The sequence below is a fragment of the Oryzias latipes genome, chromosome 16 (genome assembly GCF_053564925.1).
Source record: "Oryzias latipes strain Hd-rR chromosome 16, Olatipes_Hd-rR_3.1".
Lineage (NCBI taxonomy): Eukaryota > Metazoa > Chordata > Actinopteri > Beloniformes > Adrianichthyidae > Oryzias > Oryzias latipes.
The window spans coordinates 14,735,841-14,842,588 of record NC_136252.1 but is presented as its reverse complement, the minus strand read 5'-3'; the positions used below and the strand labels follow the sequence as shown (position 1 = coordinate 14,842,588).

The 106,748-nt window shown below is 38.2% G+C and overlaps 3 protein-coding genes across 5 annotated transcripts in view; all 3 read left to right on the top strand.

Annotated features, from left to right (window-relative positions):
• Nucleotides 1-40,862: 40,862 nt before the first annotated feature.
• On the top strand, nucleotides 40,863-73,696 carry LOC101159130 (lysophosphatidylcholine acyltransferase 1). The gene is made up of 14 exons (XM_004077761.5): nucleotides 40,863-41,429; nucleotides 60,529-60,668; nucleotides 61,324-61,538; nucleotides 64,488-64,600; nucleotides 64,852-64,912; nucleotides 65,506-65,564; nucleotides 66,111-66,145; nucleotides 66,584-66,638; nucleotides 66,771-66,853; nucleotides 67,347-67,472; nucleotides 67,895-68,048; nucleotides 68,927-69,025; nucleotides 69,249-69,390; nucleotides 69,523-73,696. Exons 1-14 carry the CDS (start codon nucleotides 41,307-41,309, stop codon nucleotides 69,738-69,740), a joined length of 1,623 nt encoding a protein of 540 aa, XP_004077809.1. The 5' UTR covers nucleotides 40,863-41,306; the 3' UTR covers nucleotides 69,741-73,696.
• A 3,251-nt stretch (nucleotides 73,697-76,947) lies between these two features.
• slc6a3 (solute carrier family 6 member 3) lies at nucleotides 76,948-97,351 on the top strand. Of its 3 annotated transcripts, none has more exons than XM_078933252.1 (16): nucleotides 76,948-77,356; nucleotides 78,192-78,287; nucleotides 78,775-78,985; nucleotides 79,657-79,788; nucleotides 85,072-85,288; nucleotides 87,409-87,547; nucleotides 87,693-87,827; nucleotides 88,690-88,793; nucleotides 89,405-89,529; nucleotides 89,697-89,809; nucleotides 89,935-90,063; nucleotides 90,278-90,377; nucleotides 91,538-91,638; nucleotides 93,489-93,656; nucleotides 93,769-93,840; nucleotides 95,098-97,351. In XM_078933252.1, the coding sequence occupies exons 2-16, from the start codon at nucleotides 78,231-78,233 to the stop codon at nucleotides 95,119-95,121; spliced, it is 1,827 nt and encodes a 608-aa protein (XP_078789378.1). In that variant the 5' UTR covers nucleotides 76,948-77,356; nucleotides 78,192-78,230; the 3' UTR covers nucleotides 95,122-97,351. The 3 variants fall into 3 exon arrangements, with proteins under 3 accessions (XP_078789378.1, XP_020565684.1, XP_078789379.1); XM_020710025.2 differs by having other exon boundaries at nucleotides 77,055-77,356; nucleotides 78,175-78,287; XM_078933253.1 differs by having other exon boundaries at nucleotides 77,221-77,356; nucleotides 78,201-78,287.
• A 6,151-nt stretch (nucleotides 97,352-103,502) lies between these two features.
• LOC101158630 (uncharacterized) overlaps nucleotides 103,503-106,748 on the top strand; it is a 23,694-nt gene continuing 20,448 nt past the window's right edge. Inside the window, exons 1-2 of the mRNA XM_011485014.4 lie at nucleotides 103,503-103,917; nucleotides 105,214-105,268. Coding sequence (XP_011483316.1) covers nucleotides 103,631-103,917; nucleotides 105,214-105,268 — 342 coding nt within the window. The 5' untranslated portion in view covers nucleotides 103,503-103,630. The remainder of the gene's footprint in view (nucleotides 103,918-105,213; nucleotides 105,269-106,748) is intronic.

Sequence of the window (106,748 nt, the reverse complement as noted above, 5' to 3'; positions counted from 1 at the left end):
GCTTATGTGCTAAACAGATTTGGCTAGCCTTTTGGAGTTAAATCATTATGCCCTTTCCTCTGCATGGCAGCAATTCAATGATAGCTCTAACGGTGAGAGATAATGGGCTTTCTGTAAAGTAAAGTGGGATGAAGTTCCATGCAAATATATAAGATAAGTGCCAGAAGTTTTTCTATATCATGGTCACACCTTCTTTGAAAGAAGCAGTGCCCGACAATGATCATTTTTTCTCATGTTTATCTTTGGTGAAATTGAGAGATGCCCTGCAAATCCTCATGGTTAATAAATACATTGTTTTGGTCATAATATGTGACTATAACACAGAGGAAAAGAAAATAATAATTTTCTTTACTGTAAAGTGTTGTGAATGTTTGAGAGCACTTATCCTTCAACAGACTGCCAACCTGTCCAGGGTGTACTCTGCCTCCACCCAGCAATAGCTGGAACTGGCTTCAGCAGCCCTGTGGCCCTACAAGCGGGTTCAGAAAATGTATGGATGCAAACTCCACCGCAGTCTGCCATTCAGATACAGGCTGTAAGAATAATGGGGAAAAAGTTCCTCATATGACAATATTTTCTATGACAGACATGATAAGTGCAACTTAACCGTGAAAAAATTGCTATTTCACATGTGAGTCTAATCTTTTTTTCTTTTTTTTCTTTATTTGTGTTCAGCTGTGTTCATCAAAATGCATAAAAATCTCCATATTTTCTCTCCTTTTTACCTGTATCACTGACTTGTATTTTATTTTTTTAGAACAGTCTTTACATAGAAAAAACAAAATTTTTCTAAATACATCGAAGAAAGTTTAGCCAATGGTGTTCACACTGGACAAGCAGGGAGGGGCTTTTTCTTCTTTTAGTTTTATTGTTTACTAGCACATGTCTGCTACCTACAGTTGGAAGAGTCATACTGGTGCAAAATGTTTAAGACAAGCAAATCTTGTTCCAGGCTTTTTCTTACACAGCTTCATTCCGACATATGAAAGACCTGGCGTCACAGAGTTCCTACTGAACACAAAGCTCAATTATTAATTTCCTCTTTATAATCAATTGACAAAGGGTTGGCACTTCTGTGAATTAAGGAGACGTCATCCATTCATAACTAGGAAATCTGAGGCCCTGATTGGTCAAAAGTACAATCTAGTTCAACTTTCAACATGCGTTCAATGGACCCACGTTTTGTACATAGAGTCTGAAAAGGGTCCTAAAAAAATGCACGTAGCTACACGCATACACAAGAGTTTTGGATGTGGAAGACTGAAATGCGTGTTCATATAGACTTTTCATTGAAAGTGGTTGATTGAAATTGTGTTGCAGAGAGGACGTAGCTTCAGAGCGTGAGCGTATTGAGACATGTCCATAAATCTACCACCATGTCTCTTTTAGAGTTCTCTCTGCGCTACCTCCAGCCGATTAGCTGACGTAGGTGTCTCCTCATTTTGATTGACTGAACTCACTTGATCCAGGTAATCAGCACTAGGATATGCAGGGAGAACGAAAAACAGGATTGGGCATTCCTGATTACTACTAGAGTAAATGCTCTTTACTTCCTGTGTTGTCCTTACTGCATACTGCTGTCCTTGTCTGTTTATCTCTTGTTTTGCCTGGCCTTTCTAGTTTTTGGTGTAAGCTAATGGTTTATCTTCTCAGCTTTTGGTTCTGCAGAGAGTTCTCAGTTTTCCTCTGTCACTCAACGCTTCACATATGATCAGCATTAAAACATGAACACAATGAGGATTTCAAGCAGTTTGTTGGCTTTTTCACTAAACCGCTTCCGGCTGGGACTTTCTGCCAAGAACAACAGGGCTAATAGTTGAAAAAAGTTAGTACAAAACCCCATGTGAAAGAAAAAAAAAACTGTTAACTGTTAGATCAAAGTCAAAGAGATCCTCTAATTACGATGAAATTCAGGTTGGGTGTCTCACCCTCTCTTGCACCTTCCCTCTTGATCTTTGTGTCGTTGACTTGCCCATCTATCACAAAGTGTTCCTTTGATAATTACATGCCAAAATGACTTAAAACTCCCCCACTAGGCGTAAGGCATTACAGCCTGAATGACATGCCGACTCACCCTAAGGACTTTTTAACAAGGTAAGTCAGGGAGTATTTCTTTTTTTCCCACAATAGTTCAGCGATACCTAATTGCAGCCTTTCATAATCCCCTGACTCCTTATTTTGACTAAACAAGTTCACAATGAACACCAATGTGGCAGTCTGCCGTCTTTCTCACTCTTCTGTGCTCCAATCTGTGTGTGTGTGTGAGCAAGAAAGGGAAACCGGCTGGCACATAGTGAGCAGGAGACAGTCTGCCACTCAGTGAAACAGATAATTAAGTGAAATACAGCGGTTTGGAGGTTTATTTATTTATTTGTTTAAGCGGATTTGGCGCGCCGGGAGTTTTCCTGCCTCGGCGTTTGTCAGGCAATGGAAATGAGACTTCAGAGGAGAGGGGCAGCGAGGAGGCAGAATGTTGATGGGCCAAATGCCAAGCCACGAGGTCTCTGGTGAGTTCTTCCATGACACGGACGCGTTTGTGTGTACAGGTGTGTGTGCGGGCACGGCAGCCAACACCCCCCTCCCCCTGTTCTCCCCAGAACAAGCCAGCAGAGCCTGAACATTTGGCACTTGCAGTTCATGTGTTAAATGTGGGCATGGTTGTCAGCGTGTATAGAGGTGTGTTGAACTTGCTTAGCATGTCCAGTGGACACTTGCACACTTTGTATACCTTTACACAGTGTGTCAGTGTTGGAGGCCTCGCGCATACGCACACTTTGTCTGGCTGCCTCACTGTTGCAGACTGGGTAATCCAACTTCCTGTTTGTGAGGTAATTCTTTTGACAAAATAATTAAGGACTAAAGCTAAACAGTCAAAATTGATCATAACTTGTTTTTTTTTTTTTTTTTTATTGTCCCACTTCAATCATCTTGTAAACTATTTTTAAACCGTTCCCAAGGGCCTTTTAATTATGTTCAAGCTGTTTTTAGCTGTAATTAAAAAAAATAAAAAAAAACTCGTGTTTACGAAGACATTTGCTGTAGAGCTGCAGTTAGACTGGGCCAAACTAGTAAGCCTTTCCTCCCCTCCCATCATCCGTCTATTTACACTCTCTCCCACTAGCTTACAACCCCTCATATTACGGGTCTAACAAAATTGGCGAACAATATCGGAGCAATCCAGACGTACAGTTTTGAGCCAGCTCGGATGAGGAAGACAAAGACGTACATGGGTGCAGTTGTTTCCAAGTGAGTCATAATGCGGCGGAGCAGGGATTGTGTGGCTTGCATCACACCTATACAAGCTTTTTCCAAAGGCTTTTTTTTTTTCATCTACTCCTGATTGACCACAATTCAATGACGAAATACTCAGAAATTCAATTTTAAGTAAAATTCCCTTTTTATTTGTCCTCCATCATAAGTAAAATGAAACAAGAATATGTTAAAGACACCAGTTTTCATCTGAGTGGGTCTTTAATTCTAAGTATGTGCACATTCTCAAAACATTATTTTAGGACAATTTGTAGTTGGTTTTTTGGTATCCCAAAAAAAGAGTTTAACACTGCAGGTGTAAGAAAGTTGAACTACATTATGCCAGTAAATAAACCACTCAAGGTGCAACTAAAGATGCTATCCGGTTTCGTATGTTGTCCTTCAATTTTAAGGCTCTCTCATGTGTGCAGCAGGCACGTCTGAAACCCCAAATGCCTTGCATAGTTCTGTCAGAGTTGAGTAAGGCCTCCAGGCTGCACAGGTAGTTTGCAAAGCAACAGTGACCTCTATGGTTGTAATAGGGAATTACACAATTAAAGGAGAAAAAAGTGAATAACTTTCTTTCACTTCTAAAAAACTAAAACCCACAAAAATTGCTTTTTTTTTTTTTTTTTTTTTCTAGAAATAGTTTGGGGACATCATATCAAATTACATTTAATTTTTATACACATGTGGAATGAGTGCAAGATTTATGTCTTAATAAGAAGGCAGAGGGTTAGAAAAGTGGTGACTTTGTGTATTTATACTAAAAAAAATCTTTCTGTCTTTTGATTTCCTTGTGAGTCTTTGTCCATCAATCTTTTCATTCGCCTCTGTGTCAATCATTTAGCTTTTGTGTGTGCGCTGGTCTGGGTGTGTGCGAGGAGGAGGGAGAAAGCAACTGTCAAAACTGTCTGTCTGTCACCACTGATACTAGCAGTTTGCTGGAGGGGAAACATCTAGATATTTCTGCTTGACCGTACAGCTGGCCAGCCAGAGACGGCCTCTTTTTTTTTCTTCTTCTTCCTTTTGGGCCACTCTGTGGACAGCTGTAACTCGTGTCTGTGTTTCTGTTTGTGTGTGTTTGTGCATAAGTCAAACAAACCAAGACAATGTGCGACCAGTTGGTTCGTGATTTTGGAATCTGTTTCACCCTCAGGTGACTGTCAAGCTGTTAGAACAGCCGCTTTGTTCCAGCTTGAGATGTATCTCACCATGTTTATATTTGCAGCTATTTTCCCCTTTTGAGTGTTGACACCTTGTCGACAACGCCGTTCACGGAGAGGCCGGGCGGGTAAATAAGTCACACACCTCTTTTGGATCAACATAGGCATTTCAGAAACAGTGTTTGTGGAATATGTCAGAAACAGATGCATCTTTTACGTCAATATAATTTCTAGGTGGAAGCTGCTTTAAAATGATGTTAAGCACACAAAAAAAGAAGGATTTTAACAAATGTTGCCAATCTTGATCCCTGGAAAGAATGGAAAACTCTTGGATTTACATAATTAAATGTCATCATGCTGAAATTTTGTTTTCCTTTTCAAGCATCCTTCAACATGTTTGTTTGCTTCCCCTGAAAACAAGTAAAAGTTGATGCTTTAATCCTGCAGGAAATGTGTCCAGATGCATGCAGTTTATCACTCTGCAGATAATAATGAGCCTCTTAGTTTATCGTCGTCCACAAGACAATCTGCTCTGCTCATTGTCCCCCATGTTTGGGTGAGTGCTCCATGCTAATCATTCCCCTTATCCCTCAAGCAAACAAAAAAAAGGAAAAAAAATCTCCCTTCTCATCATACCTATTACCTATTGTGCATGGTTAACTGTACATTAGTTTTCAAAAAAAACAAAAAACAAACACAGGGAGTAAAGTCTCAATTTGGAATGGGAAATGAAGAGTTGGGGCTGTCCACCATCCAAAAATGTAGATTTTTTTCTGCTTTCTGGTCCAGGATTTTAATGAATGAAAGCATTTGAGATTAGAATTGCTTTTTGTTCAAGCGTGTTATCAAAGAACAACAATGGCGGCGAAAGATGGAACACGCTTGCATGAAAGTGAAAGTTGTACTATCATTGTTGTCCATACATTATTTTTATTTATTTCCTTTTTTTTTTTCTAATGCTTTCTCTGACTGTTCGCTCGGGGAAACAATCACCCGGACACATGTCCATTGTTTGTGTTGCCCGGATAAACAGAAGTGTCCTAATGTGTCTGTTGTTGGAGATTGCTGGCTCTCAGCGCTAATCACTTCCCAGAAGGTAGGCGATCAAACTCCGAGACAACAGGATACCAAAGTTAATCAGAGAGAATGTGAGGATTTACGTTTGTGCTCGTCATGAAAGCAGAAGCTTTTACAAAGGAGCTCTGATGGGCCCGCATGGGCAGAAGTGTGCTGTATATGCACTGCAGCTAGAGATCCGAAAACACCTCAGGGAACAGATACACAAATATGAAAATTATACAAAGTGCAAAGTAGGAGAATTATGGTTCCACAAACCTTTGTGCTAGATGAAAACAAATGTTTGCGGCTGCAGACAATCCAGCACAAGTGCACTGATGGCATTTGCAGAAGCAAGGCAGAGGCACATATGAAATCACAGGGCATGGAAGGGATTACAATATTTCTCCCTTTATCCAGATTAGACAAGATCAAATTATTTCCCCTATGCGATGCCAGTTTTCTGCTGTCTAATGCCGGCTTTTCAAACAACACAATTTTTTTTTTTTTTTGTGGGCATCACATAATGCAGCAGATTTTCCCTGTCAAATGTGATGACAGCACACAGTAGCTTCTCTCATATTCAATAAGAAGAAGCCCATGCAGGCCACTTACACTGGCTGCAGCTAAGCTGTTTATGTCCCCCATTCAGCAGTTACACAAGCCAGAGAGTGTAAACACAACAGTATCTTTTTAATTGTGCTGTTTCAAGCCTGGCTTCTCTGTCGAATTAGAGCGCAGACCACTCTGTTTCTTCCCCAGTCCGGCAGATTAAGGGCATCTCTGTAAGGAAATGCCGGGGTGGCTTGGTTTGAGTTGTCACCGAATCAGCTTAAACTTCCCTTCAGCGAGCGTGGAGAAGAGCGATAACAACCGCACGCTTGTTCGCGGTGCAGAGATGTTGTGGCAAGGGTGGCTGGGTGATGGCATGCACGTGCATGTGTTTGTAGGTCCGGCGGACTTCTCTGCTTCTTGTCCTTTCATTTGTTAGAAAGCTAAAGATAAGGAAAGACAGAGTGAGCAAAAACAGACTTCGATAGGTCCATATGTAGACCAGTGTATGCATGAGTATGTGACAAAAAGATAAACACAAACTCGATCTGTCGGAACTTGTCACTTTAAGGACTTTATTTTTCAAAGAAACCTAAGATTTATTTGTAGTACTGTTATGTGATTATGTTTTTATTTTGCAGTAAATTAATCATGACCTATAATTAATTATTCAAAATAAAATATATATTTAATTTAACTTAATAATTGCTATGAAAAGTCTTATTTTGGAGCAGTAAAAGATTGAATCACAAATAAAAGGTTCTTTATGAAGTTTTTTACTATAACAGATTTCCAACCTTTACTTTTACACCACCAGAGGTAATTTTGAATTTAATTGAAATATTTATATTTTGAACTTTGTTTCTTTGTTGTGACTGGACTACAACAAGCAGTACGGAGTAAACTTTCACTCAAAAGTGATGCTTTGTATCGCTTAACATGACATTTAATATACCAGCTTTTGTTGCAGTAGTCCAAGGTCGCTGCAGGCTCTATAGCTGTTACCATAACAACTCTCCCTGTAACTCCACTTTTTGTGAAGAAAGCTTTAAACTTAAAACTTTAACAGGATTAAAGAACTATTTATTTATTTATTTGAAAAGTGACCATGTTTTATTTATTTATTTATTTGTTTTTTTTAAGTGATCATGGTATTTGAGGGATAATACCATTTGAGTTGTCCATTATCAGAAATTAATGGACGCTTCGGACAGTTGCTTCTGCTCGAAGGAATCAGCCCTCCATGTACCCCTTTAATTTATTATAACGAGCACCTGGTCTGGCTTTATCACTTACATAATAGATAATAGTTTTGATGCAATGCAATTGTTTTGGTTTAATTCTGTTAAAAAACTACAAAGTCACACATTGGGAAACCAGGAGGTACTTAAGACGCCTTTTCTAGCTGAGTTCAAATAAAACGTTCATGCAAAGAAACAGTTGGACCCTTGTTTTTTTTTATTTGAGAACACAACAATAGTTATAGATTAAAAAAGACATTAACATAATTTAATTTGTCTTCAATTATTTGCAATTAACGCGATAATTTGACACCCTAAATATCAACACTTAACAATTGTAAGATGTACTATTTAGGGCTGCAAGATATGAGGAAAACTTGCAATGTGCGATATTAGCAATCAGTTTTGCGATGACGATATGACTTGCGATACCTGAACAATAGGGGTGTGTATCAGCAAGAGTCTGGCGATACGATACACATCGCGATATTGTACCAGAACATATGTGATATGACATATATGAGTATGGCTTTGAAAAAACTACCTGAATATTCATACACCTTTCATTGTAATAAAATAATAAAAGTCATTTTATTCAATAATTGATTGATTTATTTATTTTAATTTTTCAGTATAAGAAAAAACTAAAATGAATGAGCCTTAACCAACAAGGTTCTAACAGTAGGTTTGGCGAAATAAAGTTCTGTTGTTTTTCAACATTGCTTAATGTAGCTTCTTCAGTACTTTTTAACAGTTCAAGAGCCTCAAAATAATTTCTTTCCAGAAACATTAAAGTGTGATGATGAGGCAACGTGACAGGGTGAAGGAGAGAGCTTTGATGTGGCTAAGATGCTTTGTTTATATGACATTCTGCACTGCAGCGCTGCAGCTCTGTTTTCTCACACACGGAAGTAAACTCGTATTTCACCGCTCATCGCCACAACGTTGGCCTTTTTCAGAGAGTTATACACATCACTCTGAACCAGTGTGAGGTTCCGCAGAACTTTGGCATTTTGACTGATGCTCCATGCATGAGCCGCTGCGCAGTTGCGCTGCTTCATTCATTCTTGTCTGAGCCCGCCCCCTACAAAGCACCGCAATGCACTTTTTTATATGATACTGGCAGCAACATGGCACAGAGTTTCAGTTCATTACCCATCCCAAGTAAAAACTAAGTAGTTTATGTCTCATAACAACAGAACAATCTGCTTCTTTGTTGTTGTCTTTTCGTTGTTTTGAGCGCTGTAGAATTATTCTGAGAGGCTCAGTGTGCGGGGCTGCCAACTAGTGGTCGGGGGTTTAAGTGGAAAAAAGAGTCAGCCAATGAAGGACGCCAGTTAATAATTTAAAAAAAAATATTGTCCTGACTTAAAATGATACAAATATCGCCAAATGAAATATTGCGACCCCTACTTAACAAACAGCAAAACAAAAAACAACTATAACTACAACTGCAACTATTTTATTTACTGGTAAATAAAAGTAAACATAAATTATATTGCAAGTTGTTTCAATAGTAGACAGGTAAGAACTTGTATGTTGAGGAAACACCAATTATCAAATTTAGGTAACACTGACCTTTGGTTGGCTTTTTAAAAGCACCATGGTTACTCTCTCTATGTATGTGTGTAAATATTTAACATAGCCATATATTGTGGTTTAAGTCATCTTTTTGCTCAATCTGATGTCGCTATACATTGTCAAAATGTCGTGGAGGCCTAGTACTACAAGGAAATTTCACAAATGGAAAAAAAAAAAGCAATAAACTAACGACTTCCCCTTTTGATTCATTGTTGCCTTTGCAGTGGAAGCCAGTAAAGCTGGATAATGCAATCAGGAATAAATAAAGCATCTTCTTTGGTTAAAGGTCAATATCAAGTCTGGTAAATGAAAAAAATACAAGCTTTTTGAAAGACTTATGGCATTTTGATCCACTGAAAATTCTCCTGAATTTTCTTGGAAACCCATTTAGGTAAATCAGTTCCTAAAGATGAACTACACTAAGGTTCTGTGATTTGTTTAGGTTTTGCACCGCAAATGATGTCAAAAAAAAAACAGTGTTAATCATATCAAGATACGATTATAATAATTCAATGATTCAAAAATTGCTGCACAGTGACCTGGCCAGTTCTTGACCATTTTTAAGCCAACACTTTGAAAGACCAAAAGTTTTTCTTTTGTATCCTATTGTAAAATAAAAACATCACAGGCTACTCTGTTCTGGATGTATTCTGATAGACCGTGCGCCCTGGGGCAATACCCATTACATGCACATGTGCAATTGCTCTTTGTCAGAGTGGAAAAGCCAATTTAAAATAACAAAGAAATGAAAAAAAGGAAAGCTTTACTTTTATATTTTTTGTCATATCAGCAAATACTGCCGTATACTGAGCTATTTGCTCCAGAGTATCCAGCAAGGAATAGAAAAAACAGAGATCATGATTAGTTTGGCTGTTTTTGTAATGTTTTTGTCTCAATAATTTTTAGCTTCCAAATTGACACACAAAAGAAATGGAAGTGACAAGCCGATTGCTTAAAAAATGAAGAAAAAAGTAGTGAGGGTGTAATATTTGAAAATGAAAATTCTGATTAATAAATGAAAGAAGAAAAAGTCTTCTTTTGATCTTTTACTCAAAGCCGCCTAAGAGCTGCCAAGTATCCTCAGAGCTGCATTACAAACAGCTATTTGTCACAATAAAATGTATCTTTTCAAATTTATAATGTAAACAGAGCCTCACGCTGAGCTTTAAGTGAGGAATTAATAACTATTTTCAAATTCTGTGTTTTATGAGATTCTTAATGAAAGTTCTGTTAAAATCAGCTATTGTGATCTTGTCACTTTTTATTATTTTTATCAGATTATGTCCAGTCATTTTCACCATGCCGTCTACCTGTTTTGTGTCTGGTTTTGTTTGACTATGAACTTCCTTTGACACCCATGGCTCATACCACAACACACTGCATTCTAAGGAGATCATCTATAAGGCTGAGACTGAGCTCCTTTTTAAAATACCCTAAAAGGCACACAACTCAAAGAGCAATGTGAGGAAACCCGAAAAAAGGTTGGTCAGATCACGTTTTTATGCATCTATCTTATCTTTTTAATGTTTTACAAATAGTTATAAATGATTTGAGTGAATTTACTGTGAGAATAGTCCAGATTTAAGCTGATGTTGTGGTGATGACAATTTCTACACAAACCAAGCCTGTTTGCTATATACAGGTTTTCTGGCAGGACCACCTATCTTATTTGGTTTTTTTGGAGGACGACCTTAGTATTTTTATGTGTGCTTGACCTCAAATCAGACAAAACGACCCACTAAATTTATTGATCTGAACCAGGTTTCTCTCAGTAGCGGCAAGCGAAGAGGGAAGAGCCCAGCGCAGAATCCCCGTCCGGCATGGGGACTTGGGGCGCGCAGAAGATCAGACCTGCCCGCTGGGTGCATTTTACCACTGGCGGTGCGACCGGGTCCGGTTCCGTAAGACCTGGCCTCCCCGTGCTTCTAAACGATTGCCTGATAGTTATTTTTCTTCTCATTTTTATTTTTTACTTTTTCCATTTTCTGTGGACAATGTTAAAGTAAGAAAATGAGGGGGATAAACAATCTTTGTTTGGTTAGCTTCAGCGACCATTATTCTTAAATAAATACCTGTTCTTGCTCTTTTAAATCCAATCAATAGTTTGATGCTGTCCTACGAAGATTTTTAAATACATTTATTCACCAAAAAAAGAGAAATTTCTATAAGTAATTTTAAAAAGCATGGGGGAAAAATCTGAAGAGCACTGAGGTGATGCCTATTAATCCTCTTCCTTTCGACAGGAGTGTTAGAAAAGGTAGAATTGTGAAATGACAAGCCCACAAAAAAGAAAAAAAAAGTGAATGAGCACACTTGAATGACTTAAACTACAGCTCCTCTCAACCGTGCCTGTGGTTTTGAAAAGGAAGCGAATATTGCGAATTCTGTCGACAGACTGACGCAAAGCCAAGTGGACAGGCAGGTAATAGGAGGGTAGGCGGGGAAAGGGAGACAAGCATGGAGCAATCATGAAAATCAATGCAAATGAAAGCAAAGGCAGCCATGGGAGGTCTAGGAGCAAGAAGAGGGATGTATCCAATAGAAGAAGTGTTCAGAGAGCACAGAAGGTCTCAGACCTACAAGATTCATATGAATGCATAACATACTGGACAACTGAGGGCAAGTATGTTGATACAGTTCTGAGTTCAGACTACTACCGACCATGAAACTTCTAAAATGTTTTATAGTTTTAGCAAGTTGTAGACTTATCTCCTTTCTGTGAATCACTAGTTGCATGTATTTCGATGTATCAGTGTAATTTGGACCAAAATTGTAAAGGAAATACTGAGATATTGTAACTTTAGAGTTGATTATACAAAGATAAGTAAACTTCTACTTTACTGGACAGCAGTTGACCTCTGAACTCAATTCTTGGCATGTGCCAAATTTCATTGGGTTATCCCACATTGCTTCTGGTCGTCATAGGTTGGTACCAGTGTTAAGCAAAGGAGTCGCCATCAGTGTCTGACTGTGTGTGTGCTTGGGTGAATGGGACTATAAAACACTTGAGAATTTAAGTTTGAAAAGCGCAATACAAGTATACACCATTTTACCATTTAGTCATTTAATCAATTTGACAATTCAAATTACAGATGGGATTAAAATGATCGTAGGAACTTTTCAGGACAACAATTCGTCCGACACCATATAAAAATTAGGATCTTGGCTTTATGTTTCACATGGACTTTATTATTTCCACTATTTTTAAGGTTACAGCAAAAAAAAAAAAAAAAACATTCTCTGTGTCCTCCTTGAGTTCACTTTTTGCATTTGCTTTATTTCTAAGTTTTCTTCCTTTTTGTTTTTTTACATTTTCTTGCTAAATTCCTGACTTTCTTCCTCTACAATAGTATGCTTCCTTCTCAAAGGTACCATTCTGACATTTATTCTAAGATCCTATCCATTTAGTGACAAGACACAAGTGAAAGAAACATGTTTACACTGAATTGCAAACAAGAAAAAAATTAGTCTATTTCTTGAAGCGAGGTGGTGGATGAACCACTCACCACCAATAAGGTGTTAGTATATATTTTTTTGTACGTCTTTTTATTGTTACAATATTCAAAGTTTTAATTAATAGTCGCACGCTTTTAAAATTTTGTTTTAACTAAAAAAACATTTAGTTTTGTTTCAACTTGCCACTTCAGGTGACTGCCATTGATAATCAAAAAGAAGACTGGGGCAAACCACTGCAGAGATGCCAATTCATTCAATATGGACATCATTTTGTTTGTTTTAAAGGGAATTATTTGGTTTAGGTTGGAGATTTATGTGAAAGACTTTGTTAATACATCACTTTTTTTCATTTATAATTTTAGATTAACTGGTTAAAATGTTTGTTTGGTTGCCTCCTTGTCCTGCTTCATATTGATTTTGTTATTTATTTATTATTTGTTGTGGACTCAGATGCATTTGATAGTTTAGTTTTGGAGATGGCTTTAGAACAATGGTGAAAAATCCAGCTTTGGATCTTTAATTGCATTATTGGATCATGTTGTTTGTATTCCTGTTGTTGGTCTTGTCTCTTGTATTTCAGTATGACCATCTCCAACAACTTAAGAAATAGGTGTCATACCGTATGTCTTCTAATGGTAGCTCTGACGTTTATTCCAAAAATTTGGTAGCCACCAAGAAATTGTTTGCTTGTTGCTTCTTTTTCTTCCAGCAGTCTTCTCAATATGACCCATTTGCTTTCACCATTCTCATGCCACCCCAAATATCCTGCAGGTTCCTCAACAGAAAGCTCTTTGGCTTATGCCACTGCATGAATTTTAAGTGCTAAATGGTAATGGTGTATACTTATATAGCCCAAAGCACTTTACAGTCACAGTCCCATTCACACACACATTCGCACTCTGGCACCAACCTTCCACCAGAGGCAGTGTCTTGCCCAAGGACACTTCAACACATGGGTATGCAAGGCGGGAATTGAACCTGCAATGTTACAATCATGGGTCAAGCGCCCTACCGCTGCACCACGGCGGTCCGTGAACAAATGTTCCTCAGAAAAGCTACTGTTAGAGACCGGCATCTAAAGTGATGAACACCTGTTAGACCTGGTGTTTATTGGAGACCGGTGTCAATTAGAGACTGGCTAGTATTGGAAGAAATGCGGTACTTTAACCTGAATCAAGACGCAGGATTGCTATATATTTGATGAACAAAAAATCCTGACATTGTTCGGTAACCTCCCCATTCAACACATCACATAAAAGACAAAGCAGGAGAGCTCTTAGTATGGGTCTGATTGCAGTTCTAAAGAGTTTGGTGACCTTATCAAAAACCTTGAAGACAGAAGGGACTCTAATGGAGTGTTGACAAACACGCATTCAGAAGTCTTACGTCTCGGCCTCCCCTTCATTTGCCGCCTTTCCATGCGCCACAGGTTCTGGCTGTCCTGCAGCTTTGAACATCCCAGCTTGTGGTTGCAGATTAATAAAACAGGAAATTAATGAATTTTGGATGAAACCGCCGCAGTTGGGGGTGAATCGGGCTTATTACTTGGTGTATTATTGATCAGACTAAAAAACCTCCTGTTCTTCTGGAAAGTGATTGTTATGAACAGGTACTGGCCTCCTCCTCTTCCACTAAGAATGCCAAATTACGTGGAGAAAACAGATAGAGTTGGTTTCCTAAAGGTTTTATTTTTATTTTATTTTTTTAAATCAGAAAAATTAAGAATGGATAATGTTTTTTCTAAAAGAATCTGTTCAAGGATTGAAAAAAATTATGTAAACGATTCTTTTTTTCCCCAAAATACTATTGTTTTGTCCCAGGGAGCCAGTTTAGCTCGTGCTGGTTTGCGGCACCTTCCGTCTGTGAAACCAGGGTCTGAATCCGGGCTGCTCCCTATTCCCTTTCCTGCTTCTGTGCTGGTCCCAAGCCAGGATAAATTGAGAGGGTTCCATCAGGAAGGGCATCCGGCGTAAAACATTGCCAAGTTATCCATGCGACTCATCCTCGAAGGAGAGGTTGTTTCGCTGTGGCAACCGCTGATGGGAAAAAGACAAAGACTGTTGTTTAGTCCCAATTATTCTTATATGTTGCCTTTAGACTACAACTTTACTTAAAATATATATTTTAAGAAATACATAGCATTTTTCAAAAATAATTTTCAAAAATGAAAGCATTCTTGAATGACTTTTAAACAGTTGTGCCCCCCTTTGTCTGATAGCGGAATGCATATTCAACTTATGGTTCCATTTTGTTGTTTACACTTTGGTGACTATATCTTGTGGTCCTGAGCAACATCCCATTAAAAATTCAGCAGATGCTAAGTGACTAATGGACTTTCTCAGCTGCATGTTGAGACAATAAAAAATTAACAAAAGAAATAATTAATTTTGATTGGTGTCTACAAAGCTAAAAAATCTTCTGTTGTGACCTCATGAAGGATTCATATCTCAGCCGAAGTTCTCCCTTCGTGTACAAGAAAACTAATGTCACTTTGGTGTTTTATAAATTCTGAAAGACTTTAACTTATGTTCCAGCGTGTTCTGATTACATTATGTGCCTTTCCACCCCAGACAGACTTAGAAATTTTATTTAGCTTTTGTTTTCAAGCCCCACCTATTCATCTAATATGCATATAACCAGAGGTAAACATGAATCTCAAGCAGGATTTCATTTTGTAGCTATTAATTCTTACCTTTTCTTGCTTGTATAGCTTGTTGTCACACTACTGTAAACATTTTTTCCTTTGTCTTGCTGTCTGCAACTTGGCATAATGCTACCAGCACTGCATGCCTTAGATTTAACTGTCATTTAGACTAATGCAGCATCCAGTTTTTCTTGTTTACACGATGTTAGCCTGACTACTACCACTGTGGTTGTGTTAGTTTGCATGTTTCCTTGAGCAACTGTACAACGAAGTATAATATTACACTGGAATACCTTCTGCATGTGGGTGAGTCAACATCTGCACTCGAAGAACATGGTTCTTAATTATCTTTTTTATTTTTTGCTATATTATTTAGGTTTTAGGGGATTATGCAGCATGTAATAATATTTTTTTCCAACTTCTTGGTTCTTTTTGTGCACCTCAAACTCTACTAAATAATCCATTGATTCACAACGCTCCAAAAAGCAAATTGTACAGTCAAAATTCTAATTTGTTTTCTTAAAAATACTTTATTTGTGTATAATTATATAAAAAAAAGATATTATGTTTTTGTTTTTAATTAGCAGGGTTTATTTCTTGTTATGGAGCTTCCATGCTTTCCATTTATCCCTATAGAAGAAGTAGATGTCAATGCAAAAAGCAGTGTCAGGTCAAAACATGTGTTTACAACACAAATACATTTCTTTTTACCCCCCCCCCCCATCCCCACCAACAGCACTCAAAGAACACACACAGATTCCTCTCTGCCCCCTCATGATCGCCTTGTTATTCCCGTACGGCATCTTACTGAATGAGAGAATTCATCCTGACAACACAGGGGATATAAGACGCAGAATATGTTTCCCTTCACTGCATTGTATTACTAATAGATAGACTGTTGGCTTGCATGGCATAAATACTTAAACCATGTCACCTCCATTTGTAGCTGTGCGGCCCAAACAGATCCAAACAGGAGCATATGAAATATAAATTGGCACTTTATAACGGCCTATTGTGTGTGGCTAAGTGAGCGTTCTGGTGATGTGTGCACTAAAGTCGTGTACAGCAGGGACTGTCCAACTCTGGGATCAAAGATAACTAGAGGAGGAACAGGCCCTGAGCTTTTGGGATTGGGTTTAATGTGTGATGGCAGGTGACTGTAGTCAGCGGGGCATAGGAAATACACTTCATCAGAGGAAATGTATCCCTATTTACCCCAATAAAGCATATTCTACAATCACATTCTTTATTCATTTCCAGAAAAAAAAAGCAGCGCATGCGAAACCTATTAAAAGAAAAGATAAATAAGGCAAAAATGCACAGATTATGTAGGCCAGAGTGGTGTGGTTTCTTAGTGCTTGTACTGCACTCCTGTTGGACATCATGTCAGCCCAGAGTAGATCCATCACACTTTAAGAACTCCACTGCACTCTAGTTATAAAACTCTGACCGCAGATCTGTCATTTTACATGCTGTAGAACGTCTTGTCAGTCTTGAGCTTAGACTACTGCTAAACAGGTGTAAAACATCTCAAATCACAGGTCCATTATTGAACCGGGTGAACTTCTTGTCTGTCTTGTTAAAAACCCAAGGCAGCAAATTGAAGCATAGATTTTAGCTTTATGTCTAAGAGGAACACCTGCTAAAAGGATGTTGGCACACAAACCGTTTGTAGTGTTTTTGCAGAGTGTAATGAGATTTGAGAACAAGGGAACTAAAAGCATAATTTAGTGTTTACATTTGCCTTGAGAGTGTAGCTTTGAGGGATTTCTCAATCTAACGAAGTTATTCTGCCCCTATTTTAATTACTGGTGGACAACCTGTTGTGTTTTAAGTACAGTGAATGGTATTTACTATTAAATCACTTTACTACCTTTTTTGAAGGCTCAAGGCGCACAGTCTCATTGATCCATTCACACACTGGCACCAACCTATAACCACCAGAGATATTGCAAGGTTCAGTGTCCAAGGACACATGGGTAGGCAAGGCAGCAACTGAACATGCGATTATCTTAATATAGGTTGACCGCTCTACCTCTGCACCACGGCCGCTTGTGCCACTTTTACATGTACACTTTCAGATAATGCAGTTGTGTAACCCCTCATACTTCTTGTGAAGTTCACGCGTGACCTGTCACACATTCCTGTATTTTAATTGCTTTCTTCTCATTTAAGATAAAAAAAATACATTAACAGATTAAAATAATATTAATTCACCGTCTTGCGTACAGGACAATATTAGCTGTACTTCAGGCACGGGTCTTAAACGATGTTCACACTGCCCTCGGCAACGCGTGCTCAAGCGGCCACTTCCATTGTAAAGTCTATGTACTGTAAATGCACGTTTCGAGGTTCTGCGTTCAAGACTCTCTTGTTCATGTGTAGCAAGTTTCTATGACCGTTTTTGGGCTCCATGGACAAAGCGCGTCGCAATTGAGAGTCCATTGCAAGTTGACTAGTCAGGAACGATGATTTGGTAGTGATGTATGGATTTGGCTTATTTGGTGAACCATGGGGACAAGCCTGAAGATGTCTGTGTTTGCTTTTCCAATAACTGTAAACCAAGGCCATTCTCCTGACGTGGTGGTAATCCATGACCACCATTGCAAGGATGCTAGCAATAAACCAAACTGCTTCCTTTTCGTGCCAAAATTACGAGATTTGCACCGCTTCCACATTTCGCACTAAGTCTCCTCCACTAGTATGTGGCGAAGATGCACTAGTAAACAGAAAAAAAAGAAGAAGAACCCCTTCCCTGCTTGTCCAGTGTGAACACCATAAACTAATATATGCGGTGTGTACGTAGCTTTATAGATGTACTAATTTAATGGTCAATGAATCCACTTAAGTCAAATATTTCCAAAAGCAGGGTTTTCTGAAAAAAAACTTCCTGACTTAAAAAAAGGAAATAGACAATTTTTTTTAAAATATGTTTTTTTTTTTCCCTTTTTAAATATATTTTTTTTTACTCTAATAGCCATACAGTTATCATCTGCAACTTTAAAAGTTACTTATGGCACTACAAATATTACTTCACTTTACTTAATTGACGCTTGTTCTCATTGCACAAATATTACTTTAAAAACTTTATAAACTTTATTTCTTTTAGAAAATAAGCTACCAAGATCTGTAACAAAAACTGGCACTTATTAAAGAAAAGACCAATATTAATATAGCATAATATGTAGCATAATTTTGCACATGTTTTTAACTTTTGATACTTGATGAAATTTTGCTATGAAAATTCCTGAAACAGTGTTGTGTCTACTTTACTGATATAGTATTATGTTTTATTCATATGAATGGCTTTTATAAGTAACATAATCTGCATATATTTCAGATGACTGATCTGCATTTGCCATGTTGATTTCTAAAGTAGTTATTTTTGACGTAATACTTAAGTAATTCTTCTTTGTCATGTGCTTTATCGATATCTTATGATTCTTAATTCTGTCTGATAAAAGCTAGGAACCGGATATTGATAAATCATGTAATAAAATGGTTATAGTATAACGGGGTGGGATTATATAAGTTCGCTTCCTTCCACTCCCTTTCAAGCAATATTTATTAATATGTCTAATTATCCTAAGTTTGATTAGTTACTGTAAGAATGTATAACTGATGATTATGTTGCTGTTGTGTATTATTTCTACTTAATTGCTTGAAATAAACCATTTCAAATCAAATCAAATGAAATATAGACATGACTAATATTAAAACCTGTCAGTGGAACTTAAATTAACAAGAAATAGAAAAAAAGAAAATAGAAAAAGCTGAAGAAAGCCAGCCTGCATCAGAAGCACTAAAGCTAAAAGGACCTTTCGGGTCATAGGTGGAAAGGATCTGTTTTTCGCTCCTGTCCCCCTTCAGTTACTGGCAGACTTCAGGATTTTTTTTTTCAAATAATCTTTTTTTTTTTTGTAATAAGTGGATATTGGATCTATCTCAACTAAAATATCTGATTGTCTTTTCTGTAATTCACACACCCAAACACATGTGTGCACTTGTGTCCATGAGCGATATACATTAATAGAAACCATGCAAGATACTTCACACACGCTGGCGCACACACATGTACTCTGTGAGTTCCCCACATGGATAGCATCACCTTTCAACACTTAAAAGGAGCCCACTAACTGGTCGTCCAAGTGTCTTTCAGGCCTCTTCTCTAGACAGATAGCCCACCGCAGATGTTTTGTCTTAATGGACAAAAAGACAAATGGGACGTTAAAGCGCTAACCGCTTCCCAGGCATGTGTCTTCTGCAGATAATTATATGACAGATTCTTTCTGCACCGATTTTATCACAGGTCATTTTATTAGCTCTACTGAAAGCACATTTAGCAAATGAAGGAGTGAAGGACCGATACCCAATATATAACTGATTTGCTAAGTGATTTTGATAAGCAGTTGTCTTTATGAGCTGATAAGGACGAGAAAAAACAAATGTACTGCAGTGCTTTTCTGTGCAGTACTGGAGGTCATATTTGTCAACTACAAAGGTCTATACAGAAAACCGGCTGTCCTCTTTGTACCTTTCAAAAATTGTAAGAGGAATTGCTGTTTGCAACAGTTTAGTTTCTTTTTATGAACAAGCTTTAAAAAAGCTGGACCAAAAGCTAATGAAATCACATCACTGTAGGGTTCAACAAAAGCACAGTTTATTAGGATTTTAAAAAATTTAGAAAGTGACCTGCTGAATTAAAAGCCCTCCCAGATCTAAAAAAATTTAGTTGTAAAGTAAAACAATGGCTTAAGTCCGAAGAATATCAGAGCCACATTGTGTCTTATTGTTTTGTCTCTGTACCTGGTCTGTAAGTTAGCTGTTATTTAGATGACCTGTGGACATAGCATTGGTTGCATTTGAAACTGTAACTTTTTTTGTCCTGTCTTTAAAAAAAAGCAAAAAAAAAAAATGAGGTCCTTCAGTTTTCTCTGGGACAAAAAACTATATCAATTTTCTTATTTACTCTTTTTTTTTGTGTGTGAACTTGTAAAAAAAACAAAACAAAAAAAACAATTTGCAAGCTAACAGAGTTACACAGTCACAGAAAATGACGAACATTTCCACAAAAAAGTCACATGAATATCAAACGTAGAAAAACCGGCAGCCTTGGTTTTTTAATACTAAAAAAAAAATATTACCATTATAATAATACTTATGTGCCGGTCCCAAGCCCGGTTGCTTTGAGAGGTTGCATCAGGAAGGGCATCCGGCGTAAAACATTGCCAAGTTTACCATGCGACTCGTTCGCTGTGGCGACCCCTGATGGGAAAAGCTGAAAGGGAAACAACAACAAACCATTATAATAATAAATCGATTTTTATTATGGTGCAAAACAATTAGCCTTTTACAGATGAGTTTAACTGATAGGCTCCCTGATTTCAATGTTGCAAATTGAACCAACTTTGATAAAGACCAACAACATAATCTTTTTTTTTTCTTTTTCCGTTACTTCCTTGTATTGTGGTCCTTATATAAGGGCTCCCCTGCAAATCCCGGTTATCACACCAAAAAAATTTGCTTGCCCATCTACCAAGGTGGAAAGAGTAGAGGAGGAATATGGAACGAGAGAAAAAAAAAATCGAGCGAAGAACTTAATTACTTTAGCCTGCTCCACTGTCAGGTCATTAATAAAAGCTAGTTATCTTTCAGTAATGCCTACGCTGGAGCCTCCTCTCATATCTTTTTCTTATCTTCTATGAAATATTTGGGAATTTTCTCCAAGTAAATAATTCAAGCTTTTTGTCTTGTCTGAATATTAAAAAAAAAAAAAAAAGAAAAAAAAAAAAAAGAAATGATGAACTGTGCAGGAGATATTCATAGCATAATAGAAAAGCCAGACTAGGAGCATGTGTTTGGGTTATGTGATGCAACATGCATGTCTACATGCACGTGTGTGTTCCAGCCGGATAAATGTGGTTGAATTCATTGGCCTTAGCTTCATAAACATTGATGGATCTGTGCAACCTGCAAATGCAGATAACGATGGTAGGGGGAGAAAAAAAAAATCACCAGGGCCTTGTTGTTTATTCTTTTTTACTTCTCGGCCAATGTATATTTAAAAGAGGAGTATAGTATATGTTGTAGATTGCTTATTTCTTTGCAAGCATGCATCAATGACAAGTGAAAAAAAATGAATAGTCAATGATCGCTTGGGCCAGGTTCCTTCTCTGAGTCTAGTCATGCATATTTTACAGCAACCTCCTATCAAGTGGAAATAGCAATGTGATATGGAGTTCATTTCCTGTGGAGTAACCCCTCTGACCTGTTTGCTCAGGGAAATAGAAAACACAGTAAAGTTTGTAAATGTGTTGTGCTACTTGGAAAATTGTGTCCTGTTTTTTCCCCTTTTTTTAAAAGTACTACATCATTTATTTAGCTACCAGTCTAAAATAACTCTGACTTTTTTTTTTTCATTCACTCTATCAAATCCAAAGTTGATACAATGCTGAAACCAGTTTACAAGTGTATCATGTTGATGATGTTTAACTCTGTTATAATGCTTCAAAGTTTCTATATTAACATTTTGCACTTTCAGTGCAAAAATGTTAATATAACAGTCATGCTGCCAATGACATACTTTTTAGATGTGAATCAAATTAAAAATAAAAATAAATGTTTTATTACGAAAAAATATGTTTTGATGACAATCTTTAACTACCATTATGTTTCACAAACACGAAGAATCTAAAATGATGCATTTTCAGTTGTTGTTATTTGGTTGTGAATTTTGTCAAATTAGTGGTTCAATTTGTATTTTCAGGAAAGGTACTGTGAATATTGGTTGAAGTGTGTTTTAACAGATATATGTCTAGTAAGAATGTGAGCCTTTTTGTGTTGAGTAGCAATTAAAGACCCACTCTGATGAAAATTGTGTTTTTTCTGTTTGGGGCATTTCTTTGTGGCTTTTCTTGTGGCATTTTGGTGCCATGATGGATGCAAAAGTAAAGAAAATGATAAATGCATTTCTGAGTATTTCTTTATTCAAAATTTGTAAACCAGGAGAAGAAAAAAAAATTTCAGTTTAAAAAAGCTTGTGGAAATCACTACGGCAGGCTACAAGCTCTCTACCATTCGGATGCATCAATTTATAGACGACTAGATCTGTGTACATCTTCATTTTCCTAATCTGAGCTGGTGTCTGGCTCAAAACTGTACGGCTGGATAGCTCCAATATGGCTCACCATTTTTGTTGCACCGGTGATGTTAGGTTGGGGTTACCCCGTGCCAACAGTCCCGCCCACAACTTAGAATCAAATTTCTAATGAACTTCTGCCGCTCTGAAGAAACTGTGTCCAAGAAAACGACACAGGTTTTTTGGATTTTGGCTAAAAACCAAAATTAAAAGACCATTGGGAACGCTTTTAGAATACATCAAAGATGATCGGATTGGAACTTTAAGACAAGAGTTCAAGTTGGAGAAACGAGCTACAAATGCATTACCTTAACTTAGACACTCTTTTCTTGACGAGGAAACAAGGTACTTGGTTATGCTTGTGTTGTGTTTTCAGCATTGTTTTATTCAGTTGTGTTTTTTTCCTCAAAGGCTTCATGCCAACTCGTGTGCAGTTTTCTTATAAGAAAACAGTGATGTCTAAGTCAAAATAAAAGTAGATCATACCCAATCTGTTTGCACTTTTATCAGTTGTACTGTGTCATTTCAGTAGCAAGATTCCAGATGAGTGGTGTAATCTATTACTCTGGGCAAATGTTTGCATTTTGTAATTTATTCATTATAGGATACTTTTTTTCTGTTTCAAAAATGTGTGGAAATGTTGTAAATAGCGTTCTACAAATGAGGAAAATGTTTTTCTGTATGCAGTTTTTCTGTCACGTTTCTGTTAGTATCACCTTTTAAAATGTACAAAATAAAGAAAAGTAGACGTGTTGAATGTATGTCCTGCTTTTAAGCCCTTCGATTCAACCCATAATACTTGACCATAATCTTCCTTTCTTCACTCTGATGACAGACTATTTCAAGATGCTTTGAAACAGCAGCACCCGAGGCTGTAAGGGTCTCTTATCACACAACAGCTGGATTCAGTTGGAAACTGGATAACTGGAAGTGGATTAGAAAAGATATGGATTCATTCGAAATGTTTCATGTTCCCACTCAATGCATACCATCACTTTTCTCATCAGAGGAGGGAAGATTAGAAGCTAGTTCAAAGTGTCAACAGAAAACCTAAGCAGTATCCCCGTGTCCACTGGAAAAGAGAACCTTAAAGCGGTGACGAGTTTCTCTGTGAACCAGAAAATATATATATTTTTTTAAATTCACAATTAGTTCGGAATAAAAGCATAGGTTCTGAAGGCTTAGTACCGTATTTTCTGCACTATAAGACATACTTAAAAGCCTTCATCTTTTCCAACAATGACAGTGCTCTGGGGCGCCTTATTTACAAATCATTTGTGGTTACACGGCACTCTGTAAAATGTTTGGTTGGGTGTTATTCTGAGAACATTAAGGCGGCTCATGTGAATAAGTGTTGGACAGTTTTACATCAGAATGTTTCTACTTGCTGCAAACAAGGTTGGGAGTTACAAGTATTGTGAATACACTAACGTTGCTGACGTGATTAGCATGCAGTGTGTTACAAAAAAGTACCTACCTAAAGGCTGATTTCCACTAGTCCATCTGCGGTGTGTCTGCAGTGTGTCTCCGTTGTGTTGACATAAAAAAATAGAGTGGTCATTAATCAGTCAGAATGTTTACATCCCTTAAGTCATGTCTGCATTTCACGTCCATCCCTCCACAAAGCAACACAAGCTTTACACAGGAGTTCAACTCTCCAATAATCCTTGCCATTTTTGTTGCACCGCTAGAGTTAGGTTGGAGTTGTGAGGGGCTGTAAGCTAGCAGAAGAGAGTGTAAACAAAGGGATGATGGGAAATGAGCACTGGCTTATTTCAGCACTAACTGTCCTGGCCAAAACTTAGATGCAAATTTGTTATAAACTGCTGTAACTCTGCAGAAACTGTGTCCTGAATGACACAGGTTTCTTTTTATTATTCTATTCTGCCTAAAAACAGCATCATCATTAAAAGACCACTGGAAATGCTTTTAAAATAAAGGTACAGGATGACTGGAGTGGAACTTTCAGTGGGTGAGTGAGGGGGGGTTAGCAGATTGAGGATGCTCAAAGAACAATCTGGCATCTGTAAACTGATCTTCTGCAGCCATGCATCTGCAGCAGAAAGCAATTTTTAATCGTTGTCTGGAAAAATGCATGGATGGCACTTGAAAACGTGTTATTTTGTGCGTTACAGCAAAATGTTCTTATGTTCTTCACTGTGTAAAATCTAAATTCCAGTGCATTTACTTCAAAGCTTGACCTCATTACCAGCCATAAGTCAATCCTGAAATCAGAAATGTTTTGTTTATTTAAATATTTTAAAATTTGTATCAAACTTCTTGGCTTTCTTTTGCGTTGGCATTAACATGTTTTTCTCTGTGAGGACTTTGGGTTACATATGTAAATGAAAAGTCTTAACAAAATGTCATGCTGGCCTGTCAGACTCCTCCCCCTCCCAGCTCTGCTCCAGACTCACAGCTGTGTCCACTCATCTCATTGCCTCACCTGCTTCATATGGAGACTCACCTCAAGCATTCGTCGCCAGTTTGTTAACACTGATGGTGCTGAACTCCGGTTTGAGCTACGTTTGGTCCCTTTGCCTTGTTCCTCGCTAACCTTGTTTTGCTGTGCTTCAGGTCTTGCCTTCCACGAGTGACACCCGAGTCTTCCATCCACCAGAGCAGAAGCTGCACTCCTTGACGCCTCCCAAGAACTCCAGCCACGCCTCCCAAGAACTCCAGCCACGCCTCCCAAGAACTCCAGCCACACCTCCCAAGAACTCCAGCCACGCCACTGCCGAGAACCCCTAGCATCGTCAAAGCTAAGAGCCTAAGCTGTCTTCGTCATACTCATCCTCTATCCAGCCGACGGTCTGCTCCATCAAGTCCCACGACGCCTCACACCTCATGATCCGCTGGCACCTACAAAATAAAACCTCTTAATTACCTGTCACTTACCTGCCTCCTCCTTCCGGGTTGCAGCATCTGGGTTCGTCACGTGATCAGATCATGACACAAAAGGTCTTATGTTAAAACAACTTTGAAAATCTTTCTACCTTTTATAACCAACATGTAGGTTTGGAGATTTTCTTTTTCTTTTTGTTTGTTCCCACATGCCAGTGACAAAAAAAAATCTTAACATCAAAGATTAAACTTTACCATTTATAACACAGTAACAGTAACAACAATGCACTTTTCTGGACTGAGAGGTCTGAGGTCTTTCCAGGTATCTGTTGTAGCCACAAATCCAGCTTGGGGGTTACTGCCCCGAGTGCTCCAATTACCACAGGCACCAATGTCACCTTCACTTTCCATGCTTTCTCCAGTTCTGAGTCCCTGGTATTTCTCCAGTTTCTCATGTTCCTTCTTCCTGATGTTCCCATCGCTTGGCACTGCCACATCTACCACAACGGCTTTCCTCTGTTCTTTATCCACCACTACAATGTCTGGTTGGTTCGCCATTACCATCCTATCAGTCTGGATCTGGAAGTCCCACAGGATCTTTGCCCTCTTGTTCTCTACCACCTTTAGAGGTGTTTCCCATTTTGACCTTGGGGTTTCCAGTTCATATTCTGCACACATCTTCCTGTATTTTATTCCAGCAACTTGATCGTGGCGCTCCATATATGCTTTCCCTGACAGCATCTTACACCTTGCAGTTATGTGCTGGATTGTTTCAGGCGCTTCTTTGCACAGCCTACACCTTGGGTCTTGTCTGGTGTGGTAGATCTAAGCCTCTATTGCTCTGGTGCTCAGGGCTTGTTGCTGAGCTGCCAGGATGAGTGCTTCAGTGCTGTCCTGTAGGCCAGTCCTTTCTAGCCATTGGTAGGACTTCTTGATATCAGCCACTTCAGTTATGGTCCGGTGGTACATCCCATGCAGGGGTTTGTCCTCCCATGAGAATCTGTCCTCTGGCATGGCATTCTCTGCTCTCCATTGCCTGAGACATTCACTGGCTCTCCTGTGGTGTTGCAGTTGGGATGTACAGCTTCAATCTCTAGTTGAGATAGGAGTTGCCGTTTGTGAATGTTAGAGCATTGAATTACTAGGTTCTTGGCAGATAGCATTGATTGTGGGTTTCGAACCATCCATTCACTCCACATTCTCTGCATGTAACGCCTCTGAGTAGGATTATTTGAGTAGTAGCATTCCGACAGAACCTTTTTCTCACATCTAGTCCATTTCTGTCTTGTTCCGGCAGCCCATCAGGGTGCTCTGGTTCCCCAGTACCTGACACAGATTTTGTTTCGTTGGTTCTCAGGGTTTATGAGGAAAGTATAGTGCACTGGGGTTCTATCCTCTACTTCTCCACTCCTCTATTCTTGATCATTCATTTATTTATTATTCAGTTTTCCATGCCTCTGTTTGGTGCAGTGCGATTCATTTATTGTCCCTCTACTGCCCCTCCAGGAGGGGAGTTGGAGTGTTTCCAGATTCCATTTGCCTCGTCCGTGCTCCTGCACTTGGCTGTGGACCTACCCTCTGGCTCGTCTCTTCTCCTGCTCCTATACTTGGCCGTGGACTCTGCCTCTGGCACGTGTCGCGCCCCCAGCCGTCCCCCATCTCCATCTGAATGACGCCCATCTGCTGGACAATTTAACCATGTAGTTGTAGAGTTAGACAAACTTATCCTATCTAAGAGTTCTGGTACATCACCTGTCCGTCTTGGGGGAGGATCCCTCCTTCATGTGGACACCCCTGAGATTTCTTCTTTTTTTCCCGGAATTCCCTTTTTTGTGGGGAGTTTTTCCTTACCATGAAGGAGGGTCTAAGGGCAGGGATTTTCAGTTTAGTTTAGTGTGTTTAGTTAGTTCAGTTTATTGGGGGCCAGTTTAGCTTGTGCTGGTTTGCGGCGCCTTCCATCCGTGAGACCTGGGTTCAAATCCGGGTTGCTCCCCATTCCCCTCTCTGTTGCTGTGCCGGTCCCAAGCCCGGTTGGATTGAGAGGGTTGCATCAGGAAGGGCATCTAGTGTAAAACCATTGCTAAGTTGACCATGCAACTCATCCTCGTGGGAGGATTGTTTCGCTGTGGCCACCCCTGATGGGAGAAGCCAAAAGTGGAAGAAGTAAGTTAAGTTTAGAATTTACCCATTAAATTCTGTGTATTCAGTCATGATCCTTTTGATTGTACGTCACTATTGTTATGGTAGTTGCCCCTTTAGTGCCAGTCCTGCACAACCCACACACATTTATACACATGAAATGATCGTTTTCTTTTCTAATTTATAAGAATAATGTTGAAGATAAAAAATTAAAAAAATATATTTTTTTCTTTAAAGTTGGTTCATGTTGTTTGTGCCAAAAAGTGCTCTTGATAGAAGTCAGAATCACAGTATGGGATTCAGTCTTACTTCTTTCATACAAGCTCCCACCCAGCACACACACACATACTTGTAACCCACCACTTATGATATTCAGGGTCAGCCATGCCCATCCCCTCTGCTCTGCATTTAGGACTCATGAATAAGTAATGACGTCTCTCATCACCTCAGCGCACTGACAGCCAGGCCAAAAGCTTTCATCTGCTCCAGCTCATGTTCAATGTTAATGTTTTCCTTCCCTCTTGATCATGTGACAGACAAGCAGCTGACCCGAAACCACCACAAACAGTGGCTTTCTGTAACTGCTTGATGGTGAGGAAATATCTGGCCATATTATTAGATTTATTTTGATTTAAATGGATTACTGTGTCACAGTTGGGGCAAAAGTTTGCAAACTTTGCAACCACTGCAATGAAATGTGCAACTACACCATAAACATATTTGAGAGAATAAAATGGGATTTCTGCTGTTAATATAATTTTAAGTGATTGATCTGATTCAAATATTGTTTAAAAATCCCATCATTGTAGTGAATCATTGTTTGGAAGGTCTGTTAAAGAGTATTTGATAAATCAAAAAGATGTAAAATAGCTACATTTCTTCACCATTTTTTTAGGCATAAGTCAGTTATTTGTGCCTTTTATATTGAAATTTCTTTTGCCCGTAATTCAAAGTAATATGCAGTCTATGTATTTTGTTTACATCAATGCTTTTCTTAAATAATTTGCTCTCTTTAGGAACAAATTAGTATGAGTGTGAAAGCGCATCTGAATTCTAGGGTAAACCTTGGTCTGCATACATTTAAAGGTGTTGGTTTACTTGCAAGTAAACGCTGGTGTGCTTTACAACAGTCAGAGATAAAGTAGCGTAGCAAATCAAAACAAGGGAGTAATGTAAGAACGTTTTTGTGCCAAGTAGAAAAGCAATGAAAGCAAAAAAATCTGATTGTGGATAACTCACAAGAAAGGTTTTTAAACAATATACAGGTTTTTATGGGAAGTTACACTAAGTGTTCTTTATTTTCCTTTAGGGCAAACTTGTTGTAGACAATATGGCCCCCAAATGAGCAGTTGTTGTAACTACATGACATTTTGTTCCGTTCGTAATAAAAAAAAAATTTAAATAAGGAAAGCGATTTTTTTTTTAACAATACATTAATTTGGTAGAGCATGCAGAAAAGGTTTTTTTTTTAAACAATTGAAAAAAAATTCCAATTTATAATAATTACTCATAAAAAGAATGGATTTTGTTGTTTGATATGTAGATTTATAAATATACTGGCAGAAAAAGAGTAAATATAAAGTAATGTAAAATGATAACGAAAAAAGTATACACTGAAACATCCAATTTTTTTAAATATTTAATTTGTTTTCTGAAGGAAAAATCTAAAATGATTCTTCAAAAAGTTAAAATTAATTGTTACCCGCACCAGTGTTCACCTCTCCTTTGCAAATATGCTTTTCTTGCATCGTCACCACCTGTGGAATATAAATATTCCTAAAAAGTGTTTTAATGCGAACGGTATTATGAAAAATGGTCTTTTTCTTTTTTATTCGATTTGATAAAGTGGGATTACATCTTTGCATGCCAGCAGATTTGAATCTCCTTTTGTGATGGACAGTGTTTGGCTTGTTTACTGAACTTGTTTCCGTTCGATTTCTTCCTTGTTTTTCTGTCCTTCCCTCTTCCTCCTCTCGACTTTCATCTCCGTTGAGGAGGTTAATGCATACCCCCCCGCCCCCATCCTTTCCACAGCCTCACTTTTGCCTATTTAGTCCATGTTAAATTGATGGATTAAGTTATCCCTGGCTCAAAATCAATCGCGGCTTGCTTTCCCTTATTCTTTTGCGCCGGACCACAATGCCAGAGGAAGGGAGAGAGAATGCGCTGAGACGCTGATAAGGTTCAGTCCCATTATATGTCATCTTAAACAAAGAAGCAAAGCAGCCTGTGGAGACTCCCTATCAGCTATTAAACAGAGACGTAGCATGCAGCCTGAGATTGATGATTAGCATTTTCTCCTGGTAGAGTAAAGATGCTGGTCTGGACCAGCGATAACAAGAAAAAGTAAAAAGAAATGCTTCCCACCCCACCCCCTTTTTCTTTGATATTTTTTCCCTCTGCATTCTTCACCTCAGAAATACCCATATCCAAAAGCTATAATTCCTTATAGTTATTATGTATTTCTTTTTTTTTTGTCTTCTTTTCCCCACTTCTAACCCTACTCCCCTGTTTTCTCATCTCTGGCTTCACAGTCAAATACATTCAGAGGCTTTGTCTGGCATCCCTGTGTAATCTGTTAAGAGTGGACAACATGGAATCCCTCATGTCACAGTCAGAGTCTTGGAAGTCTTATAAGTCAAAACGGCACAAAATGAAAGCAGGTTAAACTGAGATTCAAGTAGGAGCCTGATAGGAGCAAGCCGGGGGTCATTGTTTTCGTTGCCGTGACACCAGTGTCAACCATTGTGGTGAAACAATTTTAACATCATGTAAGGGCTTGATTGTAGATGTGCTGAGGGGATGCATTTGCTTAACAAGCCCCCTGATGCCAAGCACTGCTGGATACCACCACATAGGACAGTTGTAGATTATTTCTCTCTTGCAAGCATTATTTTTTTAACACTGTAATAACCCAACCGAAAAAGAAAAAAAAATCAAGGAAATAAATCATTTTCCATTGCTTATTGCCTTGGGTGAATATTCCATACAATCAATGTATTTAAAATATGTTTTCAAATGGACTCTCCCATTTGGTTGAACAGGTTGGTAAAGGTTTTAATTATTTTATTTAGGAAATTTGTCAAATGAGTTATTTTCTTTATTTATTAATTTACTTAGTTGGGTTTAGGCATCCTTAAGGAAACCCAATCTTTGGAGAAATATCAAAACAATCAGTTGATGCTGTCCCTTCATCTGAAATAAATGATAATACCCACATTTAAACTTTTTAAAGATTCATTTTTGTTCCTTGATTCAAGAATTTGACCTGACATTTCTTTCCTAAATATTTAATGTATTGCATTTTCTGCTAACTAAATGACATAATAACTTGAAAATCTTAGTTGGACGATTGTGTTCCTGAAAAAAGAAAAACAGATTTCCTTTGAATAAGCAAAAACATCTGCCGATGGGGTTGGAAAAATTATGCTACAAAAGTTTCTTAGAAAATAAAATAATCTATAAACTCTAGATCTTGTTTGAATCAAATGTAAAAGAAAAAAGGAGAGGAAGGTTTTGACAAAGGCACATTGCAAACACTTGAAATCAAAAAGGTCAAAAGACCCTTGTTTCAAGAAAAAAAACACGTTTTTTTCTGTCTTGCCTGAAAAAATAATCTTGAAAAAGGTTCTTCAATAGCAAAAACATGTTTAATTTTTTCCTTAAAATAAGAATTCTTGGTGGGACAAACTTTCTCACCACATTGGCAGATTGTATTCCACATTTAAAGATGTTTTTTTTTCTTTTTCTTTTGTTAACTGTAAGAGCGTTTGCCTCATTTTTATAGGGAGCCTGTTGTTGCAGTTCAGCCCTCCTTCTCATAGGCCAATATTTAGATGGACACACTCTTGGTACAGATTCAGACAAATATGCAAAAAAGAGGGGGAAAAAAGCACTCTCAACCACACACACAAAAACGCACAAGGAGCATGCACACATATTCAGGCAGGTGTTAGGTTCACAGATGAGGGTATGATTCCCCCAAAGGTCCTGCCAACAACTCAAGAACATCACTAGAGCTCCTCCTTTTGCTCACAGCTAGTACTGCAACATCAGGAGAACTAGATATTTACTGAGTAACATGATTTACTTTGTAGAATCTACATATGTGTGTGTTAGTGTGTGTTTTACACTTTTTTAAATGTGTATGTTTTGTTTAGTCCATTCATTTAAGGAGAGTTGTAAGAAAGAAAAGAAAAAAAGCAACTGCAATGCATGAAACTGGCTTTCCTTAAAGCAGAGACTTTCACTTTCACAAAGAAAAATGATTGAAAGTGACAAAAGAAATCCAAACCCTGATGTTGTGATGTCCTTGTTGAACCAATGTTCCCTTTTTTGCTGAATGTAGGAAAGAATGCGGAGAGACACTCAGAGAAAACTCCAGATAAAAACAGAAGCAGGCAGACACAGCAATTACATTTATTAAATACATAATTAAAAATGAATATTTTTCAAATGAAAATGTTCTCATCTTTAACATTTTTGGAGATGGTTCTACTGCTGATATGGATGTGTTCATCTGACACGCTACGCGTTAGCATGTTCACAACACCTGTAGCTCCCAACCTTGTTTGCAAGACGTAAAAAACCAGACCGATACCAATAAAATCAACATTACTGTGACAACGCTAACTTCAAACCTTCTTAGTACCACATGGAAAAAACAATAAAAATAGTCTTACACCGCTGCACTTTAGCCACTTTGGAAGCGTTACCGTGATCACATTACCTGTAACTCCTAACTTTGTTTGCATAACATAAAAAAACAGACTGATACCACTCAAACAAACATCACTGTGATTTCGCTGACTTTAAAAAAAAACCTGTATGACACCACTACATGTTTGCTGTTATTTTTCAAAAAGAGGAGGGACTTTGAAAATTGATAAGAAAACTTTCAGTGGGATCTATTGTGTTGTATAAAATGACAGAGGATGACATCTGGAAGGAATAACAGGACACAATGTCAGGCCCTGCCTCCAAAAAAATCAGTTATGAAAAAACTTTACAAACTGGAAAGGTAGTATGGCTGAATACACATAATGCAAAGAATGAAAAACAAAAGCTTTACTTGTTGCAACTTTACATTTTTTGAAGCATCGCAGACCCTCATATCCCTGTGTCTTCAATCCGCCAGGGTTTTCTGTCAACTATCACTCCACTCTGATGATGGCAAAACAAGGTAATGCTTATTTTGAGTGTCTCTGTGTGCAACGTCATTTAAAGGTTTATCTATTTTAACTTCCTGTTCGACACCAGCTGGATTCCAAAGCCATGACTTCCCTCCCAGCACCCAAATGTATGTTTCTTTTATCTAATATTAGCTCAAAATTCAGCCTGTTTCTTAAACCTTTTTTCAATTTACTTAAAAACCCACTCCGATAATCTTTTAACCTTTTTTTAAAAGTGTTCCCACTGGTCTTGTAATTATAAGTATGCGGATTTTAGCCAATATTAAAAAAAGTCTGTCATTTTATGGGACATAGTTTCTCCAAAGCAGCAGAAGTTCATTAGAAATCCGCTTATGACTGGTGGGCAAGACCATAAGCGTGGAGTTAGCCTGCCCCCATTTCCCTTCATCCCTTTGTTTACACTTTCGCCCACTAGATTACAGCCACTAACACCCCCAACCTTACATTAGCAGTGCCGCAGAAATGGCGAGTAGATGCATAAGATGCATGAAAGGATGGAGAGATAGAATGAGATGCATAAGTAGATGCATAAGAATGGAGCGAACCAGGGAGCTTGTGGCTTGCTGTTGTAGGACCAAAGCTACGTCTACAAGTTTTTTCCAACTGCACGATTTTCCTCTGCTCCTAATTTACAGCGATTTGAATAAAGAACTACTCAGAAATGTGATTTAATTATCTTTATATACATCCTCAATCATCAGGAAAATGCTACAAGAACATGTAAAAACACCACTTTAATCCCAGTGCGTCTTTAAGATAGTTCTTTTTATCCTTTCCTTTCCAAAAGTTATCTATAAAGCAAAAAAGTTTTTTTTTTTACTATAATTTAATTTATAATTGAATATCATAATAAAGCAGATTTTTGAGGATCAAAGACTCCTGACTCTTCAGAGAGCACCCACTCATCAGCACCACTTAACAATCCTTGACAAAGAAAACCCACACACATGTCCATTTAATCCCTGTTTCCCTTTTTTGTTTTTGCCTGTGTAATATTACAGCTTTACAGGTGTCCCGCCAGCAAAACCACACTGAAAGACAGGCATGCCAGAGGACAGCCAAGCACTTGTGTTCACCACAAAGATCTTCCTTGTCTTACAACTGGCTGTCCTGCCCGACATGTGGCTTTGGTTTCAAAAGCCACTTTTCTTGCAGGAGCCCCCCCAACCCCACCCCATCACCACCACCACCTCATCATCGCTGCAAAGAACAGAGAGGACGATCGAAGGTGCTTTCCGAGATGAGCAGCAAAAAGTGGCTTCCGTTTCAAAGAGCCGTGGATGTACGGGCTCATGGGTTCCTGTGTTCGCTGGGAGATAGTTCGGCACCTGGACGGGGCAGACAGGAAGAGAGAACAAGAGACGACAGAAGGGAGATGACAAAGGCAAAAAAAAAAAAAAAAAATTGAGGAGAAGCTGCTTAGATGCCATGCCAGACATTGGACTCACGGCTCTCTCCGATTTCATATGTCCGTTCTGTGAAAATACGATTTCAAACGTTTCCAATCTCTGTGCTTTCCCACCCTTCATCCTGCAGCCATCATCAGCATGTCATGAAGTCTGCAGATAAGTGCTTTCGCAGAATCAATAGCACAAAGGCGACTGTTGTGAATTAGTCTGCAGAATTTTGTGAAAAAAACCTTTGAAGTTTTGTACGGTTTCCACCTTCCAAAAAAAAATCTCTATGTTTTCATCTCACAATGACACGTGTACTTGGAGCTCGGACAGGGGCAAAACAAAGGGCCTTCTGGTGACTGACATGTCCGAAGAGCCTCCTGTCAATCTCAAGCACAATCCATTTCCTGAAGCCAAAATGTTCTTTCTGTGTGTTCAAAATGGTTTAAAACACAGCGGCCATTCCCTGACACGGACGTGAAGGCTGGTAAAACATTTCTGTGGCGTGAAAGCCAACAACGGCGCGTCTGCCACGCCGGCTCAGATGTTTGACCTGAGGGGAGGCTCTGATATGATTCGGCTGTGGAAGCCTGGACCTTCTCCCTCATCACTTTTGCACTTTCTGCTTTCAAATGATTCCTGTTATTATTATTTTCATTCAAATACTGGTACGTTTCTGGCTTTTACTTCTGCTTGCCAGATTTTCAGAAGAACACATCATAACATGGACGCAGTGACCAAATGCTTTGCATTGTTTCAACTTGGAGATCTGCATCCATAATTCTCACAATCGTGTACTTTTCTCTAAATCAGGATTTTACAAAACAGCAAACTCATTTACATAAAATCATGCTGTAACGCTACGTTGAAACCAAGCATGTGATGCGCGTTCTTCAGCGTAAATGTGTGTTGCATGCTTAGCATGTTCACATAAGACGAGCAGGGAGGGGCTTCTTCTTTTTCTACTGTTTACTAGAGTATGTCAGCCACCTACAGTTAGAAGAGACTTGATGCAAAATGTCAAAGTGGTGCAAATCTAGCGAGTCTTGCTCCAGGCGTTTTCTTTCTCAGCTGTATTCCGATATATGAAAAAACTTGGTGACATAAAATTTTGGCTGGGCACAAACTGCGATTAATTATTTCTACTTCACTAACAATTTTCAAACGGTTGGAATTAAAGGGGACGGCACCAAAACTTCACTACCAAATTGGTAGTTGGTAAATGTTCAACCTGGTTTAACTTACAACACGTTCAAAGACCGAAAACGGTTGTAGAAATTTGTGTAGCAAAGCGTGAGCTTGGAAGTTTCAAGAAAAAAGCCTGAAACACACATTTATGCGCGTTTATATGGACTTTTCAATACAAGATTTTTTTATCATAATTCAAAGTAGTATGCAATTCTCAATTGACAATTCAATTTGCAATTTGATCATGTAATTTAAAAATGCAATTTGCAATTAACAATTCAATACGCAATTCAGGCTTGGAATAGGAAAATACGTTTTGCAGTTTAGAATTCAATAATAAAATTTACAATTCAATGAGACAATTAAAAAAAAGTTATTACATAAAAGCAAAACCAATTGCATTTTAAATTGTCATTTTTTTTTTTGTCATATTTCTATTAACAATGCATTTTGCAATTTACAATTTACCGGAAATATACAATTTGATCATTCATTTTGAAAAGGCATTCTGCAATTTAAAATGTAAAATTCTATATTAAAAAATGAAATTTCAACACATGGTTTTCTTTAAATTAATTTAAAATTAACTTAAAATCGATTGCATTGTAAAATGCCATGCTTTTTTGTGTCAAAATTCAAATGAAATTGCAAATCAGCCCCTTCCTGAGTGTAATGCATGTCTATTTGCAAAACAACGTTATATATGAGTCAAAATACTCAATTAATACAGATTTCTAAATTGCGAAATGTATTGTTATATTCTAAGCTTGAATTGCATATTGAATTGTCAATTGCAAAATCCTTTTTTTTACATTGCATATTGAATTGTCAATTGAGAGTTGCATATTACTTTAAATTGTGACTCAAAAAAACGTTTACTTTTAATTGAAAGTGGTCGCTTGAACACGCATTGCTTAGGACGGTGTGAACATAGTTTAATAGTAGCACATACACCTGTATGCAATGACAACAACCATCTCACAATCTTTTTTATATTTTGCTTCAGCCCTCAATTGTCTTGCAACTCACCTGTGAGTTTGCCAATCACATCGGCTGTTGACAGTGACACAGTAAGGAAAGTGACACCCCCATTAGCCTTGGTGTCCTTCAAAATTTAACGTCAAAGTTTGAAAAAGTTGCTGCTTTAAAATTCTAGGTTTAAAACAAACAGAAAAGTTATGATAGATAATTGTGTTACCGCTTGGAATAAATCCTTGAAGTTTTGAAGTTAAGGGAGCTTCACCTGACTTTTTTTAGAGAATTCATTTGACCTTTGCTTTGTTTGTGGATTATACTTTTTTCTTTTGTCTCTACATGCTTGATCTTCTGCTATAAAGCATAAAAACTTTTGGATCTCAATATTTGTGATTGTATAATATGACAAAATTTACCACTCTGAATTGACTTATTTGGACAGTTTGTGGGGTCTTATGAAATTTTTGTGCCAAATATTAAAAAAATAGTTGTAAAAAAAAGAAGCTGAGGTTGTCAAGCATTGCCATGAAAAAAACTTTTATGTATAAATTACCATATCTTTTGGAAAACATGTCGTTTTGGATAATAAATTGTAGCAGCAAAAAAATAAAAAAAACATAATAAAGAAGAAAACATCGTTTATAAGTCACACTTTTCTGAGAAGTTTATTATACAAAATACAGGACCAAGAGCAGACATTTCAAGGAAAACCATAATAACGGAAGAGATTACAAATATAGACTAATAATATGTATTCACAATTCACTATCATAACACACTAATGCTTATTTAGCTTGATGGGACATCTGAGAAATCTACTATATTTGCGCAACATATGAGCAAACATTCAGAAAGCTATAGAATTAAAAAACATGCTAACAAATCAAATAAACTCTTTAAATCACTTCAAATGACCAAATCTGGTTAATTCTTTATTGTCTGTATCCCTTTGGAACTATACAACTTAACAACTTGTAAAGCTACATTCACACCGGACTCGGAAACACGCGTTCCAGCCACTTACAATGAAAAGTCCATATAAACATCTGCGTTCAAGCTTCCATGTTCAAAAGTCTCATTTTCACGCATCACTACGCAACTATTTAAGTCCGTTTATAGACTCAACGAAGAAAACGCGCAGTCATTGAACACGCGTTGAAAGTGAATCTATTTGAATTTTGACCTATCAGGGACTCTGATTTATTAGTGACGTTTGGGCATAGCGTGCTTTTCGAAACACGGAAATGCTAACCTTTTTTAAAAATTGATCTGGGAGGAGAAATGAATAATTTTGCGGTTTATGCCCGCAATTATTAACCGCTTCGACATTTCGCACCAAACTTCTTCCAGCTGTGAGTCCGTGTGCTAGTATCGGGTGGCGACAGACCCGTGTGAGCACCACGCTAAAAGTGCCACGTTCAGCGGGTTCTTGAACGTGGCACGCATTTGTAGCTTCTTCTTCTGAAAATACTACAAACACCTGCAGTGCCCTCTAGCAATTGTTACATTTGCATCTGTTTTTACTGTTTTTCTCAGTCGCTTTATAATTCTCAGATCAGAATTGAAGTTTGCAAATACGTGTGTGCATTTCTCAAAACACTTTGTACAAACAGCAAAACACTATGGATTTCTTGCAAAAGCCTGTAACTTGCTCAAAATCTTTAGTTCATCTCTCAAAACTAAGTCTTTATGTCATTGAACATGTCAGTGCCATCAGAATGTCAAGTCCTTGTGTCATTGTCTACGAACAAGACAGTCAAATGACTTAGTCATGTTGTCAATATAACTGTGTACTTTAGAGGGAGGTTCTGATGTAAACTATGGCTAAAGTTTTGTTGACAATTATTGTAAAATGTAAGTTACACCTTTTTTTGTTTGATTGCAAGAGAGTGGACAAGATTCACATTTAAACTTTTATTGTTCATATTGTAATTTGTTGACAGACCATGTCATACCAAGATAGAAAAAACCCACTGCAAACAGTTACACAAAGGGAAAAAAAAGATAGGACAATATTCTGTCCAACAGTACAGGCAGTGCAGTAGGAATTGGTGTGGTCTTCCTACACCTCTTGTCGTTCCTGTGTTAGGCCACAAATTCACATCCATATCACAGCGAATATCCTCTCTTGCAATGCAGCGAAATATGTTTGTCACATTATGACAACTTGGTCAACCATTTTGCAGTTAATGACTTTTACGATGAACTAATGACTAGGTGTTTTGAGGAGTAAGACTATTGTACAGTGAACTAGATAATACATTTTGATCAACATGACATAAACAATTGATAATGTAGCAAAGAGCAGAGAATTGTACATAATCGTTTGCATGGATGTACCAAAGCAATTGCAACTTGTTCAAAGAAGTGAGAAACTGCTTATATGATGTGCATAAGTGACATCATGATGTAAAGATTGAACAAATAGTTTTGGGAATTTCATTCTGATCTGAGAATTGTAGTAAAGCGACTGAGAAAAACTGTAAGAAAATCGCACAGAAGTCGCGCCTGAGACTAAGTTGCACCTCTGGCCAGACTATGCAAAAAATAAATAAGTAAATCACAACTTACATACAGTAATTAGGCAAATTGTAAAGGTGAAAAAAAAACAGCTTAAAACGTCCCCGGACTGGTGTGGGTTGACTGACTATTCTATTTTACAGTAATACTTGTCTAGGATAAGAAAGTTTTCTTGCAAACAGTTGCAAGGCATGGCTCTGGCATTCAGTGTGAGTCAGCACCTTGCACCTATGCATTTTCATACAAGAACAACAACAAAAAAGGAATTTAGTATGTATAAAATGTCCCGGTGGTTATGTATTTCAAAAATGTCATAAAGGATTGATTCAACATCAGCATTACAATTTTAATCAGTGGTGTAGAACCAGGTGTTAAAACGCATGCGGCAGCCCTCCAGGCCATAAGAAATTGGACAAGGCACCAGGAAATTGTCTCTCCCCCAGAAACAAGTGTTTTGTGATTGTTTACCCCATGTCTTTAAATTGCATTTCTTCCTTTTTAATTTAAGCATCTCGGCTATATGGGATTGAGGGAAGGGGCGGAGGGCGGATTGTGTGAAAGAAATGGGGGAACCTTTTCCGTGAGTTTTTTTTCTTCTCATTCTATCTCTCCATCCTTTCAAGTATTAACCCTGTCTGATGTGATTCCTGTCAAATGCAAATGTCACGACCTGATACGGTCAGCCTGCAGGGCACTTTGACTACATGCTTGCTCACATACCATAAAAAATAAAAAAATTAATAGTGTCCGTGCTCGCAAAAGTTATCTACAAGTGTGTGTTTTTGTGCATGTGTATATGTCTGACTGGTTGTCCTTGACATTCTTAAAACTGAAGAAAACGACAAAAAAGAAAAAAACATCAGAAACAGATTGTTATGAGAACAAGGGAAAATCCAGTGTAAGAAAAATGAAGAACTGAATTCTTCAGAGCCGCAGTTCTCCTTCTGTGGAAGGATATAGTGTTGTCAATATGATTTCAAGGAACTTTTTTAAACTGATGCACGTTCAAAGTGAATTAGCAGTACAGCTCAGCATGATGGTATTAGCTTTTATTGCACACTATTACAACAAAGCATGCAATAATATAAATATATATATATACACACAGACAGACAGACAGTTAGTTAGTTAGTTAGTTAGTTAGTTGGTTAGATAGATAGATAGATAGATAGATAGATAGATAGATAGATAGATAGATAGATAGATAGATAGATAGATAGATAGATAGATAGATAGATAGATAGATAGATAGATAGATAGATAGATAGATAGATAGATAGATAGATAGATAGATAGATAGATAGATAGATAGATAGATAGATAGATAGATAGATAGATAGATAGATAGATAGATAGATAGATAGATAGATAGATAGATAGATAGATAGATAGATAGATAGATAGATAGATAGATAGATAGATAGATAGATAGATAGATAGATAGAGTACAGACCAAAGGTTTGGACAAACCTTCTCATTCAAATGGATCAGAAGGTGTGATCAATAAATAATTAAATTGAATGATTAAAACGATCTGTAAACTCAACAAAAATATATATATGCACATGAGTGTGTGCATGTGTGTCTGTAAAGTGTACCATAAAAGCATGGCTGTCTTTAGATTTCAACTGGTTCATATAAATATATACTGAGGACCATGGTACCGTTACCTTTCAAACATGTGTGCGATCAAGAGTGAAAATGTACTATTACACCACTTGACCTGCACAGATGTGGGTTTTACTGCCTTTAGTTGTGTTTTGCGTCTGTCACCACTAGAGGGAGTCATACAATTGTTTTTTTTTTTAAACGTAGCTGGACTCTAACAAAAAAATAAAACCCTTTGATTCGATTTTTATTAGCAATCTTCAAGAAATAATAATTGTATTAATTAATTTCTTGTAGTTTGAATACTAAAATTAAAGTATCTATAGTAGATCATATATATACTCGCACGAATAATGCAGTAGGTTTAGGATTTGAGGTGTTAAAATTCTGTTTCCCAACTTCCGCTTATATAAAATAATTTGAAATGTAAAGTATGGCGACTAAAAGAGGTCACCCTGATACCTGCTACTAAAGCAATATACACTGTAATTTCACTATTGGAGAAATTAAATTATATACAGGTTGTGTCTATTAATTCACCCCCCCCCCCCCCCCTTCGTAATTAGCAAACTACACTTTTTATGTTTTATTTTGAGAGGAAACACGGGCAGCAGCTTGTTTATATAATTCATTTTACCTGCACTGCCAGCGTTTAACTGGAATAGCTCTTTACATTTGTTTGCTATTAGTCTTTTCCTTGTTTGTTATTGCCGAGATAGTTTGTGATAGCTTCTAAGAGTAGTTCAGGGTATTTTACGTTGTGGTGGGTTCATTTATTTAACTTTTAAGGCAGTTGTCAAATGATATCCATACATTTAGTAAATAATATTTAAATTATTATATCATTTCGGATCATTTGTTGGAGCGACCCCTTAAAGGGAGCAACCGAAAGACAACGAAGAAGACCCCCGTGTCTCTTGAAGTACAGAATTTCGGACAGCATTGAAGGCAACAAGTTCGTGCTCGGGACAGAAGAAGCGAGTGACTCGTGCGCATGCGTCTCACTATAGGAGAGGAGTCGTGTGGTCCGTTCAGTTAGCATTTACAGCTAGCGCATTGATCTGGTTGGGGAATACCGTGGAGGACGGCGTCCTGCGCACTTCAGGAAGAAAGCTATCGGAGACTTTGGATATCCCCAGCTAATCCTGAGCTAACCATTATCCCCCATGCTGTCCAAGAAGGGAAGATAACGTTAATAGCCCTTCACTGCCACCTCATTTAGCAACCGCCAAAGCTAGATTGAGGAACCAGCGTTTTTCACATCATTAGAGGCTTGCTTTTAAGCACTCTTTTATAGCAAATACTAAGACTACAGCAGACGCATTGACTGACCTTTCTTTAAAAAAAAAGAAGAAAAAAAGCCATGAAGCTTCCGAGTAACAGACATTGTACGATTGAAGGAGATGGAAAGAAAATGGATCAAGCTCCCCCAATCAGAAACCCATTTGTGCACGTCCTGAAATTCACCACCCTTGAAAAAACAAAGGTATGTTTTTGCAGACATTCGTTTCTGTGAATCGGTGTGGTTAAACTATCGGACATTTTCAGTTGCTCTCGGTACATCAGTAGTTAGTGCGACACAGTAGATGGGCGGTCACCACCGTGTAACCAGGCAGTTTTTTCCTGGTTGCATGTTGTCAGTTCTACTATTGTGCAAGCTAGTTAGCCCGTATTACTAGCTGCACTCGTGCGGGTTTATTTCATTTACAAATAGACGCACTTTTAATTTTCTTGCCTGTGTTTTGGAGTCCGAGAAATGGGTGTGGGTGGCAATATGTTTTTTTTTAAACAAATGTAACGCAAAAGCAACTTATGACTCATGAAGCGAAACAGTTATTTGAGCGTGGCCGCCTGGCTGGGAGGGCCTAGCTTGTTGCTATTACTTTTTGCGAGGTTTATTAGCTTTGATTTGAACTTTTTTTGTGATAAATGTTGCTAAACATGTACAGTGGGATTTTAAAACTTGTAAATAATCATTACTGCCAATATCATTGCCCTGTGCCTAACACGTGCTGAAAGGAAATTAAGGGTGGACGGACACTGCTACTTTTATTTAATTTCTCTCAGAACAACAAGCGCGTGCGCTTCGTTTTTAGCTAATAGCTTAAGTATTTTCTCATAGTCGTTTAACTCTGGATAAACAGCCATAATTGCCATAGTTTTGTAGCAACAGGCTAAACGGGCATCCCAGCTCTCCGTCACTGTTGGTGGTAATGAGATTTAAAGCTTTCAGCCTCTTCGGAAAAACCTTATACCAACTGAAAGCTTCAAGCCGCTGGCCCTTTACTACAACATAAACAATAAACACTGGAATACTATTAACTGTTTGTGCATTAGGCCGGGCACTGCTAATCCAGTGTGTAATCTGAGAAAGGATGCAAACACTGTATGTCTGTGTTTAATTCAGATGGACATTTGTATCCTTTGTCACGTTTGAATTTGTATTTTTTTTTTAAATCATATGTTTTTGTCTCATCATATCATGTGATCTAACATATGAAGAAGTAAATGCCTGCACATACAGCAAGGCACAGTTATTACCTCTGTATGCTAACAAGGAAACACAGCTCAAATGAATAGCTAGATTTAACTGTCTGACATGATTAGTCAAATAAAATAGTCTGTTAGAATTGCTTAATCCTTAGAACTCCTGGGCCCTTTTGAACGTTTTTTTTAATAAGTACAATTAGCTTGAATAATTTACCTTTAAAATCCAACTTCAATCATCTGTTGATCTATTTTAAAAGTCTTCCCAGTGGTCTTTTAATTATGATTATGATGTCTTTAGGCAAAATGAGAGAAACCTGTCATTTTCTTGGACATAGTTTCCGCAACGAATCAAGAATTTGTACCAGAATCTCGCCTCTGAGTTGTGGGCGGGACTGGAGGCACAGAGTGACCCTGCCTTAATTTCCCATCATCCCCTCACGCTCTCTCCTGCAAGCTTACAGCCCCTTACATCCCCAACCTAACATTAGAAGTGCAACAAAAATGGTGTGCAATGTCAGAGCTATTCAGCTGTACAGTTTTGAGCCAGATTCCAGCTCAGATGAGGAAAATGATGACTTTAATGGATCTGTTTGTCTGCAAGTGGATGCTCAGAATGGAGCAAAACGCGAAGTTTGTCGGTTGTAGAATTTACGTAAGAACTACAAGCTTCCAACCGCAATTTCTTTTCTTGGTTTTCCCCCTGATTGACAATGATTTGAATAAATAAATACTCAGATGTTTTAATCTTAATTTCCTTTATATATGTCCTCTATAATGGGGAAAAAAACATAAGAGCATCTTATAAACACCCAAAAACAATGTTCATTGGAGTGGGTCTTTAAAGCAGTTTTTTGTGGCAATGGTTCATATCCTTTTTTTTGTACAACCCCAGCTTCTTTTTTTTCCAGATATGATTTTATTATTACACTATAATACCAAAATTAAACAATCTTAACCCTTACAAAAAGCACTATTCTAAGTTGTAAATTTTGCAATTTTTGTTAGCTGCAAAAATCCCATCAATTGAGAACAACTGTTTTTATGTTCTATAAGATCAAAAATGTACAAGTCCCCCAAAGTAGCAAGAAAAAGGTCAAAACGATGCCAAAAAAAAAGCATTACAAAATACCTTGGTGTATTCAGCTGCACCTCCTCTGGCGTCTCCTCTGGTGTTTCTTCTTCAACTTGGCAAGAAGGATCATCTACCTCATCATCCGTTTCAAGATCCAAATAGAAAATAATCTTATTTGTCAAAAGGCTTCAGTAGGTCCGTCACATTTATAGTTGTTGTGTAACTCCACGTTCTGCTGGCACTCGCAGAAGCGCACAAAAAACGTTGAAAAATTACTTGTTGCTCACTTGCTTCCTATAGCTCGAATCCTTGTAAATTTAAATGGCATGGACCTTGTCAATTATGTGTCATGACTTTTATGTTTATTTTGAATCAAACGATTTTAAGCCAGAAACCTTTTTGAAACCTTCATGTTGTATTTTGTATGAAAACGATACTAATGGCAGGTCGGCGCCATTCCTACATCATTGAGCAAACGCTCTGGTGCGTTCAGAGACTTCTAAGGGTCAATATTTTTATTTTGTCTGTTTATGTAAATGATCATTTAAAAAAAAGGCATATTCATGCTATTTAGGAGCTGCTGGTTTTTACATTTGTTTTATTTCATGTTTTTGTTGCAAAGTATATTATTTTGCCATTTAGACTTCAAAGTCACTATTAAGTCAAAAAAACTTTAAATATTCATTTAGTCTAAGTTTTTTAGCTTAGTTATAAAGCCATGTATATGGATTTACCTGGTCTGTAAAGGCATCAGTCAGAAAAGTCTGTAGTTTACTTACTTGTACTCTGGTTTTCAATGTTAATTATTCAGAGGAAGGCCTTGTTGTGGCACAAGAAATGTGATGCCTTGCCATTTCAGGTAAAATCAACATAAAGCTGAGCTCTGCTAATATTATGATTTCCATAATTTAGCTATTGAACTCCTAGGTACTTGCAGGTTATCTACTATTTTAATTTTAATTTTTTTTATTTAACCTTTATTAACCCAGGAATTGTCCCATTGAGATTAAGAATCTCTTTTCAAGGGAGTCCTGGCTAGGGGGAAACAATAAATTACATTTACAATAAAATGTCAACATTTAAAACAATAAATAAATAAAAATGAGAGCTTATGTAAAACTGTACTCTTATCTGGTGTCAGCTGCCAATGTGTGTTTGCTTTCCCTGCAGGATCTGGGCTTTGTAATGTATGTATGTAACAAGAACTAAAAACTTTTCATCGCTTCTGCACTCTGTGAGAAATGGGGACTTAACTTCCTTCATGATAGTGACTCTGACAGTGTGTGTAGTTACACACATAGTGTGTGTCTATGTCGGTGGGGGGAGTGGGGGTGGATGTAAAACAGTTGCCGAGGTTGAAACTATTGCAAGAAGTCAAAAGCAAATCTTTCGGTTTCCTATTTTATTTTTTATTGCAATTTTTGATCGCATTTATTTGCAAGATTTTTCTGATATTAAATCCAATAGTGCCTACAAACAGAAATGATGTATTCTAGTGTATTTGGCTGTAAAATTTGCATTTAAAAGGTAGTTTGGTTGTAAAAAAAGAGAATGATATTGTTTACTTCATTATCCAGACCACAATCAGAACACAACAGGGAATGTCTGAGCAACACGAGGTTGATGGTTATTCTTGTTGTTTTTTTTTTAAACAACTAGAGCCCATATATGTTTTTCTTGTATCAATATAAATGTCACGTTCAGTGAGAAGTGTCCCTGTAGTAAGAGGGTAATAGATATACTGAAAATAAATAAAATAAAATCACAGGCAGAATTTCTTTTACATGGAACCTTGTAGCCTATCCATGTTTTATTTTTCTGGGTTCTTTTTCTCTTTCTTTTTTTTCCGATTGGCAATTTACCATTTATAACAACAATGAAGGCAATCTGTTTCTATTTTATGCTAAATAATATAAATGATAAAAAAAGTTTGATTACTGGTAATCTATTATTAGTAGTCCTCTTTAGAGTTTTGGAAGTGAAGCATCATACTGGAATCTCTTCTTTTTTTTTTAAACAGGAGCTGTGACAGTAAAATTTCTTTTCTTTATAAAAACAATGGTTGTCTAACTATGTTCAACTCCATAAAGTTATTGCTAATAAGTTATTTAGGCTGGCCTAATGATTTAGAACTATTCATATTATTTGTGTTATATTATTTGTACTTTCACGGTATTTACATTTTCTATATTGCGTTTCTTATCCCAAACAAATATCTATCGTTAATGTGATATGGCTAAACTACCCAGAATGCCTAGAGGGGTCAAGAGGAATAGCATTGGTCAGAGGGGGTCGATGGGAAGCTCTGTTTTTTAAGCAACTCTATGGGTTATTTTGAGTGCGTTTGTCAAAACAAATAACTGTGCAATGCAATAGAGCTACTGTCTGTCACTGTTTAATCCTGAATGTTTGAATAAATCGTTTTGTTATCTAAATTTTCCAAAAGCATGACCCTAATTGACTTCATCACTTTATTAATAAAAACTCTGCTAATATTTCACAATAACGTTTGATATCTTTAAATAAAAGACACCACTTCCTTTTTCACAATCATGAGGTTGTGATGATGTTGACTCAAGATCACTTTTCATTGGTTCACAAGCTGCAAACAATCCTGTTAGACATGAATGATGAAGCCTCAGCTGATGCAGAGTAAACATCCGGTCCACCTATAGGTGCTCAACACTTTTAACTCAAGTGAATGGAAGACTTTATATTCACTCCAATGATTAAAGAAAACATTCCAACAATAAAAGTGCCATTCAGTTATCCATTAATATATTTTGTTTCCACACAAATTATTGTTAGTCTGTGTTTCTATCAAAATATTAGAACTGCTGATCAATCTTAAACAATTGTTTAAAAAAGTCATTATTGGTGAATGTATTTTGTTTAGGTTCCAATTTTCATTCAAAATGTTAGTTCAAAGCAAAAGCACTATTGAGTACCTTAAACCTTAAAACAACTACTTCCCCAGACGTTGTGTCCTTTCTCAATTTTGTTCCTCCCTAACCCACCAGAAGTGGACTTGCTGGTGTTTTTAAGTCACAAACAGGAATAGGACATCCTTTTTCAGGATATTTTGGTTGATGGCTAAATTCTGCAGCTGTAGACTACAAAACTGTCACCACCATGTTTGACTCTTGGGTAGGATGTTCTTTTTCTGAAACACTGCTAACCTTGACAGAACCTGGGATGGGACACGCTTTTAAATGTGAAACATTTGTCACGTCAGTCGGGAGAATATTCCTTCAGAAAGGCATGAAGTCACAAACGTTTAGCTGATAAACGTATGGGCTGTAGTTCTTGGGGTGTCGTGGGGACTTGCGTGATCTTTGGGTGAGTTCTTGCTGCACTCTTGATTCATTTTGGTCAGCTGACCACTTCAGGCAGGGTTCGTGGTTGTTCCATATTTTCTGCATCTGTAGATAATGGCTTTCACTGTGAATTACAACCCTTTTCAAACCGGTAGATCTTATCAGACATTAACATCAGTTTCCACATTTCCTTAGCATGCTGCACCATGTCAGTTGTTGGGAATTCTTTTTGTGTCTTTCACGCAATCTGGCTCTTTTGACTGAAGTCATTTGTTGACTAGGGGCAAGTAATGCTGAAGAATATTTCAAAGATACGATAAGCCACTGTTAACATTTTAAATTGGAAAAGACAGATCACTTTTTTCATGGGCTCATGTGGGTTAAGATTTTTTTATGCCTCAATTTACAGCAAAGTTTCGTACAGTGTAAGTATTGTCTAACGTCTAAAACTGTTTATTAACTAGAACATTTAAGTGTGACAAACATCAGCTACACATACCAGCAATGAAGTAACAAGTTGTGGAAAGCTTTATAAAGACTCATCTGATCGTATTTTGATCTGTTTTTAAAGCGTTCCCAGTCGTTTCTTTATTATGATGATGCCGTTTTTAGCCAAAATCTAAAAATCTGTGTTGTTTGTAGATCATAGTTTCTGCAGAGCGCCAGTAGTTTATAAGAAATTTGCTTTTGAGTTGTTGTTGGCACTTAACGGCCACCATTCTCCTCCAGCTGCGGGGCAGGGAGCCTGTGGCCCACCCAGCCTATTTTCCACATCACAAAACCAGTCTTTTTCGAAAGGTATTTTTCTTTCTGCTCCTGATTCACAACGAGTTGAATATGGAAATCCTCAGAAATGCAATTTCAGGTTAATTTTCTTTAGATAGATTGATAGATGGATAAATGACTTTATTAATCCCACAATGGGGAAATTTCATTTATCTGTGGCAGCAAAAACGACATTCAGAAATAATTTATCTAATATGACATCAAAAATGACATTCATATCAAATTATTAAAAAGTATTATTAAAATGATTAATACAATTATGAAAATTATTATCAAAAATGAGATTCGTATTAAATAAATATTAAATAAATAAATAAATAAATACAGCTGCAAAAGTATAAAAAACATGGGGTCAACTGTAAAAAAAACATCTAAAAACATTTTTTTGTTTGTTTGTTTTTCTCACACCAAAGTTCACACCAAAACAAACAACTGTTCAGGAACAAAAACAATTGAAAATTGAAAAACTGCAACAAATAAGTAAATAAATAAATGAGTGAATGAAAAACCCCCCTGGGACCGTGGAGTGTCACTTTAACAGAGTGTTGTACAGTCTGATGGCTGTAAGGGGGGGAATGACCTGCGGTAGCGCTCCTTCTTGCTCTGTGGGTGTAACAGTGTGGTGCTGAAGGAGCTGGTCAGTGCCTCTACAGTTTGGTGCAGGGGGTGGGAGGTGTTATCCATGATGGATGTTAGCTTAGCCAAAATCCTCCTGTCCCCCACCTCCTCGATGGACTCAAGTGTGCAGCCCAGGACAGAGCCGGCTTTCTTAACCAGTTTGTTAAGTCTCCTCATGTCTCTGCCTGTACTGCCACCCGCCCAGCACACAACTCCATAAAGGACCACTGAGGCCACAACAGTGTCGTAAAAGGTCCTCAGCAGCTGTCTGCACACGCCGAATGACCTCAGTCTCCTCAGCAGGTGAAGGCGACTCTGACCCTTCCTGTACACGTCCTCCACCATCAGAAAATGCTACACGTGGTTCCTTACGGCTGTTTGCTAAAGTAAAAAAAAGTTTATTGACATCCTTCAATCTTAATTGACTATATTGTCCCATAACTTCTCTCCTGATAAGATAAACTCGATGCTGCACAGTGGCAGCTGCTATCATGTCAATTATTGACACAAGATAAGAGTTTGTTTTAAAGCGGTCATTAAACCCACAATGGAAAGCACTGGATACTATTCAAAGTGAAACACAAAGTTTGGCAGAGTGCTTGCCAGAAATGTGTATCGTATGGAACATTTATAGACTTTTGTTTTAGGGTTTAGAAAATCTGGCAGGCACTGGTAATGAATAATATGACCTGCTGTCATTCAGAAATGGGTAGAACTAATTGTGTTTGTAGTGTTTTTATTTTTTGTCTTAAAGACTTTAATTATTTAATTGCTCAATTATTATTCTATTGCTGGCTTATACAATCACAGGAAAATTACAATTAATTTTAAAATGTTCTTAGTGCTACATTTAACACTCTTTAATATGAAGAACTCTACAAAAATGGAAAAAAAAGTTTTTTGTCTATTAGAAGGTGGGAAAAAATAGTTGTTTTTTTTGTCCTACTCTATAATGTTTTCTATACAGTCAGTAGAAACTGTATATTTCTATATTTTATATTTAAATATATATTAGAATATTATCCAAGTCAAATTACCATGGTGACTTAGGGCTGGTTTTCACTGCCAAAATACTGAATTAATTCAATTTACAATCAGAATTTTAATTCCATTAACAAGACTTGATTGAATATGCATTAATTTCCTTATAGTTCCACTTAAAACAAATTTACTTTGTGTACTAACAACACTTTTTACACCTGTTTGTTTAAGAACTAAAGAAAGGTGCTAAATCAGAGAAGAAAAAAGGGTTCTCTCTAATGAAAATGGAATAACGTACTTTATAGGAAAATCGATGAATAGCTTTAATAAATATAACATGTTTTTTCTAGATATAGATCAATTCAGTAACAACTGATTTGTCAAATCTATCACAGTGGGTAGGGCTGCACAATATGAGGAAAACTTGCGATATGCGATATTAGAGATTAATATTGCGATAACAATATAATTTGCGGTATATAAAAAAATAGAAAAATGCCAAAAACATCATTCCCATTTCATTAGAAACAATTTAAAATTATACTCCAAATGACCTTCATCGACATAGGTGACAAACATCTAACATAATAGGCCTCCATCTGATTGGTAAACAATGGGAAGGCGTCCATCTGATTGGTCAAAGCATAAAGGGATTTATTTGATTCGTTAAAAGCGTCAAGCTGCCATAATATTGTTTTAACACATTTTGGATTTACGATTAATTGCGATATTCGCCGTCTTTTGCGATATGCCTATTGCAGAGCTGGATATTGCGATAACGATAAATTTGCGGTATATTGTGCAGGCCTAACAGTGGGTCTTAATACAATTGTTTTAGCGCAAACATGAACAGTCATGGAGCTGAACTGTTTCCCAGCTGGAATACGTGCACTTCATTATTCCACGCTGCTGCTGAAAATACAGTATTGGACCATTACACATGAATCAAACGTCTGTGCCAAACACTGAACAATCTAAACACAATGGATGGAGCGCCTTTTATTCCAAATGTGACATTTCAGCACTTCCATTGAAGTTCATCTTTGTATCTGTGACATCGAGAGCTACCGAAATCCTTTCTTTTTTTTTTTTTTTAATGGTTTCCTTGACAATGTGATACAGTCAGCATTCTTTAGATTAGCTTTTGATTTATTAGTGCAGAAATGTTTGGGATTGTAGAATAATATGTGTATTAGTTTAACAAAAAGTGATTGGTCATTGCATTTAAGCTTTTTTTCATTTTTAGGAGCCTATGAAGTGATTGTGGGGAGCTTTTCAGATTCATCAGTGATTAAGTTAAAAGGAAAAAGAAGTTGGAGGAAAAAGAAATCCTCTTTCGCCTCTTGTTACATTTGGAGCAAAAAGTGTTTTCTTCAGCTCACCGTCACTTAAATCACTGTTAGTGATGATGCAACTCATTTCCCTGACCCCCAAACATGCACTTCAAGGTGGTGAAGGATGAACCTGACATTTGGCTATGATCCAAAAATGACATTTTTAACTGTAGAGCATAACAGGTTTCAACAGGTAGCAGGAAGTACAATTTGTTATTGCATTTCTGCAGCACACCAGGTGTGTAAATCTTGTCTGTGGTGACAAACCAGTGTAGTATTATTGTTGTAAAGCATAAATGTCAAACTCGAGGCCTGTTCTATTGGAGCTGGCCCGCATGCGCTACAAATCGCACAATACACTGCCAGTGTGTTTGCTTGTTGAAAGCTTGGAAAAGCACATGAGGATAAACAAATCTTCATGGAAGAGTCGACTTACTGACGAACGCCTTCATTCAGTCCTGAGGATTTCTTCAGCTCAACGGCGAACGCCTCACATTGATGAAGTGTTCTCCGTGATGAGACGTTAAGTATTTCAGACCAGTGAGAATCCAGCAGAACAGTGAACTGGGCTTTAATGCACCCTTCCTTTTAATTGCTGCTACATGAAAGTTAGATTTTTCTTATAAGATTTTGGCTGTACTTAGCCCGTAGAAAAATTAATTCAGACAAACTCTAGCTTTCACAAGGAAATTCAGCTGACGTTTTTTATTTTTTTAAAGTTTTTTTTACTAAATTTTTTAATATACAATGTTCTTTTTTTTAGGTTCAGTTCTTTAAAAGCTTTGCCAGTTTCAGTTTCAAGTATAAACTACTGTCCATCACAAAACTGAGCTTTAAAGACCCACTTCATTGCCAATTTTGTTTTGGGTGTTTTTGTAGACTTTTTCTTATGACAGTTGACATATAAAAAAAATGTAAGATGAAAACTGCATTTGTAAGTATTTGATTATTTTTAAATTCTAGTGAATCAGGAGCAGATGAAAAGAAAAGCAGTTTTTTTTACATACAAACTCGTAGGAAGCCACAAGCTCCCTGCTCCGCTCGATATTGATGCATTCACTTGTAGATGACTAGATCCATGTTTTTTTTGTTTGTTTTCCTCGTCTGAGCTGTCATTCAACTAAAAGCTCTCCAGTTGGACAGCTCCCACTATTGCTCACCATTTTTGTTGCACTGCTATTGGAAGCAGGAGAGAGTGCAAACAAATGAATGTTGGGAGTAAATGTTTTGTTTTGCAGGCTTTGTGCGTTTCAGGTTAAATTCATACTAGAAAGCCATTTGCAAGTTCTCTAACACTGAACATTCAACTTGTACACTTTTTTTACTGAGTTTTGTCCAACTGTGGATCTCAGTTTGACACTCCTGGGGGGTATTCCAGAAAGCAGGTTATGTTAGCTCCCACGGTAAATTGAGGCTAAGGAAGTTGATAACCTCAGCTTTCGGTTCCAGAAATGGAGATATGTTTCAGGCCATGTCAAGTTGCCATGGCAACTCATGCTCTGAACATAACCTGGTCTGGAGCAGGTTTAGTTGAAGGTTAGTTTGTTTCAGTGAGGTGAAGAAGCATGGCAAGTCCATTTGAAGAGGATTTAGTGGATGAAGAAGCTCAGATAATACTTTTTCCACCGTGAGAGGGTGATAAGACCACATATGAATGTTGGAAAAATAAGCTTTTTTACTTTGATCTAACTTAATTATTTGCTTCAGTTAAGATAAATTTTTTTTTTGTTAAGTCAGCTTAAAAATAACACGTCGTTTTCAGACATTTATTTTTACTTTCATTCAAATGAATTCAATTAAATAGGTGTAACTTTGGTGCTGCTGTTAGCTCGGCACCGCAAAGGATTGTGGGGTACCATTCCCTTTGCCTGTCTGGACGGATCTGGGTTTAAGTGTGGGTTTTTGACCAAATGTGTTAAGTTGTTTAGCTGTTTTACTGTGTTTTGCCGAGTTATTTTGTCCTACTATGCTTAAGTCTCTGCACCATGAGTGAGAGGGAGGGAGAAGATGATGAGTTTAAATTGCACCCCTACCATGTGTGATTATTGTGACTTCTTCTTTCTCTTTTGGCTTTTCCCATCAGGGGTCGCCACAGCGAATCATCGTTTTCCACCTCACTCTATCATGGACATCTTCTACCCTAACATTAGCCAACTTCATGTCCTCTGTTAAGACATCCATATATCTCCTCTTTGGCCGTCCTCTTGCCCTCCTGCCAGGCAGCTCCATCTCCAACATCCTTCTACCAATATATCCACTATCCCTCCTCTGAACATGTCCAAACCATCTCAGTCTGGCTTCTCTGACTTTGTCCCTAACACAGGCAACATGAGCCGTCCCTCTGATGTATTCGTTCCTTATCCTGTCTAACCTGGTCACTCCTAAGGAGAACCTCAACATCTTCATCTCCGCTACCTCCATATCAACCTCTTGTCTCTGTCTCACTGCTACCGTCTCTAACCCATAGAGCAGAGCTGGTCTCACCACTGTCTTGTACACCTTTCCTTTGAGTCTTGCTGGCACTCTTCTGTCACACAACACTCCTGACACTTTCCTCCACCCGCTCCAACCTGCCTGCACTCGCCTCTTCACCTCTTTTCCACACTCCCCATCACACTGAACTGTTGACCCCAAGTACTTAAACTCCTGCACCTTCTTCACCTCAGCCCCCTGTAACCTAACGCTTCTACCTTGATCCCTCTCGTTCAGACACATGTTCTGTCTTACTACGACTGACCTTCATGCCTCTTCTTTCCAGAGCAAACCTCCACCTCTCTAGCTGTTCCTCCACCTGCTCTCTACTCTCACTGCAAATTACAATGTCATCTGCAAACATCATTGTCCAGGAATATTCCTGTCTTACCTCGTCTGTCAACCTGTCCATCAGCATAGCAAACAAAAAGGGACTCAAAGCTGATCCTTGGTGTAGTCCCACCTCCACCTTGAACTCCTCTGTCTGACGTACAGCACATCTCACCACCGTCATACTTCTCTCATACATGTCCTGAACTACTCTGACATACTTCTCTGCCACTCCAGACGACCTCATACAGTACCACAGCTCCTCCCTCGGCACCCTGTCATACGCCTTCTCTAAATCTACGAACACACAATGCAGCTCCTTCTGACCATCTCTGTACTTTTCCATCAACATTCTCAAAGCAAAAATGGCATCAGTGGTGCTCTTACGGGGCATGAAACCATACTGCTGCTCACAAATCTCCACCTTCTTCCTAAGCCTGGCTTCCACTACTCTTTCCCACAGCTTCATTGTGTGGCTCATCAACTTTATTCCTCTATAGTTGCTGCAGTTCTGCGTGTCACCCTTGTTCTTAAAGATCGGAACCAGAACGCTTCTCCTCCATTCCTCAGGCATCTTCTCACTCTCTAAAATCCTATTGAACAACCTCGTTAGAAATTCCACTGCTGTCTCTCCTAAGCACTTCCATACCTCCACAGGTACGTCATCAGGACCAACGGCCTTTCCGCTGACTACTTTGAGCGCGACTTAGCGTGATATGACTGCCACTGGCATCGCCAAAAAGAAATTCACATGCGTTGTGTGTCATCTCACTTTTTTCCTATCTTTGCTAAGTTAAGTTTCGGTTTGATGTGACAAGCTGCCATCAAACAGCTGCTGATTGGTCCAGATTCTAACCAATCAAGTGTCTCTGTCTCATATTGACGGTACTCCGAGGCAGACATTGACTTTGGACTTTGTCGGTTCTGTTCATACGGGGTTCTGCCGTTTTCAACCACTCTGGCCCGTTTGTCTCAGAGTAAAACCCAGAAATAGCAGCAAAGCAGCTAAAATAAAACAGAGTTTAGTATTTATTCATGTCTGTGTAGAGACCAACGTGTTTAAAACGTCTGCAGCAAAAAAACAAAAAAACAAAAAAAAAAGTCCGAGCTCCGACTCCATCCAGCCGGAAGCAGTTAAACTTTTTAAGATTTGTATCTGAACTATTGTTTTATTTTAATAAATAATTGTTGAAATATTAAGAGAAAATAGCATTTTTGATGACCAATATTTTTAAACTTTGGACAAACGCTCTTCTAGTTCTAGTTCTAGTGTCTCAAGTTCTAAAACATGAGACACTGGTGAAAATTTACATAAAAGTTAAAAATGCTTCTGATAAATGCATTGAGTCTCCTGTGGTGAGCCATCATTCTTTTGCCTATTACTGCTGTTCATCTGATCCCAAACACGTGTGCAGCATAAAATAATATGTGCTTTAAATTTTTTATTGTTTTGTTTTAACAAACAGACCTTAACCCTTGTGCTATCCTAGGCACTTTAACATTGGGAGATGGGTCATCTAGACCCACTAGACAGTGCTCTGAACTTTTTTTTGTCAATGATTTGTGATCTTCACTGGTGTCCATGGATTACATGAAATATTTCCACCTTTATCCACCTTTGTCATGTTAGGGAGAACACGTCAATGTAAGGGTGGGGTCATCTGAGATAGCACAAGGGGTTAAAGAAAATCACACTTTTCACTAATATTTTGCTCTGCAGGATTCACAGATCAAACAGACCTGTTGATGTAATGTCAGCAGATAAACTTTAGTTTCAGGAGATCCTCAGCCATAAATTCACAAATCTGACTTCATAAAAATGAACGAATGCTAAAAAAAAAAAGTATGAATTATTATGAATTATTTAAAAAATGAAAACGTCTTCATCTAAAAATGAGCGTAAAAAGAGCTGGTTCAGCCTCTGAGCCTCGGCAGCAGACACCATGTTAGATTCATATGGCGATTTGATTGGTTAGAATATGGACCAATCAGCAGCTGTTTGATGGCAGCTTGGTCACGTCAAACCGAAACTTAACTTAGCAAAGATAGGAAAAAAGTGAGATGACACACAACGCATGCAAATTTCTTTTTGGCGATGCCAGTGGCAGTCATATCACGCTAAATTGCGCTCTAAGTAGTCAGCAAAATCAAAGATAAGGCAAAAACGAGATTTGACACAGCGCACGTAAAAAAATGTGTTTTGCAAACGCAAAAAACGTTTTTGAAAGCAAAAAAAAAAAAATTTTGAGCAAAAAAAAATTTTTGAGCAAAAAACGTAGAAAGTTTTGTGTTCAACTTAGAAAGTTTTGTATGACGGAGTTTTAGGGCCACGGTGAGGAAAAAAAATTCTGGCCAACATGACAAGATTAAAGTCGTCATGTCGACTTTAATCTCTTCATGACGAGAAAAAACTCGACACAAAGTTTCGAGAAAAAACTCGTCGTTTCGAGATAAAAGTCGAAATAAAGTTTCGAGATTAAAGTCGTAATGTTGCGCGAGAGCAGTGAAGCTGAGTCTTTCAGGAGTATTCAGTGTTATGGCTTATGTTAGTGAGCCAGTGGCTTTGTACTTCAGAGTTTACGACAGAGTTTTATGGCCACTAAAAACTCGTAAATTTACGGGAAAAAATTCATAGATTAACAAGGAGAAAACCCCGAAGTTGTCTGTTTATCGGAGCCTAGTTTGAAGATGAAATATGTGGAGCCTTTTGTGAAGCTTTATTTCCGGATTATAGGTTTAAAACAGAGATTCTGAGTCTTTTGGCGACTCAAAATCAGATTATTTTCCGTGTAGCAGTTTTTCCGGGGTTCGGTGTCAGTAAAGCGGAGTTTCATATATAAAATAAGGAGCTCAGAGACACGTTTGGGTGTAGTGGACCGCTGCAGCCTTTATTCTCCTTTTCATTCACATAACCTGAAGTTCATCTGTCACATTACGTCATGAATCTGTCATCCGATCACCAATGCGGAAGTAAACAGTGTTACATACGCCCCCTCCTGCAGATGAAGCGACCCGTTTGATCATTAAAAAAACAAAGATGAATGAAAATAGTCTGTTATATTAGCATTACAACGTTGAAAAAAGCAAAAAGTGCTTCTCCTCCTCAGACGGAAGCATCACACAAACATAGAGATCTCGTCTTTGGTGGAGGAAGAAAGGATTCAAGCAAACAGCTGCAGGGACACCCGATGGTTATCGGGCTGCAGAGATCCTGCAAACCAACCATCAATAAATAAAACTTTAATGAATCGTAAATCAATCAAATGAGCCTCCAGACATTTGGAACGTTATCAATTAACATTCAGCTCACCTGTTCAACAAAGTTTAGTCGGTCTGCTCTGCTGCTGCACGGCGTTCACCTGCTGCTCTGCATGCTCACTTCCACGACAATAATCTCGTAAATTTACGAGTTTTTTTCTCTCGCGCGCAACATTGCGACTTTAATCTCGAAACTTTATTTCGACTTTTATCTCGACAAGACGAGTTTTTTCTCGTCATGACGAGATTAAAGTCGACATGACGACTTTAATCTCGCCACGTTGGCCAGAATTTTTTTCCTCACCGTGGCCCTAAAACTCCGTCGTAGTTTTGTGTGCAACATGGTGGCAGAAATATCACTCCATAGAAATTGTCTAAAGTGTGGGATCATTATCACACACTTAATAAAGAAGAGAACAAGGTGCAGTGTCTCTACTGCAAAATAGAACTGGCATACCACGACAGCACATCTTCCATGATTCAGCATCTGCGGTCAGTCATGTTTATTTGCACTCCTTTCGTCCTTTACTGTCTGCATGCGAGATAAACAAACACGTCACGTACGACACCCCGTGGTCACTTCATATGTGTAGCGTTCAGTTTTGAGTGATGAAACAGCAGAACATGTGGCGACTTTTAACAGGATTCAGTCAGAAGTGGAAGATAAAGCTGCTTCACTTACAGCAGCAACAGACAGATGAATAAAATGTGGTGATTTGGCGACAGCGTTGTTGTTAGACGCTAATGCTAATGATGCTATGCTAACGAGCTGTCCCGTCTGTCACCTAAATGTTTGTTTGTAAATTTTTATTTCAAACAATACATGGATAACTATTAAAAAAACAAAAGAAAACAACAAAGGACAATTGTATATAGATTATAAATTAAAATAAATTACATCAATATATAGTTCGAAATGGAGCAGGAAGAAGTTAAAACTTTTTTAATCCTATCCCTAACAATATACCGTAAGTTTATACAGTGTAATTTACATCAGCACCGGTATAACATACCTTTCAGCCTAATCTTATGATATTTTTCTGATTTTCATGGAGACAATAATAGATCGATAATTGTTGCTTTTATTTTTACCCCTATTGAATGCTCACAGAGATACGGAAGTAGTGGCAGAAAGTGGCTTTTGCAGCAAGATGGACGGAGAGCGTACCAGGATCAGGTGGATGAACGTGATCACCGATGCTTTTGTGCTTTTTAAAATAAATAAAACTGATCTCTAAACATCCTCCGTGTCTTCAATGCAATGTAATGAGACACACACAGACAGAAATGTGAAGGTATCTGCTGTAAATCTATGAAGTGAATAACAGCATAAATGATCGGCTAGTTAGCATGTAGCCAACTCTAACGACTGCTAGAGTATGTTAATAAAAGACAAGTCCTAAATATTATTATTCCTATTCGACCCTAAACTACAATATCAGCTGGCTGTCTGTCTACCGGCCAGCCAGCTGCCCGAATGCCGGCATGACAAGCAAAAGAGCTCCGCGGCGGAGCTAGGAGCTATGTCTGGTGAATCGTATGGCAGAGCACCAAGCCTAGGTATCCTAAATCTTATGATATATGAGACAGTAATAAATTGATCATTCTTGTTTTTCTTTTTCCTTTCTTGAACGAATGTGGGTCACAGAGACACGGAAGTTACCGCTGAAAGCGTCTTTTTTGTCAGAGAGCGATATCTTGTTTATGAATGACTCATGACGTGAATAATTATTCCGTTTGAACGAATTCATTATTTTGTTCGCACAAGTTAATCATTTTGAGGGAACGAAATAGTCTTTCGAGGGAACGCAATTTTATCTTGTGGTAACGGAATAGTATTTCGTGCGAACAAGATATTAATTTGTGGGAACAAGATATTAATCTGTGGGAAGGAGAATATATTTTTTTTTTATGTAAGGACATGGGCTCCATATTTTTACATTATTGTTGCCAAAAAACTTAATTTTAGTTTTATCCAGATTAACTTATAATTTATTTTGGTTAGTTTATATATCCTTCTGGTTACTTTGGTCAGGAGTTCCTGGATACTTTTGTGAGAAAACAGAATGTTTGTATAATCAGTAAATGATATAAATTTCATTTCATGAGATGTTTTGACAATATCATTAATGTAAAGATGAAATAAAACTGGCCCAAGTACTGAACCCTGAGGTACAATACACACAATATCTACAACTGTTGCTGTCTCTCTCAAATAGCTTTTCACCCATTCTAAAGCTGGTCCGCTCACTCCAAATTTATCAGTTTTATCAATTGGAATATCCTGATTTATTGTATCAAATGCTTTTTTTTTAATCTACGAAAACTCCTACATAATTTCTTCCATGACATTAGTTATTTTACCCGTTAGTTAGTATTCATCTGCTCACTCTAAAGCCATACTGGCTGTCTGCAAGTATATTATATTTATCACTGAATTTCCAAGTCTCGTTTTAGAACGTTTTTTTTGGGATCTTAGAAAACTGAGGGAGTAAGGAGACAGGCCTGTCATTTGTGAACTGATGTTTATCTCCAGATTTGTACAATGGGATTTATTTTATTTTTTTTGCAGTTTTCCTTTTCAGAGGAAATGTACCATTCTGGAATGATAAATTCCTGATATGAGCCATGCGTTTTGAAATGTCTTCAATTACCTTCTTGACTAACATATCAGTATCGTAGATTTGTTGTTCTTTCACTGCTTAGGGACTTCAATGACCTCTTTTTCCCCCCACTTCTTCATGAAACATAGTATTGATGTCACTTTCTATGAATTGAAGACCTTTGCTTATTGTTGGAATATCCTTAGCTAGACTTGGTTCAATATTATCATAGAAGTTGGTGCTATATCTTTCTGATTTTTATGAGTGTTTTCCCTATCCAGAAAATTAAATTCCGGCCCTTGTGGGGAGGTATTTCCGTTATTTAAAACTGTCAAAAAGCAGTAACGTGCACAGACCTTGCAAAACAGGAAATACCACTAACCTGTCTATCACCTGAAGCAGAACCAAGCAATGTCAGACTGAAATACACGATGATTCTCCAGCAATATTAGGGCGTCAGGGGCTCAGGCGGTTGAGCAGGTCGGCGGTGCGATCCCCGCTTCCCCCAGCCAACTGTCATCGTGTCTTTGGGAAAGACACTTCACACTCCGGCCTCCAGTGCGGCTCCACTGTTGTGTGAATGTGTATGAATGATTCAGGTGATGGTTAGAGGGGCCATAGGCGCAAACGGCAGCCACGCCTCTGTTAGTCTGCCCCAGGGCAGCTGGAGCTACATCAGTAGCCACATCACCAAGTACGAATGAGGAGGGAATGAATAATGGACGTACATTGTAAGCGCTTTTGAGCGTCTGGAAAAGTGCAGATAAATCCAATCCATTATTCTTACTATTAAAAACGACAAATGTTAGATCTGCACAGCAGAATCTAAACTGCAAGAAGAAATTCTGAGAATTTGGTTTTAGTTCCTAGCTCATTCACAGGTTGTTGACAAAATTGTCAGTTTTACGTTTGTTCTGTAAAACTTGAAAACAGTAGAATTTATTTATGAATTAATGTTTTGTTTTTAAATGGAACTGATCAAGCATTTTAGCGGTCTGCTTTATTTATGTTCTCTTTTAAAGCTTAAAAGCTTTTGCTTTCATTTTCAGCTTAGTTTGTAATAAAAATGCCTTTTCTTATCTGAAATGAAACAATTGCATCATGTTCCTTCAGTGCATCTGTTATGTTTAAAGTATGATAAACACATATTTGCATCTGAACAACCTTCTGATGATTACACATTTCTCTTATGAACCTCAGTGTTCAAATTTGACAAGTTATTTGGATTATATTGTAATATGTATTCCATTACACCATAGCGAAAATTTCTACTGAGTGAATATAGTAATTATAACTTTGTGTTTTTCTCATTCCTTTTTCTCAGATCGCTCTGATGACAGTCACACTATTCCCAATCCGCCTTTTCATGGCTGCGTTCATGATGTTACTGGCTTGGCCTTTTGCCTTTCTCGCCACAATAGGTCGCTCAGAGACCACTGTTGAGCCACAGTGCCTCTGGAGAAGGTGAGTGCTGTGGTGAACGTCTGTGCATCTTAAGGATTTTTTTGTTATTTTTTTTTACTGGGGAAAAAAAAGCATAGCATTTCTTGACATGTGAGAGCAAGTCAGCAAATGTTTCCAACTTCAGATATGAATAAAGCTTTGTACGATCACATTACAATCAAACTCCTTTCACCACCAGTTAATAACAAATGTTGATTTATTAAATATTATTTGTCTTTGAAAACCTTGTTTGTAATCCTGCAACTAACAGAAAACTCTTGAACTGAAAGCATCAAATACTTCAGTATTTATACTTACACTTTATTATAATACTAGAAAAGCTCAAATCTAAATATTTGACATGTAGTCATTAAAACAAAGGGCAGGGAGAGTCTGTATGAATGATGTTTGAAACATTGTTTTTTTGTTTTAGTTTTACTGCTTCATTTTTTATAGTTTGTCCTGTATTTTAAATCTTACCATTTAATATGAATTGTACTATCCTTTTTCCTTTAAAAAAGAAAATTTGCATTTTTGTAAACTAGAAATGCTTTTCACCACAGACTACTTTAACCAGTTTTTTATTTTATTTCCTAAATGTAATTATTTATTTATTTTAAAGAAACCACAATGTAAATTAGAAATGTTCCTCAATCTTCCACAACTTTCTTTTCAGACTGGTGGACGTCATTCTGAAACTCATCATGCGGGCCATGTGGTTTGCAGGAGGTTTCCATTGGATGACCATCAAAGGGCAAAGGGCATTGCCTACAGAAGCACCCATCCTTACCCTGGCGCCCCATTCATCCTATTTTGATGCCATCCCAGTCACAATGACGATGTCCTCTATCGTCATGAAGGCAGAAAGCAAGGACATACCTCTCTGGGGCAGTAAGTAGAAAACCACAACTGATTTGTTTTCTAGTTTCTTTGCTTTTTTTCATATACTGACGTAGCTGTGATTAAAAATGAAACCTTTTGGACAAGGATTGCCCAAAGAAGAGAGTAGGTGCTGTTTTTGCCAAGACACTTCACTTTGTTTAAGAACCTCCTTGTAGTCAAACAAACGTAGTTACTGAATCAGAAAGTAAAAGAACTTACTAGATGAGGAGAAGCTTTTTTTCTGTGCAAAAGTTCTTAAGCCTTTAAAAAAAGATTTGTTTTTCTGTTTCGTTCAGTTCTTTTTTTGACTGTCGGTTCTTTTGTGCAACTAAAAATTTAAGTATTTATCACGTTTGTCTCTGTAATAGTCACCATTCATCTGAAATTCAAAGAAAAGGTTTTCCACCATTTCTCATGCAAGCAGATCTTCGCAGGAGATCAGACGTGCTCTCATGATTTATGGCACTCAACCTCTTGTGCAAGGGCTTGCTTGATTACTGTAATGCACTTCCTATAGAGCTACCAGACTGCACACTCAAACCTCTGCAAAGGATTCAGCTGCACGCCTCATTTTTGTCTAACCAAAAAGAACTCAAGTCTTTGCACCGACTTCCAGTATGTGCCCACATCACATTCAAAGCCCTGATGTTTGTTTATCAATGTATTGATGTTTGTCTATCGAGTTCGAATATCGAATATTCCCCCACACTAGGCTTTGCAAATTAAAGAGTTTTAGTCCCATTAGTTGTCAAACACCTTGGTGTGTGAAGTTTGTTCTCCACATGTGATCCATCTTCTGGCGGACTGATGAGCTCCAGACACAGGCGCACATAAGAACCATTGGTATGGTTTAACCCTTTGATCCAACCCCCTAATGCCGAGTGTCAAGCAGGGAGACTTTGGGTTGACTCGGTTGACCTTCCAGTCTCAGGGCAGACACTCTAACACAAGGCCACTGAGTTGTGGGTGAGTGATGTCTGGTAGTCGTTGCACGACATCCCAAAAGAGCACAATCTAAACTTCTCAACTCTTTCATCCCACAGCGGTGAAATGGCCTATCTCGGCACACACAGCCTCCTCATTTGCAATCTTCATAAAAACGGAATTATTTTGCAATTTCCTCGGCACATAAAAAAAAGAAGCTCTTTGTGTCTTGGCTAAGACGCTTTTCTTACAGCACTTTTTTACAACATGTGACCCATACCTGTTGTTTTGTCACTTTTGTTCTTCATTTGGAAAAACGCATCTGGAAAATAACCACATCTAAATCCAATATTTGATTCATTAAAACCACGTTCCTTTTGAAATTAAAGCTCTGCACAGCTACTTCAAGATCTATTGTATGTGAACGGTAACTAGACCTTTAAAACATGAAAATGTCCCACAAGATGGTAATTCAGGACCCAGCCTAGGAGCCATGGCGACTACTTATAAGAAAGGTCATGTTACCACCATGGAAACAGATTTTGCTCTCTTTATTCAAATGTGTTTGCATCTGAAGTTCAGACTGAAACAGATGCCACTCATCTCTATTTAGCCATTTTTCTGCAGACTCACATCAGACTTGTTTTTTCTGCTAAATACAGTTTTATTTTATTTAAATGTTAAAAGCTCTTTTTTCAGTTTTTTCACTGACTTTTTTCTGTGAAAAGAAACTTTCCAAATACTTTTATTTTTTGTTGACTTTTCTAGCTTGTGGGTTTCAATTTGGTGATCAACACCAGCCGCTAAAGGTGTGTCAAGAATCAGTAAGAAGTGTTTGAGTATCCAGTAGTTTTCCTAAATAAAACTTCCTTCAGAATGAGATTGTAAATAAAAAGGGGAAAAAATGAAGTTTTATTTATTTATTTTTCTCTCCTGGGGTTTGGGTACCACTGGTCTACAGAGTGCAACTTCATTATCTGTTCACTTTTGACCATTATTCTAAGCATTGGCTCATTTTATTATTACCATGTAACCAGGAAGGCAAAAATCAACAGTAAAGATGTTTATTTTCTAACTTTTACCTAAAAGGGGGATAAAAATGGGCTTTTAAATTGCACATAGTTTTTGTCTCTGTACACTTAAACGTCCCTTTGCAAAGGGCAGATAGGCCCAGCCTGGGTGCAGACAGTACACACGAGTCTGTCAACATATCCTATTAACTAGCTCGCACGTGCAATCACTCCTGCAGTTGCAAGTGAGGCCACTGGCTTATGTCTCTGCCAGCAGGATGCACAAGAAAGATCTATGAGTGTTATTTTAGTCTGCCTTTCTCCTCCTGCCTTTGTGCTGGGTCAGCAGTTTGCCACATTATTACCCTTCAGGCTGAGTGAAACGTGGCAAAGTTCAAACAGCAACACTTGTTCATACTGCAGAATGTACCCACATTGTTTCTGAAAGCCACTAATGCATGTCTGCAAAGATTGTGCTTTTCTAAAATAGGACCAGGCTTTACACATTCCCCCTGTCTGCTGCCTCTGGAACCGGCCGTCCTCTGAGCGGTTGTGGTCCGCCAGCATCGGACTCGTACAAAGATCCTTTGCATGCCGAGCATGTGGAGTCTGTAATAAGCATTAGACATGATCAGCTGGCCTCACGTGTACAGGGTGTCTTTTGTCTGCACTTCACTTCAACAACAACCCGGATCTTTTTGTTGGATCTGTAGTCCACGGATGAGCTCAAATTGCGTCCTCTTGAAACTGAATCCTGTAATTTTCCCAATATGTTAATGACTCCAGGCGTGCAGATAGGCAAAGTTGTACATGCATGTTAATGTATTTTTAAAAAAATATTCAAGAAGTGTGGTTTGTGTCGATATTGACTTTATATACTCAGACTGAAAAGTTTTAAGAAATAAACATTTTTAAATATGAATAAACTTAAAGACCTTATTTTTTTCCCAATATTACCTTTTTTTATTTTTTATAATTTACATGAAAGCTCACAAAGCTTCCTATCTTTTCCCTCTGTGTCCAGCTCTGATTAAATACATCCGGCCGGTGTTCGTGTCTCGATCGGACCAGAACTCGAGAAAGAAAACCGTGGAGGAGATCAAACGCAGAGCTCACTCTCGAGGAGAATGGCCTCAAGTAAGCACATTGTTTTCATGTTTTATGCGAGAACACCTGAGAATTAAACCGGAATGCACAGGAACCTGCTTTAGTTTTGTTCAGTAAATGCTGATATGCTGGTCCTTTCAAAGTCTTTCTTTTAGTTCCCCTTAGATACTATGTTACTAATTCAGCAGTTTCCAAATAAAATAACGTAAAATAATATCAAATTTCAGTCCATAACATGATGGATTTCTCAAATGTTTTAATTTTTTAACTTTTACCCACAGATCATGATTTTTCCAGAGGGGACCTGTACTAACAGATCCTGCCTCATAACCTTTAAGCCAGGTATTTTCACTGCTTTGTTTGTTCATTACATGTATCGGCTGTCTTACCGTTTCATTGCTTCGTTTTACCAACCAGTTAATAGTTTGTGCGTTTTAGCTTTTTGGCCTCTCTTGTCCTTTAGTCAGTCAGGTTTAAGCATGCAGACTGTCGCCTCTTTTTCCTGTTTTCACTCTCCAGTTGAGTGTCCAGCTGGATTCCACTGTGCTGTTAGGATTTCCTGGATTTCTGTCCTGTTAGGATTTCTTTCTTTCACACCTGATCCCTCTCCTAATCACAAAAGGCAAAAGCAACAGAAAGATTTAACGTAAATGGAGTATGACGGCGTACTGCGACGGTTCTTTTCACACAGCGCTAAAAAAATGCAGATACGGGAAAACGATGTAGTTTAAAGGAAAAAAAACGACAAATCTTGACTATTTTAGTGCTTAAAAAAAATGTACTCAAAGGTTTAAAGAAAACCTGAGGAAATGCCAAGCAACATTATAATGAAAAGGTTATTATGAAGCATCTTGTAAAATATTTGTTTCCATATTGTTGCTCATATCTTATCTTTGGAGATGACAAAAATTGATTGCAATTTTTTTTTTCTCTAGGAGCCTTCATTCCTGCTGTTCCAGTGCAACCAGTTGTAATCCGTTACCCCAACAAACTAGTAAGATTAGTAGCTGATATATTAGCAATCAAAGTGCTTTAAACTACTAATATTGTAAAAATGTACATATATATTTTAGTGCTTTAAAATGATTTTTTTTAAGTTGACAAAAGAATGACCAAAAGTCTACTTTTCTTTTTTGTTTCCATTTTACGACTTGATCGCAAAACTGATCAGTCAACACTCATCACCTCATTACACCCAAAGTGTCAGATCATTTAGAGTTTATTTCAGAGCTGCACTGTTTTGTCTTTCTAACCTTTGACATATTTGCTAAACAGAGATTCTGATGATGAAAAGGTTCTGTTCTTTACTGATGATCAGTTGTTTTACCTGAGAGTCTTCCAGTTGAAAGGCAGAGAAAGTTGCAGCTGATTCAGCTAAAAAGCCCAAATCCTTTAAACATACAACCCTGTTTTTGAGGGAAAAGACTTCTTACTTCAGCTGCATTTCATTCAGGACTGTTTCACCAGAAGAAAACGAGCATCTTTAGAGTGATAAACATAAAAAAAAAATTATTCTTCATTATTTTATTTTTCTTTTCAGGACTCAATTACATGGACGTGGCAAGGACCAGGGGCGTAAGTACACACACAACGTATTTAACACACCCCGTGTTTGTGGAATCAAAGTATTAAAAAAAAAATGTGAACAAGCTTTGATCTTTTAAGCACATTCGCCTTTTTATGTCTGCAAGCTAAATGCTTCACAATTTCATAGCCTCTTAAAAGAAACAGCATTATCTCATTGATTACCCAACACTTTGTTTCAAAGTCATTTACCACAAACTTTGATTACCTACATTAGTCTCTGCCAAACAGTGACTTTGAGGAACAAATAGGGCTGCGGTTTAAACAAAGGCCAAAGATTGTTGCTTAATTTAAAAGATGAAATAAATGTTATAAATCCAAAATGTAAACTGAAACCTTCTGCTGAACTTAAAAAAAACTTCCACAATTTTTTTTTTCATTTTTTTCATCCCATTTAAAAAATATATTTTTCTGTCTTTTTAAATAAAGGTTTGCAATCTTGTGGCTGACACTCTGCCAGTTACACAACGAGTTTGTGATTGAAGTGAGTATGCAAGTATTTTCCCGTTTGAGGAACTGTTATCCTAAAACGGTTTTAAAACTGCTGTTGGGAAAAAATGTCCAGCAGGTGTGAGGTGGAGAACACTCATGCCCCGCCTCTTGCTCCCTCTTCCAGTTCCTCCCCATATACACTCCCTCAGAGGAGGAGAAAAAGAACCCCGCTCTCTTCGCTGTCAATGTCAGACGAGTCATGGCGCAGTAAGTCCAGAGTGTTGATGGAGTTTGGAGATTTATTACAAGTATTGATGTTTGATTCATTAGGATCTAACGTTATTATCCACGGTCAGCAGATATACAGCAAATGTTTTCAAAAATATGAAGAAAATGCTCTATTTTATCCACAAATTTATCCACAAAAAATTAAATAAATAAGCTTAGATTCCCACTGCAAAGCAGGTGAATTCTAGCAAGGGTTTGTCACTGTTTCTATTGTCTTAGTTTTTATTTGTTTTGCACAGGTTAGTTTGTAGTTTTACAGTTGTGGTCAACTCAGATCCAAAACTGAAGAAAAAAACACGCACTCCTGATGTTTTGGTGTTTTTTTAGACATTTTATTTCTTTCAGATTTCAAAAAGGGCTCGTTTTTTTTCTCTGGTCCGTTACCTCCATTATCTTTAGCTTAAATCATTGGAACTTAAGGCCTGCTTTGTATCGATTTGCTCACTCGAATCTCCCCCTATGTTTCCTTTAGAGCCCTCGGGGTTCCCATCACCGATTATTCATTTGAGGACTGCCAGCTGGCCATGGCAGAGGGGCAGCTGAAACTGCCGGTGGAAACCTGTCTGCTGGAGTTCGCACGACTTGTCAGAAGACTGGGGTGAGTCGCTCAAACCTTTGTAAAGCAGTGGACCATCAAGGTAAATAAAATGTTCAGTAGAGATGCCTTGCTGGAGTTTTGTAGAACCAGTATGGGTGGAAGTTTCAATGTTTTCTAGGAAGGATCTTTGCTCAGGTGTATCCGAGCGGTTGGTTTATTTAGTGTGGGTGTTTGAGCTGGTGTGAGCTGACATGTAAAAACAAGCAGCTGTTTTACACTATTCAGCTACCTGTTGGCCAATGGAAGATATGCAATTCAATAAGAAAATCATGAAAAGTTTGCAAATGTATTCCCCAAAACGCTGCAAAACGTGATCACCTTTAAATTTAGAAAAGTGTTTTTACAGATATGATTAAGCAGGGTTGAGATGTCTTAGTTTAGACGTCAAACTATGCAGTAAGCAGTTTTCTGCCCCGTCACAGGCTTAAGCCCGCCAACAGTGAGAAGGTCCTGCAGGACTACGGGAACAGAGCCAGGAAGCTGGAGGGACAGAAGCTGGACCTCCAGGGTTTTGCTCACTTCCTCGATGTTCCAGTGTCCGACATGCTTCGAGATATGTTTGCTCTTTTTGATGAGGTAAAAGCTGCTGCAGCCTTTTCTCAATCCTCACTTTTGTTACATCCACGCACATATAAACATGCAGCAACTGTACTTAGGGCAGAATGTGTTTTATTTAAAGACCCACTCTGGTGAAAATTGTGTTCTTTACCATTTTCTTGTAGTTTTTTTCTCATTTAGCTTCCTGACTACCAAAGGAAAAAAATGTTATCCAGTCAAAAATAGTTTAAATCTATAAAAACTACAATTCCCAGAGTCCCACCATGTCACGTTTGGTATCATTAGAAAGCCCCAAATGTCCTCGGTATATCCTAATAGGAGTTCATTCAGGGGTGTGCAGTGGCTGGGAGATATCCAGGTTTAGAAATGTCTTCACGTTTGCATTGCTGGTATCCATGCTGTATGTAAAGACAATTCACTTTTTCTTTATTCAAATGGTTTTGAATCAGGCGCAGACGGTAAAATGCTGTTTGGGGGGGAAAAAAGTGCATTTGTGATGAAAACAGAATGAATTAATTTTTTTATTTTGGCTAAAAATGGCACAATTATAATGAAGACCACTGGGAACACTTGTAAAATAGATTAACATCAGAGTGGGATTTCAATGTGTCTGTTCATAAAATGGACAGCCTGTTTTTTTGTTTTTTTTGTTTTGTTATTTACGATTGTTGTCCATTTTTATAGTTGTTTCATTTATTTAGATTAGAAATTTGAATTTGCATTGAAGTGAGTGTGATTTGAATCAGGAATGGAGTCTGATCATCATAATCTGAATAATCGTTTATTATTGATGCTTAAATAATTCCCTAAAAATGTTTTTTTTTTTGTTTTTGTATTAGTAGGCTTAGTCTCTTGATTTTAAAAAGTGGGGATGCTTTCCGTTATCTCTTCAACAGGATGAAGATAACAGCATGGACATTAGAGAATATGTGATCGCCTTATCTGTAGTTTGCAGACCCACCAAAACTCTGGAAACGATGAAATTGGCCTTCAAGGTAGGTTTCGTTCCAGCCTTTGTTCTTTCAAATAAACAATTCAGCATGACTTTGACTCAATAACATAAATTGAGCTACAGCTAGCAAGACTTTTTAGTAAAATGAGACATTTGAATGTACAACTTCTACTCCGGGGAAAGCATTTTGTGTTATACAGCAAAATATCAATGCAGAATAAAGAAGGTCAGATAGTGTTGTTGCATAGTATGTTTTTGCTCTGCAGATGTTTGAGGCAGAGGAGGACAGTGCCATCACAGAGGCAGAACTGGCAGTCATGCTAAAGACGGCTTTAGGAGTGACTCATCTGGATGTGTCACATCTCTTCACTGCCATCGATATTGCTGACACGGGGAAGATGACTTTTGGTAAGAGATTTGAAAAGATTCCACCGCTCTTTCTTTACGAGGAGCAAAAAAATTAATTTGTTGCCTTGGAAGCGTTGAAGTTGGTGTTTAGATTTTCAATGGTCTTTGGCTCCCCCTTGTGGTTCTTTCCAGACAAGTTCAGATGCTTTGTGGAGGAGAACCCAGACTTTTCGGAGGACTATTTATATGCAGACAATGCAGACCTTCAGAGTCGACAAAAACAACCCAGCCCGTCCACCCTGGACGTACACGCCACTGCCACCAGCAAAACCGCCAACGGCATCTGTCCCGACTTCAGCCCCAGAGACCACGACGGCACGAAAGACGCACTCCTGAAGAAACACAACTAAGAGGTTTAGACATGTAGGAGCGAACGCGCCCCTCTCCCGGTGAGAGGAGGCTTTTCTGAGGGAGCACAAATCAATCACATTAGTATTTTTGCTTAAAAGCAAAGGAAACATACTTTTAATGGATCACAGCTACAAAAAAGAGAAAAGGTTTACCGTTTTGTGGCTGTTAAATCTTTCCGATTTTCAGTTTATCTCCCCCTCTTATAAGAAGAGACATTAGAATGTCAATCGATAAATTATTATTATTATTAATTTTTTATTTTAATTTTTAGATTTATACTTGAAGGGCCGACCCTTTTTAGGATCCACTGGCGTTTTTTGTTTGGTTTCCTCGTCACATATTAGAAACTGTGCATGTTTTCTCACACAAGGGAAGCAACGATGGAACAATCTTTGTTCTGTACGCGGGACGAAACTTTAAAAGGAAACTCCTTTGACTCTCTTTTTAAACTTTCGTCTGTTTTTCCTCTTCTTTCGTGGTAGCTGCCTTTTCAATCGGAGGGTGCAGAGTGACTCTGCTTATTGTCTAAAGGGTTGAGGACCTGGGGGTACCAGTGACGGTTCTGATGCGTGTCGCTTCAGTCATAACTTTGAGGTTAACTCAGGTCTCTGCGAGTTCAACTGAGACTGACATGAGCCGGTGTGTGTGTGTGTGTCTGTGTGTATGCGTCTGTGTGTGTGTGTGTGTGTGGGATGGGTTTGTATTTGAACAGTAATTTTTGATTTAGCTCAGGGTATAAAGACAAAATGTAAATATTTACTCCTATAATAATATGATGTCATTATTTGCATGTAAACCCCTTTTTTCTTTTGTTTTTTACAAGCCCCCGTGTGCATCTCTGTCATTCGCTTTGTTTGGTATTACTGTTGTTTCAAGTCAATTTTTCTTTTTCTTAAACTGCAGTTAAACAAAGTGGACCAAAAATACATGGGGTCATTCAGTTTTTTTTCCTACATTTAAAGGCGTCCTTTTGTATGTTCGCCATGTAAAGAAGGGTACCGTGTGCACACTGAAAGCACATTCATTAAGAACTGCAAAACATTCTTTCAGCGTTCCTCCTCGCCTGTCCACACAGGCATTTTTATCCTGGAATTTTTGAGCATTCCTGGTCATGTTTAGGAGTTCTGCTTTACTCAGAATCATGTCTAGAATCCACAGAAGAAAGTTCTGAAAAGCTACGTTCACACCGGGCGCCCTAAAAGCGTGTTCTTGAACTCCCGTTTAGCCCACGGCGTTCACACTGAACAAGTAAAGAGGGGCTGCTGCTTCTTTTTTCTACGATTTATGAGCGCATGTCCGCCACCTACAGTTCGCAGAGGCTCGTTGTGGAATGTAGTAGTGGTGCAAGTCTCGCAAATCTTGCTCCAGGCTTTTTCTTTCACTGCTCTGTTCTGATCCATGAAAGACTTGGTGTCATAGAAATTCAGACAAACCACAATTATTGATTTCTCCTCCATGATCAATTTCAAACGATTGGCACGTCCCTGAATACAAATAGACGCCATTCATACATCTCTAACAAATCCCAGCCCCCGATTGGTCAAAGTTTGACCTATTTTAACCTTAAACGCACATTCAATGGCTGCATTTTTTTCTTCTATATCGAGTCCAAAAACGGTCTTAAAATTATGCAAGGGTTAACGGCCGACGAAGTGTGCGTTATTACTTTTTAACACACGCCGTGGAAGCCTGAACCGTCTGCGTCGGACAGTTCAGGCTCCCACGGCGTGTGTTTAAAAAGTAATAACGCACACTTCGTCGGCCGTTAACCCTTACTTAAGCTTGACCAAAATGCTCTTGACCAAAACGCTTTCATTGGAGGTGGGGGCTTGAACAAATGCGGCCAAAGGCGGTGTGAACGCAGCTTAACAGATGCTGGTTATGAATGTAAATGGAAAGTAAAACACCGTCATGTTTTTGTTTGAGATGATAGAAATGACGGGTTTTATCATAGCTGCCGCTGTTTAAAAAAAAAAAAAAAAAAAAAAGGTTGGCCAATTTTTTTAAAGTAAGGTGAAGGGTTAAAATCATTCAATGAAGAATTGAAACTAGACAGGACCATTCTTCTCAGTTGGGATACATTTTGATATCATAGAATGCATTTTCCCATTCCTAACATGTTTTTTTATTTATAAAGTCTGACTTGTTTATATGAAATTAGGAAATGTGGTTGTTTTTTGACCTTCTTTGTCCCTTTTTTGTTCCAGTTTTTAACATCTTACAGGGCTTTTACAGCATTGCGGTTTCTAAAGGACGTGTTAGTTGAGGGCTTCCCCTCCCCCGAGCAGACGTAGTGCCAACTGTCCCAATCTGAATCGAAGTGTATCTCGGTACATGCGACAAATTCCAAACGTAGTTCTCAGCGATTGTTCATACTCTTTGTATTCTCACTTTTTATTCGAGAGAAGTAACCCTTTTCAAAAGTGATTCTTTTGTATTTGGAATATTCCAGGACACTTAGAATAGATTATCTTTTTATTTGATATATTTATATAAAAGCATGATTTTTTTTTTTTTGTTTCCACTGCCATGACAAAGATCTGCGATCTTCTCTGCTTTGCAGATTCTATCGATGGAGCCTCGTCTTTTCCCTTTATTTTATTTTTTTATTTCTTTTTTGTATTGATGCCCTTCGTGCTGTATTTGTCCAGTGTAAATGTTACCGTTTGTAATCTTACTATGGCTGATTTGACTGCTTATAAGCGAAATGCAGATTTCATATGGAAACCAATAGCCTTGACAGCATCTATTCATTTTTATTACGATAAAAGAGAATGTACAGACAATCTTGTCACGATCAGAAGCTCCTCAGCGCTCTGATGTCCAGTGAACCTCTTCCTAAGAATTCATAGTTTTCAAAAGTTTGCTTTTGACCTCTTTTAAGCTCGTTTGTCGTTCAGCGTGAGGCGTGCAGGTTGAACTAAGTAAAGCGCGAGTGTGGCGGTGCGTCCGAGCCTGAGGTGAAGTTCCACCACATGACGGCGTCGGGCACACGGACGAGCACTCCAGACTGCACGCACACGCGCAGACTAACACGGACATGGTACATGACAATCTTTTTAGTATTGCTCCCTTTTTACGTTTTCCGGTTGAAATTGTATGGATGGAATTGTGCTCGCACTTTAGGTTTGTTTTTTTTTATTTGAAGAATTTAATACGTTTGTAGGTTACAGTATTGTAACAATTGCTTTTCTTATGATGAAACGTGTTTGTGGAGACATGAAGAAAATTAGAAATATTTTCCGTTTTTTTTTATTGATTCCTTGGGTTCAAAGAAAACCCCACCAGGATGTTTGTGTTAGTTTTTTGATTTTTTTTCACTCTGGAATGTTTGATAAAGAAAAGGAAAGCTAGCATCATTGCTGTTAGCCTAAAGACGTTTGCACCCTAGTGTGTGTGATCGTACAATCGTACAATCCACTGCAAAGACTAAAGCTTGAAACATTTAGAATGGAAAGCATATTGTCGTAAAACAAAAATAAAGTATTACACTGTAAAACAAAAGTTACCCAAAAATGAGCAACAATACCGCTAGAAATCTTTTTTTTTAACCGTTCTGAACTATTTGGGGGTTGAGGGGATTTTGTCTATAAAAATGCATTGCTTTTCACTTTGAATCTCCTATTTTCCAGATTGGTATGCATCTGAGAATATTTAAAACCTGCAAGCAAAACGTGTATTTATGCTATTGCTGCCTGTTTATCAGAGTTTGTTCAGTGGAAAGCCTAAGACGAAAGAAATATTGTCTTTCCGATGGCTTGATGTATGTGAACCAAGACCTTATTTTTCTGTATACGTCTCCTCTTTTCTATATTGAACAGGCTTTATTTTATTAATGCATTTTGAGGGTGAAGAGTCATGATGGCAAGCTACTCTGACTTTGTTTAGGACTGCTATGATGTTTAGTAACTTGTTGATGTGACTCTGGGATGAAATTAAAGAAACATTAACTCAACACTTGTCTGTTTCAGTTTCACTGTGGGAATTGGCTTGCGTGTTTTCAGTTGCAAGATAGTTTGATAAAACTGGTGTCGCCTGTTAGGTTAGAACCAAGAGGATGTCCATGAGGACCGGCTCCAAGACACCAACGTAGACTTGAAAAAACAGAGTTTACTTGGACATTATAATGGTCAAAATAACAGTTCTTGCTAATTCAATTCTTTTTTTCACAAAGTTATTTGAAATTATAAACTGGCCAATCGGATGCCCCAATAAAAGGAGAATCTGTCAAAACATTTGTCCGATTCTCCTGAGTTTACGTTCAGCTTATTCTGAATGGTGAAAGTGGTTGCCATAGAAACTGATTAAGACCACACTGACTGAATTGACTTCATTGCATAAGGAAGTAAGTCATTTTTTCACTCGGACCAGTTCTCAGAGATGCAGTAACTGGCTGAATTTGGATTTGCCAGATGACTACTGTTTTTTTTGTTGTTTTTTTTCCAGCTATTTTAAAAATTATAGCATTTGGTCTTAAAGTTTCTGTAAAAATGCTCAGAATTTTTGGCCCTAAATTTAGTGCTTAAGCCAAGGACAGACCAATTTTAGTCTTCCTCCTTAATAATTTGAAAATATAACTTGGAGCCAATTCACCACATAACTGATCATTCAATTTCACAAAGTAATGTCCATTCTGTCAAATGATAGAAATATGTTAGCAATGTGAATTCAACACCTTTATTCCTCGCATATCCGTGAAATTTAAAATAATTTGGGGTAAAATTTTAAAACCATTTTATTTAACATTTTTGAAGTGATACTAAAATGGGTGTGGCCTTTTCTTTTACAAGAGACCACTTGTCAGCTTTAAAACTTAACAGCTATGTTCCAGTAACTAGGTGTTTTTGTTTTGCTTGTATTTGCCCATTTTTGGTGAGGTTGATGATTTTATATCCAGCCTCGAACGAAACTCTGTACAAATACCAAACCAAAGACAAAAGAGACACGTTTTGGTCATATTCAATACAGTTAATGCATAGAAAACGCCTGAAACGAGGATAAAACAGATGTTGCTCTCTGATTGGTGCTGAAGGTTGGAGATGATTTGATCAGGTAGCTGTCAAGGGTTTGTGGTTTCTATTGCCATTTTTTTTGCGATATAGATGTCGCCATGTTGGAGCCAAACAACGTTGGTAAACAGGGGCTATGTCCGAATTCCTTCACTTCTCACTACGAAGTGCACTATATAGCGCGTTCGCCATTTTGCAGTGCTGTCCAAATCTACAATTTCAAAATCCTGTGCCCTAGACATTTCCCAGAAGTCTCTGTGAAAAACCAGTGTACTTCGATGCTCACTGGATTGGCAAATACATACCACAATGCATTGCATTTGAACAATTTTTGCAAATAAATTTGTATATAATTGTATTTTTTTTAAGTAAACAATCATCGTTTTCATCATCAGAACTGAGTGGATTCATAAATGGTCGTCGCAAAACGCTCATATCACTAAGTTTTTCTCTTCATGAATTCGGTGACGTCGTATTCGCCATTTAAAAAAAAAAAAATAGAAAAAAGGTGTAAGCACAGTGTCCGAATTGCTTTTAAAATCCAGGTCACGAAATAGTCCCGGACTATATAGTATTTTAGTTGCTTGGTATTAGGGTGGAAATTCGGAAACAGCCAGTAATTGGGTCGAGAAAGTCTGAGCCACCGTTTCTATGGCAACCAGTCCCACCAATCAGAAGTGAGCTTGTTGGAGGTCAACTACAACTAAAAGCTGTCAAGCGTGTTTGACGTCAGACCACATACGTTTCTTGAGGCATCTGTTTGGTCTGTTTATGACTTGAATAACCTGCAAAAAAAAAATGAAAGTCCAGTGGTCTTACTCTTGCACAGTCAACATCTCTCATTATTGGTTTTAAAACTAAGTACTGACATAATGGCCAAATTGAAGTTTGTCTACCAGTGCTATCAATAAGAGAATTCATTGACTTTTAAAGAGGAAAAGGGATTTGAATTAAATTCATGTTTTCTAAAGAATGTCTTGTCAGCCTGGTGTATGCTGCCTCTACGATACTGATCATAAAGGTCAATACCACCACCCTCTCACCAATATTTTAGCAGACAGAGCTCCTAAGACGTTTTTTTGAATCTCTTTTCTTTCCCTTACCCTTTTTCACCTACCTCCGCCCTTCCACCCCTTCCATCTTCAACCCCCCCCCCCCCCCTACCTATCATTACCCATCTTCTCTTCGGGTCTCAGCTGTTGCTTTTATGAAAACAAGACACTCGATTATGTCCGCCGCACCATTTGTCGAAGCTCCATACAAAACCTCATAATTCCAGCACGGCTTACATCGACCCAACAATTTCTGACATGAGGCCTGAGGCTTGAGGGATGATTGCACTTTAAAGGTGCATCGGTGACATTGTGGAGGCTGCAGATTCACGGATTAGTGGTCAATTGATCACAATGACTGGCTTCTATACAAGAGTCTGTCTGGACACAAAAGTGATCATAAATCTTTCTCTGGTGAGTGGGCTAAACATGTTATTTGATGGCGTGATCCAGTTTTTTGGCTGAGATGAGAAACCATCAGGTGTCAGGAATTATTGGATTACTCTGATTTTTATGTTTATTGTTTTTAGCATTTTTATTCGTATGTTTATTGTTCCTTTTATGTATGAATTAATGTGCATTTTTATAGTCTTGTTATTTGGACCTTAAGTCTGTAATACATGTGTTCTATTCTGTTCTGTTGTATTGTTATCGAGAAACATTTTTAAACCAATAATTTGCAAGTTTTTATTTCTTTTCTTATATCAAACTACAAAAATTTATGTACAAAAGTTGCTATTTTTGTTTTTGAAAAACTAAATTGTCAGACAATGGTTTTGAGTAACTTTTGTCCATAAATTATTAATGTCTATAACCAGATTTAACTCTTCTTCTTTAAACAATTGATTAACATTACTGATAAATCTTAACAGGATATCTGTAGCAACAATTTGCCATAATCGATCATAAAGTTTGTCTTAAAATTTAATACAATTCCCAGAAGAATAAATAATCCCTGATAATGATTAATTTTAATTGCTAAATATATTTTTTAAATTTGCTATGGGGCAAATATTAAAAGAAATGTTCAAATAAATGTCCTAACCAGCTAAAAAAAAATGCAGTTCTGGGTAAAAGAGGAGGGGTGCCGTGAGGAAGGAGGGAGGGAGGAGAGTGACGGTGATGGGGAGTGTTGATTATCCCTCATATTTCAAGAGAGGTCCCAGCGACACATCTCCATAAAGTACCTTGGGGTACTCTGGTCGTTGTGCGTCTGTCTCTGGATCCCCAAAGGGGTGGGAGGGTTTTATTCAGATCATAACAGATTGACTGCTCTTGATTTTTCTTTTTCCTTCTGTCAATTTTGCTCATCTTTTTGTCTCATCCCCTGAAAAATCCTGACTCTTTTTTTGTTTAGTTTTTTATAATATTTTCTTTTTTTTTATGCTGAGAGTATTTGCTTTTGTTTTAGTTCAAAACTGAACTTAATTTCAGCCCTGCAGAGAAAAACAACCTGCAACAGTTTGCAGCGCATTGAAAAACATAATTAGCTCTGGAATTAATTTGCCATAACCAGCGTCTGGTGGAGCATTGACCAACCACGTTTTCCTCCAGGTAAGTTTGGTCACTTTTCATATTTTACTTCAATTATAAGAATACTTTTAAGTTTTCTAAATATTTTTTTATTTGTTATTTTTGTGTTATGTACGGAAGAAAATGTGTCATACTGAATAAGTGAGTTTTAAATAAAATAAATTCTTTGTGAGGAAATTTTAAATAATTAAGTATCATAAAAATGTTACTAATCATTTAAAAATATTCAACATTTTGTGTTTTATTTTCATATTTTCAAAACAAAGTTTATTTTTTATTTTTTGTAGTATTAAAGTTTTCTTTAAAACCATCAGGCTTTAGAAAGCCTGGTTTAAACAAGGCCTTAAGCTGTTATGGATCTATCGTTTTTTGCTATGGGTGTGGGATGAAAAGGTTGCAAAGATGACAGTGAAAATCGGTGCAAAATGGCGATCAACAAGTGTGCAACAAACGTGACTGATGACCAGCTGAAGATGCTCTTCCATCACGCTCACTTACTCTGCGTGGGTCTCATCGCCTCTTGTTGTTTTTCTCCATTCTCTGCTTGTTCGTTCTATATTTTATCAAGCAACTTTAAAACTATAACTAAATTACACCCTGCCATTTATGCATATTGAAAAAAAAAATTCTTGTTTGTGTGTGTTTTCAACCAGAATTGCTGCTCTAAAGTCGGTCTTATTCACTATAATTGCAACTGTTTGTGCAACAGTTTGTTACATATATTTGTAGCTCTGACCCCATTTCACATAAAGGGAATACCTAATTTCTCTTCATATCCTTTCTGATGTGCTTTCATGAGCTGTCAGCTTCATTTACCTTTCCTTCCTCCTCATAACCAGGCGTTTCACAAACACAGTTTTTGCAGCACCCTTCAAAGGAAATCCCTGCTGAAGAGATGTCCTCAGTCATAGTCCCCGAAAAACCTTCGTCCAACACCATGGGTCCCAAAGAGGTCAGTGCAGAAAAGAGACGCATGACAGAGTCATTGCAACCAACACTTTTTGAATAATGGTGCAACTTTTTTTGTTTCACTGAGCTGTTTTATTAAAAATGTTTGTCAGAAACTGCTAACACCGCTAAAACAGCCCTCCAAGAAATAGATACAAATTTGTAAAATTTTAAATTGGGGGGAAAAAAAACCTGACAATTGGATAAGAAAAAAGGTCTTACCAAGATTTCTTATTTTAGAAAAGATTTCTAGGCAATAAGATTTTTTTTTTCTTACAAAACAGAATAAATAAATTTGTCCTTAAACAAGAATCTTAAGATTCAGTTTTTCACATGAATTTAGGATTTTTTTCCAAAATATTTCTTCCAGTTTTTCTGGTTTCCCCATCCTTAACTTGCAAAGCGGTCACATACTTTGGCCTTTAAGGAATGTTTAAAGCCTCAATTTCAAGCCACATTGAATGAGGTAAGATGTTCTCCTGTTCCGTCAGGTGGAGCTGATCCTTGTCAAAGAGCAGAACGGGGTTCAGTTTACTTCGACCACCTTAGTGACTCCAGCTGCACCGCAAACGAGCCGCAGTGGCGAGGAGGAGAGGGAGACCTGGGGGAAGAAAATCGACTTCCTCTTGTCTGTGATTGGATTTGCCGTGGACCTCGCAAACGTCTGGAGATTTCCTTACCTCTGCTACAAGAACGGAGGAGGTGAGAATGAGGGGGAAAAGGCTTGTCCACTAAACTCTGTGAATAAAGCTAGATATACATAAAAAAAAGAGTCAACTACTCCAAACATGCCCAGAATTTAGTCTGTTGTTGCAATAGAAAAATCTTATCTGCAATATGTAGACATCACATGGTATTTTAGATCTTTGTATACGCACGTTTGTAGCCCTTCCCAGTAAACAAAATGGGGAACCGTCACAGCTGTTCTGCATAGATTAGCTTTAACAATCAGTATCAGTAATTATGGCTGTTTAACATAGAGCTCTCATTGGGTTAAGAGCCGTAAATGACACTGCAAGCATGGTCAAAGCTGGCAGGCAGTGAGTGACGAAAGATTTACACATTTCTCTTTTTATGAGTACATAGAAACACTGTGAGGCTGTATAGTCAATTCCTAAGTGCAACTTTAATTTCAGATGAATTATATATAAATACTTGTACCCACTTGATAGATTAACAGTCGATAGATTGTTAGATGAACAGTTTTAACCTAAACCTTGTTATGTTTTTCTCTTCTTGTCATGTCAGGAAGCTCTTTAGAAAAATAAAGTGATGTAAACCGAAACATAAAAGGAATTTTTTTGACTAAGTGAAATCCAATTTAGTGTTTCATTTTGGAACCTTGCCGTGTGTGTGTGCGTGCACATTTTCAGGTGCTTTCCTGGTGCCGTACCTGTTCTTCATGCTGATAGCAGGAATGCCTCTCTTCTACATGGAGCTGGCTCTAGGACAGTACAACAGAGAGGGGGCTGCAGGGGTCTGGAAGATATGTCCCATATTTAAAGGTCGGTGTTTTCACACAAATGTGTACAAAATCAAATGTTTCTATTCTGTTTCTTGATGAGGGTGATGACAGTTGCACTCCTTCAGCTATGGGAAAATCAAATTTAAGACAGATTTTAGATATATTTTAAGATAAAAGATGTACACAAAAAATATACTCCGTATTAGCCCAGTGTGGGTCCTTGGGCAAGGCTGTTCACGCAACTGCCAAACTATGTAGCCACAAAGGGGCCCAAGTCTGGGTACCCTGTGCCAGTCCCAAGCCTGGATAAAAGTACAGGGTTGTGTCAGGAAGGGCGTAAAAATCTCTGCAAAACCACCTACGCACTTTGCGGAACCAACCTCAGGCTTCCATGGTGTCATTTCTGATAGTTAATTGTCCCTTACTTATACCATGGTCCTGGATTCTGATTGGCTGTTGGGCGTGTATTAAAAAGTGATAATCCAGAGTGTGAATGCATGCCTGAAAAAGAAGTTCCGGTCACGTAGCTTAAATGTTATACATCAGTGCGCAGGCTTCTTTAAAACAAACTTTAGCTTCATCATCTCAACAAAAACAAGCGGTAAGAGGTGAACTTTTCTCTCTGAACTGATGCTTTATTTAACCATCAGGATGATCAGCATAGATATCCCTCTCCTGTGCAGCTGCCGTTGTGGTCGGTGCCGTGACATTGGCATTTGTTTTAGCAACTATTACAAATAAATGACTCATAAACACATTAGTAATGCTTGTTCATATAAATATGAATCTTATTATAAGGTGTTACCATAAGATTTAATTACTTATTTAAGGTTTTTAGCTCAAACCTTTTGTTTTTTTTTGTTTGAATTTTTCTTATTCAATTAAATCCTCTAATCAGTCTGTTAGTTCAAATGAATAAACGTGATCTCTCGGCTTATGTTTGGATTCCATTTGTTTTTTTGTTTGTTTTTTTGCGTTTTTCCTGGTCGGCTGTCGGTTGTCTGACAGTGGAGGCCAGCCCTTGACGTCTGCATGTCTTTCCTGTCTGCCCACATGGCTGCCTGTTCACGTGCGAGTCTCTTTTGTCCCCCTGTCTCCGTGGTGAGCAGCGACAGCCACTACTTATCCCCCTCAGAACATCAGGTTTTGCTGGCACTCAGATGGAAAACAGATGAAAATTGGGCTTTTAGACTCCCGTCCTGATTGTCCAGTTGAGCTGCGTTCTCTCAACACATTATTAAGCAAAGAGCAGTTCAGGAGAAATGCCATTCAAATATGCCCAAATGAAGAAGAAACATGTTAGGAACAGAAGATCGCAGCTAGTAAAAAAAAAATTTGGCAAAGCTTGTTTTAACAATTTATGCTTTTATACCCTTAATAAGTCCTCCTTTTGGATGTATTATAAAATATTTTGTGCTACTTCCTTCAAATTTTTCCTTCAAGGTTACAAAGAAAACAGCTCAAATTCGTTTTAGCACATTGCTTTGAACTAGAGACTCAACGAAACCCTTTTGTTGAGTCACAGCTGGAAGTTATGTCTGCGACTTGTGTGAAACCATGCCCTTGTGGTTGTGAATGTTGCCCACACGTGTTGCTCCATGTCTTCCTGCCAGTCTGCCTCCTTGGTGTGAACATGTGCCGTCTGCCAGAGACCACGCTGAGTACGTTGACGTTTTAATCACACGCTTCACTCTCCTGCCTCCCAGCAGGGGGAGAACAGTAATTATTCCAACGCACGGACACATGCCCATATTGACAGTAATTATTCTGATCAACAAGCTGATTTCCTCTCAGGATCAATGCATCTGAAGAAAAGGACGGAGAAGCGGATGTGGAGAGATAGCATGGCTGCATGTGGTGCTAATAAGAGGAATCGCTTTGCGGACAAATGTCACAACTGCATCACAAAGCTATCAATAAGGCACAGGGATGGTCCGGCTTCTTTGCAAAGGTTAAACTAAAATTCAACCTCAGAAGAGCAGACACTGTTCCAGATTTATATAAAGGGTAGATAAGGTGATAATTAAGGCATGAAACCTCAGTTTTCAAAGTTAAGTCTCTTTTTCTGTGCGACCTAAAGATGCCAACTGAAAGATGATGCTGTCAGTGGGAGATTACTCATTTATCAGTGACTTATAGGGATCTCAATGAATAAAAAGTAAATCCCAGTTCAGTAAATTAAAGGACTAGTTCTCAATGCATATAAGGAAAAAAGACACACCAGAAAATGGACTAATTGGTGTTCCCTATTTTTTTCTTATTTTTGAGTTAGACATCTGTTATATTGTAACAAATGTTCTATTAACTATATCATTGAGGTGAAATCGGATTTTGCTGTATTTCCGGGATTGACGTTTACAGAAAATGATTAAAATAAAAGGCCTTATTTCAATTTTCCAGGTTTTTTCTGCATTTCCTTGGTGAAATGTGTAATTGCGGCTGCTGTGCTGTTTACAAGGAGTTTGATAATAGTATGTAAATATAAGAAAATAACAGAACTAACAAACTGCTTGCGGTGCACAACTGTGGCTGTTTTAATAAAATCTTTAGGGCATCATTGTAGGCAACCTGTAGCTTCCTCATGCTGGATGCCCTATAATTGGTCCACAAGTGGGCAGTATACAGTGGTTTGCAGTAAGTTTTGAATAGAAGGATTTTAAGTTTAAAAGCAGGAAAATTCAATGTAACATCATCCCTTGTACGACAAATCAACACATCACGTTGACTGGAATTGTATAAAATATCATTCTTAAAACCAAATTCAGAAGAGACATTTAAAAGTTGTTGCAATCCGGAGCTGCTGGTGCTAAAAACAACTAAATCATCTGCATACATAAGTTGAGTTAATTCAAAACCACCAACCATGTGACCGGTATAACAGGCATTCAGATCCTTCAACAGGACATCTACATACAAGTTAAAAATGAAGTTGGGATAAAATACCTCCTTGTCTTACCCCATTGGCTAAACCAAACGGAGAAGAGACACCTGATCCCCACCTAAACATCATGTTCTGATGGGCATTCCAGGGGGCTAGTAGTCTTATAATATACCACGTTACACCACGATTTTTCATTTTCATAAAATGTTTGGTGGGATTTTCCCTACAATGCTAGATGTGTCAATAAAATGGTCAAATGTATGCATGACATTAGTCACTTTCTAAAATCTCACCAAATTATGTTCTTTTAGCATGTCACTGCTCACAATCCTTCTGGGAACTCTCATGACAATTAAGTTAGTGTTGCTCACAGCAGCAGTCATCTTAGAGATGGTTAGTTACAAATTATATGGAGTCCTATTCCTTATGGAAATAAAGTCTAGAGACCAATGCGATACAGAAAGAAGCTGACCAACCATCAAAATCCTTAAATTAAAAAAAAAACTTCTGAATCAATATACTACAGTCTTTATACTTTTGGTACTACTGCCTCAACGATCTGACTTTCTCTGTAAAAAAAAAAATAGTAAAAAAAAAACGAAAGAAAAAAAATCAGGAGAAGAAACAAAAAATGATCAATCGTGGTGTTTCTCAATCCTGGTTCTTGTAGAACACTGTCTTGCATATTTTTAAACCTACCCTGCTCAAAGACACTTGATTATGTTTACTGCCAGAATGACGCTTCAGCAGAGCTATGGTAAGCTGAAACCAACATGGGAAACATGCAGAACAGAGTTCTAGGGTTGGGAAATACTGAGCTAATGAATCCCACATGAAAAGTTCCTTCCAATTGTATACTTGTCAAGGAGACACTGTTACTGTTCTGACTTGGTTCAAGCATTTAGAAAGAAGTTGTTGACAGATTCTATAGTAAGTTAAAATACATTAAATCAGTATTTCTACTTTTCTACCTAAATCACATTGAGTTTTATAGATGCTGGCTCACAATTCCATAGAAAGGTCCCCAATCATTAATAGCAGAGGTCCCCAACCTAACCGGTACAGGCTCATGGGTCACTTGGTACAAGACTCTTGAACCAAGTGACCCATGAACCTTAGATTATTCTCCTTTTGTTCATTTCTTATTAATTAATGTTATTTTTCAAGGAGCTCAATATCAAGAGGCCCCACAAGACGAGACATGTTAACTACGCCAAACTAACTGGGAAAGAATGCTGCATAGACCTCAAATATGAAATTCAAAGTAATTTTGATAAAAATGCCTTTAGGTGTTTTTCTGTTCTATTTGAAGAAGTTAAAAGTATGGCATTGCAACAAAAGTTCATTTGCATTTAACGTTATACGGGTTCAAAGACTGCAAGCTGATTGGTTGACCATCATAAATATTCACCTCACCAAATCAGGCTTTCTGTGCAAAAAATCTGGAACCCCTGTGATAAAAATAGATGGATGAGTCTGCTTGAATATATGAGGCCAATGCAGACTGACTTAACTGTGGATTCCTATGTATTGTCATTAAGTCCCACTCCAATGAAAATGGTGGTTTTGGTGTTTTAAACATGTTCTTGTGGTATGTTTCTCACAATGGAGGACATGTATAAGGAAAATTAAGCTTAAAACTGGGTTTCTGAGCATTTCTTTATTCAAATCATTGTGAACCATGAGCAGACAAAAAATGTTGTTTGAAAAACTTGTAGTTGTAACTTAGAAGAAGCTACTATCAGAAGGCTGCAAGCACCCTCCTCCGCTTTATTCAAATCGTTTGACACCCAAGTAGATAGTGTAGATGTATTGTAGACAAATAAATCCATGTCCTTGTTTTCCTTGACTGAACTTTAAACCTTACTGCTGGAAGGCTCCAATAGTGCTCACAATTTATTTTTTTTGCACTGCTAAAATTAGGTTGGGTTTGTGAAGGGTTGTAAGCTAGTGGGAGAGTTTTCATGTGTTTTTTAGTTTTTTTTGTCCATTTTTTCTATGTATTTTTTTTTTAAAGCGCTGGACATCTCATTTGCTGCCACTTGCAACTTGTTTGCTGGTTGAAGAGCTGTTGGCAAGTTTCTTTAGTTTTATGTCAACTTCTGCGTTCCCTTTTTCAATTTTGACTGAATATGTTTATTTTTATTTCTACTAAAGATTCACCGATTAATGTTCACTTTGGAATTTTGAGTTATTAACTTAGCAACAACAAGCTTTTTTTTTTTTTTTTTCAAAGTTAAGCAAAACTTTTGCATCTGGCAGTTAACACGTTCTTATCGCATAAGCATAAGTACACAGAGGCTCTCTTGTGGCACTACCTGAATCAAAAGTTACTGATAGATCTTTGTATACAGTACATAATCATGTGTTAGTCTTAAATGCTTTCTACATTATTTGTCTTTTTATAATACATTAATACAAAAATATATGTTCTCCTGGCAGGTGTGGGCTTTACAGTCATCCTAATTTCCCTTTATGTTGGCTTCTACTATAACGTCATCATCTCCTGGGCCCTCTTCTACCTGTTTTCATCGTTCACCTGGGAGCTACCCTGGGTCCACTGCAACAACACCTGGAACAGTCCAAACTGCTCCGATTGGGCTGACAACAACACAGTCAGTGACATTTACACTGCCACACCGGCTCAGGAGTACTTTGAGTAAGTTTTCATAGCTCTAAGATGCTTTGATCAGCGTTTGTAGCCATGCAGTAGTTTAGTGCTGAGTTGTATGGGAGGTCTGTTTCTATTCCTGCAAGTCTACAAACAACAAGATGTGGTGCCAGTCGTCATATCTACCTAAGCTATGCTGAGTCAGTCCAATAACCTGTCCTTTCCTTACAATGATCCCATCACTTTTAATTGATGTCGCTTCTCTCTTTATAAAGCTGAGCAGGTGTCTCCATTTCAAGCAAGAGGGGGGAAAGCGCCTAATTCTGACAGTAGAAGGCATTTCGTCCAGAATAGCTGAAGTAGCCGTCTGCTATTTACACGAAGCCACCTGCACATCACCACAGCAGATGAAGCCTTTGGATCATGTGTTTAGCGCGCTCTGCAATTATCAAAAACACGACATGAAATATGGCATTAAACAGTCTTCTATATCATCGATGTAAGACTGTTTATAAATAAAAGATTTAAAATTAACTGTTGAATAAACCGATTCTCTGCATCAGTTACAAAGAAAACAGCTCAAAAAACAACAAAAATCGAAAAGCTGATATAGATTGGAAGTTAGTTTTGTCTAATTTGCTGTTTTCTTGTGGAGACTCTTGCTTAGTAGTTATTCTCATATCCTTGAAAAAGTGGATATAGGTCCCAAATCAAAAAAATACATTCCATTATATGTGTTTACAGCTTCCCTCCTGTCCTTGTTATTAAAATATTACTGTGTGGTGGACTCTGTTACCATTTTTATTAGTATTTAAAGAGTCTAATTCTGGACTACATAGAACTGAAAGTGGATCTCGATGCAAATTAATCTTACAACAAAATAGCCATAATGGGGACCAATGCAACATAATAAACCAAAAGAAGTTGAAATGGTAATAAATGTGTTGTTGTTGTCATTTACCTTTGATTACAAAAAGATATCTGAAGAAACACAGAAGTCTTCCATATGCATTTTGCTGATTTAACACTGCCCTCAGCAATGCACATTCAAGCGAGACAGACCTGGCTGCTGACATCATTGACCAGAAGCAAAAATGAAACATATTACCTTGACCGTAACCCCAACTCTATACTTAACCCAAAAATGTTCAGAATTGTAGAAAAAACTTTTAATAAAGCTTAAGAAAGGGAAAAACTGTAACTGTTGGGGTTGCCAGTTAACATTACATTTTTCCAGCGATATGGGGAGGCCTCCAGTTCAGGTCGAGGGCTTCCGGTTCTGGGCATCTGCAGCCAGCGGCCACTTGGAATAAAATAAGCAATATGTAAACAAGCAAATATGTGCATTTCAGGCTTCCGCGTTTAAAGCTCTCGCGTTAATGTGTAGCTATGCAGATTTTCAAGACTCAGTCACCCAGCTATTTAACGTGGATTGAAAGTTAAACCAGGCTGAGCTTTGACCAATCAGGGACACAGATTTTGTAGTGACGAATGGGTGGCGTCCCCTTAATTCATGACAGTACCAACCGTTTGAAAATTGATGGTGGAGGAGAATTGAATGATTTGTGCCCGTCAAAATTATATGATACCAAGTCTGTCATGTTAGTGAAATCTGACTGGCTTCGACATTTCGCACCAAGCCATTTCCATTCACGGGTGACAGACATGCACTAGTAAACAGTAGAAAAAGTGGAAGAATCCTCTCTCTGCTCGTCCAGTGTGAACACCGTGGGCTTAAATGCGCATTCAAGAACCCGTGCCCGGTGTTTTTGTAGCTTACAGACCAATGTTGGATGACAATGAGTGCACTATGGTTATGTTCTACTAGACAGCACTTGAATTCCCTTTGGCAGCAGGATTTGCAAACAATTACATCAATTAGTTTGGTTAATATTAATTTCATGACCTTTTTTTTGTTTTTTAAATTAGCTCCATCAACATCGCTTATATATGCAGGAGAGTTCATATTTTGATATATATTCTCTAAATTCATTCTTTCTTAATGATGATTTGAACTGAACAGAAGGAAAAAATGGTTCTATTCACTAGTGGCTTATAGCAGGTCAGCTCTTCGTGACTGTGGGAGGGCTAGAAACTAAATTTAAGATATGGGCTTGCTGGTGTCTCAGGTGTGACCATGACATTTAACTGAATGTTCTCTTTCCTAGACGCGGGGTCCTTCATATTCAGGACAGTAATGGTATTGATGACCTGGGCCGTCCCCGCTGGCAGTTGACTGCGTGTTTGGCTGTAGTGATTGTCTTACTTTACTTTTGTCTCTGGAAGGGAGTCAAAACCTCCGGAAAGGTATGGCCCATTTACCGTCTTTGATGGCGTCAAAATCCAAAAGTCGAACACTATCTGAGTGTGTGTTTGCTGTCCTACCTCTCTGTAAATGCGAACATTGTGTTTCTGTGTTTAGTGTTGTCTGTATCTTATCTGACTCTTTCAGGTTGTGTGGATCACAGCCACCATGCCCTATCTGGTCCTGACTGTTCTGCTGCTGCGTGGAGTCACCCTGCCCGGAGCCATCGATGGCATTAAAGCCTACCTTTCCGTAGACTTCCTGAGACTCTGCGATGCCAAGGTGCGTGCCAACAGAGGAAAGTGGAGGGCAGTGAAGGTGCACAGGAAGCAGGGGATGAAGCTTGAGGAAGAAAGTGGTTTCTGAAAGTCACTTTAAAGGAATGCTTTGACATTTTAAGCATTTTTTGTACTATTATCTTGCTAACAACAGTATTGCAATATCGCCTTGAAATGGTAAACAATGACAGATGCATTTGCAATGCTAACACGCATACTTTGCATTAATAACCCACAGGTGCTGCAGTGGCTGAAGTATTTTTGAAAATGTCAGTCTTTATTGGAAGCAGTTGGAAAAAGGGTTGCTATTGGCCTTGGCAAAAAAAAAGAACAAAAAAAACACAACAAAAAGAATTGTGAAAATGCAACTATAGCCTTAAGTTGTATTATGCAGCTGATACAACTGTTGTGGCGTGTGTTAAACATCTGAGAGGTGCTTGTCCCTGCTTGCAGTGTGTTTTGAGCGATGAAGGACACACATTTGATGCAACAAACCAAGTTCAAAGACGCAGAGAAAATTGGTCACCTTGTTTTCTTTAACTGTGAAACCTACTATGCAATATTAATCCTAATAGTAGGTGTTTAGGTGCTTGACATGCAAACGTGCAGGACCAAGAAATCCAGTTCTGGAGAATGATGGAGAAAGCAAGATGGACACCGAGAGCGGCATTGGGGCAATTGGAGAATTAGATTAGATAGATGCACGGAACAGTAATTTGCAAAATTGCTCCCCGTATTCACAGGCGTCTTTCATCTACTGCCGTTGAAAGAGTTTCCTGCAATTATCTCTAATAATGGCTTTTTTTCGTCCCCAGTTCCTTTTGTTTGCCGCTTCACACAAGTGTGCTTGTTGTGTCGCTCCCCAGGTCTGGATTGAGGCAGCAACGCAGATCTGTTTCTCCCTGGGAGTGGGGTTTGGTGTGCTAATTGCCTTTTCCAGCTACAACAAATTCAGTAACAACTGTTACAGGTAAATCCGTGGAGTGGCTCGCAGGTGAGGAGATGCAGGTGTAGAAAGCGCAAGGGGGAAGGCTCTTGCAGTGCAAGCATGCAAACACACGCGCCTAAATATCAGAAACCTTTGAAGCTCCTCGAAACCCCCCAATGTTTTTGACGCCTTGCTGCGCGGGACAAAGCCGTTTCACCAACTGACACACACTTAAAAAATTGTCAGTTTCTCCACAGGAGTTTTTAATCTCCTGTGTTTTTTTTATTTTTTTTCTTCCACAAACTGACCCAGTCAACCTTGAAAACTCATGTATAGAGTAAAATTAGAAAATAAAAAATTAGCTTCTTTTTGAGTTGCAGACTTTATGGTTAATTTTTTTTTTGTTTTTTTTAGCCAGACATGCACAGGCCAACAAATTGACAATATTTCATTTCATTTAAGAAATCCTATAAAATAATCCATAAAAACAATCAATCATGGCTATTATACCTTACAGGCACAATCCAATAAACGTGTTTAAAGAAAACCACATTAAATATAGTCATGATAAGCCTAAATATATATATGTATGTATTATTTTACAGTTTTGTAATAGAATAGTTTCTCTTTTTTACCTTATGTCATTGTTGCAGAGATGCCATCATAACCAGCTCCATCAACTCTTTAACCAGTTTCTTCTCTGGCTTTGTGGTCTTCTCCTTTCTTGGGTATATGTCCCACAAGCACAACGTGGCTCTTGATAAAGTTGCTCGGGATGGTATGAAATTACGGAGCTCAACCTTCACACACCTGTTTTCTGTGCCATGATAATACATTTTTAATGGATATGTAAATCAGGCTGTTTTATTTCTGACTGGTATTCTGACTGATAAACTATTGGATTTGTGGATGTTTCTTTTTCTCACATGAGTTTTTGCTCCTCAGGTGCCGGCTTGGTCTTTGTCATTTATCCAGAAGCTATTGCAACATTACCTGGCTCGTCAGTGTGGGCAGTTATTTTTTTCATTATGCTGCTGACTTTAGGCATTGACAGTGCTGTGAGTATGAGGCATTCAAATCTGAGATCCTTGTCAGTGCTTATCGTAATCCTGATAGACTCTTATGCAACACCCTAAGAGTTTCTGAGACTTTAAGGTGTGTGTCTGTGGTGGTTCTGTTGCAGATGGGTGGGATGGAGTCAGTGATCACAGGGCTAATTGATGAATTCAAATTCCTTCACAAGCACAGGGAGCTGTTTACTCTCTTTATTGTTGTTTCTACCTTTCTGATATCCCTCTTCTGCGTCACAAGTGTAAGTCTGGAAGCAATTCTTTTTCATAATAGTATATATTTTTGAACTCTTTTAGCCTTGAGACTTGCAGTTATGTTTCCATCCAACTCTTTTTAAAGTATGGAAGGATAATGATAGTATGCCAACATTATTCATTTGTTCATTTGGTTTTCCTTTTTAATCAGAGCATCATAATATAGATTTCTACAAACCTTTTTTCTACTCTGAATTTCAGGGAGGCATGTATGTTTTTACTCTGCTGGACCACTTTGCCGCAGGAACATCGATTCTCTTTGGAGTGCTTATTGAAGCCATCGGCATCGCTTGGTTCTACGGTGAGAAAGAAAGGCAATAGAAAAACAACTGATTCATTTGTTTTCATGGCCAGCAATAAGGATGTTCTATTATGGACATAATAGGAAATTTGGGGGTGAAGGTGTTCTGTGCTTCAGTTCAGTCTGGTGCTATTAGATCAAAGTGTGCTGCAGCTAGAAGGTCTATTTCTTCCAATAGTTTGGGCTTCTTCATTCTTTGCCCCAAAACTCCGTGAGGTTAATGTTTCGGTGCTATTGATGTGGTCCTGATAAAGGGAACAAATGTAACAAATTTTGACTTCTACCACTCCGACATCTGTGCTCACTCAGCAGTGGTGAGGCTACAACAAAAAGAAAATTGCGACGAAGGATCAGGCAGTCCAGTACGAGCTACTAGCCGAATAATATCAACTGTGACGGATTTTGCGAAGTGATAAAAAATTTAAAAGGCAGGAGGGAAGAGTTTTTACAGATTAATGGCACCTCAACATTCTAAAACATGGGAGAAAAAGTATTACCCTTAACTTATAAACACTTACAGGGTATAAAAAAAATCAAAGTAAAGGTCTTTGAGAACAACTGACCGGAACTTTAATCAGGAGTTTTCTTTTTTTTTTTTTTTTTTTTTTTTTTTAAGAAATGTATGTTCTCGTGTCATCTGAGCTTGACGGTAGAGAGGTGGATAAGGGCCCAAATACTAAGAAGGCCGTAGGCGAAGGAGTCGGCATATTGCCCCACTTTGGTGGGTCCTGACCTTGGCAAGGCAGATAAATCAAACCCAGGTCCTGGAGGGAGTGTCTGTAGGCCTTTTATTTCAATCTTCATAACTACCGGTAAATACCCTTTGACCCCATGACTGCTGTGGTCTTTCACTCTGCTAAAGCTCATTTAGCTGTGTTGAATACTTGGTCGTCAGTAAAGATATATTCCCCTGCAATGACAGATGCCGTTGATTCAGGTAACCACAAAAACGAAAAAAAAAGATACTTGGATGGGAAAAAGCTTGATGGTATAGACTTTCAACTTTGTAATGATCCAATTTTATTTTTCATATTTTCATCCTAAAATATTCAGCTTTTGGAAAAATGCACCAAAATATGGATATATTCTTTTTTAATATTTGCATAAGACAATATTTGCTTTAACTGAGTGCCTAAGTTTATATTTTATTTCTGCTTGAGGTGTTGATCGTTTTAGCGACGACATCAAGGAGATGATTGGGCATCGACCAGGCAGGTACTGGAGGCTTTGCTGGAAGTTTGTCAGCCCATGCTTCCTTCTGGTGAGTCATACTATCCACAAACAAGGGAAGACAATAAAGAAAAACATAAGTGGATAGGGTAGAAATGTGAATGTTGTGTTAATATATTTAATTCATATTTTCCATCATGACAGTGGCAATTTGTCAGTAGTGCATTTCCCACAAAGTCTATGGAAGTTAGAAAGTCACTACTGTGAAAGTGATTTTCAATTTAAGTATGAATGTAGTTCTGAACATGATTCCACAGTTTGCTTTTGTCTTATTACCTGTAAATGGGTAATGCCCGCAAATTCACCAGTAATATTTAGCAAATTTTGTCCATTTTCCACACAAACTCAAAGCTACTAATTACCTGACATCGGTACAAAAATAAATAGTAATTTGTAATAATTGTGACCTTTTACACACCCCGTATTTTCAACAGGTAAAAAACGTTTACTTATTTTCATAGAGAAAATGATAAAAAAGATCCCCTAGGTTGATTCTTGTTTTTATTTTTCCCATTTTGAATTAGTGTGGGTCACAGAGACACAGAAGTAGCGGCAGAATGAGGCTTTTGCGGCAGCACAGAATGCGTACCGTGATGTGAATGAACCTAGACATGGAGACGGGATTACCAATGCTTTTGTAGAGCTTTTTAAAATAAATAAATCCGATCTCTAAACATCCTCTGTGTCTTCCATGCAATGCAGTGAGATAAACACAGACAGAAACGTGAAGGTTTTGGCTGTAAATCCAAGTATTGCTCACATCCGTGTTTAAGAATGACTTATCACGTGAATTATTATTTTGTGGGAACAAATTCATTATTTTTTTACCCATGTCAGGTCGCAGGCTCAACTTGTGGCTCTTTTATCTCTCATTAGCTGCATTTCCATTGACTATGAAATAAAATTGCCTAAGGAAAACACAACAATTTCGGAAAACCTTTTGTTCTTGAAGGGAGTGGGTTTTTTTAGGCATATTGAAATTGACACATTTTGCAAAACTGCAATGGAAACATGAATTGGTAAATGGCGTACACTTGTATAGCGCTTTTCTACCTAAAAGGCCCAAGGCGCTTTACAGTCACAGACCCATTCACCCAGTCACACACACATTCACACACTCTGCTGCCGAACACTGGCGCCAACCTCTCACCAGAGGCAGGGTGGGGTTCAGTGTCTTGCCCAAGGACACTTCAACACATGGGTGTGCAAGTCTGGAAGCGAACCTGCAATTTTACGATCATAGGTCGACCGCCCTACCGCTGCACTACGGCCGGCCCACAATTAAATGAAATGAGTCTTGTGACCAACAACCGGATGGCAATGCGCTTCTTGGTAGAAACTGCACAGCGGGCGCCACATAGGTCACAGAGCTCATCAAAAGTTGAGCTTGTCATGAGGAATTGTTGGATCCACAGCTCATCTGTAACATCACCAACCACATTTTCCCCAACTCGCTTCATCTGTAGCCGTCTCCAAGTGTACTTGCCACTGCAGATGATCCCAACATCTCCTTTGGTAGATGATGAGCGCTAGTAGTGTGGCAGGAAATTGAATCTGCTGTAAATCAAAGTATTGTTCACATCCGTCGCCATGTTTTTGAATGACATATGGTGTGAGTTGGTTTATTCGCACTCATGATTTAATTGAAACGGTGTAATTGCTAAATTGTGTTTTTTTCGACATTTCTAGTGGCTCTTTGGCTTTGCGGGAAATGCAAACAATTAGAAAAAATAATTGGTTTATGGATACAGTTTGCCATTCATGCTTTGATTTTTAAAATGTCAGATAAAAATTATGGTGAAATGTTTGGTCTACTGTCAGAGATGTTTATTGTGAGAATAAGCTTAAAGCACACATGTTTTCATGACATTTTTTCTCTAGTTTATGGTTGTTGTGAGCTTTGCCACGTTCAACCCTCCAAACTACGGCTCCTACATGTTCCCGCCGTGGGCTAACATGCTGGGGTGGTGTCTGGCAATGTCCTCCATGACTATGGTTCCTCTCTATGCCATTTACAAACTCTGCACACTGCCTGGAAAGTTTTGCCACGTAAGTTTGAAAGATGTATTCCTAAAAACATGAAGGTAAAGTGGGCTATTGAGCTTTCTTCATTGGTCGGTTTTTGCTCAAAGAGGGGCTTTAACTGCCTTTTCTTTAACAGAGGTTAGCTTATGCCATCACCCCTGAAACAGAGCATCATCTAGTGGACAACGGGGAAGTTCGGCAGTTCACTGTAAGTGTTCCCTTGTTCCTCGTATCACAATACACTCTAAATATCACATCACTGCAAGGGATTATTTGAAGAATGTTGTTCCCCTGTTGAAGAGCCACTCCGATGAAAATAGTTTTGGGTGTCCTTAACATGTTCTTGTAATATTTTTTTCATGTTGGAGGATATATTTAAAGAAAATAAGGCTTCAAATTTCATTTCTAATATCATCTTTATTCAAATTGTTGTCAATCAGAAGCACCCGGTTGAAAAAAGCTTGTAGGTGTGACATCAAAGCTACTACACCAAGCTCCGTCCTCCGCTTCATTTTGATGCATCCTTTTGTAGATCCATGCACGTCTTTGTTTTCCTCGTCTTAGCTGATATCTGGCTCAAAACTGTACGCCTGGATTGCTCCAATATTGCTGGATTTCACCGGTAATGTTAGGCTAGGGATGTAAGGGGCTGTAAGCTAAAGGGAGAGAGTCTAAACAAATGGATGACGGTATGTGGCGGCAGGCTTACTCCACGCCAACAGTCCCAACCACAGCTCAGTAGAGAGATCTGGCTGTAGACAAAGATGGCGCCTCACTTTATCGACCAGAAGCGGAAAGTATACAACTTACCTGAATCCTAACCCTAACCCTAAAGTGTTCAGAATTTTAGAAAAACTTTTATTCAAACTGAAAACAGGAAAAACTGTTACTGTTAGGGTGGCCACTTAAAATGAAGTTTTTTAAAATGATCTGGTTCTGGTTGAGGGCTTCCGGTTATGGACGTTGATGTCTGCAGCCATGTCCTCTTGCATCTCAGAGGCGGATTTCTAATGTACTCCTGCTGCTCTCATCGACAGTAGACCGTAGAAATTGTTTCGTATGGAATGAAGCTAATTCGGTTGCCTTTTTTCAGTGATATGGGCGCCGTCATTTGAAGCCAGGCAACACTGTTTGGTCCAAGTGGGTCTGACACATGTTTCTAGGGCAACTACTGTCGCCAATTATGAGTCCGCTTGTTCGAAGTCCACAACCTTTCCACTGAAAGCGGCTCGGGAGAATCTGTCAATCAAACGTTCGAGGCGAGGGACAGTACAGTGGGCAGCACATGCTCTTACTGAGGCATCTGATTCGTCAGTTTATTACATTATGATAATTAAAAACCACAGGCAACATTTTGAAAATAAATCAAAACATGATCGGAGTGGATCTTTAACCATTTTGCTTCCAACATTTGCAAGGTTGCATTTTTTTCATATCTTGGTCATGTCACTTGTTTGTCTTACAGCTGCGTCACTGGTTGGTCGTCTGAAAGCTGCAAAGAACAGAACAGAGCGAGTGACAGGAGGAGACAGACTGATGAAAGGGATGCGGGGTGGATGGATGCATACACAACAAAGGTCTGGCGAGCTAAGAAGAGGAAAGCCATTTATATTGATTACGGTGATGTCCACAGGCCGAGACACTTAGAAGTGCCAATGAATTAAAAAAAAAAGAGGAAACCCCCGTCACGGTTATAGCCGTGTCCTCTCTTTTCAAGATGTGTCAAACTCTGCATTCTCCACCCTATTTCTCCACAAGCTGGTGAAAGGAAGTCAGTCAAACAGTTTATGTGGTGTTCATGTGCTACATGCATAAATGCAAATGTTTCCAAATGCATACGATGCTAGTTTTAGCCTGCTAGATAGATATCCGTGAAATGTCTCCAAAACTTTCTGACACAAAAATGTAGTTTGTGTCAAGTGCATAATTGCACAGAATCAAACAACACAATCATTGATGTAAAGGGGCTACAAAAAAGTTGCTGTTTTTTTTTTATTTTGCTACAAAGATTTTAAACATTTTTAAGAAAAAGTTTTAATTTTTTCCCCCAATATGTATTAGCATTTGTAAGTCATAAGTGATTAATATAAACGGTTGTTTACCTACTTTCTAAGACTGTTATAAGGAAATGATATTTTCCGTATGTTTAAAGATTATATAATAGGTATAGGTCAAAAGTGACTGTTAGGCCACATTTTGCTTAAAAACTGTAATTTGTTGATGGATTTTTATTTCTTAGTTCTCTTATCTGAAATAATTTTGTCAATATAAAATACTAGAGGCATGTTATGAACTTTTCACTGACCTAGCTCAACAAAGATCCACCAGATCTGCAAAACATTGCTCTCTAAGTAAAAACATTCCTCTTTGAGTTATGTTATTGCAGAATTGCTGCCATTTTTCCATCCTCCTGTTTGTTTTACATGATGAACTGCAACCTGAAAGACTCCTTCTCAACAATGTTGGCACTAAAACAGTTGTTAGTATCAGCTTCGCTTTGTAATAATAACCCTTTCAACCCCCTTTTAAGACCTCATCCAGACAACAGAATAGTTTGACTTTTCACATGCAGCCATTCTCCTGCTACGTAATAGGTGTGACGGTTAAGCACACTTGGGAAAAACCTGCAAATACAAATATAGAATTTGTTTTTAAGAGCAGTGCTTTTATTGGCTAAGAGGAAAACCATGTGCAACAAAGCTAAAGCCACGTTTTTTAATGGTCCGGCCACAAGAAGTAATGCAAGAAATTCGGAACTGTTTTGCGAAGGATATATAGTTTCTAACAAGAAGTTAAGACATTGGATTAAGATCTGGCCACAACAAAACAGCATCACAGTAATAGAAAGCGCACATAGACAGGTCAGAATTGAAACAAAAATAACAAACACAAATGCGCAAGAGAATTTGTGCAAATTGGAGAATCCAAGCCGTAAAATAAATCCCCAGTGCTGACCTGAATATAGATTTTTACTGTTGAACCCAAACAATCTGAAAATGTAGAAAGGAATTGATCCTTCCAAAAACTGCAACAAAGGGTGTCAGTAGGTGGTAAAAAGACAGCCCACAGAAACAAAAACATTCTCTCAATGTCAAACTGAGCATCTCTTGTTGTCGGTGGTGTACGAGCATACATGTCAATCTGTTCTAATAATACCTTTGTTCCATTTATTTCATTCGAACCACCAAAGAACATAGAAATTTAAATATTGCTTCCTCGCATTGAAACATGTCAGTGCAAACTCCAGTCATTAAAGTATCTCTATACATTTTTTGGTATTGGGTTTATGTTTTAATTTTCCTTCTAGGGTTTACACCAACCTGTCCTCTGTGTTTAAAGACTGTTTAAAAAGCTGCTTTTTATCAAACTGCAAACTAATGTAGTCAATTAAGATTATTTGCATAAATATGTATGTGAAACTAAATGTAATGTAACCAATGAATTGTGTTGTACTGTACTGTAAGGTATTACATTGCAAGAGAAACAAATACTCTATATACATATTTTAGCCTTAAGAAGCTTCTTGAAAACAATTTCCAGACATCTATATGACTCCCACACCTGCCAGCTCTTCTCTTGTTACACACTGAAGGGTTCATTGCGTTCCAAGTTGTATGCCTGTGTTGCTGTGTTGTGTTTCGTGGTGTTTCTGACTGTATGACTTTGTTTTGTAATGTCAAACAAAGTATCAAAAATAAAACAGAGACACTTAAAAATGACTGTTTAAAAAAAACTGTCCGTTTATTTGACGGTTTCATGGCAGTCCTGGACTGTGGCAACCAGATTGTTTTTGCAATTCTTCTTTCTTACTGCCCCTTTGAGCAAAAATGTCGCCCCCAGCACAGCCTCAAAAACTCACCGAAATTTGATAAACTGCAATTTTCTTTGGATTTTTTGTTTCAGTGCATAAGTCTTTACCTTAGCAGGCTTTTTAGTTAAATGTAATCATTTTTTTTGGGTCATCCCTCTAGCCATTTACGGCCTCTTCGGTCATATTTTGGCTATTCTTTTTTAAAATAAAAAAGAGATTATCTCTCTCCAGACATATCCACTTAATATTCTTAATAGGTTTCACATCGTATCCGTGAGGACTAATATTAACTAACTGGGTGAGTCAGCATTAAATGGAATCAGTGTTCAATTTAGTGTCAAGACTGTCAACTGCACTGCCAATCAGGGGTAAAACACAGAACTGTATCAGTGTTTAGACGTATAAACATGAGGGTTAATTAAAAAAATTCCCTGATCAGATTATGCTTGCCCCCAAAACAATCTGCAAGTATATTAGGATTTTGAGCATGTTTGTTCCCGTCTTTTATGATTTATTAAAATTTGTAGTCACAGAAAAAAAGATAAACCTTTTATATAGAAAAATAATTTGATGATATCATAGTAAAAGGATTTAATACATCAAAATAAATCAAAGTGTGTGTCTGGTGACATGACCTTGCCTCCATTCGCAGACACTAATAATCCTCAACGGCGCGTGTTTGCATTGCGGATTTTCCAAATGCTGTCAGGCTTGTGCAATTGGAAGGCAATTTTGGCCATCCAAGGCTACAGTTTAAAAGGTGCCATTATCACATCCAATAAAAAACAGCAATTATGTATAATTTCATGTCTTGCCACTGTTGTTGAGACGAAAAATACACTGACAAGAGAGGTAGAAGGAAATGTTTTCTTTTGTTCTTCAGGTGCTGTGTTTGATTTTGTTTCTCTCTCGACATTGTGTCAACGAGGATGCACACAAATCGCCATTTAACTGGACGCTGCTTGCTTCCGTGCAAACAAGAAAATAGGATGAAGATAAATCATTTTATTGTATCCTGCATATAGGATCACTCTCTATATTTAAATTTAGGGGTTGCTAAAGGTCTTAGAGTTGGATGGATTTAGTAGTTCTGTAATGTTGAAATTTAAATGATGCATTGTAGAAAAATTATCATGTTATTTGGTAAACACTTCCCTCTAGTGGGAAATTATTTGTATTACATGTGACCACATTCAAAGCTCTCAGTTGAAGTCTAACCATCCATTCTGAGTAGCTTTTGGGGTCATGGTGTTGCTGGAGCCTATCCCAGATACTGTTTGGCGAAAGGTCAAGGTCATGGACAAGTCACCAGTCTGTAGGGCCACACACACATGCACACCTAACAGCAACTTAGAATCATCAATCAAGCTATAAAAATGTTTTTGGACTGTGAGAGGAAACTTATCAAAAAAATAATAAAACACCTCCACAAAGGGGGGGGGGCATGCAAACTCCACACAGAAAGCTATTTCATAAAGTTTTGACTAAAGGCCATTGTCCGCAGTGTTGAGATATGACTTTATTTTGTCACCAATGACCTCCCCCCATATTGTGGACCATCTGCACGCTAAACTAGATGCGCCGGCGTCACGGCTGCAAGGACCTCAGTCAACTTCGAAATGTGTGTGTAATTCTGTTCTTGTATGTCTGCTCTTGGAACCTACATTTCCCCACTGTGGAATGAATAAAGTTGTCATTTAGTCATTTGATATGCTGCAGACATACCGGTATATAAGAACCTACAGACCTTTAAAGTCACAGATCTTAGTAGGTGTGAATAAGAAGCATTCATAAATATTATTAGTTTTTCTGAGACACAAACTGCAGCATTTTCCATGACAGCGTAACTCATTATAATGCTGGTACATCTGTCTGAGATCCTGCCCATGTGACCCTCCCCCGCCCTAACTTCCACTAATGACAAGTAACCTTTCATTAACTTTTGACTAAAGGATGGTCTTTCTTTTAAAGTCCCACTGAGAAATCACTATTAAGGCTGCACAACTGCTTTATTAGATCAAACAAATGAATGTACCTCTATACCTTATATGTGGATGACAGGAATGCATTTCAAGATGAGCGTCTTAACATTCATTTAATCACAGCTGCTGGTTCATACAAGATATTCTTGCAGACATTTCTGAACATTTGCAAACATAGTTGGTGTAAATGGTGATTAATATGTTTTACCTCGATCAAAACGTTCTGTCACCAAATCTTCTTCCAAGATTATGGTCTAACATTTTATCCTTTCGTCCTTTCCTTGCATTACTTACCTGCAGCACGGACGTCATCCACCCTTCTCTTTCAGACGAAAACTTAAAAAAGTTTTCGTTTGCTTCATTTTTTGATTTAATATGTAAATGGATCATACATGGATTATTATGGGACATTGTTGTTTGGACGATAATATCCAGTTTTGCTTCATGTCAAATAACTTTCAGTTCCAATGATGGACAAACGTCATCATCCAGTCAGCGATTTCTGTCAGCACCTGCCTTTTCTGGTTTCTGTAAAAATAAAATATGATTTTGATAATTGAAAAGAAATATTCAAAAACGAAACACAATGAGAAACCAGAAAGGCAGGTACTGAAGGACATTGCAGATTGGATGAAGACGTTTGTCCATCATTTGAACTGAAAGTTATGATCCTTAGAGCGATACTGGACATCATCATCCAATCAGCGATGACCCTTAATACCTACCTTTTCTGGTTTCTCATTGTGTTTTGCTTTTAATCATTCCATTTTGTTTTCTGGAAAGTAATTTTTGTTTCCTTAAATGTTTCTTATTTTTAATATTTCATTTTGTTTTCTGAAATGTCTTTTCATTATTGTTTTTTACTTTTTGGTATCTGTTGTGTTTATTTTTTTTTTAACATTTCAGGCTAAACTTTATTTATATTAATTATGTTTGTATTATTATGTTTCTTTTTTTGGTTGTTCAGAGAACAGAAGAAGAGAGTGGGAAAGTGAGTTGGTTAGAGACGGGGGATAAGGGTACAAAAGACAGGAAAGGAGTAAAATGGAAGGAAGTTAAAGGATGATTAAATAGGTGGGGGGCGCATAATCATAAAATAGTAAATGGCGTATACTTGTATATAGTAGAGTACTTTTCTACCTTCCTGGAAGGCCCAAGGCACTTTTCAGTCACAGTCTCATTCACCCATTCACTCTGCTGTTCAACACTAGTGCCAACCTATAGCCACTAGAGGCAATGTGGGGTTCAGTGTCTTGCCCAAATGCACAACATGGGCGGACAAGGTTGGAAACGACCTTGAGATCTTCTGATCAGAGGTTGATTGGCCGACTGCTGCACCACGGCAGCCCCAAAATCAAAAGCAACAAGTTGATGGAGGTTGGTCAAAAGTGTGTCTACACACAATCAAATGTTACAAACATACCTGTTAGCTCCAAAATACTTACAAACATGTCAAAATGTACACAATACAACAACAGCTAACACACACATCCTTATGCATAGAAACACACGCATGTAAAGCATTGAATTCTTTCACGCATGATATTTGTGCAAAGGTGAGCGGACACCTGTGCTTAGGTGACTGCTTATGTTTTATGGGGTGGATGATGAAATGTTAAAAGAGGGAGAAAGCCTGATTACCTATGTCGGTTAGATTTGTCATTTAACCATTGTTATATTCTGCCTTTATTGTTGTTGTCCATTCATCCATCTTCAGCACCAGCTTTATTTGTTGTAAGCTACTGTTAGGCAAAGATGGGACATACCCTAAACAGATCACCAACCTTTACCAGGGCCACATACTCTCATGCACACCTAGGAGAAATTTAGAGATGCCAAAACCTACGCATCTGTGAGAAGAACGTTCTGCACAGAAAGTTGGATTCCTGGGAGCGGATGATGCTGTCATCCATCTGCTGCAGCGAACTCACACACACCTGGATGGTGGTGCATGCATGGTGAGAATCACCTTCTTTGACTTCTCCAGTGCCTTTAACACCATCCAGCCTTCTTTACTGGGTGAGAAGCTGCGGCTGATGGGTGCTGGAGCATCCACTGTCTCCTGGATCACTGACTACCTGACAGACAGGCCACAGTTTGTCTGATTGGGCGGCGTCCTGTCTGACGTGGTGCTGAGTGGTGTGGGAGCCCCACAGGGCACTGTGCTCTCTCCATTCCTGTTCACCTTGTACACCTCAGATTTTCCACACAACTCAGAGTCATGCCACTTACAGAAATTCTCTGATGACTCTGTGGTTGTGGGCTGTATAAACGGTGGACGGGAGGAAGTGTACAGGAGGCTGGTGGACGGATTTGTGGAGTGGTCTAGAGAGAATCACCTGCTGCTCAACGTGGACAAGACCAGGGAGATGGTGATCGACTTCAGAAGGAAGGGGACAGTCCTGCAGCCTCTCTGCATCCTGGGCAAGGATGTAGAGGTGGTGAAGGAGTACAAATACCTGGGAGTGACTATTGACAGCAAACTGAGCTATAGGAGCCACAGTACTGCTGTATACAACAAGGCCTGCAGCAGACTCTACTTCCTGAGGAAGCTGAGGTCCTTTAACGTGTGCAGCAAGATGCTGGGGATCTTCTACCAGTCAGTGGTAGCCAGCACCTTGTTCTCCTCCGTGGTCTGCTGGGGAAGCAGCATTGCAGTCAGTGACGCCAACAGACTGAACAAGCTGATCAGGAAGGCGGGTTCTGTCATTGGCTGCAAACTGGAATCATTTGAAGCAGTGATGGAGAGGAGGTCACTAAACAAGATCCTATCCATTATGGACAACCCAGACCATCCTCTTCACCCGGTTCCGTACAAACAGCGGAGCTCCTTCTCTAGGAGGCTCAGACAGCTCCGCTCCAAAACTGCCAGATACCAGAAATCCTTCATACCCAACACAATTCAACTCTACAATAACTCACAATTCAACAGATAACCTTTGCACATCTTTTCTTTCTTTTTTCTTTTTTGAACATTTTTCTTTCTCACCTGAAATGTTTGTAAATAAATTTTACCACCTTATTATTTACATTTATGTTACCTTTTTTTATTTCATATTATTCGTATTATTTTTTCTTCTTATGTTTACAATGCTGTCATTGGCTATGGTAACGAACAAATTTTCCACATGTGGGATCAATAAAATAATTCTGATTCTGATTAAACCAGTGCCTTCTCCCTGTGAGGCAATAGTGCTAACCGCCACCGTGCAGCCCTACTGTTCTAGTGGTGCAATGCACATTAAGACAGATGACAATGTATGTGTGCTGCGCTTCATCTAGATTTTGGTCAAATTCTCCCTTGTTGTGCAGGATTTGAGGACACACCAAACTTTCTTCAAGATTCTTTTTTTCTTCTTAATTTTCAATAACTTTTCTTGGTTTTTGGAGAACTTTCAATTCTGTATTCACCACGTCTTTTATAATTAATAAAAAAAGAACACATTGTTCCTTTTGTGAGACACAATCTAGATCACAGGGACAAACATGTTTTTTGTCCTTCTTCCTGCATGTCACAGGCAACCACCCTGCAGGTCTCCTGATGCCCAATTAACTTCTCACCTTGGATCCTGGGGAGAGTTTTGAGTTTTCCACTATGGCTTCAGTTGTTTTGTCTGAACGTAAGCCTCATCGATCTTGGACCTTTCATTACGCCCCCCACCATGAATATTTGGTAGCTTCTGCCATGTGTGCTGGTCACTGGGTGGTGATTGACCACTCGAGGATTTCGTGTCCCTGATAATCGAAGCGAGAACAACGTGGTGTTCCCATAGAGACATCCCCAACAGATACACTCCCGTGACACCCTGGTTGGTGGGTGAAATTACACAGGCTTGGCTTTTACCATCACCCGCAGCCCAGCGCACCGTGGGTGGACATCGAGGTTTATTTCGTGGGGTGTTGGAAAGATTTATTTTTAAAGCTTGTGTTCATTTTGCTTAATGCTTACAGTTTTTTAGCTGTTCTTTTTGTTTGTTGACGCTCTCATTTCTGTCTTGGCTCTAATTGGAGTTTTACGCGTCACTTTCTGCTCACGCACAGTTTATGAGCTGTGTACTTTTGCCACAAGTGGATCAATTTACCCGACATTTCAGATTCAATGATCTTTTACGTGCCTGTGTCGTCCAAGTGGGATTAGCGCCTTGAGAGTTTCTTCAAACTAACATCGCACTCGCTGGCGCGCCCGTGCGCTTTTACGCACAACGATGAGCTCGGAAAAGCCAAGCTTTCTATCCCAGCCCGTGGTGAAAAACATCTTCATGTTCCGGAATGGGGATCCATATTACGAGGCACGTCGGATTGTCGTGAACGAGAAGAGGGTGTGCAATTTTGAAACCCTGCTGCGGGAAGTGACCGGCGGGATTCAGGCTCCGTTTGGAGCGGTGAGAACCATCTACACACCGAGAGGAGGTCACAAAGTTGACTGCATGGAGAGCCTGCATAGCGGGGAGCAGTACGTGGCTGCAGGAAGAGAGAGATTCAAAAGGCTGGAGTAAGAATAAGTTATGTTTTTGTCTCAAACGTTTTCACTTTGTTCATTCGCCCTCCACATTTTTAGTTATAGTCTAAAAATCCTTACAATCTGGCTGTTTGCATCAGGGGATTTTCTTGAAAAACACGTTTGGATTGTACGAAATAAATCTGGAACTTGAAGGTTGGCCCAGTAATGAACCTGGCTTATGTTGGTGTGACTCAACAGATTTGCACCAGTGCTGAGTCACATCTTAACGCAAATGAGATCAGTCCGGGACTTGATCTGCCCTGGCCTTGAAATGAATGTGAAAAAAGATAATAGGATCAAAGTAGCCATGATCTGATGGCATCATGTGTGGGGCGAGGTGGTATGAAGGTTGCATTCTGCAACATGTGCTACATTTGCCACAATGAAAGACAAACTGCATGAAGAGTTGATGGACATCTGCCCGTTTACTGACTGTTGGTTATGCCATTCAAATGTTCTAAAAACCAACCAGGGCAGAAAATTTTGGACACATAAAATTCTTTAAATTTCTTAATCAGACCATTTGGGCCACATTTGGAATATGGAACAGAGTATATTGTCACTGCACTGCATGGTGTGCAGTGCTTAGCGCCCTGACCTCTCAGTAAGAAGGTCCTGGTTCAAATTCCAGCTGGGACCTTTCTATGTGCAATTTGCATGTTCCCCCTGTGCATGCATGGGTTTTCTCCATCCACTCCAGCTTCCTCCCACAGTCCAAAAACATGCTTCTTAGGTAATTAATTAGGTTACTCTAAATTGTCCCTATGTATGACTGTGAGTCAGTATGGGTGTTTGATTGTGTGGCCCTGCAATAGACTGGCGGCCTATCTGAGGTGTACCCCACCTTTACCCAACAGTAGTGGACAGGCTCCAGCAACCCTATGATATTATACACCGGGTTAGGAAAATGGATAGATGGATAGATGGATAGCCACAGTGTCACGGTGCTGTTTGCATGTACAACACAATTTAAACCAACCAGTCAAGGGGAAGGAATCACACACACATATATCAATTTTTCATACGCTATCAAGTGGCACATGAAGTTAAAATAATTATAGACGAATAATTTATTTAAAAAAATACATTTGAAATCAGTGGTTACAGAACAATTGTATACAATTGTCTACAATTTCTGTTTAACATCTAATTTAAAAATATATATTTTACAGTGGTTATGGCTTTTGGATCTAAAAGAAACTTACAAAAAAAATGATCAAGTTATTTGCAAATAAATCAATATTTTTTACTATTACTGTAATTCAGGCTTTTTCTCTTTATCTACAGTTATGTGCAGATTGGCACCAGAAAGAAGAGGATGATGCAGACTTTAACCACACCGGTATGGGAGCATCATGCCAACAGTGTCCTGTCAGAAAGTATGTTTCTCATCATGCCTCCATTCGTTCAATGAAGAGGCGCATCCATGTTCTGTTTTCCCATGTTGTATTAAGGAAGTAAACAAACCTGGTCATGTGACGTGGTGAATTGTTTTTCTCTGTCTCTAAGTAACTTTGGAAGATGTTTTGTTTTTGACAGAACATTTTTAAGGGTTTGAGTCGAAACAGTAAATGAATGCATTGAATGCAGGTTGTGTGAAGAAGTTGTTGGGATAGCTGAAGCAAGGTGTAACAATGAGTATCCTCCCTCTCTTTTTGACAGTGAAGAAACACCGTTGTTCCTCCAGTGACCATGCATTATTGATTTATGGATCATAACCATCCCTCCTTTTAATGCAACTTTAATCATCAGCTATGGGGTCAGAGCAGGGGCAGAGGCATCTTAAGGTCAGATAGCTCAGACTAGACTAATCATATTTGAAAGATGACTGGAGGTGGTCTGTCAAAGACTTGGGTAGTTGGAGCATGTAAACAAAACATCTATAATTTATGTTCCATGATAAAAAGTAAATATTTCGATTTCAAAGTGAGTTTTTAAATAGTAATGCAATTAATAAGTTAATCGGTCATCCTTACTGAATTTCTACAATTATGGTTGACTCCCGCTTTTTATAGGACACTGGAGAACCTGAGGAAGCTTGCGTTTCTGCGTTTGTGACAGAGATACAACATGTGCATTGTTTTTTTTTCTGCATGCTCCTTGTTGTCACTTTTAGAGATACAACATGTGCATTGTTTTTTTTTCTGCATGCTCCTTGTCACTTTTCGCACTCTCAAGAAGCAATGTGGCAAATCCAAATCTTTAAGCTGCCCTATGTAAATGGAATAAACAAAACCCTCATACCTACAGTACGTTTCTGTTTAACCCTTGTGCTATCCTAGGCACTTTAACATTGGGAGTTGGGTCATCTAGACCCACTAGACAGTGCGCTGAACCTTTTTTCTTCAAAGATTTGTGATCTTCACTGGTGTCCATAGATAACCTGAAATCTTTCCACCTTTATCCACCTTTGTCATGGTAGGTAGAACACGTCAATGTAAGGGTGGGGTCATCTAAGATAGCACAAGGGTTAAGAGAAATAAACTGCTTCCACTGCTGCCTCACATACACATCCACTGGGAGGAACAAAAACACACATTTTGAGCAAGCTGATATATCCAATGAGTCTTGGTTTGACTTTTTTTGTGCAATACAGCACTTAAGCTGCAGTAAATGGTTAAACAAATTAAACCTACTGCATTTTGCTGGTCCGGGCCTTGAGGGTTGTGGCTGGTCTACCCACAGTTTAGGATTTCTGACTTCAGAATGTTTTTTAGCCAAAATTAAAACAAAAAGACGTGCCGAATGGGTATTCCCTATGCTTTCCCCAAAACATGATCTTCATCCTTTGTTTATCAGAAATATACAAGTGATTGCTCAGA

Coding starts and splice junctions, on each gene's coding strand:
- slc6a3 (XM_078933252.1), top strand. CDS start 78,231: ATGTCCTCAGTCATAGTCCCCGAAAAACCTTCGTCCAACACCATGGGT. Junction 89,530..89,696: donor TGATAAAGTTGCTCGGGATG/GTATGAAATTAC, acceptor TTTGCTCCTCAG/GTGCCGGCTTGGTCTTTGTC. Junction 91,639..93,488: donor TCAGCCCATGCTTCCTTCTG/GTGAGTCATACT, acceptor TTTTTTCTCTAG/TTTATGGTTGTTGTGAGCTT.
- LOC101159130 (XM_004077761.5), top strand. CDS start 41,307: ATGAAGCTTCCGAGTAACAGACATTGTACGATTGAAGGAGATGGAAAG. Junction 61,539..64,487: donor GGACATACCTCTCTGGGGCA/GTAAGTAGAAAA, acceptor CTCTGTGTCCAG/CTCTGATTAAATACATCCGG. Junction 66,639..66,770: donor ACAACGAGTTTGTGATTGAA/GTGAGTATGCAA, acceptor TCCCTCTTCCAG/TTCCTCCCCATATACACTCC.